At 42.8% G+C, this 144,179-nt stretch overlaps 1 protein-coding gene and 2 long non-coding RNA genes across 4 annotated transcripts; 1 reads left to right on the plus strand and 2 right to left on the minus strand.

Annotated features, from left to right (window-relative positions):
• Positions 1 to 9,329: 9,329 nt before the first annotated feature.
• Positions 9,330 to 9,944, minus strand: LOC147579055 (uncharacterized). Its single transcript, XR_015253505.1, has 2 exons — positions 9,659 to 9,944; positions 9,330 to 9,472 (listed from the first exon to the last, which is right to left on the minus strand). It is a non-coding gene; the product is annotated as an uncharacterized LOC147579055 (long non-coding RNA).
• On the plus strand, positions 9,809 to 86,994 carry LOC147579056 (uncharacterized). Its single transcript, XR_015253504.1, has 4 exons — positions 9,809 to 9,949; positions 10,335 to 10,539; positions 76,033 to 76,234; positions 86,901 to 86,994. It is a non-coding gene; the product is annotated as an uncharacterized LOC147579056 (long non-coding RNA).
• On the minus strand, positions 47,396 to 61,146 carry DYRK2 (dual specificity tyrosine phosphorylation regulated kinase 2). 2 transcript variants are annotated; one of them, XM_086712877.1, is made up of 3 exons: positions 60,675 to 61,146; positions 59,910 to 60,058; positions 47,396 to 52,925 (listed from the first exon to the last, which is right to left on the minus strand). In XM_086712877.1, exons 1-3 carry the CDS (start codon positions 60,721 to 60,723, stop codon positions 51,318 to 51,320), a joined length of 1,806 nt encoding a protein of 601 aa, XP_086569003.1. In that variant the 5' UTR covers positions 60,724 to 61,146; the 3' UTR covers positions 47,396 to 51,317. The 2 variants fall into 2 exon arrangements, with proteins under 2 accessions (XP_086569003.1, XP_086569004.1); XM_086712878.1 differs by lacking the exon at positions 60,675 to 61,146 and adding an exon at positions 56,347 to 56,396 and having other exon boundaries at positions 59,910 to 60,036.
• Positions 86,995 to 144,179: the final 57,185 nt, after the last annotated feature.

Here is a 144,179-nt window from a genome sequence, read left to right on the forward strand (position 1 = left end):
CAGATGTCTGCAAAATGAGAAGTGTAAGGAATAGTCCTAGATGAGGAGAATTTTGTAAGGAATTCTCTTTCCCTGGTCTACGTAATCACATACTAGAAGAGGAACTGTAAGTGGTGACTAATTCAGGTACTTCACCTCAATCATCTCTGGGAATATTCCTTTATGTCATGTTTCTTAAGTCTAATAAATAAGTCATAACTGAACCCACCTTCTGTAATATAGTGTGCACATTTGTGTTGATAATAGAACTAAGCTGACATCATAGCATAATGATGGCTACCTTTAGTTTAAGGCAAAACACCTAAAATACACAGACATAATTACAAAGTTGTTTTGAGACTAATTTCCAATCCTTCTTCCTTAGGAAGCTTATAATTTTCTTTGTCATCTTTAGAATCTATTTTTCCAAAAAAGAAGAAAAACAGGGGGAAAAGCTATTTCATTCCACATACACAGCAAAAGCAAAGCTATTTAGGATTCCTTTTGTTGACTGAACACCCCCCAACACACACACACACACACACACACTGTCCTTCTTCAAGGCAAGGTCCTCAGAGTTCTCAGGCTGAGTTGTCTCTGTCTCCCAAAGCTTTAACCTCTTCAACTTTTCTCTTAAGTGTTGAGTCTCTTTCCTCACCCCATGTTGGCACTCCACTGAGGAAAGTCTTGGAATCTCTTTGATAACTTGGTCTTACAATGATAATTGTAGAGAAACTGATGAATAACAGCATGGGGAGACTTTAATTCACTTTCTCCCACTGGGCACTAAAGATAGCTTTGCTTCAGTTAAACTCTAGCCAGGAAATGTCAGAAGAGAGGTTTAGCATCCATATTCCCCCAAATGGCATGGGTTTCAGGGAGCCTGTGTTGCATTCTCGCGTCTGTCACTAAGACACTGATGACCTGAGGTGGAACCCTGATGATAATGTGCACAGCACATATTCTCCACAAACTACCTCCAAACCTATTGGTACATTCAATCTTCTGCCCTAGCTTTGGCTCGCTCATGTCCATACACCCCAAAACACCATCACTGTCCCCATCTTCCTCCATCTTGCCATCCCTCTGAGCAGAAGATGGTAGTATTTTTAACCGCTCCTGGTTCTGTGTGTTTTTCTAACTCTGGGGAGTATTCATGGCACCTGCCTACTCTAAAGCTGCTTCCCCACCACCACCGTGTGCAGTGTCACTAAGAATGCATCGTCTTCCTTCTTAGGTGAACACCTTCCCCCCATTAGCAGATGTTTACCTAAGAAAGCAGATATGTTATATTTTTAGCCAAAGCTGACCGTAGTTGATAAGTCATTTTAATGAAAGCAGCTACAACTTATGTAGCATTTACTATGTGCTATCCGTATTAGTATTTAATGTTATCTCCTTTGAAACAATATTCTAATGAGGGAAGCACCATCATCTGTATTTCATAGGTGAGACCATGAACTCACGTATATTGATCTAAGCCACAAATCTTAGACAGGGAACCAGAATTTGAACTTGGCTTTTCTGACTCTTCTTCACTATGCTGTCTAAGCACCAAATGCCTCTTCTGTATTCTTTCCCAAACTATGATTTGATCCTTCCTTTCACTTTATTGGCCCACATAATTGTTATCTCTTCTCTAAACACCACTCTCAGGGCACCTGGGTGGCTCATTGGTTGAGCCTTGGACCTTGATTTCGGGTCATGATCCTAGGGTTGTGGGCTCTGTGCTGAGTGTGGAGCCTGCTTGGGATTCTCTGTCTCTCTGTCTCTCTGTCTCTATCTGCCCCCCTCTCTTCTGCTCCTGATCTTTCTTCTAAAATAAAATAAGTAAAAATAAAAATAAACACCACTCTCATCTCCACGTGAGAAATAAGTCATTCTCATCTCCGTATGAAAAACTGCCTTTTAAACTTAATGTGGCTAACTGCTTCAGATTCTGTGTCTCCCTCTCTCTCTGCCCATCCCCCACTCACGCTCTGTCCCTCTCTCTCTCAAATATAAATAAATATTAAAAAAATTTAAACTTAATTTGACTTAAAGCAAGCGCTTCCATTTTGAAAGGAGTGTGAAGTGAACCCTTCTCTCTTCCTCCATGGGGCACATTTGGACCTGGTCCAGAATGGGTTTGTCTCAACAATGGGAGGCAGGGTGGAGGTTGTGGACAGCTGTGCCTTTATGAAGTCTCTAGAAAAGTCAAAGCCTGCCTTCTAGGATTGTGGGCAGAAAGGAGGAAGTTTACCCAATGGCTAAATGCCATTTACAAAGGGTCCTCCTTCCCTCCTCTGACTTGGAGTCACCAGGGAGTCCAATCTGTTTTTCCAGGTTCTAGCTGATCCATCCTGCAGAGATAGTGAGTGTCTTGTGAAAATAGTGTGTGCTTTGAATGCAGAAAACCCTGGGTTCAAAACCCACTTCTGTAAAGAAGTTATTTCTCCCAGTCATTTGGAGGTCAAATAAAATCACATAGAAAGTGCATTGCACACGGTGGGTATCGGATAGGTGTCCGTGGCTTTGGCCTCTTCTCTAGTGATAGTTCTGTTTCCTTCCATCTTCCTGATTTAAAGGGAGAGTGGGACCCTCTGGCCTTCCCCTGAGGGCATAAGCCAGCCTCACTGAAGCCTCTGAGACTTCGGAATGAGCCTCTTGCCCCTTCCCGGCATGCTCTGGGCTCCCCGCTTACCCTCAGGCCCCTTCGCTTCTTCATGGCATCTCTTTATTCAGTTCTCAGGCAACCTATACCTTCGGGAAGCCTTGCATTTTTCCAAACCAGCAGGGACCCCTAAATCCTTACAGTGTTTGATCTGAATTGCACTTTCCATTGCTTGATTATGCATCACACCATATTGGTTTTTTGCTTATTTTTCTCTAAGACAACCTGTGCCCCTGACCTGGTGGTACTTAACACAGTACAGAGAATGCAGGAAGTAGGGCCGCTTCAAATGGCGTCATTTACATGGATGCTTGTTCTTCCAAGGTTGTAAAATGCAGCCCCTGATTCAGTATCTAATAAAAATGTATTGACTAGACTTGAAAATAAACCTGAGTCTGGGAAACCGGCCTTTAGACTGCTGTGCAGGGCTCCTAAGAAGCCAAACATTGTGAATTGCCCCTCTTTTGCAGCTGACTTTAGGTGGAACTCAGGGAAAAGGCTAATACTTACCCACCAACTCTGTGGTAGTCAGTATCCAAGATAGTCCCCAGTGATTCCCACCTCTGATACTCACACCTTCTAATAATCCCCTCCCACATCGGATCTCTGCTATGATCTGAACATTTTTGCCCCCTCCCCCAAATTCATATGTTGAAATCCAAATGCCAATGTAAGGGTGTTAGGAAATGGGGCTTTGGGAAGGTGTTTAGGTTAAGAGGATGGAACCCTCATGAATGGGATCAGTATTCTTGTAAAAAAACAAAACAAAACCCACAGACATCTCTCACCCCTTCCACCATGTGAGCAGCTGGTGGCTATGAACCCAGAAGAGAGTCTTCACCAGAATAAGACCATGCTGACACCTTGACCTTGGACTCTTGGGTAATTTGCTCTGGTGGAAGTCAGTGGCCGTATCTTAAGGGCCCTCAAGCAGCCCCGTAGAAAGGCCACATAGAGAGGAACCGAAGCCTCCAGCCAACAGCCTTGAGTGAGCCTTCTTGGAAACAGATCCTCCAGCCCCAGTCAAGCCTTCAGATGACTGCAGCTTTGTAGGACACCCTGAGCCAGGACAACTTAGTTAAATTCCTCGTAGATTCCTGCGCCCCCCCCCCCCCCGCCAAAACTATGGGAAAGATAAATGTTGTCTTAGGCTGATGTGTTTCAGAGCAAGTTTTTATGTAGCAATAGGCAACTAATACAAGCTCTGCCTTCTGATTTGTTACTACTGCTTCCCCCTGCAGAAATGCCCACCTCTCCCAAATGTATACCTGAAACCCATGAGCTAAACCAACTTTGTACTCTAAAATCATTTGATTGTCATTTCATCACCATATAACATACCCCCCAAAAGTCAAGCAACCCAACTTGCTTTGACAAAAATATCAGGTTTGACTCTATTATAATTGGGAATAAAACAGTAAGTATATTTGCATTTTTTCCTAGAGAGTCAAAGATTTTAAGGGGACACATTAAAAAGTACTTGAAGATGGGGTACCCGGGTGGCTCAGTCAGTTGAGTGTCCGACTTCAGCTCAGGTCATGATCTCACAGTTTGTGAGTTCAAGCCCCGTGCTGGGCTCTGCGCTGACAGCTCGGAGCCTGGAGCCTGCTTCGGATTCTGTGTCTCCAGCTCTCTCTGCCCCTCCCCTGCTCATGCTCTGTCTGTCTGTCTGTCTCTCTCTCAAAAGTAAATAAACATTAAAAAAAATTTTTTTAAGTACTTGAAGAAAGATACAGCAACTGGTATTTTGAAAATCAAATACCCTTAACAACAATAAGCCACAATAAAGGAAATAAAACCATAAATCACCCTGTAAGGATGCTTTCACCATCCAAAGAGACTGTCTCTCACAACAGACTGATAGAGTATATATGATATACATACGTTCCACTACCTTTTGTTGAGCATTCTCAATGTGCCAGGCACTAGGACAAAAATACAAAATGTATTACCTCCAGAAATTCAGAATCTAGGGGTGCCTGGGTGGCTCAGTCAGTTAAGTGTTCAACTTCGGCTCAGGTCATGATTTCGCGGTTTGTGAGTTCGAACCCCGCATCAGGTTCTGTACTGACAGCTTGGAGCCTGGAACCTGCTTCAAATTCTGTGTCTCCCTCTCTATGCTCTCCCTTGCTCTCTCTCTCTCTCTCTCTCAAAAATAAATAATAAAAAAAATTAAAGAAATTCAGGATCTAAATAGTCTAGAGAGAATCAATCGTTGGGTCAGAATATTGCTTTTTGCTTTATCAGGAAAGCACACACACGTATAAACCATATATTGAATACAAACTATTTTAACCAAAAATAGTAATTTATAACTACATGCTACATAGGGATACTCAAAGCAGATGATTTGGAATGAAGCAAATTCCAAGAAATTCCAAAATCAGGCATTTTTTTCATTAGTTAGAAAAAGGTAATGGGTAGCCCTGACTACATAATTTGTAGTGCTTAGTGCAAAATGGAAAATTCAAGCTATGTGTTTGAAAATTAAGAACTTGAAGACAACAGCAGAGCATTAAACTTAGCACAGAGGCCTGTGACCTGAGCCAGCTCCAATGACAGTATATATTTTATAGCTTGTTAAAGAGAGCTCTCAGGAGTTAAGTGCTAGAAGCAAAAGGGAGATAGAAGCAGAAGGCATCAGTGTGACACAGAGAAACAATTCTGTGAGATACTGTTATCCCTCTTGTATAGAAGACAAACTGGGGTCCAAAAAGGTCAAAGTGACTCCTTCAAAGCCACTCAGCCCGCACGGGATTGAGATGTGGGTCATCTCACCTCAAATCTGATTTCCTTTCCAGGAAATCAACACAGCCTAGTGCTAGGCGTTGTGCATTACAAAGAGGTGCAGAATTTCGTGGGTGTAGCCCAGCAATTCACTAGTGAAAGCTGGAAGGTGACAGGTGGGACACTGCCACACTGCACTGATTGGGTGGGTCTGACACAACCTCGGAGCAAACCCCAGACCAAATTCCATATTCCAAATCCCTACTCACCACCCCTCCCTGCCCTCCCCACCCTTCCACAAAAGCATCAGACTTTAGTTCTCTAGCAGTTTCCGGATTGGAATGCCAGTTAGCCTAGCAATCTCATGCTTGGGTTTGCCTAACTATAAGATCTAGGAATTTGAAGCAAATGCCCTATGTTTTTGACTGTTGACAAAGTCTTTTTTAATCTAAAGCATGCAGCTTTACCTTTAATAGCAGCTTGAAGGACCCTTGAAAATTACAGACATCATTTTAACTGATTTCTCATCTCCCCCAAAGCTAGATGATAACATGGAATCTGCCAGCGTAAATCCACACCTGAATGAAACAAATTTAATAACTGTTTTTTAAGCTCACTTCATTTTCTCCACACTTGCACTAAAAGCATGAAAATTTATGTTTTTATGACAAATTTTCATCAGCAATCAAGAAGCAAATTACGAAAATAAAACCACATTATTCTTTATTAGTAGTACTCTTAAATGTCATTGCTTATGAAATATTAGCTTTTAACTGGTAAATACATAAACTTGATTAAAAACTTTCACAGCCCTAATGTGTAATTTTTCCTTCTTATTTCATGTTTCTCTGTACAGGAAATCCAATGTTGAGTGTGACTTATTTCTCTTAAATTCCAGTTTTATTTCTGACTTGCTGTAAGGCACTGGCTCAAGCTCGTAACTTCTCTATACTTCAGTTTTCTCAGCTATAAAATCGCAAATACATAGTACTTGTCTGGCTTGCAAGGAAGCTTGGGAAATTCTGGCTCCAGGAATATAATACTTAAAAGTACAAAGTATCATTATATTTATAACTTGCTTGACAGTTTCATTGTACTATAATGTAGGAAATATGTACTTGAAAATAATGGTAACATAGAAATTGTACAAGTTCAGAAATGGGTATTCTGAGATCCAGCAAGAGTTAGAATGTCTTTTAAAATACTATGAGCCTTCAAGTGCCAAGATAAAACTCAGATCTGGAGTCAAAAGAAGACTTTTGAGAATGGTATATGCTTATCCTCAATAGTAATATGTACTAAGATATATAATATGCAGTGGTACATATTATAAATTACATAATACGTGTAATATATAATAATATATATTATCATCAACCTTTGCTTTTATTGCTATTATCCTGTTTCCTATTGGATGAGGAGTATAAAGTAACAGAAGTGACCAGTGGGACAGTCTCATGAAAGAATGACGAAGCATGGCAAAACATGAAGGAGAGGATATGAAGAAGTAGGGGCAGAACTCTAAGGATAGAGAAAGAGAGGGACCCTCTTGAGAGACTTCCTGTGGTAGTTTGTCCGCTCCCCTGTTTGTGGCCTTTCTCTGCTCAGCATGGCTGTTTCTGTGTTTTCTTTTTTTTTTTTTTTCCCCTTGAGCCCAAATCCCAAGAGAGTTGTCCCTGCTGCTAAATCAAAAAGAGATCAAGGTCCAAGCCTTTGAATAAGATGCGTTTCTAATGAATGCCAACACTCCTCCTCCAACCCCAGCAATCAGTGTTGTGTGTGATTGGCTTTTTCTAAGTTCCTTTTTTTTTTTTTTTTTTAAAGATTTAGTTTTATTTTTTTAGAGCAGTTTTCGGTCCCACAGTGAAATTGAACATAAGGTACAGAGATTTCCCATATTCCTCCCGCACCCACACCTGCAGAGTCTCCCCCATTTTCATCATCCTCCACCAGAAAAGTAAGCTCTTTTATTTTATTTTTTTCATATTTTCCCCTGGCTTGTCCCCAAGTAGTCACTTCCTTCCAATTCATCCTGTGTTTGATTCTCTCCCTATTTCCCTTCATTTGTTTTTCTTGCAGTTCTCCTACACTTTATTTTGTTTATCTTCTGAGCCATCACATCCTCTATTAGCTGAGGTTATCTCTTGGTGTTGGCTCCCCTTTGACAACATTCATTTTCTTCTGACCCTGCTTTAGAAGGGAATTTCAATTAATTATGTATGTATTTTTTCCCAAAGGGGTGATCACTCAGATTACTGAGGTCCCTGACTGTCCTACAGCATTACAGTTTCATCAGCTGGAGGCCAGCTGCCAGGAAGCAAGCACATCCTTCTCTTTACCTAAGGATCATCCCACTCACTCCTTGGCCTTCATCCATTCCTCAGCTTTGTTTTTGAAAACTTTCTTGATCACTAGACATTGTCAGTTGCAAATTTAAGCACGAAACAAAGTGCCCTGAACTCCATTGAATATCCATCCCAGGATATTATCAAGATAAGCTCAGCCTTTATCCATATGATAATATTAATTGTTGGCTTTTAATTACAATTCCTACAAAGGAGTTCTTCTATAAATCTGTGGCCATATTCCAGCTGCTGGAGTGGAGTTGGAAGCAACCATAGAAGAAATTGTGTGAAGGCAGTGACATTTGCCTTAGATATCCTTTCTCTAGGGATTGTCTCTCAGTACCTTTTGGGTCGTATGTAGCTTTATGGGAATTTCTTTTGCTTCCTCCCTACCTTAAAAAAAAAAAAATACTGTCTTGATTTTCAAGCATATATTCACCATTTTAAAGAAGTTAACATTTTTTTCAGTGGCACCTCTTTTCAAATTACCCAAGTCAGTGAGAGACTGCATTTTGTTCCAAGGGTTTAAAGCACTTAAAAGATAGGATCCTGCTCTTAAGGTGAAGAAGAAATGCCAGGATCAGGGAAATTGGGACTTTGAGAGGCTAAATTACTTGTTCCAAATGAAGGACTGATGGGGAAAGTGGGATTACATGTTAAGCTGCTGGCTTCTTCTGCTAATACACTGTTGATGTGCTCAGGGCTCAGGTGTGCTTTGAGAAATTATAGCAGCTTCTATAGAAGACAGTGATCAAACTAAAAAGCTCAGCACAGTGCGAGAAACCATCAACAAAATTCCTATGGAATGGAAGAAAAAATGTGCAAACCATATATCTGATAACGGGTTAATATCCAAAATATATAAGGAACTCATGCAATTCAATAGCAAAAAAACCCCACCAAACCATCCAATTTAAAAATGGGCAGAGGAACTAAGTGGACATTTTCCCAAAGAAAACATCTAAATGGCCAACAGTCGCATGAAAAGACGCTCAACATTACTAATCATCAGGAAATACAAATCAAAATCACAGCAGGATATCACCTCACACCTGTTAGAATGACTATCAAGAGGAAGAACAGAGAAAACAAGTGTTGGAGAGGATGTGGTGAAATGGAAATTAAGGGCGTCACGTGAAGTGAGATAAGTCAGACAGGGAAAGACTGTATACTGTTACTTACATCTAGAATCTAAAAAAACCCAAATCATAGAAAGAGTAGAATGGTGGTTACCGGGGCCTAGGGGGTGAAAGAATTGAGGAGATGTTGAAGGGTTTGAACTCGGCAACCAGAAGATGAGCAAGTTCGAGAGATCGAACGCACAGCATGGTGATTATAGTCCACAATACTGTCTTCTACACTTCAAAGTTGCCAAGAGACTAGATCTTAAATGTTCTCACCACAAAAAAAGAAATGATAATTATACGATGGGATAGAGGTATTCGCCAATGTTCCCAGGGTAATCATATCGTAATACGTAAATGTGTCAAATCAACACACTGTACACCTTAAACTTACACCATCTTCTATGTCAATGATATCTCAATTCAAAAAAAAAAAGAGAGACTGAACTTTTAAAACAGAGACTCCTCATATTCCCTCTTAATATAGTAGGACACGCGGGCTTGCTTTCCTTCATAATTTTATCACAAGTACAGTGAAAAACGTATCTGTTGTCGTAAGTGATGTGTGCGTGCGTAGTAACTTGAAGCTGACCGGCCCTTCCCTCCAGCAAAACGAGAAAGGTCAACTTCACGGCGGGTATCACCTGCTGGAAGAAAGCGGAGAACTGTCAGCGCTAAAAAGAGCGTGGGGGCCCTCCAAGAGGAGAGCCGACTCCGCAGCCCCGAGCCCGTGGACAGTCCTCCCTTCTTGGTCCCGGCAGACGCTGAGAAGCTGGGGACAGAGAAACCAAGCATTTCTAAAAGATACAAGGGCTGGGACGCAAACACACAGCTGCAATTCCCTTGAAGACACGTCCTCAAACGGGGACACAGGAGGAGCACAGACCCAAAGAGACGCAGCCGGCCTCCGAGCAGCGTCTCGCGAGAGCAAAACGGGAGTTCGGGACCAGCCGAGGGGCGGGGCCGGGTGGGGACGCGGCGCTCTCGATTGGGCCAGGGTTGGGCTGTTATCCGGCCTCACACCATACCGGAAATTAAATTAGATGGGTCAAGACCAAGGTGGGAAAGGTTAAGACTGAAACTTCTCAAAGGAAACAGGAACAGGTCTCCGTGAATTTGAGGTAAAATTTCTCTCCCCCCCCCCCCACTCCCTCCTAGTAAAAAAAATGTAATACTCCATTTTGCTTCGAAAACATCTCAGCATTCTGGGAGAAATCGAAAACTGTCATATTAAGAGTGAGAAGTGAGGTTATCTTTGGCGAGAAGGGGCTGCTGTAACCGGAGAGGGGGTCTGAATGAAGGGAGGGGGGCTCGTCCTGGCTGGTGGTCATGCAGGTGTGTTCACTTTATGAAAACTTGTACGGCTCCATGCCGGCTGTGCATGCACTCGTCTGTATTACATTATGCTTCAGTGGAAACATTTACACGAAAATAAAGTCTTCGCATTCTCAACGTACTGAAAAAAATAAATAATAAATAACAGAACGTTGCAAATTGTGTTTTAAGGTCAGATGGCTTCTGCGCTTTCATGGAGGCAGTGGCTGGTCACTTTTCTGACAATGAAGAGTTGTCCGGTTCGTTTTCAAACTACCAGATTGCACCAAAAGAACCAGAACACGTCTCCTGCCGGCTGATAGCCCTTTTCCACGACTAAGAACGTCTGCGGGATGTTGGCACTCTGGAAAAAGACAACCTGAAGCAGCATCAGCAGGTTTGTCCTCGTCCCCGGACCCCCCCACACGAGGTGCAACCTCCCACATTACACTACCCAGCGGGGACCACGTGAGGTCTAGTCTGTTGTGTCCTTTTAGCAAACTAGAGTTCTACGGTTCCTAACAGGATTTCTAATGGATAGCACTACCTTCCAAATACATTTTTTTTACATCCCAGGAAGGTTTTAACTGCCCATTCACACAAATCTCAAGTTGATGGAATGAAGACAACAAAAGAGTGTCTTTTTATTTTAAAAACATTTATAAATATGAACACCTTTGATGGGACTTTCGGGTGCTCTTGACATCCATAAGCATTTCCGGGAAACCGCCTGCAATGTCTAGAGCACTTCAAAAACTACGGTGTGACCATTTCCAGTTGTGGAACCAAACTCAAGGAGAGCCGCAGACACCTTCTCAGAGAGGAGGTGGGTCACTTCACAGGTTTTATTAGTTACTCTCCTCCTCATCCTCTTACCGCTTTCTCATACTCTTAATCGCCCTCCTGCACTCTTTTTCCCAGGGAATGTTAGATGGCCCCTTCTTCCCATTTTCCTTTAGACTGTTTGACAACATCGTTCTCACTCATCTCCTTCAACTTTGTTGCCTCATTATAAGGGGGCTTCTCAGTATCACTCAAATTATTCCGCATCCTTTGTTTTCTAGCACTGTGTCACAAATTCCTACAAACTTTGCAGTTTAAAGCAGCACCCGTTGATCAGCTCACAGTTGTGTAGACCAGAAGTCTGGTATGTTATGACTGGGATCCCTGCTCAGGGAATCACAAGGCTGAAATCCAGCTATCAGCCAACCTGAATCCTCATCTGCAGGCTCTGAGTAGACATCACTTCCAGGCTCCTTCAAGTGGCTGACAGAATTCATTTCCTTGTGGTTGTAGGACTGAGGACCCTGTTTCCTTGATGGCTCTTGGCCAGAGCCCTCTCTCAGCCCTGTAAAGTTTCCTGGATTCCTTTCAGGTAGCCTCCTACATCTTGAAGGCAAACCCCCTTTATTCCTCAAATCTCTCTGACTTCCTCTTCCACCTGCTGGAGAAAGGTCTCTGCTTGGAAAGGTTTTCTTGGTTACATCATGCCCATCCAGATAATCTCCTGTTTTAAGACCAACTCTGCCATAGAACACAATCATATTGTGAGTGACGTCTCATCGCATCCATAGGTTCCAGGGATTAAGGTAGAATATCTTTGTGGAGGAATTTTAGGAATCCTGCATACCGTAACATATCACCAGCTTTTTGGCCACATCCTCAATGAAAATGCCTGGGTGTGTAGATTTGATCTTGCACAGAGGTCTAAGTAGAAAAGGAGAAAGCCAGATGGGGTATGAAAACATTTGGGATATTATGATCTTTCTTCTTATCTCCCTTAGCTGGTCGCTGACCTTCATTTCCTGCTCATCGTGCCCTTTACCATTTCATCAGATTCGCATTTCTCTCTCCCACACACTGTATTTCACCTCCCAGAGCATTTGGAGAATGCATAGTTCACAGGAGTCTCTGGATTTTTCTTCATATGTCCCTCCCAGCATATCTTCACAAAGAGGGCATGAATAGGCATCTTGCCCTTTGGTTTCTTGGGGACACCATTTGCTCTCCTGACTGTACTGTTTGCTGGTCCAGGCAACAGAGTGTGTAACAATTTCCCAGTCTTGTACTAGCTGCCTCCCCAAGAACAGCCTCAGGCAAAGATTTCTTAAGACACAAAAAAGCAGTAACCATAAAGGGAAAAAGTATTGATCAATTGGATTCCATTAAAATGAAGAACATCAATTCTTCCAATACCACTGAGAGTGAAAAGATAAGCCAGAGACCAGTAGAAGAGAGTTTCAATACATATTCCTGTAAAAGGTCTCTTATTATCTGGACTGTAAAGAGCACTCCTTCAAGTCAGTAAGAAAAAGGAAGAGAACTCAATACAAAAACGGGCAAAAGTCAAAATAGATACTTCAAAAGAGAAGATATCCAAACAGAAGATACACATATAAAAAGGCATTGGACTGCATTAGTCAGTCACTAGGGAAACACAGATTAACATCAGAAAGGAGATGCCTTAGCAGATCTCCAAAATGGCTAAAGTGAGAGAGATGAGACAAGGTAGATCTCTCGTACGCTGTGGAGCAACCACAATGTACAGCAACCAGATCTCTCATACTTTGCACACAGTGCAAATTGTTACTACTTTGGAAAGCTGTTAGCGTGTATTAAAACTGATTATACCCAAGCCTTATACTTGGCAATTTCAGTCCGGAGTGTATACACAATGCATGCATATGTCCGACAAATGGTACGTACGAGAATATCAAGTGCAGTAGTAGTATTTCTAATATTCCCAAACTGGAAACAGCCCAAATATCCAACAGTAGAGTGGATACACAAATAATGGTATATTCATTAATACAGGAGAATAATATGCAGGAATGAGAATAAACTAAACATAACAAGCTAAAGTAATCTGTGGTTTTAGAAGTCAGAATAATATTTACCCGGGGTGGGATGGTGTGTGTGTGTGTGTGTGTGTGTGTGTGTGTGTGTGTGTGTGCACGCGCGCGCGTGCCATGAGTGTAAGGGGGCAGAGGGAGGTATTTGGGATACTGGTAAGATTCTGATTTTGATCTGGCTATGAGTGTGTGTGTGTGTGTGTGTGTGCACTTTATGAAAATTAATTGAACTGTGTGCTATTATTCCTACAATTTCTGTATGTACTTTATACTTTAACAAAAAGTTGACATTATGCAAAATGACTTACGTATGTAATATCTCTCCCAGCCACGAGCATGGGACCATATCTGGTTTGATCACTATGATAACGGGAGCCCCTAGACAATGCCTAACACATTGCTTGTTGAGTGACTGATTAATGAATTTTAAGAGTTTTGTTAATAGTGATGCTTTTTCCCCCCACCCTTATCAGTGGAGTACTATTCATCTATATTTTACCAAATATCTTTAGATACTGCAAGGCATTTGTTTCAGGTAGACCGGCTTGCAGAGGGGAGAATGGAGTGAGGAACTGGAATTTAAGCTTTTTTGGGCACAATGACGTTTGTACTGCTTGTTCACCGTTCCAGGCACTGTTGTCATACTTTACGTGTGTACGTCATCGAATCCTCACAACCTCCAGTGAGGTTCCTCACAAATGACGTCGCCGATGAGACCACTGAGGTTTAGAAAGGCCTGATACCACAAATAGAGAATAAAACTGCCCACATTCAAACCCTGAATATGAGCTGAATGGCAACACTGTGAACGTAGGAGGCACTTGAAAAATATCTGTGAAAGAAGTCCATAATGGACCTCCCCATAATCCCTTACTTTCTTCCTCCCTGCTTCCGAGTCATAATTGCATACTAACAGTTAAGTCTCAGTGCTGGGGCTGGAGGCTGAGGAGCTGGGAGGAGGAGGGCAGGGGAGCCTTTTAACCCAGACTTTCAGATTTGAGAGGGTGTCACACAGAGGCTTGGCATCACTCCCAATGAGCCTATATATATATATATATATATATATATATATATTCATCACACTTAAGTTTGCATCTCATTCTCTATTGCATACCCTAAATAAATATTTCTTATGCATGCTATCATCTTTTGAAAAACAAGATAATTAATGTGACACTTATTTAAATGGGTGTGTTAAAATTACTCGTTTTTTTTTTTTTTTTTTAAACATAAATGTCTCTGTTGGAAAAATGCATCACAATGTTTGTAATTTTGTTTTGGCATTGCACTTTTTAACATACCAGGAATATTAAAAAAGAAAAAATGGAAGTGGCTCAGGCACTTTACCTTCGGAGAGACCCTGGCTAATGCACAAGCAGTTTCTGTGTGCACAGCAGCATTTTATCTCCTGCCAACCCCGGGTGTAACCACTGCTACACGGAGAGAGACAAAAGGGGAGCCCTCAGGCTAATTTGAATCACTGAAACCCACAGAAAACTGAAAGCCTCATTTAGTTTCAACTTTTTACCCTGCAAGGCTTGTTCCTAGGGTGGCTTTTAAATAGCAACAAAAATGCTTGATTTTACTTTCACTTCCTTCTTTCTCCATCACCAGCTACTGGTGGAGGTTCTCCTGAGGTTTTGCTGACAAAGGCAAACACCAAGGATCCTTTCCGTTCAGTCCTTTTCAGTCCTCTCAGGAGCCCTGTCAACAGCAGCTGCGACTCTTTACTGACAGTCATGGTGACTGAGTCCCCCTCCAAAAGTAGAAGTGACTTGTCCCTGGTCCCAGAACTACTAAATGCAATGGATCTCATCCCCCAGGATGGAGAGAGGAAACTTCATACAGCCCGTGAACTGAGATACGTCGTATTGCCTTCAAATTGTGTGGCTTATCAGTTCCTTCACCTTCAATTCCATGAAAACTGCACACACAAAAATTTCTTTTAAATTTCAGCTTGGCAATTTTACCATTTTCCCCTACTGAAAAAATTTGTCCATTTGAACCTCTTTTATCATGCAGTTTAAGCCTGTGGAACTGTCTGTGTGAACCAGGTGAAGGAATTAACTTTCATTTGATGCAGAAATCAAAAGGGGGAATCATTCGGCAGAAGATGAAACCCTGTTATTTCAAAAGGGGAAAAATTAATATAACACAAAAGAGAAAATATTTCAGATTTGTAAGAGAAAAACATTGTTTCACCAGAAAGACGTCCTCATGCTCTCCTTTTCGTTTAGCTCTTACTCTTGGCACCACAGTTGTGAAATATACGCACTTAAGGAGATTCAGGCAGTTCTAGCCCCTCCCCTGATTTTATTAGCCTCCTCACTTTGGGCATGTGGACTCCATTGTGGGCAGTGTCTTGCCATTGACTTGCCATCACACTGTGCTGTCTAAACTGTTTCATAATTCTGTTTTACAGAAAACATTTCATCCAATAGAAGTTAGTATATTGGGGAAATAACAATCAACATACAGTCGTAAAACCACATTGCCATTTTTGAATTAACAATTTTTTATTATACACTAGTATCCAAACTATCCTAGGAGAATGGGCTAGTTTAAGAGTAAAGTTAACTATAGACTTGATATCAGAAATTTGCATCTACTAGGTTAGGAGTCCAAAAACCTTTTTTTGTGAAGGGCTAAATAGCTTATATCTTACTATGCTTTACAAGCTATACTATCTCTGTCTTGACTATTCAACTCTGCCATTCTAGGGAAAGCTCCCATAGATAGTAGACAATATATAAAGGAATAGATGTAGTTGTGTTTTACCAAAACATTATTTACAAAAACAGATAGCAGTCAGATTTGTGACATGGAGTTATAGTTTGCTGACCCCTGATCTAGATGCTGGGTATGTTTGCAACTACCATTCAAAGGCAGATCCTAGACAGTAAGGTATAAACATCTGTTTGACAACTTACCTGAAAAGGTATAGTCGTGTGTGTGTGTGTGTGTGTGTGTGTGTGTGTGTGTGTGTGTAGATGGGGAAGGTTTAAGTTAAAATTAAAATGAATTTTCTCATGAGAAAACTTTTTAAGAGTAGGTTTTTTCCAAGTGTGTTCAAGGACCATCAGTTATTTTCCTACAAAGCAATTACCTTGATATAAAATAGGTTACTGGATGAACAGAATTTTTTTTAAATGCTTATACACTGAATAAACTAACAATGCCCAATGAAACCTTGAGCACCATTGACCTTCAGCCTTCTGGCTTGCCCATCTCCAGAGTTTCCTTTTTTGGAATGCTAACATACAAAGTCCGTGTCACATGTTTCCAGGCTTAGCTCCTCCTTTAATCTTGATAGCATTGTGGATTATACTGACTGTGCTTTTATTAAGGCAAAGCATTAGGTTTGTAGAAAGCTGCTTATGATTTTTCCAAGGCACCTCTTAACTTTCCAATTTATGTCAGTGGTGACGGTCCTTTTCTTTATTTGAGCTTTTTCCTGAGATTGTGACAGACTCTTCCCAATAAGGATTTTATTTACATTTCAAACAAACACACGAATTGAAAACATCCTGTGCCAGGTGGCACATTGTGGAGCGTCAGGGGAGACCAGTGCCATTCCCTTTGCCAGCGAACCTTCCGCCTTAGACATAAAACACTGGCAGACGGTTTAAATGATTGTATTCCAAAATGAGGTCTTGCATATTAACAGAATTCACTCCCAGATATGCAAGTTAGTTGCATATGAATCAAGAGGTAGTATATTGTTTGGCACTTAAGTGTTCTGCCCTGCTGACTCCCAGGGTGACAGGGACAGGTTTGCCTTCTTATCACTCAGATAAGAGGAGGCAGAATCTTGGGGTTGGAGCAGAGGGGAAGGATTGGGTCTCTGAAATTCCTTGCCTGTCTTTCCCTGACTGAACCTGGCCCGAAGACCTTTCCTTGTCTCTATCCGGGCTTTTCCAATGGCATAGTGATCATGGCAGCTGTTTTATACTACTCTTTTACACTCTGAGCATGCCTGTGATATTATTTTCATATTTGGCATTGGGCATTTTTGTCTCCCCTTCTTGAGGTGTTTGTGCAGAGGGAAGTTTGGGGAGACTCAGCCTTCATGTGGTCAGTGTCTCCTGAATAAATGAATGAATAAAGATCTTTGTTTACTCATTCATCAATTCTCCGATGCCTACTGTATATTAGTCACTGTTCCAATGCTGGGAGTAAGCAATAAACAAAACAGGCAGAATTCTTGCCTTCATGGAGCATACATCCTTGTGAAGGGAGACAGAAAACTAAAAATTACCATGTTAATTTACCAAATGCTTAGTTCTCTGGAGAATAATAAAATAGGCAAGGAGAAAAGAGAATCCTGGAGGAAGGGGGATAAAATTTTACATAGGTAGCCAGGGAAGTTGTCACAAGAACGAGACATTTAAGCAAAGACCTGAAGGAGGTGAGGGAGAGAGTCATATGGATCTCTGGAGGAAGACAGTCCCAGGCAGAGACAAGGGCAAAGGGCAAAGGCCTGGCTTAACATGTGCCTATCAGAGGAACAGCCTGAGGCTCTGGGCCTGGACCAGAGTGTGAAGAGGAGAAAACCGAGGAGGATGAGACCATGAAAAAAATATAAGCATTTATTCTAAAGGAAACATATCAGTTACTTCCCTGGGTTTTCAAAAGTCTGAATATGATCTATTCCATTGTAGGTCCACCTCTTTCCCACGGAGTTGACCCCCAGATCTCTGCTTATTCTTTCATTTTCTATATTTAATTTCTTTATACTTTGATGGGAAAAATAACACCTTTCCTTCCGGGAAACGTTGAAGGGACCAAGTGGCCGTCACTGTGAGAGCGTGAGTTTAGACTGTTCATTGAGCTGGTGACACAACTATCTCCTCAACAGGTATTTACTAAGTGCCTGCTATCAGGAAGGCATGTAGAGCGTGCGTCAGAGTGGAGGGCAGAACCACTGAAGAATGGGAGCAGACAGGAAGAAGGCAAGCAAATTCAGTCAGATGGAGAATGAGGAATAAGAAAAGGGAAATAAAGGTGATAGTCCCATGTGTCTAACCACAGGGAAGAGAGAAACTGATACAGTTTTAAGTCTTACTGGCTATGTGACCTTGGGCAAGCCACCACTTTGAGGTTGTTTGCCTCTGTGTAAAACCAGGACTTGACCTCTGCCCCGCAGCTCGTGGTCAGGATCAAAAGAGATACTGCACATAAGTACCTAGCACAGTGCCAGCACCAATTTGCTCAATACGTTTTAGTCACTTTACTATTATTATTATCATCATCATCCCCAGAGGACAGGAAAATAGAAGCAGCCGCGCATCTTCTGACAGGAGAAGACAAAAGCAGGAAAGATCTCTTGTAGGGAAAACTTGTCATCAGGATCCATTTTAGAAGCAACTAGCAGCGTGATTATGCATTGGGATTCAGTTTATCATTTGAATTGGGATAAGCCTAAAGGGACATCTTTTCAGTAACTCAGGTCCCTAGAAATTTGGTTCATCTGGGAAACAGGATTTATTCTGGAGAATCTATACCTATAGAACAGAGGGCAGAACTCTGGAAAAACTTGGTAATGCTTCCACATTAAAAACAAATATGAGAGACCTTGGATGACTTATAAAGACTATAATGTATTAGCAGTTCCAGGAAAAGCAGAAGACAGATTTGTAACTGAGCAATACAAAAATGAAATAGTGCTATGCCAAGGAAGAAGGGATTGACTTAAGCAGTTGCCAAGTGCTTTTACATTTGGGACAAAGTTTATAGCAGGCAGCAGGGACAGCCAAGACTCAATATACATGAATCTCATAAAACTATCTGAATATATTCTGTACCGTAGTGGGCATGTGCCACTTTTTTGTCTGTCTAGCATTTCTTACTGCAAAATACTTTCCCTCTCCAATTCTATGTGATTCTTTTGAGCCTATCAGTCAAGAGATCCCAAGATGCATACCGCAGGAGTGACTTGCGACCCAGGGTGTTCATTTAGAATACCCCATTTCCTGGGCCACAGTGATTGGTCTAGAGGAAGACACATGACACAAGCATTGCCCAGTCAGGGTTTTCTGGGGAAATGATACGGATGCTGACTGAGAGTCTTTCCATTTGAGATTGCTGTCAGTACCATATAAGCCTGGAGCTGTCTGGAGCCTTGTTATTACCATGTAGAACAAGATTAAGAATTGAGCCCAAACCTAGACAAGAAGAATAAAAAGAGCAGGAGGGAGCAAGTGACAGACAGCGGTATTCCTATTGCTGGTATTTATTTGTTTAAACTTGATTCGTACATACCTGAATTTGCCACTTCCTGGGACTTTTCAGTCCAACAGGCTACTTTTGCTACTTTCAGTTTGAATTGGAATTTTTCAATTTACAACCAAAAGAGTCAGTTAAGAAAAGTTTGAAGGAAATGAAGAATCTAACTGATAAAGACAATTTGTGGCAACTGGAACAGGAGTACATAATTCAGTCTGTCCCAAAAAAGATAAGAAATATTTTAAGATGTTACGAAAGATTTGAGTAAAGGTGTAATTTAGTGTTAAAATGGTCAAGGGACACAGTCTGCCAAATCAATCCCCAAAAAAGGACAGGAACTGGGCTTCCAAATGACATGGCAGATAGAACAGTATGCAATGTGTCTCTTTGTGGCTTGGGTAGAATCATCCTAGAAGTTTGTAGCCCTATGACCCATGTCCTGGTCTTGAACATCTGATACATAAGTAACTGTATCACAGTCTAAGTCTTTCAACCAAGTAAACTTAATGCACTAGAATGGTAAACAGCTCCCCTCTATTGGGATATGATTGTACAAGTACAGGAGGGTTAGAATTAAATGTGAGGATCATGGAGTAAGTTAGACCCATAGTATTAATATTATATGTTAATAGGTATAGGAATCAAAGTTATAATTTGTTTAAAGTGTTAGTAATATTTTAAAAAATTTTTCATGTTTATTTTTGAGAGAGAAAGAGAGACAGAGCACAAGTGGGGGAGGGGCAGAGAGAGAGGAAGACACAGAATCTGAAGCAGGGTCCAGGCTCTGAGCTGTCAGCACAGAGCCCAATGCGGGGCTTGAACTCGTGGACCGCTAGATCACGACCTGAGCCGAAGTTGGACGCTTAACCAACTGAGCCACCCAGGCGCCTCTAAAGTGTCAATAATGTTTAAGAACATCTGACATAAATTTACCTTCATGATTTCAATTTGAAATGTATGCTTAATTTTATTCTCATTATCTTAAATAGCAAAGATCTGATAATCTAATAATGTTTGTAAATAGACTTTGAAAGTTTTGACTCACATTTTTAAGGGTGAATTTTTAGATTTACAAGTACTTGGATGTTGATTGTTGAGGTTCAAGTCAGCCTTGTCTGGCATCTAAATTGCTTTAGTAACTTACAAATGTTTTGAAAAGTTTGGGGGACTTTGATTGATGACTTACTAATATGACTAATTGTATAGAAGATTTTAACCTGCTAGAATTGTATTAATCAAATAAGTGGAGGAATTGTTTTAAATTTTATGAAAATTGCTTGGCTTACAAGTAAAATCAGAATTGCAAAGTGAATGTAAGGTCCTAAGAAAATTATAGATTCAAACTCATATGTTAATTAAATATTATTTAATTACTCAAATATTATATTCCTTTCTGCGGACAAAAGCCCTCATTTCCCAAACACTGGAAAAAAAAAACACATCGACACACATGGTAAGGAAAATCATTATAGACGCAAAAGCCCAAGATACAACAGTGCTTCCTGTAGAGAATGAGAAATATGTGGCTTGCAAGGGGCATGAGGTCAGGCAAACTGTAAAAATCTTCATAATAAACAATGATGAACTAACTGGACCAGCTTCCAGGAACTAAAATAAAAGCAAGAATCACAAATGGAAGTATAATAACCAAATGTTCACCCATTCATTCATTTATTCTTTCATTCAACAAATGTTTAGTCAATATGTACTACATATCAGGCTCTGTTCTAGCAGTTCTAATATATAGATGAAGAAAGAAAAATATAGATTGTAGTTTGGGTGTAAAAAAGGCAAAGAGAGTAAAGCAATTGGAAATGAAGGAGAGATGCCAACAGCAGATTGCTTTGATAAAGCAAAGCCCAAGTTGTCTTATCTCAGATTCCTTAGCTTTGCCTGATGTCAGCAAGCAGGGAAAATGAGGAGCGAGAGCATCTCAAGACATCCATAGAAGAAAAAGAACAACTAAAAGGAAAATGGAATAACACAGTCAGTAATAATAGACTACAGACACAAAAGAAGAAAGGCTGGAGGGGAAAGTAATAGAGCCTAAGAGAAGTAGAGGAGGCAGCCAGTACAGCCATCAATAGAAAGTAATGGGGTTGGTGTTCAAAAGAAGTCTTATAGGACTAATTAAAATGACACAAATATGGTAAAGTACAGCATAAAGTAGGAACAAGCAGTACAATTAACAAGAACGAGAAAAAAAAGAAGGGGTAAGTCTGTAGGATCCTGAGAAGAAAATCTGCACATGAGTTGAGGCACAGGAAATAAGACTGAACACCCGAATCCAAAGGACTGGTGTTGGGCTCCTCCTGTCCATCCAGAGAGGAAGAGAGACACATGGTACAGCGATAGCTCAAGAAGAGAAGCAACTAATCATGCTTTAGAGAAAGGAAGGTGAGCTTGATCCTGGGGCCTTAGTGCCCACTAAAGTACAAGCTTTTGCAAGCCCTGTTGACTACACCTCCGGCCATGCCTTCCAGCAATCCATGGGCAGACAGCCAGAAAAGTGGAATAAGTAATATAAATGATGATTTGGGCGGGGGGGGGGAGGTATAATTTTGTTCTGATTATTTCAAAAATGTTCCCAATAAATATATTCATTCTAGAAAAATTAGAAAATACAGATAACCAAATCAGACATGAAAAGAGAACAATCACCACTATAACCAGTGATATTTCTGAGGGATAAAGAGCCATTGATTTTTCAAATGAGTCAAAGGTTTTTGCACCTTACCTACCCTGAAAGTTGGTAGCAATGGTCCATATATAGGAAAGGTAAAAAAAAGAATTGCCAGATCCCAATCAAGAAAAAAGCTTTTATTAATTAATTAATTAATTTTGAGAATGAGAGAGAGGGGCAGAGGGAAGGAGAGAGAATCCCAAGCAGGCTACACACTCAGCACAGAGCCCAACATAGGTCTCGATCCCATGACCCTGGGATCATTACCTGCACCAAAATCAAGAGTTGGTGCTCAACCGACTGGGCCACACAGGCACCCCAACAAAAAAAGCTTTTAATCAGCTAATCTAAGATATTTCCTTCAAGTGAATTCAAAGATATGGTGGCAAGATCTGTAAAGTGTTCTCTCAAGTGTTTGTCAGACTACTGGTCAGCACATGTTCATGAGGAAGCAACCCAAGACCAGGGAAAGAGCCATCCTAGAGGATTAGAAAGTATCAAATGCTCACATATGGCTGGGCATAATGCCTAGTCCCACCAGCTAGACTGGAAAATCTCATAATTTATGGATCATTGGGTAGAGTGTTCAGAAGGGTCTTGCTTCAGAAATGGGGCAAAATTAGCTCTAGACTAAACGCGCTCTGGCCCTACCTAACAAATCTTAAAGGTATGACCAGAAAGAATCAAACTGTTTCCAAGTAATTTAGCTGCATCGCAAAACAAAGCTCAAGAATGTTTATAGGAGTAAAAAAATCCAACACTCAGCAGGGAAAAGCACCTGCTGTCTGGCATATAGTAAAAAAACAAAAACCAATAAAAAAGCAAAACAAAACAAAAAAACAAGGATGCAAAGAACCATGATGAGGAAAAAAAAAGTCAATCAATTGAAACCAAACCAGAACAAAGGCAGACGTTAAAATTAACAGCTGAGGATATTAAAACAGCTATTATAGCTATATATCCTATGTTTACAAAGTTAAGTAGAGACATGGAAGATATTAAGATACAAATCAAACTTCTAGAGATGGAAAAAATATGTTTGAGATGAAAAAATAACACTGGGGTGCCTGGGTTTCAGTCAATTAAGCATCTGACTTCAGCTCAGATCATGATCTTGCAGTTCACGAGTTCAAGCCCTGCATTGGGCTCTCTGTTGTCAGTGCAGAGCTCACTTTGGCTCCTGTGTCTCCCTCTCTCTCTGCCCCTCCCCCACTTGCATGCTTGTGCTCTGTCAAAAATAAACATTAAAAAAAATACTGGATGGGATTAACATCAGATTAAACATTGCAGAAGACAAGATTAGTGAACCTGAAGACATAGCAATAGAAACTATCCAAAATGAAATATATAGCATATTATAAAATGTATCTCTTGGAGGTAGACTATGATAAGTTAAAATGTATAAACACTAACACAACTGATATATACATTTTTTTTAAAAAGAGCTCTTTTCAAAAAGAGCTAACAAACCAAACAAAAGAGATAAAATTGAATCATAAAAATAATTCAGTTAATCCAAAAGAAGGTAGAAACAGGAAAAAAGAGAATAAGGGATGGAGTAAATAGAATGCAGATAGCTGTTGTCTGAAGTATTTTATAAATGTCAATTAGGTCATATTGGTGGATAATTTTGTTCAGGTCTCCTATATCTTTACTCATGTTTCTATTCTATTGATTATTGAGAGAGGAGCATTGACACTTTGATCTTTGTAGATTTTTCTGTTTTCTTTTTGCAGTTCTATGAGGTTTTGCTTCACATATTTTGAATTACTTCTGTTAAGAATATAAACATTTAGGGGGTGCCTGCATAGCTTCAGTTGGTTAAGTGTCCAACTGTTGATCTTGGTTCAGGTCATGATCTCACGGTTCTTTTGGTTTACCTGAAAGTAGAGGGGTGGTTGCAAAGGTCTTCAGGGAAGGGAAAGGGGGAGTTGCTATTCAATGGTATAAAGTTTCAGTTACGTGAGATAAGTAAGTTCTAGAGGTCTGCTGTACAACATTGTGCCTGTAGTTAATAATACCATATTATGCATTTAAAAATTTGTTAAGAGGGGGGGCGCCTGGGTGGCGCAGTCGGTTAAGCGTCCGACTTCAGCCAGGTCACGATCTCGCGGTCCGGGAGTTCGAGCCCCGCGTCAGGCTCTGGGCTGATGGCTCAGAGCCTGGAGCCTGTTTCCGATTCTGTGTCTCCCTCTCTCTCTGCCCCTCCCCCGTTCATGCTCTGTCTCTCTCTGTCCCAAAAATAAAATAAACGTTGAAAAAAAAAAAAAATTAAAAAAAAATTTGTTAAGAGGGTAGATCTCATGTTAAGTGTTCTTACCACAATGATCTTTTAAGAAAGCCGAGGAAAAGGTGAAAGATAGAACCTGAATAGCCCTATATCAATTAATGAAATGGCATTGATAGATAAAAATCTTTCTACAAAGAAAACTCCATACTTACAGCCTTGGTGGAAAATTTTGTCAAATCTACACAAGCTCTTCCAAAAAAAACAAATATATAAAGACAAAGGAATAATTCTCAACTCATTCTAGGTGAGCAGCATTACTCTGATACCAAAACTAGACAAAGACATTAAAAGAAAAGAAAACTACAGGTCAATATCTTTCATTAACATAGATACAGAAATTCAAAACAATGTTTTAAGAAATCAAATCCAAAAATACATAAAAAGGTTAATACATAGTGACTAAAAGTGGTTTATCCTAAGAATGCAATATTGGCTTAACATTCAAAAATCAATGTAACTCATCATATTAACAAGTTAAAAAGAAAAACCATATGATTATATCAGTAGTTTCAGAAAAAAAGCATTTGACACAATTTAACATCCATTCCTGAGGAAAACTCTTACCAAATTAGGAATAGAAGGAAAACTTCTCAACTTGATAAGGGGCATATACAAAATACTACAGCTAATACCATGTGTAATGGTAAAAGTCTGAATGCTTTCCTTCTAAGAAATAGGAACAAGACAGGGATGTTCACTCTATTTAACCACTTCTGTTCAGTGCTGCAGTTGAAACTCTACCCAGCACAGTCAGAAAAGAAAAAGAAATAAAATGTACCTAAGTTGAATAAGAAAAAGGAAAACTGTCTTTATATGCCAACAACTTGATTGTCTAATTAGGAAAACTGATGGAACCTATAAAAAAGCTAGTAGAACTAATAAATGAGTTTAGCAAGTTTACAGAATACATGATCGATATGCAAAAATCAATTTTATCTCTTTTATACTAGCTACAAATAATTGGAAATGTAATACCATTTATAATATGGTCAAAAATATGAATTAGGGATAAATCTAACAAATATGTGCAAGACCTATTCACTGAAAATTACAAACTGCTGAGAAAAATTAAAGAAGACCTAAATAAATGGAAGAGAATTACAGATATACCTTGTTCAGGGGTCAGAAGATTTCACAGTGTTAACATGAATAGATCTGAAGATCTAATGCAACCCCAAACGAAACCCGAGGAGAGTTTTTGGTAGAAATTGACAAGTTGATTCTACAATTTACATGGAAATGTATAATAGCCAAAACCTATAATAATAGCCAAAAACCTATAATAGCCAAAACAACATTGAATAACAAGAATACAATTAGAGGACCAACACTACTGTTTTCAAGTGCTATGGAGTGAATTATGTCCCCTTCCCTAAATTCATGTGTTGAAGCCCTAGCCCCCAATGTGACAGTATTTGGAGATGGGGTCTTTGGGAGGTAATTAGGTTTCAGTCATGAAGGTACAAACCAGGAAGAGGACTTTCAACAGAATCTGAACATGTTAGCACCCTGATCTCGGACTTTCAGCCACTAGAACTAGAGAAAATAAATTTCAGATGTTTAAACCACCAGTCTATGGCATTTTGTTATGGTAGCCCAAACAGACTAATACATCAAGACTTCTTATAAGAGCACCCAAGGAGTGTCTGCATGGCTCAGTCAGTTAAACGTCCAGTTCTTGATTTCAACCCAGATCATGATTTTATGGTTTGTGAGATCAAGTCCCACATGGAGCTCTGTGCTGACAGCGCGGGACTTGTTTGGGATTCTCTCTCTCTCTCCCTCTCTCCCTGCCCCTTCCCCACTCACACACGTGTGCTCACTCTCTCTCACTCTCTCTGTCAAGATAAATAAACAATAAAAAAAAAAAAGAGTAACCAGGATAGTTTGGTATTGGAATCAAGATAAACAAATAGATCAGTAGAACAGAATAGAGAGTCCGTAAATAGACCCACACTTACTTGGACAATTCATATCTGATGAAAGTGCCAAGGTAATTAAAAGAAGAAAGGATAGTCTTTTCAACAAATAGCGTTGGAACACTTGAAAATATATGCAAAAAAAATTAAGCTTGTTCCATACACCTCACCCTGTACTCACCATAAGGATTAACTAAAGATTGATCACAGACCTAAATATTAAGCCTAAAACTATACAACACAAGGGAAAATCACAAATATTTCATAAACAACACCAAAAGCATAATCCATAGAATGGAAAAAGGTAAAGATTGACCTTAATTAAAATTAAAAATGTCTGTTCTTTATTTTTTTAATGTTTATTTTTGAGAGAGAGAGAATGAGAATGTGTGGGGGAGGGGTAGAGAGAGAGGAAGACATAAAATCTGAAGCAGGCTCCAGGATCTGAGCTGTCAGCACAGAGCCTGATGTAGGACTCGAACTCACAGGTTGCAACGAAGTCAGACACTTAACTGGCTAAGCCACCCAGGTGCCCCAAAATGTCTGTTCTTTAGAAGACACTGTTAAGAAAATGAAAATAACACTCAGAGACTTGGAGAAAATATTTGTAAATCATATATTTGATCAAGACTTTGTATCCAGAATAAAGAACTCTCAAATCTCAATAATAAGAAACCACCTCAATATTTTTTAAATAGCCAAAATGTTTGAATAGATACTTTTCCAATGAAGATATAGATAATAAGTGAGAAGATGCTCAATATCAGTAGTCACCAGGGAAATGCAAATTAAAACCCACAATATGATATCACTGTACTTCTATTAGAATGGCTGTAAAAAGACTCTGCTGAGACAAGAATGTGGAGGAACTGGAACTCTCATACACTGCTGATGGGAATGTTGGACACTTTGGAAAACAGTTTGGCAATTTCTTAAAAATGTAAACTTATGCCTGCCATGTGATCTAGCCATTCCACATTTATTATCAATCCAAGAGAAATGAAAGCCTGTATCCATACAAAGACTTGTATGTGAATATTCACAGCAGCTCTATTTGTAATAGTTGAAAATTAGGGGGGAAATCAACACATTTCCATCAACAGTAAGTTTGTTCATTGTGGTTTATCTACACAAGGAATGAACCGTTGATACACACTTTAATGTGGGTGAATCTCCAAATAATTATGTTGAATTAAAGAAGTTGGACAAATGAGTACATAGTATATGATTTCATTTATATAAAATTCTAAAAAGTGCAAACTACATTATTCTCACGGAGAGTAGAACAGCAGTTGCCTGAGATCAGGGGAGTGGGGAGAAATGGGAAGAGGGGATTCCCAAGGGGCATGAGGCCACTCGTAGGCATGATGAATATGTTCCTTGTCTTGATTACAGTGATAGTTCCAAGAGCATGCACATATGTCCAAAATTACCTAGTTATACCCTTTAAATATGTGTAGCTGATTTTATGTCAATTATACCTCAATAAAGGTAAAAAACTAAATAAAATTAGTATATGCATATGGCAGAAAGAAAAAAAAACTCAAATAGGACAAAACAGAAAGAAAATCACTCTCCCTGCCCTTCCTGCAGAATTCCACTCACCAGTGATAACTGCTTTAACTATATCTCTTTTGTAGTTCTTCTGAGGATTGCCTCCATAACTCTGATTATGGGTATGCCTCTTTCTAGATTTGTCAACTTAACATATCAATTTTTTTAAATATATCTCATTTTAAAAATATGAAAAAATAAACTTTCTCAGACCGCATCTTCTCCTTTCAGTCTCTGCCCATTGAAATGTTAACTTTTAGTTCTTTGTTGTTTTTTCTTCATCATTATCATCTCATTGAAAACTTTCACTTTCAATGTGCCAGACTAATATAAACACCAGATAGGTAGATAGATAGACTGATTGATTTAATGTGCCAGACTAATATAAGCACCAGATAGATAGATAGATAGATAGATAGATAATTGATAGCATGTATCAGCCATTTCCCAACTGAAGTATGGAGGAACTTACAAGCCCAGGTGTTTTAGCTCCAGGGTCTGTGCTCTTAACAGCTATGCTATCCTGCATTCATGTGATGTCAATATAATAAACAAATTGAAACAATATGTTTAAAACTATGACTTCCCATAGATACAATATCTCTTAGTTCACTTTATGTTTGATGAAGAAATCCAAAATCACTACATTTTCCTCCACCTCTGTACGCCCTCTCTAAACCTCCATTCTAGCATACTATTGTTTTTACATTTGTTCTGCAACTACAATTAAATTTTGATGCATCGTCTATAAATTGATTCTTTTAATTGAAAACTAAAAGGTAGTATTCACAATAATATTTCTATGGAAATATCCACTGCAGAACCAAGTAGTACCATTAAACCTATAGAGGAGATGTAACTCTTATCAATAAACCTTTGCTATTAGAAGTAGAAAGGAACTTTAAAGTTGGGAGAGGGTTAGGGTGGCACCGTATCATAATGACCCAGTATGCTTTTGCCTTGTCACGAGATTACTCAGCTTCTTAACCACTCTGTTTGCTAGAAGAAATCCGTATTCTCCTGAGAAACATTCTTCACAGAGCTTCTGACTTCTAATTAGTACTGATGGCTGTCTAGGCCAGCCTCAAATTTCTCATCCCGGAATTACTTTTCACTACAATCCTGGGTTTTGTTTTGCTTGAGTAATTCTTTCAGAAATAGTCTATGGGTGGTAAATGGTTTGAGGTCTTGCTTGTTTGAAAACGCTTCGGTCTTGATTGATAGTTTGGCCAGGTAGAGAATTGTAGGTTAAAAAACATTTTTCCCTCAACATTTTGTAGTCATGCTTCTTAATTTTTTTGACTAATGTCTAGGATTGCTGATGATCTACCTAATGTAGCTTTTAAAATCTTTTAGCTTTTAAAATCTTCCCTCTCTTGTCGGTGTCTAAAAGAACATGTCTTGGGGTAGGTTTGTTTACTCATCCCGTTCTGCATTTTCTAGGCCCTTACAAACTGAAGTCCTGTTTCTTCATATCTAGAAAATTCTCTCTTGTTCTTTTTTTTGTCTGTTTACTTATTCTAAACATCCTTTCAGGTATTAGATCTTTTGGACCATTCTCTAATCTTTTAATTTGTCTCCCATATTTTCCATCCCTTTAAAAAAACGTTCTGCTCTATATTGAGAGAACTTCTTCCATCTTTTTTCCATTGAATTTTTAACTTTGATAATTTTTTTTTAATTTTGGTTTTGATTGTTCTTTTGGCCTTGATTGTTCTTTTTCTTAGCAACCTATTTTTGCTCTACGAATGGTTTTTCTTGAAATTTTATTCTGTGAAGAAACTAAATAGAATAACTTTAAAGATAATTTCTACTTCCTGAATTTCCATTTCTTCCAGGGTCAGTTTATTTCAACCTTCATTTTTGTCCTTACTTTTCCCCAGATTTTTATGATCCTTGGCCATCGGTTCATACTTATGACTGAGACAGACCAGCTTGTTTAATACAGAGAGCACTCCTTGCCTAGGTCCCATCTTCTATCCACATGGGTGGGCCTTTTGACTAGCAGGCTTTACCTTAGACCTTGAGGTGAAAGAGGAGGAAGCAGGATGCCCCCCTTCCTGCCTCCCCCATTTGCCAGCCCAAATGAGGAGAATTTTATTTAGAGTGGGCATCACCCCTTTTAGGGCTCCTTCTCGTGCAGGCTAGTCTCAATTATTTTAAAGATTAGTCCTCTGGTTTTAGCCTGAGCATGTGACACAGGGAAGGGGAATGTGGGCTGTGACTCACAGTTATTCCACAGTTGATTTCCTTCCAACTTCCCTCTCACACTCCACAGAGCCTCTGTGGGTCTGCTGCCAGGAAAAATAGCTCCAGCCCCTACTTCAGCCTTCTCCTGTGAATATGATTTAATCTGTTAATATAATTCCAAGTATTTTTTACTTTCAAGAAATTTGTCTGTATCTCTAGTTTCCAGATGCCTCTTCTCCGGCTCTGAGGGCTGTCTTTAATTTATTATTCTCTGTTCCTCTTTACTGACATTTCTATGGGTTTTAGAGCAGAAAAGAGATATATGTATGTGCTCTGTCTGCCATCTTGAACCAGAATCCCTATTGCATCTTTGGACATCTTTGTGATTTCTTCTTTATTTGGGGGCACAAGACTCCATATAGCTTCCACATAGGGCCATAGGACCATACAAGCAAGGCAAATTTCCCTTCTACTTGTCAGCTGTCCAGATACTTGAAGCTCATTTTGTATCCTCCTATCCTCTCCAGGTCAAATATTTCTAGTTCCATTAGCCATGCCTCATTGAATTTTTACTCCTCCTATCATTCTCATCATTTTCTTCTGAACTTCCTCCATCTCTAAACTAACCCAGTGCAATGCCTAGGGTACTAATGCTGGAAGCTATTTCATAGTGATCTAATCTTCCCTACCATATCACACATCCACATTGTCCAGTTTTTCTTTCTTTGCCCCGACACCTGCTGGGAGGCACTCTACACAATAGCGATATTATTTGAAAGCCATAAAATTTGGGGAAGATAGCCGGAGGAATTTCTATCCAAGAATTTCCAGACTGTCTACCACAGCTTCCAACTTATACACAATTACTTTATCACTTAAATAAAGGTTATTTAAAGGCTCTTAATTTTAGTCATTTTGTAAAGAATAGTACTATGTACTGAAGAAGACATTTGGGATAAATTGTACCTAAACTGACTGAATCACACAACTGAACTCACTATACACACACACACACACACACACACACACACACACACACACACACATAGATACATATATATATATACACACACATTTTTTTTCAAGTATGTGGAATGCAACTTCAGAACTCCAACACATTTCCCATTTCTCATTAGCAAAAGTGAACATTTTTTCTAAGAGCCTCAGACTGTGGTAAAACCACTACTAATTAAAATATGTACAACACTTAAAAATCAATAAAAGGAAGATAAAGGCAAGCATTGTACCATCTAAAACATCACAGCTATGGTGACATCACCTTATAGCAGACAGTTTTAAAATTTAAATACAATGTTGTCTGATGAAATTACACGGTATAGTTCTCAGCTAACACAAAGGTTTTTCTGATATGTGCAACTTGCTTGAATATTTCCTGCCTCTGGTTCCTTGAAGAGCATATTTAAAAACTGTAAAAGGAAAAAAAAAATGTTTCTGACTGTATATTAATATATAAGGAAAGATTTATAAATTAGATGTATTAAATGAACAAAAATCTTATAGGAACGTTATAGAAGTTTTCAAAATCTAGAATTATTTAAGAAACTGCTGTGTGCTAGGCAGTAGTGGTTCAATAATACACTACAAATCTACAGTCTCTATTTTCATGGAGCTTAGTTGAGTGAAAGATGCTCAAATTTGTTAAAGCACCTTCTTTCTACAACTTTGGTGATGGAGGATAGATTCAGTTGTACATGAAATGATGCCACAGCCTCTAGAAAGCAAGAAGCCTAGCATCTTTTCCATTGTCTGAGCCAAGTGGACCCTGTCAGTGACACGGAATGCTGACTATGAGAAATCAAAGCTGAAAAGTTAGCTGGAAATTAAGACACCATCTCAGGAAACATCCATTGGTTATTCCACCCGATCAATGTGATCAATTGGTTATTTCCTCTGATCAGTGGGAACTTGAGAGAGGGCATTGCAGTTTGTACAGGTGTTTCTGCACCTGCTGTACCTGGTATTGGTGGGCCTTTGGGATCTCCTGCCTTTACAACTGAACCTCCTGCAAGCCTCATAAAACACACAGTGCTCTTGCCTGCAGAGCTATTTTTAGTTCTCCACGCACACCATGCTCTTTCACACTTCCTTTCCTTTGCCTGAAATGCCCTTGCTCTCCTCGTTCAGCTGGAGTCTTCCTCCTCAGGTTGCAAGGCTCTGCTCAAACTCTGCTTCCTCTGGGAAGCCCTCACTGACCCCCCGGGCTGGTTAGTCCACTTGTGAGGTTGTAGCAACAACTGTGAAAAAAGACCAGGGAATAGATCTTGATTCTAGCTTTTACCAGATGTGGAGTTATGTAAACATTCTGAATCTTACTTTTTCCCATGTATAAAATACAGATATTTGCCTTCCAGGGCTGTTTTGAGGATTAAGTAAAATGGTAAAGGTCAAGTCCCTAACCAGAGAGCTTGGCATACAGCACTCAATAAATGCTGCTTTCCATCCCTTTCTCTCTAGTCACATCTTGGAGTTGTCATGGACTTAAGTATGCTTAGATCACCCATGGTCCTTACAAAAATCAATAGGATTACAATAATATATAGTTTCAAGTTAAAAACAGCATTAGAAATCAAAGCTTATTAAAGAGTTCCCAATTACTTACAAAGATGCTTTGTGTGAAGAATGACTATAAAGTACTTAGAATGATCTTCTACTTGAAGTGCACGTGTGCAATAACTTTGAAAGATTCTGATCAAAAACCTCAGCACTGTGTGTTCCAGGCCTATAAATTTTACATAGAGGTCAATGCTATATTCTTAGCAACCACATCTGCTCTTGTAACTATTTTACAAACTCAGACTTAGGCGAAGAGCACAGTAAATCCATAGCAAAGATCTCAAAAAATACAATAATGTTATAAAAGCAATGATTTAATACAAATTTCCATTTCTTCTGAGTCTTTCACCCATGCCTCAAACATTCTACACATATTCATTACCTCTCACAACATCCTCTGTGGCAGCTCAGTGGTGCTGGAATCACTCGGTTGTCCCAGTGTCCGAGGCTGTGTGCAGATGCCCTTCCACATCAGTGGAGCAGAGTGACAGAGAAGATGGAGTAGTCCTAAATAGGCCACAGAGTTTCATTTTGGGGTCTAGTTCTCCCTCTGTTTTGAAAAATTTGGCAAAATTTGAAAAATTTGCCTTGCTCAGTCACTCACTCAGCAACTGTTTGTAAACATAGTGGTTAAAAGCACAGAATCTGGAGTGAGTTGTCTGGGTTCAGATTCCAGCTCTTACCACCTGTAGCTATGAGGCCTTGGGTGAGTAACTTCCTCCTCCTGTGGTTTAGCTTCCCCATCTATAAAACGGTGATAACAATAGTAACTACATCATAGGACTATATGGAGCGGGGCCCGGCACATACTTAATGTTCCAAATGATTTGGAACTATTAGTGTTAACTTTTATGCCTATCCTAGGGACTGAGATGCAATGGTGAACAAAGGCACTCAATAAATATTTAGTGGATGAATAATGTACAGCCATAATAGAATGAAGCCATAAATACAGATTTTTGGATACCCAGGTGGTTTCCATGAATGGCTGATGTCAGAGGACAAAGATGTAAACATGCATGATTAAGTCTCAACAACATGCTCATTTGCCCAGTGGCAGAAATAAAAAGATATAATGAAATTATCACCCAATGTCACAACAGGCAAACCAATGACAGTAAGCCAAGTAGCTCTGTGCACAGTATTCTTTTTTAACTTGGCTGTGGTAGGAATCTTTTTTTTTTTTTTTTTTAATGAGCTTGTAAACCTTGTTTAATTGTTAGCCAAAAACACTGGCTCTCCAGTGAGGTCACGTTTGGAAATATATGTATCAATATTTAAACAACTCAAAACCATAAGAAAATCTTAAATACCTCAACCAAATTGTGTCTTAAAATTGAAATAAGTAAGATGTAAAAATTCGAGGAAGACATATTCGCAATTGGATCGTTGCTTTTTTGCTACCCTTTACATATAATAATTATGTCCAGAGTAAAGGCACTTCAGTATACCATTAAAACCGTTTGCAGCATAAGCCCCTTCTAACCACTGCTAAAACTTCTAGCACTGCTTGAAAATACTCAGGAGAGAAGAACTACAATATTTACATCTGCCTACATGCACATAATCATCTTAAGTCTTGATTTTAAAGACTGATATTTTCTTTTAGAGTCTTTCAAAACGTATGTTCTGTGAAAAGGCAACTTTAAAAAGCATTAATGTCTAAAGCTGCAAGAAAGAGCAGGAGCTGTTAAGGAAGGTGTTGAAAGAGTAAATGGAAGCAATTGATACAAATCTAAAATGGCAGGACCAGAGAGGACCAGAGAACAGAAAGGGCCTGAGGAAGAGATTCACCTCCTTCCAACTGCAAAAAGGAGAATGTGTACACATGACCAGAAACACTCTCATTTATTATTTTCCCAGAGCTAATGAAGTATTAGGATCCAGGAGAACTCAGAAAGTTGATCAGTTCTAAGAAAGGCCTTTTCCGAGGTAGGCACAGATTTAACGGTTGTTTTAACAATGAATGAAAACAGAGTACTGACAAGAGACTAGAAAAGCCAGAAAGAAGGGTGGAGCCATTCTTCAAGATACAGTAATGGGAAGCTGCCTTCAGTAGCTGGGCATCCTGAAACCACAAATGATCCCAGATTCGTTCTCTCTCTCTCTCTCTCTCTCTCTCTCTCTCTCTCTCTCTCTCTCACACACACACACACACACACACACACACACTCCAAAGTAATGATTGATAAAGGAGGAAATTATCTGTTATTCAGAAGTTCCTTTGCAGGCAGGTATTATGTTGCCTTAACTTTTGCTTTGTTCAGATAGTGAATTGCATTTACATACAGAGTCCTTTCATATTTTTGCCTCTGGTGAGTTGGTTCGGTTGTGGCAAAGAAAACAAAAGAACGTGGAAGTGCAAGTTATATGCTCTTTGGTTCTAGTGTTCTAGCAGCAGTATATTCGGGTTATAGATGGAATATAATTTGTCACCTTATTGTTCTCTACATCAATTTTTCTTTCACGAGGAAATGAATCCCAAAGATATGTGCATATCCAAAATACTATTTTAAAAGTGTTAATAGATATTATGCCTTAACATGCTAATACTGATTTTTCTCTTGGTGGCCAAATACCGCAAACTTCATGGCCTAAAATAATACAGATTTGTTATCTTACAGTTCTGTTAGAAGTACAGGTCTCACTGTACCAAAATCATGTCAGCAGGACTGTGTTACTTGTTGGGAGGTTTTAGGGGAGAATACATTTTTTTACCCTTTCCAGCTTCTAGATCTCACCTGTATTCCTTGGCGCATGGCCCCTTCCTCCATCTTTAAACCCAGCCTGCATCTCTCTAAATTCATAAATAATCATTATATCTCCTTCTGACTCCTCCTGCTTCTTTCTTCCACTTCCAAGGACCCTTGTCCAAGGACACTGGGCCTACCTGGATAGGCCAAAATACTCTCCCCATCGAAAGGTCTGTCGAGTAACACTTAATTCCATCTCTAGTTTTAATTCATCTTTATCATGCGTATTAGTCTGCTCTGGCTGCCTTAACAAAATACTATAGACTGGGTAGCCTAAACAACAGAAATGTATTTTCGAATAGTTCTGGAAGTTCAAAGCTTAAAGTGTAAGATCCAGGTGCCGGCAGGGTTGGTGTCCTGTGAGGCTTCTCTCCTTGGTTTGCAGATGACCTGCCACCTTCTCACTGTCTCTTCTCCTGACCTCTCCTCTGAGTCTGTGGGCAGACAGAGCGCTGGTGTCCCTTCTTATAAGGACACTGGTCCTATGGGAGTAGGGCCCCACCCTTATGACCTCATTTAGTCTTAATGACTTTTTTGAAGGCCCTGTCTCCAAAATCAGTCACATTGAAAGTTAGGGCTTGCTAAAGAAAACTGTTTCCCCACTTATAATACTTCTGACACCAAAAGCATGGGGGTTTCCCTCAGCAACAACCAATTCTCCAAACTCTCCAGATACCAGTGAGGTGTCCTAGAATTTAATTCAATTCTGACACTAACTGTTAGTATTAGTGCAGACTAATTAACAACATAGGTTAAGAGCTCAATCCCACAAGACTGTTCCCATTTCCGATGTCAGTCACATGTCCCAGATTGTCACCTATGCTTCTGACCAAGCAGCTGTAAGGGTTTCCCACAACACCCTCTTCAGGTTCAATACTTTGCTGTAAACATGCACAAAAGTCAGGGAAACACTTCCCTTAACATTTACCAATTTTATTATAAAGGATATTAATGAACAGCCAGCTGAAGAAGTACATAGGGTAAGCTCCAGAAGTGTCCCAAGTGTACAAGCTTTCGTTCCTGTGGAGTGGGGAATGCACTAACCTGCCTGCACATGGATACCTTCGCCAACCTGGAAACTCTGAACCCTGCACTTTAGGAACTTCTAATGGAGGCTCCATCATGTAGGCATGATTGATTACTAACTCAGTTTCCGGCCACTCTTCCTTTCCCAGAGGTCAGCGTGTGGGTGATGGTGGGGAGAGGGGCTGCAAGTTCATGCCTTGGTCTCCCTGGGGACCAGCCCCCATCCTGACACTATCTATGGGCCCCAGCCACCAGACATCTCATTAGCATACCAAAAGATGTTCTTACCTGTGTGAGGACTCTAGGTTCTTAGTAGCTCTTGTTCTCAGGCACTGGGGACTAAGACCAAATGTTATAACAAAAGATGTTGCTATTGCCCTTATCACTTGGGAAATTACAAGAGTTTTAGGAGTTCTGTGTCAGGAACTAGGGACAAAGACCAACTATATATTTCTTATTATATCACAAGCTTCTACATAGGAATTTATTTTGGTGGGCACACATTTCAGTCTATAACATCATACAATCTAGTATATTCACAGGTTCTGGCAATTAGGATGTGGATATCTTTGATAGAGCCTTTATTCTGCCTGCCACAGTGCTGCACTTTGTTGTTTTTTTGTTTTTATTTTTTGTTTTGTTTTCTGTTGAAAGATTGTTCAGATTGGCTAAAAGAAGGACATTCTGTGCTATACTCTAATTTTTTTCTTTATCTGATGCTTTTTTTTAATATAATTTATTGTCAAGTTAGCTAATATGCCGTGTATACAGTGTGCTCCTGGCTTCAAGAGTAGATTCCCATGATTCATCTCTTACATACAACACCCAGTGCTCATCCCAACAAGTGCTCTCCTCAATGCCCATCACCCATTTCCCCCTCTCCTCACGCCCCCCCCCCCATCAACCCTCAGTTTGTTGTCTGTATTTAAGAGTCTTTTATGGTTTCCCTCCCTCTCTGTTTGAAACTATTATTTCCCCATCCTTCCCACATGGTCTTCTGTTAAGTTTCTCAAATTCTACATATGAGTAAAAACGTATTGATATCTGTCTTTCTCTGACTGACTTATTTCACTTAGCATAATAACCTCCAGTTCCATCCACATTGTTGCAAATGGCAGGATTTCATTCTTTCTCATTGCCAAGTAGTATTCCATTGTATATATAAACCACATCTTCTTTATCCATTCATCAGTTGATGGACATTTGGGCTCTTTCCATATTTGGCTATTGTTGATAGTGCTGCTATAAACATTGGGGTACATGTGCCCCTACAAATCAGCACTCCTATATCCTTTCGGTAAATTCCTAGTAGTGCTATTGCTGGGTCGTAGGGTAGTTCTATTTTCAATTTTTTGAGGAACCTCCACAGTTTTCCAGAGTGGCTGCATCAGTTTGCATTCCCACCAACAGTTCAAGAGGGTTCCCGTTTCTCCACATCCTTGTCAACATCTGTTGTTTAATGAGTTGTTAATTTTAGCCACTCTGACCGGTGTGAGGTGGTATCTCAGTGTGCTTTTTGATTTGTATTTTTGATTTGTATTTGTATTTGTGCGGATTGATTTGATGTTGAGCATCTTTTCATGCGTCTGTTGGCCATCTGGGTGTCTTCTTTGGAAAAGTGTCTATTCATGTCTTCCGCCCATTTCTTCACTGGATTATTTGTTTTTCAAGACACAGTGCTGCACTTTGAACTGTAGACCCACTGTGGTGATATGCTCCTGAGGTCAAATGAGGGATCAACAGTGAGCCTGATCCTAGATAGGGCCAGGAAGAAGGAGGAAAGATATTGCATCGCACAGTGGATTTGGGGCCGTTTTTCCTAAAGTGTTTGTAATTGCTGCCTGAGCCACTTCCAAACAGAGAACCAGTCTTCCTTCTTCTCTGGCACTGGTTCAGGGGAAGATCAATGCGAGCACTTACTCAGAGTAAAAGGTGGAAGTGGCAGGAGTGGCAGGCCCTCTAAACCTAGGGGCTAGGACACTTGCAACACAGTGGCCACTCACGGTGCCCAGAGGTTAATCTGAACACTATTAAATGGCCTGCGCTGATCAGATCCTGGTGTAGAGCCTGTGGGTCAAGCACTCCGTACTGGGTTTTAAAATCACATTTCGAGATAGCATGATGCATGAAAGAGACAAGAAATAAGTGCAGAGCATGAGTTGTCATAAAGGAGTATGCCTCTGGAAAGTCCAGAGAGAAGCTGATTCTCAGAGAGCAGGCAAAACCTCACGTCTTTATATTCTCCTTTTATCATTCATGAAGGTCACTGGGTTAATCAGCCCCATTATTCATCATTTGTGTGCCAGGACACACAGGGATGTGGCCATCTTGATAAAAGGCCTTACCGTTCTCAAGAGGAAATAATTAGCCCAGGGAGTAAGAGATTTGCAGATTCCAAGCCTAAAAGGAGACGGCAAGTATCAGAACAAAAACAACTCACCTGCAGCTTCCCGTCTACTTTCATCTGGTACTGTTATCATCTCTACTTTCTGCTGGCCTGAGGCTTGCCAATGAATTTTTACTCAGAATTAGCTACCATTCTGACATCAACCAAAAGATCGAGCAATGAAAGTTGCAAGAAAGGAGATTACGATAACAAGGAAATACTTTCTTGTCCTTCTCTCATCTACTGAACACACACATACATCCAAATGTCTTAGTAAAGAACAAATTAGGGATGCCTGGGCGGCTCAGTTGGTTAAGCACCTGACTTCGGTTCAGGTCATGATCTTGCAGTTCGTGGGTTCAAGCCCCACATCGGGCTCTCTGCTGACAGCTCAGAGCCTGGAGCCTGCTTCGGATTCTGTGTCTCCCTCTCTCTCTGACCCTCACCGGTTCATCCTCTCTCTCTCGAAAATAAATGAACATTAAAAATAAATTAAGGAGGGGCGCCTGGGTGGCGCAGTCGGTTAAGCGTCCGACTTCAGCCAGGTCACGATCTCGCGGTCCGTGAGTTCGAGCCCCGCGTCGGGCTCTGGGCTGATGGCTCAGAGCCTGGAGCCTGTTTCCGATTCTGTGTCTCCCTCTCTCTCTGCCCCTCCCCCGTTCATGCTCTGTCTCTCTCTGTCCCACAAATAAATAAACGTTGAAAAAAAATTTTAAAAAAATAAATAAATAAATTAAGGAATACATTAATAAGCTGCAAGTAAGATATGAAAAACTCTAAGATATAAAAAGCATTTATGCTCTTCGTGTTATATTGGTTCCTAAAGCCACACACGTACACACCCAAACCCAAACCCCTATATATTAACTAAGTCTCAGCCATATCCTGAGCACAGTGTCCATGTGTGAAGACTAGAATTGAAGCGGTACACACTGGAATACAGAAAAGTCTATTAAACCACTGAACTGCCCCTTCTTATACCCATGGCAGACATTGCTAATCAATGATAGCACTATTTCCTACGGAACCCAGAGGAAACTTCATAATCCCAGGACAGGGTTCTAGTTAGTCACTCTAAAGCATTCAGGGTTGATACCTATTTGCCTTCTGGCATATAACATTTCTAATGTCCTCCTCCCTACTAGTTTCTTCCTCACTTCCTCCAAATATACATAGGCCTTACTCTCAATGGCAAATATTTGCGTGCCAAACAAATACTATGTGCCAAGTGCCGTTTAAGGCAATAGGAAATACAGCGGTAACAAGAATTTACATGATCCCTGTTCTAATGGAGGTTATCCTTACTGAGGGACACAGACAATAAGTAATCATTAAACAAATAAACAGGATAGTTCAGATGCTGATAAGTACTTTAAAGGAATAAAACCGGGTGATGTGATGGAGAGAGACAGGGAGTGGAGAAAACCACCAGTAGGGAAGTGCTGTGTGAGCTGTGAGTGGGTCTGCACCCACATTTCCTCACTGCCAGCCTCCTTAGCCACTTAATGATCCGTTCCATTTCCTTTACTCTCTTGAAGCCTCTTTCTGAAAGGACACTGATGGCCTCTTTTGTGCACATCTTTTTCTGACCCTTTCCACATACTCAGTCAGAAGTCTTTATTGAGGCTCCGTTTTGTCCCAAAGTCTATACTAGTCACTGGGGATACCATAGCAAGCAAGAAAGACAGCCCACTGCCCTCATGGTACACAAAGGTTAACAATTAAACCGGTTCTAACAAGGAAGTTTAAGGTCTATGCAGGCAGTCTTTGCGGTCATTATGGGAGACCACAACATGGGCATCTCCACTAGTCCAAGGAAGGGTGACTGAGGTGGGGGACAGGGAGGACAGAGGAAGCACAGTGGGAATTAGCCAGGCCAAGAAGAGAACACATTCCAGGCCGTGGAAACTGGAGATAAGAAAGAGCTCAGCAACTAGTAGGAGTGGAAATGGTTCAGCAATAGGTAATGAATACAGGAAGTCACTTTCCTCCTCATTATTAAAGTGTTCTGCTCACCTAGTCCATAGCCGTCTTCTTTGAGTTTTATCCCTTGCAAATATTTTCCTGTTTAATGACATATTGTTTTTTTTTTAATATTAAAATGTAAGTGCTCACGAAAATTGATGAAAAATAGCTAAAGAAAATGAAAATGAAAATGAACTCCCTCTTAACATATTGGTCTATTTCCTCCTAGTAGCTTATCCTGTGCCGTCTCTCTGTCTCCGCCTCTTTTGAAGGGGACAGAATTCAGTTGTATGTCCTATTTTGTTTTGAGGAAGAGCTTTTTGCTTAGTATTACACTGTGAACATTTTGTCCATGAAAACATAAATTTATCATAAGCTATTAAGTAATCCTCTGTTGAGGGATACAAGTTGTTTTTTTTCCCCCTGTGTTTGTGATACTAGATATGATTATCCTTGTACATAAATCTTTGTTTACATCCTGGATTATTGTGAGATAGATTCCTGGAGGTAGATTTGTCAGGTAAAAGCAAATGAGCATTTCTGAAGCTCTTAGTGCTGATTGCCAAGTTACTCTCCGTTAATTACACCCCACTTGCAGTGAATGAGCGTTTTGTGCCACCACACACCCTTGCTATCATGGCACATCATTGTTTTATTCATTGTTGATACCCCTTGGGTTAAAAATAAACTCATTGTTTGGATTTACATTACTTTGATTCACATTTATAAATTGTTTTTTGGGGTCAATTTATGGTTCTCATATAAAATTTTTTTTACGTTTTTTAAAAAATTTTTTTAAGTTTACTTTTGAGAGAGAAAGAAAGAGAGAGTGAGTGGGAGAGGGGCAGAGAGAGAGGAAGAGAGAGAATCCCAAGCAGGCTCTGCACTGTCAGCATGGAGCCCAATGTGGGGCTCGAACTCACAAACTGTGAGATCATGACCTGAGACGAAACCAAGAGTCAGACGCTTAACCGACTGAGCCACCCAGATGTCCCTCTCATATAAATTTTTTAAACATGTCATTTACCCATTTATTTCACTGACTTCTTAGTGCTTTTCTTACTGATTTAAAAAGTCCGTAATAGATTTATTAAATGAATCCATAAATCTTAAGATTTTGTAGGGAAATAGTCCTCTCAATTTGTCAGGTAAAAACTTTTAATACTTGTTAATTTTTTTTTTTTTTTTTTTTGAGAGAGAAAGAGTGAGCGAGCCTGGGGGAGGGGCAACGGGAGAGAGAGAATCTTAAGCAGGCTCCATGCCCAGTGCAGAGACCAATGCCAGGCTCAGTCTCACAACTGTGAGATCATGACCTGAGCCAAAATCAAGTCAGACGCTTAACCAACTGAGCCACCCAGGTTCCCCATTTGTAATTTTTATATGGTCACATTTAAAACACACATTTTTTCAGCCTATTCTACTTGAGTTTTATAACAATGCAAATGGCGTCTTCAGAATCATGCATGGTCTTATCTCCACCTCACCTCGCCTGAAACAGAACACATGGTCTGGGACCATTATTAATCCTATCAAATGATCTCTCCCTAACTTCTTGGAGCCAGTTAGGGCTTCTCTGTCTCATGAAATCTCACCATTTCCGCTTGGTCCCCTCAGTTTTTCTCCACAGGAAACCAGAATGACTGTTTCAAAATCTACTTTAAATGCTTCAGCGGCTTCCTGGTGTAATCAGAACAAGTTTCCAACCCCTCAACATGGTCTGTGTTGCCTTCTCCTGGGCTGGTCTTGCTTTCTTCTCCCTCCTCATCTTGTGCCACTGTTTCCCTGGCTCACCAAATTCCAGACACACAGGCCTTCTCTCTGTCCTCAAACTCATGTTCTGGGTTGTTCTTCGCAGGGCTTTTGAGCTGCCCTCATCCTTACAAACACCACATAAATGGCACTGTACCAGATGAGGTATTTGCTGACCGCCCAGTCTATTGTTCTTTCTCACAAAATCAAGCTACCTTTCCTTCCTGACACGTCTCATAATTTAAAACTAACATTTTTGTGGTTATCTGCTTAATATCTATCTCCCCTACAATGTGCTATCTCTGGACACCACTCTGTTTTATTCGCAGTATATGTCCAAAGCGAAAGATGGAGGGAAACAGGGGAAAGGATCCCACTGCTTTCCTCCATTCAGTTCCACTCACCTTCTCATTGGAATTCCTTCCAGATGCGAAGAAAAGCTTGCCAAGGTCAGCTTTTGGTAAGGGCCACTTTGCCCAACCTCAGGTAACGGATGGCTTTGTAGAGGAAGTCTGGTCTGAGTCGAGTCCCACATGAAGAGGCGGAGATTGGAAAGGGCATTCTTGACAAAGCACGTGTGCTGTGAGAACATGGTGAGAACACGGCACATTTGAGGAAACCTTAAGACAAAAGCCTTTACCTTTCCAAAGGAATTATCTCCAGTTCTTTACTCTGCAAAAGCCTGTGTCTTTGCCTTATGCCAAAAATCATATACATAAGTGCTCAGTAAATATTAGATGACCTGATGAATGAATGATACGAGTTGTCTTGATTAGGGAAATTCCCTTCTCATAGAATGCTCTTTTTCTCTCTACCAGTCTGAATTCCATCAAGATCTGGCTAGAGACATACCTCCCTGAAGCTTTTCTTACCCACAGTGACCTTTACTTGCTCTGAATTTTGTCTTTTACCATTCTCACATTGTTTAGTGTTTCCTGCTAATCTCATCTTCCCAATGAAACATAAAGTCCTCAAAGTAGAGACTCATCTTCTCCTTCTCCCTTTTTTTGAAAAAAAAAAAAAAAAAGTCATTTTGTTTTGGTTTTTGCTTTGGCATACCCAAATGCCCTACAGAGCACGTTTGCTTTCTATGGAAGGAAAGAGGGAGCAGAGCCCAAGAGAGTAGCTGTCCTCATGGAGTATTTGACTTAGTCATGACCTCTACAGTCCCCCTTCTCCCTCATTACTTATTTATTTTATAATCTCTTTTAAATCTAAATAATTTCCTGACTTCACAAATGAGATTTTACTCCAAGGCTTCAAATTTCAGCAAAAGATAAATAGCTTACTAAGATGTCACATTCTGTAACCAAAGGCATTAATTTTCACCTTCTCTTTTCTAGAACAAATGAGATACTATAATTCCCTTTGATGCAGTGTAGCAAATCAGACACTAAAATAGCACTAGCTACTTTTCATATACAAAGAAACACCACTGTTGTTTCTACCTTAATATTTCTGCATCTTAAAGAGCCTTTCAGCCCATCTTGTATAAATCTCCATCCCTGTTCTCTGGTCTGCTCTATTCTGCCATCTTTTGCAAACACTTCCAATTTGTCTTCCTTCGTCTATTCTTGCCCTTCTAAATACATTCTACTGAAGACATTCAGGGAGAGCCAGGCTGTTCACAGCATTTCCCTAAAACCCCTTGGTTGCTGCCCTTGCAAACAGGATAAAGACCAGAATCTTTAACAGCATCTACAAGACTTGGCACAGTCTGGGGCCAAACCACTTTGCCAGCTTCATTTCTCACCAAGTTCTCTCATTCTTGTGGTTCTAGTGGGCTCCAGCCACAAGGACCTTCCTTTAATTGCTCGTGGACACCTTGCTTCTTCCAGCTCCAGGATTTCAGTCCATACTCTCCTTCCTCAGCTCAAGCTGTTTCTTTCCTAAGGAAGCCATTCTTAATTCATACAAGACAACACAACATGTACTCTTCCATTATATTCACACACACTCAGCACCACATGCTTTTTTTTACTTCATAGAACTTATCACATTTCCAATTATGATTTGTTCGTATAATGACTTATATAACACCTTGTGTTCCCAGCTAGTCTAAAAACCCGGTAAGGATAGGAACTACATCTGTTTTGTTCACTATTCTATATCTGTAGTACATAAATGGTACCTGGCAGATAGTAGGCATTTAATAAATATTTGACAAATGAATGCCATCTGCAATAGATGTTAAGATGGAGTCTGTCTTTTTGTCTTTTTCTTTTTCCTTCTTTTCCTTCCTTCTCTTCCTTTCTTTCTCTCTTTTCCCTTCCTTTCCCTCCCTCCTTCACTTCCTTCCTTCCTTCCTTTCCTTTCTTTCTAATTTAAACCTATCTAAGCCACAATTCCAGTGATTTGAATTCTAGGGAAAGGGAAAATCGGTTGGGTATTCCTGTTAGGACAAAAGGTTGACAAATTAACTCAAACTTACCCATACCCTTATTTCCTATGTATACACAAATTACTGGTACACTAATCACATTTTCCCACAAACAGCTTAAAGCAACTCCATAAGCTCTTATTTAAATGATCTGGGCCTGTTCATGGGTTTTTGTTTTGTAAATAAACACTATTTTTACCACTTAAGAAATAGTCTGGATATTTAAAACTCCTCAAACTTAGGAGGGGAAATAATTTGGGATAAAAAGCAAGGAAAGACACAATATTTTAGTTTGTAAAATTGGTTTATTTACAATTTGGTATTTTTAAATTGTATTTGGAATTTTAATTTTTATATATTTGCCCGGTAGGCAACCTATGTTTTCTTAAATATGGAGGCAAAGAAATAGGAAACCTGAGTAAGTTTGAATTTAAGAGGTTTACCTGTTGCTTCAGTCAGTAAATTTTAACTTTTAGTCCCTGAGAATTAGTAGAGTCAAAAATATTTTCATACATTCAAATGTAAAAAGCGTATTTTAAGAACAGAAAATAATAAAGCTACCATAATTAATCATACTCCCCGAATATGGCAATATAAGGAGTCCCTCTTTCACCAATTAACTGAGAGGTGTGTGCACAGTGCCTTTTAGTTATCAGGTGCACCAATGAGACAAAGATGCTCTAGTCCTCAGTTTTTTGCAGTTTCTCCCCTTTTAAAAAATATTCCTGGGAACTGATACACAATTTATTCAAGTATTAGACATGCTCACTGCTCAGAGCCCTCCCCTCACCCCCGCTTCTAAATTTTTCTGTGTGGTGTATAGTTAGGGATTTTCCTTTACTGTCCGAGAACAAAATTCCTTATTGGATTGCAACCTGAGGCCCAAACTGTTTTTGCAAAGTCACTTTGGAACAAGTCACTTCAGTTTCCTCAAATATCAGGTGAGGGATAATTATAGCTTACAGGAACGTATAAGGCTGCACTGATGTTCCTACAATGCCACGAGACCTGCTAAGTCTTTGTAGGGAACAATGCTCTATAACATTATCATAGTTATACCCTGCTGCTCCTTATTATAGATGACTAGTTAATGCTCCTAAAATGTCAGCTTTCTTTGGAGGAGTAAATATTAATTCATTAGTTTGCTCATTAAACTTCCTTGAGAAGCAAAGAAGTGGCAGTTTATGCCCTCCCCGATACATATGAACTGTAGCACAGATATTAAGGATGTGACCACAGCACAACAGTAAGTCAAAGTCAAACCAAATAAACCAAAAGTTTTGCAGTAAGATGCAATCATTTTCTGTATGGGTATCACACTGGCAGTCGCTTTCCATTTTGGACAGTGTTAAGCATCACTAATGACAAGTGTTTATTTGCCTAATGACTAAAAAAGAAGCAATGTAATTCAAACTTTTAAAAAATGAAACAAAGTCACAAATACCCTTTCTTCAAATCTCCTAATGCTCTCTTTCCAAAAGAAAATAAACGAATTTCCCTTTCTTTAAAAGGCCAATACCAATGCCAGCTAAGAACATTCTCTAGTGCTAGTTTAAAGGCAACTTTGAAGTTCCCAAAATAGTTACTTGTATAGGTGTTGATTCCCAAAGCAAAAAGATTACAGAAATTCAAACAGAATATAGTATTACTCAGTTTAAGAAAGAGCTTTAAAAAGACCTGATAAAAGAGAATGAGTGGGAATTATAATCTGCTCTGAGTAAGTCAGATCTGGACAATTTTAAATTTAAATTGCTGCTTTAGCATCAACCTTCAATTTTATACGTAATGCACATGTCTTAAATTTTTTTTTCTATAGATATTGAGTTCTTGGTCAGTTGGTATGTTTTTCAATTGGTAAGAACTCTGATTAGCAAGAGAAGCAGTAATGGGCAATTATGGCATAGGATATGGCAAGCCTGAGTCTGGATTTGGGAATAGTGTCCCCTTGTTTTAGCAAATCCCACTTTTGTTGAAGGAAGCCACACTAATTTTTTGGCTGCTGGTGGCGAGAGGGGTGTAAATAAAAATGTGCGGTAGTTCTTTCCACAAGAGGGAAATCTTTGTCTACATAATATCCCTACGTCTGACAAATTACTAGGGCATCTGCTCGCTGTCTTCTGTAAGCAAACTCTTGGCTTGGTATTAACCAAACCTGACAAATCATGAGCTAGGTGCTGTTTCCGATCAAGCCATGGAAGAACGAAGACACTAACACCCAAAAGACATGAACCATAGAGACCACCAAGTAAAATAACTACAAAAGCATAAGCATTAAGAAGCACGTGGGGGAGCTGGTGAGAGCACATATGAAGAATTTGCCAGAACTTGCACACAGAAAAGAATAAAGACCGGTGGGGAATAATTTACAGACTCTGCTCCCACAACTTATTACCTTGAAGATTAAAAAAAAAAAAAAAAAAAAAAGATTTGAAATTCTAGCAGGATACAGAACCTGGCCGCAGAGGCCATATAAAGGAAAAGTAACATAGAAACATTACAGGTGAAGGAATAGGGTATCCTGAGAAAAGCAAGAGTTGCCTGCTAAAACTTTATTCTTACTTAAGATTTGCAAATTTATATTGAACTAACAAAAAAAGCCAACTGTAGCTGACAATGTTTGCCTTCTAAACTCTCTCCAGGCCACCAGACCAAGAATATCACCAGAAAAAATCAGGAGTTAAATTATAGTTAGAAAAGGGGAGAAAAGTAAGGTAGGACATTAAATTTTTATTCTGAAATTATCTCTGGCCACGACAATAAAATGTAACAAATATTCACTGAACAGTCTTACTCCTGTCTTCAGCTGTACAATACATACAGTATCATAGAACTGGCCACTAGGATTAAAATCCACCAGAACATATTTCATGTTAAGTGGCGACAGCAGCATCTCACAGAAATGTTTACATACATATGTACACAGTCCACATTCAACCATTTTCACATATTTTCAGTACACACAGTTGCAGCATATTTCAGTCACGTGTCTAAGATGTTGCTCGATAAAAACCCAAGCCACTGCCTAGACAGAACTGTAGCAGTTGAGCTGAGTATAATTACAATTAATTTTATATATGTCCATAGCAGAGAGATGTACAAGCCCCTAAGAAACAGAGTTGACAAATACTTTTTTTTTAAATGCTACCACAGCATTATGTTGGGCGATATTAAAACCTTTACCAACCAAATCAGTTTTTTTTTTAAGTCTTCTGCTTACCAGAAATATTCTTGATGAGAAAAATTACAAAAATGAATGCTCTCTTTAAAATAATTCACACTTTGAAGATTCCAATATGGCCCAATGCTACTGATGCCTAAAGTGTTGCCTAACCTCCTGATGGAGTCCTTTAACACGACTCCAAACCACCCATTAAGTTTAAAAGTGGCTTAAGTGCCTTGCACCCAAATTGTAAAAATCCCTGGCCATCCGTACTAGAGCCAGGCACATATAAAAGGAATGCACTTTGGTTCATACCAAATGCCCTGGGATTAATCACACTATAAAATTAAATGGTTTGAGGTAAATTTTTACAAATACAGTTGATTTTTGTCTAGTGTTACCATAACAAAAAAATATCATTTAAAAAATCAGTCTGATGTCAAGATACAACAAAGACCATCTTTAACCCCTTAAACATAGGAATTTCCTGTGTAACTAACCAAATGGTTACCTTTTTCAATGCCTGATGATGATTCACGCCTTATGGTTTCTATTAAGGCCTGTAAGTAACTGGATATTTAAGACAGATGTATCTTTGCAGAGCTGGGTTCCATCCTTACTGCCGGGTATTCAAAGAGTTAAAGAGGCCAAAAAATGCATGCCCTACAACATGGCATTCAGAACAAAAGGCACATTGTTAACACTAAGGGCACAACTTCTCCTCTACTGTTGATCTGCACTGTCCTGCATCACGGTGCTGTTCCCCTGTCGTAGCAACGCACTTAAGAGGTGATGCGCACTGTGGAGGTGCCAGAAACGGAGCCAGATGAGACTGCAACCAAAGACAAGACACTGTGCTAGTCTGAAATCTGAAAACAGCTCAGACATCCCTAGACACTGGTAACCTGTGAGACCGAGGACTGTTTCCAAGCCAACTCCTAGTAGCCTATTAGAGCCCTTCATTTGTTTTAAAATCACAGAGATGCAACGTTTTTCTTTTTTTGATATAAATAAGCCAGAACTTTTTAAAAGCAGCCCTACCACTGGACACTGAACCTGGTGGCTCTGATGAATGAAGTAAATCTCACCGTATTTGGAGGGCGGGGGCATAGCGCTGCCCATTATAGTTTGGCTTCAAAGTTTCCGGTTGCATTTGTGAATATCATCACAAATGCACTGTTGGCATCTTAAGTACCAGTTTTATGTGGTGGGGAAAAGACAAGCAGTACTAGTCCATTTATAAATTTTCACATGTATTTTATAGGGAAATTCCTATCAATGGCAGGCTCAGGTTCACGTAAACCTAAATGTGAAAATGAGGGTGGATATGGAAGAGGAGAACTGCAAGGGAAAAACAGCCTTTATGTTTTTGTTTTAAAGAAGCTAACCATCATTCAGAGGCTTATGGTTTTACAAAGCCACCATACCAAGTCTTACACTTCTTATGCCTTTTAAGTCAAAATTTTAATAATAAATACACAATCTTTAAATTCTATAAGCCACTGATTGGGGGTATCGTCACATGAGCATCATTTAAAAAGCAACTTACTAACATATTATTGCACTTCCACAGATTACACAGAAATGTGTACAACAGGCTAAAGAATCCGACTAGGGGAAAGAAGCTATAATTTCTAAGTACAGAAGTACAAATTAATTTATCAGTGACACCCTTAAATAGTAAAGCAAATATCAACATCACTATCTTATTAATAAGCTAATCTTATTACTGTTTTTTGGCAAATATCTGTAATATTTCCTGAGCGTTTTCTCCATCAAACGACAAAGCCTCAAGATAAGAGTTTTGTTCAAAACTACTTTCTTTTTTCTTTTTTCCTAAGTAAGAGAAACTGTAGGACTAATATTAAAAGAACTTAACCGGAAACTTTCCTGGCCTCGCTGGGGACCATGCTTTAAGTACTTGTAAATCAATTTACAGGCAATACAATAATATCTGTGCATATAAAAGAGTATTTATCCTAATTTATACTACCCAAAACCTATTGTCCAAACAGGCAAAAAAATCTTTCTATATTAAATTGCACATACTAAAAAATTTCTTCCACGTGCCTTGAAATTGATAAATATCACTGCTCATACATTAGTGATAAAATACTTAATTTTTCACTTTGAAAATAATTATTATTCAGAGACGAAAATATTCTTTTACCTCTCAGTTAACTTTTCCAGGTAAAGTGTCATTCCCACAAATACAGTCAGTGCAATCCAAAAGAAAGTAAAATAGAGGAATGCGATCTGTGATTTTCCTAATGATGCAAGTAAGTCAAACCATTTAACTTGAGATTGAACTTTTCCTCCTTTAACTACGTTGTTTAAATTGACCTCACTGAAAAGTCACAATGACTTCTGTTCAGCAAGAGGATTTTCAAGCATCTTTCTTTTTAAAGAAAGAGTTGATGCTTTCCCAGGCGAAGAGAACCTTACAGTGGCACCTGAAAAGTGTGAACTCACTCTAACTTGCTAAACCTTCTTTGGAACTATGGAAATCCCCACCTTAAGTAGCTAGGCTGCTGTTCTTTTTTAAACTGGGATATGAAAACAATGGTCATAATCACAGCTGAAATGTCTCTCTTCTGTATTAACAGTCTGGGATATATATGTGAAGGAAGGAAAAAAAAAAAAAAACTAAATGCAAGCAACAGATGTGTAGTGAAAGAGGAACAGAGAGGAGAAAAGCAAAGAGGAGGTACAGTTTATGGAATACATTTTTGTATTTAGGTGCAAAACCAATTCCGTACTATGAGGCTTCTTTACAAACAGGTCGCTGATCATATTAGAAAATTTGGAGGAACGCACACGTTTCCATTTATCCACCCAGGTCTGCTTGGCCAGCTTTTAGAAAGTCAGAATGCTAAGTGGGCATGTCAACTTGGGGACTTTGTGTTTGTCTGACCACTAGTTTAGGAAAAAATTCTCTGAGGTCAGTTCTGCTCATTAATCATTTTTGCCCTGGCCATTCTTCTCCCATCCTCACTACCACCCACGTCACTTATGGGAAACGGAAGCAGGACGTGCTACACCTGTGCGTGAACCAGGAGCATGGCGAGGGAAGGGGGACCTTCTGGGGGGCAACTGCCTGGGGGAGAATATACTATGAACCATAGAAACAGTGAATGTCTTTGACACCAATCTGTAAATGCGCAGCAGTCACGAAGTAATCAATGGCCTGCCACTGATGTTTATTACTCTGCCACACTAAATACAGTAAGGCTCATCATACTTTTAGAACACAAAAACAGTTTCAGGAAGTATAAAAACTTAAAGCATTGTCCCCATGTATTTTATAAAAACAAAATGAACAACTTTCTTACGTTAAAATAAGTGCTGAAAAGATACAAATGAGTTGAGTTATTGAGCAAATAAAAACAGGTCTGAGCTACTCCTTTTCAACCCAGTAAGGCTCAGCAACGTCGTATCTTTCAGATTACCCAGCATCAGGGGACTCAGCTCAGCTAACCAGTTTTGGCAACACTGTCCTCTGCTGAATATTCCCATTGGCATCTGTCATCTGTGCCAAATTAGTCCTCAGTTTGGAAGCTGAGCTGGAAGGTGGAGGTAACTTGGAAATGGATGTGATAGCACCAGTGCTCTCGGTTATCCTTTTCACTGACGTCTTCTCCCCAGTGGGAGGCTTTGGCAACCGCCTCCTCAGCCAGGGATGCCGTAAAGCCTGGCCAGGGGTCATGCGAACCGCAGGATCCCATTCTAAACACTGTTTCAAGAAGTCAAGGAAAAGGGGATCGTCACACCCCTTCAGTGCATTCCCCCACTCTCTGCTCTCCGGTGGGCCCCTCAGTTTCCCCCTCCTAGAACGGCCTCCATTGAGAACCACAGAGCCATCTGAGAGTGTCGTGACAGTGCAGTAACGGGGATAACCCTTGGAGCTCACAAAATTTTTGGCTCGTTTGGATGCATCCAGCAGTTTCTGGGAGGGCATGCCCAACAGTTCAATCATACAAGCCAGCTGGTCCCCTTCATCTTCCCCAGGCAAGAGGGGGTAACCGGTCAGGAGCTCTGCTAAAATGCAACCCAGGCTCCACATATCAATGGGCATGCCGTATCTGGCGCCAAGGATCACTTCCGGAGCCCGGTAAAAACGGGACTGAATGTACGTGTAGACGCGCTGATGCTCATAACAACTGGAGCCAAAATCGATCACTTTAATACCACTTCTACCCTGCTGCTTTAATAAAATGTTCTCGGGCTTAAGGTCACAGTGAATTATTCTGTTTTTGTGCAAAGCATCCAAGCACTGCAGAATCGAGTGGGCAAACTTGCGAACCAAAGGCAGGCTGAAGCCCTGGAACTTATTCTTCTTGATGAGCTCATAGAGGTTCATGCTCAGCAGCTCGAACGTCATGCAGATGTGGTTTCGGAAGGTGAAATTCTCCAGCATGTGGATGACATTCATGGTGTTGTCCTTGTCCTGCTTCCGCAGGTGTTCCAGGATCCGAATCTCCTCTGCTGCCTGCCGGTGGAAACGCTTCTCGTTCCGCACCATCTTCAGGGCCACGTGCTGGTGGACTTTGTGGTCATAGGCCTTGACCACCTGCCCAAAGCTTCCCTTCCCAATGACCTTGAGGACCTCGTACCTGTAAGCCACGTGATCGTGGGGCACCTGCACGTATGATCCCTGGTCATCATCATAGCCACCATTGTTGGGCCCACCTGTCATGCCCTGGCGCTTCTTTGCGTTTGGACCCAAGAAGTATATTTCAGGGTAGCTGAAAATCTCGTGGTGTTCAAAGGTGGTTAGTTTTTGCATGTATTGCTTCATTGCTTGTTCGGGTGTCATGGGGGTGGCTTTCACCTTCCCCATGCCTTCCATAGACTTCAGAGAGGTGGAGCTCCCCTGCCGCCTATGGATGCTCTCCAGCTGCCGCTCCGGCACTACCGGCAAGCCCGTCTTACCCACTGTCGTAAGCCCGTTTGGTTGTGTCGTGAGCACTGTCCGCTTGTTACTATTATCCTCAAACAGCTGCTGAACCTGGATCTGTCCGTGGCTGTGGCTGCCGACATGTAAGTGATCGTTCATTGTGTGCTTACTGCCGCCAATCTGGAATTCAGAAAGCAAACGTGAATACAACGGAAGAGGTCTGTCTGTTCGAATGGGGTATTTTTTAAGTCAGCCCCCACCCCACCTTTACAGTCCAAATCAGGTTCGCTAAATGGAAAGAGCTGTACACCCAGGAGGGACCTCATGAACACCCCGACAGGGAGAGTGGATATGGTGCTGACAGTCTCTGATTAAATAAAGGAAAAAGACTAGTAGACTTGGGAAGGCTACGAAACTTGGGATCCTGAAAAAAGGGACCCCATAAATGCCATACCTACCACACCCCGGATCTTTACAGTAGGTTCCCTATGGAGGCAGAGGCATCTGTCTTGTTCATTGGTCTACTCCTAACACTTAGCACAGGGCCCGGCACACCCCAGGTGTTCCACTCAACCCGTAGGTAAAATGAAACAGGATACAGAAAAAGCTGGAACATGTCATCTTTGTGCTGGCTCCACCTCCTCCAGATCACAGCCCCTTTCACACTTCATTTATTCTCTATTACCACGAGGGCAGAGACCATGGCTGTCTTGTTCACTACTTTCTCTCCCATGTCTAGCTAGTTCGATTCTGAAAACACTAGTGTCTTCCATTCTTGATCTTCTCCACTACTTGGAAAACCGACTACACCTAGGAAGATGTAGTCAGATGATCCACTGACAAAAAAATGTGCACTTTTAGGCTTGAAAGATTCCCATGTGGATATGCATTGTAGAATCTTGTAAACTCCTAATCTATTTTTTAAAAATTTCTGGGCTTCATAGACTGTGATGACCATTTAAGGCCATTCAGCCCAACAAACCAACCACCACAGTTTGGGGCCTTCCTTTGGTCAATGGCTCCACTCTCTTAACAGTGTATTTCTGTGGGCTACTGGGATACTCAGCTTTCCAACAAGGAACACAAAGTAGCGACTTCTATTTCAGGCACACATACCATCCCTGAACATTCTTGTCTAAACAAAACTGATGGTGCAAGCCAAGGGGCCCCCAGTCTTCTACCAAGAATCTGCTTGGGATTTCCTTCAAGTATTATTATTGCAAAGATGTGAGGGGTGGGAGAGCACTAGCAGCCAGGATCCCCTGGGTTAGGAATTCTTCCCAGCCTCAGGCAACCACCCAGAAGTCTTAATGCATCCTGCTTGGTGATTTCTGTGTAAATCTTAAAGATCAATTTGTCATTCACAACCCATCTCATTCACTCAACCGGTATTAGCTAAGGTCTAGGCACAGAAGTGGCAGAGTCCCTGCCCTTTAGGAGCTTATAATCCATTAGCTGAAATCACATGCCAACAGTATTTTTTCTGTTAGTTTCTTTCTGAATCCTACCTTTTGGGCTCTATATACTACTAAAGAATAAAAACAGTCTGTATAGGTAACACAGCAATTCAAAAAATGGCTCAGAATCACCCAGATTATAAACTGAAATTTCAAGTCCTCCTTAGCAGCCGACCAAGACCTTTGAATTTTCTTTAACTGACATGTAGCCTGCACAGTGACTATATAAGGAGTGGGCTTTCTCTCTGCTTGCTTCTAATAAAACAGAGTAGAATACTGTATAGTACCTGGGCCTGTCTGAAGTATGATTTCCTAGATTGAGAGATTTTGCTACTCAGGCCAATTTCTTGAAGACTTCGGATCAAACCCTTTTATTAAAGTCACTGATGATATTTCATGCTAAGTGATCTTTTGTCGGGTAGCTGGACAGGTTATTTTACGCCCATTCTATGCCAAAAGCAGAACAGTCCATAAAAATGAATTAGGAACTCATGAGTATATAGAAAAGTAGTACAGGCCTGTCCACAGCTTTCGTTCCCAAGTCCTACTCTCTGCACCCCTCCTCCCCACTGTGATCTTTCAAGCACCAGGAAATAGAAAGATCTGAAATTTGAAATACCTCTCTTCTAGAGAACCATTCTCTTCAGGGCGGGAAAGAGTGATTCAAAAGAAAAACCCCCGCTACAAAAAGCATGAGGCTTCACTAGGGACAAAATTAACCTTGAGGCTTTAGGAACTCCTACAAGATAGCAACGCAAAGCATTTTGAGCATCAGAAATTCACTCCAATTTTTCCAACAGCAATCTTAATGTTTTGCACAATTAAAATACAATCACACAAATTTAATTACTAGAGCCAAAGAGGGCTTGACAATTAACTATCAACTCCTGTCTCTCCGACTGCCTTCTCTCGGTCTTCTCAGCTGTCTCAACTATTAGCTCACTTACCCTTGGTTCAGGGGTTCCTCAGCATTCAAGCCTCAACTCCCCTGGCCTCTTAATTCCCATAATTCTCCTTAGTTGATCCTGACCACAGCCAGGGCTTCAGCAAGCACCCAAGGACTGACGAGTTCACAGCTTCACTTCCAGCTCAGGCCTGCCTGATCTGGTCTCCTGAGCCCAGGACCCTTGTGTCCAACGACAGATCAGCCGCCTTCCCCACAGGCAATTCAAACTGAACTCATGATTTTCCTTCCAAAACCGTTTCCTCCTCCCATACCCTCAATTTCTGATAAACAAAAGGCTTCTCTTCCACATAGTCACTCAAGCTTGAACATCTGGAAATCCTTCTGAGTGTCTCCCTCACCTTCTGAGTCCCCAATAAGCGTTGCTGTCTCTCTATCCTACTCCCTCTCCACTGACCAGGCCTCACCACCCGCCCACTCCTGAGGTCTCTCACTGGGACAACCCAAGCAGACTCCTCACATGGCCCTGTGCTTCTCAGTCTAGAATTCCTCAAATCACCTTCTCCAAAGTACTTAGAGAGTTGTCATTGAAAAGTGTCAATCTGACACTGACCTCCCTTTTGCTCAAGGCCCACATCTGCACCCCATTTCCACAATAAACCCAAGAATTTACAGGCCAGGACACCAGGTTCTAAAATGTAGCACATAAATGTCCTCAGTCCTTCCTTCCAATGTCATCTACCACTGTTACAATTCTGAGAGTAACAAAGCTGGGTTCCCCAAGACCTGTGGAAACACCATGTCCTCTTATGCTCCTCTGCTTTTGGTGAGGTCATGTTTCACAATGGTTACAAGTCGAGGCCTATTCAATTAAACACACGGGGGATGAAGCCTAGCTCTGTCACTTACTAGAAGTGCGACCTTGGGCAATTCATCTCTGGGAACCTCAGTAGGCTTGTCTGTAAAAAGGCAACAGAGCTCCTCATCAGAGCTATAGGATTAAATACGTTAAATAAAATGTATAAAGTGCTTAGTAAAGAAGAGCTGTTATCATCCTTCCCAAAGGCTGCTTGGAATCTCCTTCCTCACTATGTCTCCATGGCAAACTCCCACTCAGCCTTCAGGGTCCAGTTCAACTCTCACCTCTTCTGTGAAACTTCCCCTTTCCTTGCTCTCTTTCAGACCACTGTTAACACCTATTTCATCTTATTGTAAGTGTTTTAACACCTAATGTACCCACCTGGCTGTGAGCAATTCCAGGGCAGGGTCACCTCTTATCTTTGTAAGTCCCTATTAACATAAACCCAGACATACAGTAAGCACTCGGTAAATATCTGTTGAATGGAAGAACACAGGTCAATAAATCCTTGTTAACTGATACCTCTCTGAATTGTATTTGGGAACTACTCTTGTACCTTCATAAGAACACAGGAAGTTAATGCCCAGGGAATTAGGGATGTCCCTAGCGATCCAAGTCACAAGACATTAGGTTAGGCTCACAGTGCATCAGCAGAGACTTAAAGGCAAATGATAGCCAGTTAAAAGGTACCTGTAGCAGGTCAGTTAAACACCTAAAAGCAATGTGTGGAATCTGAACAACTTTCCAGCGTTAAGGAGATTCTGTTGAGAGGCTATAGAAAAGAAGGTCTTTGATCTCAAATACTGTAGGACTCGAAAATCACAATGAAATTCAGAAGCGCAATTAGCTGATTTATTAAAAACAAAAGGTGGGGGGAGATTTAGAGGAGCCACGGTATTTCCAGAACACATATGCCAGGCCTACATAACCGTAAGAATATTAAAAGCCCCTTACTCTCAGCCTCTTGAGGTCTGAGCACGTGGCTTATTCCTGTTTGCCACTGCTCATCTAGCATGGTTGTCACATTTAAAAATATACACAGAGCGAATGCAATTGTTAGATATGTACAACGTAGGGGTTAAAACAGAGACCTACAAAAGCCTTCTCTGACCATGAAATAGTTCAGTATTAAAAACTATATAATAACTATAGTCTAACCAGCTTAATCTCTTCCAATAATAAAGTAGAAAATAGGAGACTGTGTTAACATTTTGGAGCATTTGAAAACTTCCCTGAGGTCATCTTAGAAATGCTGTACAGTGTTATGGGAACAGAATTGAGTGCAAAAAGGTTGGAATTTTGGCTCCTCCTCAAACACAGAGAGCCTGTGTGGCTCTGAGTCAAATATCTACTTTTTCTTCTTCAAAATATTACTATTTTTTTAAATGAGAATACTCATTCTTCTTTTTTTAATCCCAATTATTTTATAAAGGTAAAGCTGGTAACTAGAGACTGCTGTAAACATTAGAACAGTTATGAAAGTGATAAAATACTAATATTTGGGAATTAAGAAAAGTATATTATTATTTCCAATGCAACATCAAAAGAAAAAAAAAACTTAATAGGAATCCACACAGTGACTGGGTACACTATTCAGACAAACAGAAATAAACAGAACAACTACATATACAATAATATATCCATGGAGACAGGGAACAAAAGGGCAATGGACTAAATAAATTCCAAAGTTCATACTCTTTATAATCATATATTTACCCTCCTGTATATACTTTACAAGCGGAAATGTGGACAAGCTCCTGTGACAAGATCATTTTTCTCTCCTTAATACCCTTTTCCCCCTTATTCTAAACCCAAGTGTAATTGCTGTGGAAGAAACAACTAAAAACTTACAAGCACCTGAAAGACACATGGGACTATGGCTCTGCAAAAGTTCCTGCATTTGTAATGAAATGAACACAACTTCCTAGGAGAAGTGATGTCAAGCAAGAGGTAGAAGCTAGGCTCAGGAAGGCCTGGCTTTAGCTCCAGCCTTGATAGGAACTGCCTAGAGACCAGTTGACCTGTCAGACTGTTTCCTCATCTGTAAAATGAAGGAGAACCAGAAAAATACTGTGTTGTTTTTTTAAAAAAAACTTTCCTTTTCTACAAAATCTGCAATGTTGTGCAAATAAAATCAAAACTAAGCCACAATCAAAATCTAACTTTACGCTTTCCAAACCAAGTTTCCAACGATCAATAATAGCACAGGGATTTTAACTGGAAGTTTAAAACAGGTAAATCAGCCAGATACCACAGCAAAACACAAGCATCCATTGCTGGGAGTCCTGAGAAGGAACGTCACATTTTTTCATCTCTGGTGCACCACGGCCTGTTCCTGCAGTGGACACCTTTTGTTTTCTCTAATCTGATTACATATTTCTATTGGAAAAAGGCTCTGATCTAAGAAAGCCCACTCTTGGAATCCAGATGAAAACCTAGTACTTCCTTCCCAGGTCACATCAGGTCACGTGATTACATCCACACACGGAAAAAAGTGGATGCTGTATTTTAAAATTCTCAGATGATTCCAAACCAAACAAACCAACCAACCCAAACCCCTAAAACTAATGGCAATTCCTCAACTAAAACGTCACTATAACAGGAATGTTCAACCATAAGGTATCAACCAGCCTACTTGACAAATTCTCTTCCACCATCAACAGTGCAACACAGATCAGTTAACTTCTGTGTAATGAATTCTCAGCCCCTGGTCACATGTTTGGAGGGGGGACGGTAGGGAGAAGGAAGAGAGAGAAGGGAGGGAGGGAGAGAATGAATATCTAACAGAACGGTTTCCTATAAAACTTGTACCCATCTGTCCAGGTCTAAGGGGAGATACCCCACTGGAGCCATCCTCTCACAAAGTCTCCTCTAATAAAGAAGTTTCCCCATAACACATGACCCTCAGAGCTGCATCTCTGTAGGCTGGAAATGGCCTTTTTCTACAAGAACTCAACTTTCGCTAGGCAAATGAAGCCATATCCCTACCAAGCATCCCTCACATAGAACCACCTTAGGCCATTCCTATGGAGGATCCAATAGGAAATAAGACCTGGGAAACCGTCAGCTCCTCCAGAAGTGCACACCTTCTCTAAGCTGGCAGTCACCTTCCAAGGGCGATCTCTGGGAGCTGAGAAAAGGTACATGCTGAAGTCAAATCCAGTTTGCCAATCTGCAGCCACTGTCCCACGATGGGCTGTCCCCTCCCTCTCCACCTACAGAGGGACCGCAGCACCTGCCGGGTGCCCTTCCCTTCTCACTTCCAAAGCAAAGCCAGCTCTTTCCTTTTGAATAATATCCAAATGCAGAATCCTACAGGGGTGGCTGGTTGTTTTGACTGCTGCTGTGGCTCTTATTTTTGTTAATGTTAATTACAATTTCTGTTGTGCTCAAACCTGTAGCACTCATAAAACATGCTTCCACACGCGGGGGACAATTGGCGGTGCTCCCTGCTGGCTGGAGCCAGGCCTGGGAGGCTCTTTGGGGGATCGATTTTCCGGGCAGGACAGCCTGACTGTCCCCTAACACATATCTGTTCTATAAATACCCACTACCCAGTGGTTGGGGGGAGGGGAGGGGCTGGGGGATGTTTACCCGGTCAAGGAAAGGAGCTCTGGAAAGCAACGACGAAAAAGGAGGGAAAAAAGAAGGAAAGCAGCAAGGAGGAAGTTCCGAGGAAGAGGAGCGCAGGGGTGGGCGGGCTTCGGAGGGGAAGTGAGGGGCCCACGCCACGAATCTTCCTTTGTGGCTGCAGCTCTCGGTTCGCCCAAGTTGCATAGGGTGGCGTCCAGGAGAGGCCACTAGCCAGGGGCGTGGAGATACTCGCACTTCGACCTCTCTCCTCCCGGCGTCAGAACCCCACAAGTCCGGGTGTTTATGCCCTGGGCCCCTCCCGCACCCCTGCCCCCCCGCCCCCCGCGGCCTCCCGCGGGGCTGGGTCTCACCGTGTGGGCTGCGGCGGCCGCGTTGCTGGCCCGGAGAGGCGGCAGGGCGATCGGGGAGGGCGGGCCGGTCCCCACTCCGCTCCGGGGAGCCCCCGCACCGAGCCCCGGGGAAGCCTGAAGCTGACGAACGGCGCTGTCCCCTCCTCTGCCTGGGAGCCACGCACGGGAGGAGACAAAAGAGGGTCAGGGGGGAGAAAGTCACCCAGAACCCGTCGCCCCGCCCCACCCCTCTGGGTAGCTAACCCCGCTCTCCCTGAGAGAGATACGGGACGGTAAAAACGGGCGTCCGGGGAAATGAAAGGGCGCCCGGGTCACGAATCCCCGGCGCGCACCCCCAGGCGGGGCTCGGGCAGCTGCAAAGTTAAGTCGGGCGCCGGCGCTCGAGTTCGCGACCCCGCGGCGGGGCCGGGCTGGGCCGGGGCCGGGCGGCCCACGTTGCAAGCGGCCACAGGCCGGGAAAGGGGTTGGACCGCCGACAAGGGCGCGACGGCCTGCCTCGCCGGGCCCCGGGCGGGGGCAGGCCCGGGACGGCCCTCGCCGGCCGGGTCGGAGGGCTCCACTCGGAGGAGCCCCGGGGCCGGGGTGCAACAATGAGCGGAGCCGAGGCGAGGGCGCGCCGTCCGCCCCGGGGCCCCGCCACCGCGCAGACTTTGTTCGAGGTCCCGCAGGCAGCGGGCGCCCGCGCCACGAGGGCTGGACCCGGGGCGCGCGGGGTGCCGCCGGGGGCGGGCGCCGGGGGCGGCGTGGCGGCCAGGCCCTCCTTACCGGTCGGGTAGGCGGCGGGAGCGGCGGCCGAAGGTTTCCTGGTTAACATGGCCGCTGGAGAAGAAAATGCATTTCAGGGCTGCCGTCTCCGCCGCCGCCGCCCGTCCTGCTGCTACTTCTCGCGGCCGCCGCCGCCTCCGGGTCGCCCCTCTCGCGGGTCTCCGGCGCTTCCTCGCCGCCTCGCGTCAGCTACAGCCAGACACACACAGTCCGCTGCATCCCCGCGGCCCGGGCCCGCCGCCGCGAGTCCCCCGCTCTCCTCCTCGCCGCCGCCGCCGCCGCCGTCCTCCTCTTCCTCGGGCGGCTGCAGCACCCCCCGGCCCGTGCACATGCCTCGCCCTCCCCTGCGCGCCGCTGGCCTCCCCGAGTCCCTCACATAGGGCGCGGGGGAGCGGGCTGCGCCGCCAGGACCGACTCGCTCGGGAGCCTCCTCCCGGGCTCGCGCGCGCGCGCCCCCGCGCACACTCGCACTGGCGCCCGCGCGCGGCGCGGCCCGGGAGGGCAGCCCCGCCCCGCCCCCGCTCCCCTCCGCCGCGGGTGCAGGCCCCGCCCCCGGGCTCCCCCCCCCCCGGCTTAGCCACACACGCTCACGTACACCCCACCCCCACCCAGCCACCCTCCGGAGTCCCTACCCCACCCAGTCATCTGCATAGCCACCCCTCCACTCCCCGGAAAAGTCTGCAGTCTCCGCTCGGCCTCCGCCTCCCCCTCCGGCCATCTGCGCGGCTCCCTCGGCTCCCCTCGGCCCCGCTCGGCTCCCCTCCCAACGACCTTTTCCCCTCCGCGGCCTCCAGCCCCTGCAGCACCCCGCGTTTTTTCCCCCCAGCGCAACCTACCACTGCTTCCCTCCACCGAAATCTCTGCAGAGACCCCTCCCCTTCCACGAGCGCCCCGAAACACATGCATTTGCAGCTTCCTGAACCCAATGGCTGCTCACAGACAATACTGTCCCCCCCTTCCTGGTCCCAGTGGCTTAACCACCCCGTCTCCCCATTTTATCATGTAAAAAAACTTAGTTGTGCGAGGGTCACCTCTGTAAGTCAAGCCCGAAGGAGGGCCGCAGCTTAGCTTGGTGAACCCCCCGAGCGTGGGCGAGGGAGGGGGCTGCCCTCCCACCTCCACCTCCACGACACACACCCTCCCCGATTTACTGACACCAAGTGACCGCTTGCCAGCCTCTAGGACAGGGGAGGCAGAGAGGCGCTCGTGGATGGCTGCTGGGGAAGCAGTTGTCTGTAGGTTGCTAGGCAAAAATAAACATCAGAGACACCTCCCATTTCCTTACAACTCCGAGCCTTTTCCCGGCGCGGCCACTGGGAGAGACACACCTTCCTTTCTGCTCTCCGCCGTCCGGAGGGACACCTTTAATTCTTCTCATTCCCAGGGCCCAGTCTCTCTCCGCTTCCCTTCCAAGACACGTGGAGAATTTCCCTGCCCTTTTCACTTGCCATCTACAGCCTCTCATTCCCTTGCAGACTGAAAAACTGCTTGCCCGTCACACACCTGCGTCCTGTAGTGTGTGGAACATCCTTTGTACAGAGGTCACAGGTTTTGTCACCTCAACAGTTAGAAAGGAGGAAAGAGCCAGGCAATCTCGGACGACAGGCCAGAAAGCTATGGGGGCGGGGGGAGGGCATTTCCTTACGGAGTAGTACCCAGTCCCTGAAGTTCGGGGAGACCTGGGTCCATTATGCTCTGCCTCCAGTATCCTGCAGGGCCTCTGGCTGGACCCAGTTTGCAGGCCTGAACTAGCGCAGACTCAAATCCGAAAGAGGCCACCTCCTGCGGAGTCCCATCGCCCCTACTGTTTGCAAATTGTCATAGCAACCTCCCAGAGAGATCACACTCACTTTATACAAATGCCAAAAACAAGGAGTGTTTCAAAGATACAATGTGACCCTGTAAGAGTCTCCAGGGCATTAAAGATAGGGAGCATTGGCAGAGGGAACAGGTGGCAGAGTGGAATTTTGCCTAATGGTATGTCCCTCAAAAAAAAAAAAAAAAAAAAACTTGGTGCCTTTGCCTAATCAAGTAGAATCACAGTGAAATAATCAATTTAATAATATGCTTAATCTGACCCCAGCAAGAACTGTTCCCTTTTGCCTACCTTCCCATTCAGATTCACTTGGGGAAACATGTAGTGTTCAGAATTAACTAAAAGAGGGGCGCCTGGGTGGCTCAGTCGCTTGGGCCTCCGACTTCGCTGGGGTCGTGATCTCACCGCTGGCTGGCTCTAGGGTTCAAGCCCCCAGACGGGCTCCGGGCTGCCCGCTCCGAGCCTGGAGCCCACTTTGGATTCTGTGTCTCCCTCTCTCTTGCTCCTCTTCTGCCCACACTCTCTCTCTCTCTCAAAAAGAAATAAACATTTTTTTTTTTTTAATTTTTTTTTTCAACGTTTATTTATTTTTGGGACAGAGAGAGACAGAGCATGAACGGGGGAGGGGCAGAGAGAGAGGGAGACACAGAATCGGAAACAGGCTCCAGGCTCCGAGCCATCAGCCCAGAGCCTGACGCGGGGCTCGAACTCACGGACCGCGAGATCGTGACCTGGCTGAAGTCGGACGCTTAACCGACTGCGCCACCCAGGCGCCCCAAGAAATAAACATTTTAAAAAAGTTAAAAAAAGAATTAACTGAAAGAAAAGGGGCTACTTAGTAGCAGAGAGGAAGCCAGAACCCATTCCCAGGCTCCTGGTCTAATTTCCCTATGCTTTCTATTACCACCGTGGATTTTTTTTTTTTTTAATTTTTTTTTTCAACATTTATTTATTTTTGGGACAGAGAGAGACAGAGCATGAACGGGGGAGGGGCAGAGAGAGAGGGAGATACAGATTCGGAAACAGGCTCCAGGCTCTGAGCCATCAGCCCAGAGCCCGACGCGGGGCTCGAACTCACGGACCGCGAGATCGTGACCTGGCCGAAGTCGGACGCTCAACCGACTGCGCCACCCAGGCGCCCCACCACCGTGGATTTTTAAGAAACTCACACCTCCTTCCTTCTTTCCATTTCAAAACGATTATTTTCATACTGTATTCCTTTTATTTCTGTAAATGAGTACTCCATATAACTCATATTCAAATAGAAAATTTGAAGCAAAAAATAAATTTTAATATAACCTGACACCCTTTCACTTAAATCATTCTTGCAATACTTGAATAGGAAATAGGCACTGCTTTTTCATGAAGAAGGAAAATGCTAACTACTCGAAGTCATGGTTTGTAAAATCCAAGTTAGTAATATTAATCTACACATTAAACATGAGGAAAGGGAGGATTTTTTTTTTTTTTTAATAGAAGGACACAAAGAATCATTAACTTTAATCAAAGAAAGAAAAAGATACATGTTTGGGGAACTTTTCCTAGTAAATTGTTTTATGACAGATCAGGTATAATTTCAATTTTATATTTTTGTTGTTTCTTGTCTTAGGGAAAATTTGCAATTAGTCTAATCATTGGCTGTTTTAATTATAAATGGTACACCTTTCAAACTTATATTCTTACTTAGCTCAAAATGAGTATTTGCAGTTTCTTGGATTTCTCTCATTATGTTAAATATTGATGAGTTCAGCCTGAATTAACGTCAAATACATGTGCAAACGTATTTGACAAACTCCTTGAGCTTTCGAGAAGAATGAACTGGGTTAATGCTAGGAGTTATTACCCTCAAGCTTATTAATTATCCTGAATATTTACCTCTTTATAAAATTTTTTCACAAATATCCTCGTGTTTCATCTTCACAACTCACAACCTGACCAGAGTTGTGTTGATGTTAATAGTAATCTCCTCCGGGGGCTCAAGTCCCTCAGTTAATTAATAGTAATCTCCTCCCGGGGCTCAAGTCCCTTCGTTAAGTGTGTCTGCTCTTTGATTCTTGTCTGTTGGAAAAATTCCATCTGTTTTGTATGTTTGTCAAATCCAGATTCAAATAACAAGTAGGTAGGCAGGATGGGGCTGGATTAGAAAGAAGGAAACTTTGGGGAACTCAGAATGGAGCCTTGTGGAAGGAAGTTGTTTTCAGTGGGAAAAATAGTGATGGATCACAGAGAAACTGGAAATGAACAAGAAAATTGCTGGTTCTGAAACACATTCCCTCATTGAATCCCTTTGTCCCAGAAACATTTACAAAGAATTTAGTATGTGTAAGGCCTACAGGATATGATGAATCATCAGATGTGGTGCGCTGGGCTTCGGTCTGGCAATCTATTAGGATCTCATTCTTTTATCTAATTAAGCAAGAAACAGTAAGCACCTAACATATTTTTGACACTATTAGTTCTGGGGTCACAAAGTTAAATAAATAGTCTCTGAGTCTGGTCATTGTTATTAAGAAGCTCCCAGCCCAGGAGAGGCGACAAGACATTTAATGACGTGATGGGGCAGAAATCGAGGCGGGTAGGAGGTACAATGGCGGCACATGGAGGGAATGATGAACTGTACCTAAGTGGTGACTGGAATCAAAGAGTCTGTGCTTCAGTGAAGGTTTAAAATTTTTTTGCTGTTTATTTATTTTGAGAGAGAGAAAGAGAGAGAGAAAAAAAAAAGCATGAGATGGGAAGGGACAGAGAGAGAGGGAGAGCGAGAATCCCAGGCAAGCTTCTCGCTGTCAGCACAGAGCCCAATGGGGGGCTCGAACTCATGAACCATGAGATCATGACCCGAGCCAAAACCAAGAGTCGGAGGCCTAACAGACTGAGTCAGCTAGGCGCCCCGTCATCCAGGCTTTAAAGATGCTTGGGAGTTTGCCAGTCAAACCGGGCTAGGACATTCTAGGCAGAAGGAATAGGGTGTGCATAGGTACCAAGGTGTAAGAAAGCATAGCATATTCTGGGAGAAGGGTCAGCAATTCAAAATAGAGGAAGTCTGGAGTGGCAGGGAAAGGGTTGGTACTGTCACCTTCGTGAGGTCAGGGTTATGAATGGTAGAGGCAGGTTAAGAATTATCTGAAGTTTTACCAGCTGTGGAAATGTGAAAACAAGGTACAAGGTCTTTTAAAGCAATCAGGTAAATCACCAAGGAACTGACTCATTTTGGAGAAGATAGGCTTGCGGGTTAGTCAGGCCTAACTCCCCTCAGTAGAACGCTTTTTGCTGATGGTTACCTTCCATATGTCCGTCACCAAGGTCCAGGACCACTTAGAGAAAAGCATGACCTTTATCACCCAAAGTCCATGATGTAACGTCCTCAGATGTAGGAGGCATGGATGTCATAAGCTAATGGTCACTGGGTATTTCCACTCAACTCTGTGGCCATGGCCAGTGTGGAAACAAGAAGAGATTTCCACACCAATGGAAAGTTGGTGATCCAAAGTGTCTGGGCAGGCTGGTCATGTTTTGTTTAGTGTCCTTACAGAGCCAATTTCCTTAACCCTAAGTTGGGGAGAGAGCCCTGAAAGCAAGCTAGGTATCTAGAAAGGCTGAGGATATTGTTCAGCATTTCTTGGGGATAGTTCATCTGTTTTTCCCAACTATACCCTAAGGACCGAGTTAACGTGAAAACCAGTAAGCAAAGGAAAGAGAAAGCTACATCCTGGAAGTGGGGAGTAACTCCGTCTTCGGCACCAACAGGACAAATGCAAACAGAGTGGTGGCCAGTGTGTCCAGGAGCTTCAAGAGGATAGGAGCGCTGCGACCAGATAGAGTCCCCACCAGCTGGCCACGCTATTGACACAACTCACAGAGCAGGCCAGTGTTTCTCAGCCCTCTGGAGACAGGCTGAGAAGGCTGTGCTGGGAGCAACCAGCCAGGAGCAGGTGCCCTGGAATCACGCTGGGCTCCGCTCCAGCAAAAAGTGGCAACAGAAACTCTGAGAGCAACTCTACCAGGGGCTTTGTGAGAAGAGAAGGAGTGGCGTGATTCTGCAACCCAGACAAGAGCAGGAGGGTCAGTGACATTCCAGGTCGTGGGATCTTTGGTGTCACTGGAACCACAAGTAGTGTCATCTAGTAGCTAGGAAGGGGCAAGTGGGAAGGAGAAGACCGTTTCATGAGCATCGTGAGGGTTACACTGGGTATTGCGCTGGTTTGCTTCACTGAATGGAAATGAATTTATTTTAGCCATGGATAAGGAAAACCATCCACCGTTCAAACTGTCAGGACTCAGGGCGCCTGGGTGGCTCCGTCGGTTGAGCACCCGACTCTTGATTTTGGCTCAGGTCATGATCTTGCAGTTCGTGGGATTGAGCCCTGTGCGGGACTCTGCCCTGAGCTTGGAGCCTGCTTCAATGGATGTGAATTTCTACCGCTCTTCTAATTCATACCGTACTAGGCACTGTGGAAGGCAAAACACAAATACGCCTTCTTTTCAAGGAACTTTCAGTCTAGCCTGGGAGAAGACTCACGTTCCAGGAAACATTTCAGCAACACAGTAAAAGAGCAGCTACTTTATATTTTCCTGTTTCTTCTTTGGATCCATTCTTCCACCCTGCTTGGTGCCACAGGAAGCTTTACGGAAGGCATTGGTGGTCTTCCCCGCCCATTAGCGTCTAGTTCGGTTTAACCATTGGAAGGTCTTGGCAAGACACCCAAGGTGTGTCTTAGGTATGTCTTGAGGACAGTGAGGTCAGACTATCTCCCTGGCTCTCCCCACACCAGCTCACCACAGATTGGCTATGGCCCATGACCAAAGACCTCCGCTCATGTCCGGCAGCCCTTTCCTACAGCTGTAGCTACTCCCTTAGAGTTCTGGACCCTGTTCACACCCCTTGCCCCTTCAAACCTACGGGCGGTAAAGGTTTCCTGCTGTTGCTAGTTCTATGGGCTTGATTTTTCCCTCGCTTATTTCCCTTTGTCCCATCCATCCTCATGTAGGTAGTCCTTTAATTAAACTCTTTGTGCCATGTGTTTTTTCTGCCAGATCCTGACGTATACAGACTTACACGGACTTACATATATTGTATATCCTATAGAGTGTAGGTTATGGAATCTAAATGCCATAGAACCCCAGAGGGCTAGGAGAATCAGGGCTTAGAGGAATCAGAGGGGAACTCCGAGTGAAGGCAGAATTTGATCTGAGCCTCAGAAAATGAGCAGACTTGTCTTAAGCAGAAGAAAAAGCTCCCCAGGCCCGATGGAACCGTGCGCAGCGGCAGCCTCTGGAGCAGAGAGGGTTGCTGAGGAGGCCTAAGGAACAGCAGGGTCGTAGGGTGGGGGGCACATCCAGGTCACTGATGGCCACGAAAGCCAGAGAAAGGAGTTTCCACATGGCGTGGATGGAAACAAAGGCCACTGGCGATTTCTGAGCAGTGAGTTGACCTGGAGAAAGTGCTTAGCAAGGAATGTAGATCAATCTGGCTGCAGCGTGTTAGAGAGACATGAGTGGGGGGAGGGAGTAGAAACAGAAAAGACCAGTTGGGAGGTGGTTTCTGGAAATAGCTGAGGGGGGTGGCACAAGGAGCCTGGGGCAGATACTGGTTATTTGGATGCTCTCTCCAGAGCCCAGGAGAGGGGCCTTGAAAGTAAGGGGAAGCCAGAAATAATGGAAGCACCACATGCTTTCCTTGCTACCTTTGGGTCTCAGAAGCATACAGAATTCTTAAAGCTGCTTATCAAGGAATTTCACAATGAAGCCTATTAAAATGATCAGCTAGGGCGCCTGGGTGGCTCAGTCGGTTGGGCGTCCGACTTCGGCCCAGGTCACGATCTCGCGGTCCGTGAGTTCGAGCCCCGCGTCAGGCCCTGGGCTGATGGCTCAGAGCCTGGAGCCTGCTTCCGATTCTGTGTCTCCCTCTCTCTCTCTGCCCCTCCCCCATCCATGCTCTGTCTCTCTCTGTCTCAAAAATAAATAAACGTTAAAAAAAAAAAAATGATCAGCTAAAGTGAGACATAATTAGGAGGTAACAAGTCAGGGAAACCTGGAATCCAGAAAGATTCCCCCATCACGTCTCCCCGCCCAGTAATCTGGAGACAGGATTTGTTGATCACTCAGGGAGAATGAGTTATCATAAATGAGGAGCAAATAGTGTGTTCCAGAGCCCAGTTTCGTTGGCCGGAGTCCCATCTATTGTGAGGACTGATGCACTGGCTTCTGACCGACGTTGGGTACAGACTGTTTAACACATTAAGACTAAGGGGTACCTGCCACTAAAAGAAAATGCAAAAATCTGAAGACGCTCCCCTCTTCCTTTCATTATCTTGCTTTTAAAGAGGTATTATAAAGAGGTGATGGAGAGGAGAGGATCTGGAATCAGCCATGCTCCAGTTTGCTAGGTAGCCCTCAGCGTGAAGGCCTCCTACACCTTGCAAGCATGAGCCGTTCCTGCGTCTTTGGACCTTCTAGCTCCAGGCCTCCACAGACCAAGTCTGGGGACACAACTTTTGGCCCCCTCAGATGTAGGTTTGTTATAGGGCAAGTTCAGAAGAGTTTGGTTCAGTATATTCTTGCTCATCAGAGAAACCCAAAGATGCTAAACTGACTCCAGTTCTGAGGGCTTCTAAGACCTCAGTTAGCTGGAAAGAATGCAGCACTGGGTCTAAGGCTAAGGGAACTTCCCCAAGAATAATTGTGCCATTGGCAACACCTTAGCTACCTAAGTAGCCTCGAAATAATAGCTAATAGTTGTAGAAGACGTTCACACGTCCAGGTAGTATTCCAAGAACTTTACCCGTGTGAACTAATATAATTTCCACAACCATCTGCCTGGCAGATGCTATTATTAGTTCCATTTTAAAGGTGAGGAGACTGAAGCACCAAGAGGTTAAATGACTTGCCCAAGGTCACACAGCTAAGACGTGACAAGGCAGATATTCTGGCTGTAGAATCTGTGCGGTGACCGCTTTCAGTGCTAAGTGGAGATTTTACCAGCTCACCACCACGATTGCCTCAATCTCATTATCGCCATCAATAACATTTCATGTCACAAAATAAACTTTTCAGAGAAGGCTTTGAGGTTTATATGGTCCTTCAGCTGTGGTCATTCTCAGTAACCCATTACTCATGGCAAAGTGCTTCACAGATGGGAACAGTGAGACGGGAAGCCCAGAGTAGCACCCCTGGAGCCACAGGTGGAGCCAGAGGAGGCATTAGGGTCAGAGCCCAGGTTTGTTGACTGCTAACAATTTTTTCTCTTTTCCAAACCAAATTATTATAAAATTCCCTTAATTTCAGAGATGAAGGGATGGGGATTCCCTAAAAGCAGATACCACAGGGGCGCCTGGGTGGCTCAGTCGGTTGAGCGTCCAACTTCGGCTCGGGTCACGATCTCGCGGTCCGTGAGTTCGAGCCCCACGTCGGGCTCTGGGCTGATGGCTCAGAGCCTGGAGCCTGCTTCCGATTCTGTGCCTCCCTCTGTCTCTGCCCCTCCCCCGTTCATGCTCTGTCTCTCTTTGTCTCAAAAATAAATAAAACCTTAAAAAAAATAAAAAAAAAAAGCAGGTACCACAAAACGGACAAGTTTTGATCTCTCAGGACTTCAGGGGCAAATTCCTGTTTTGACATTTCCAGGAATGATTTGAGTCTGGTCTTTACTAACACCCAGCTTAAAGAATTAACTTTACTGGATTCACAAGAAGTCCAAACACAAGTGAATGATTTCCTGTTTAACCATTGTAGCAAATCGGCCCCTTTGCCTCGAGCAAATGGAAAAGACAAGGAGTCTTTGGCAGTAGAAGGGAGTCCTCTCTACCAAGCTGGCCACTCCATCTAGACCACCCCGGATCTCTGGGGCAATGGCTCGTTACATTATGCTTTTACAAATAGCCACACTCTTATTCAGGTTAAAGGGGTTGACAGTGTGCTTGCTCACGAAGATAGTATAAATACTCCCTGGATAATCTAAGCCCCAAACTCAGTTTTGTTTGTTTGTTTGTTTGTTTTCAATTAGCTCTGCACAAGTAAGAGAAATTACTTTTGGTGATGGATGAATCTGAGTAACTGTTAAATAGTCCTGGATAGTTTGAACACTTTTGTAGTCAAAAATAGCTTTGACTGAAGAAAAGCTACTTGAAGTTTCATTATAGACAATGCATTGTACTTGTTGGTTACTTCTCATCAGATGGTGCTGGACAAGTCCACTGTTTACACAGCAGTGTTCTCTAGGGAAGGTTTGAAATACAAAAAAAAAAAACAAACAAACAAACAAAAACCCAAAAAACAAAAAATCTAAAGGCCTGTAGGCGAAGGTGTGCATTTAGCACAGGTGCAGGTGAATGGCCCCCATCGGCATTTCCAAAGGCCACAAAAAATAAAAATGGCCCAGGAAGTAATGAACGACTTACATGTAAATACATAAAGAAGAGATTAAGAAGGAGTTGTCGGTAAAAAGAGGATCGCTTTTTGGGAAAGGAACAAATAGTTTTCTCATGACTGGGAAGGGACAACAGAAATAAAGCAGCTGAAAGGCTACAGACAGCAACACTTGAACACAGGACAGCAGAAGAGTGATCAGTCATAGTGGAGGTACCGGTAAGAAAGAGGAGAAAGGAAATGGGGGTGGGGAGACAGCAAGAGGCAGAGAGGTGGGAAGAACTCTACAGAAATTTTTGTGAGGAGGGAGCCCGGGTGGCTCAGTCGGTTGAGCGTCCAACTCTTGATTTCGGCTCGGGTCATGATCTCATGGCTCGTGAGTTCGAGCCCCGCGCTGGCCTCTGTGCTGACAGCAAGGATCCTGCTTGGGATTCTCTGTCTCCCTGTCTCTCTGCCCCTCCCCCACTCGTGCTCACTCTCTCTCTCTCTCTCTCTCTCTCTCTCTCTCTTTCAAAAATAAACACCTGTAAATATTTAAAAGAAGACATTTTTATAAGGACCAGGAGGAAATGTTTGAGGCGGGGTTGCACGTGGGGTGCAGGGGAGAAAACAAAACAGGAGTAGGACCAGAATGCTCACTCAGATGATGTTCTCAGGAGACACATGGTTATGGCTTCCCTTTCTAAGTGAGCTCACCGCCTCTTTCCACTGAGAGCCCTGTGTGTGCTCTCCCTCTCTCACACCATACTTGTGTTCTGTTCTCCTTTCCTCTCTGCCTAACCCACGGCGAGTGAGGAACCTGACAAACATTTCCTACAACGCGGACTTCAGAGAAAACAATTTTGTGACAGTTTTGTCCCTGAGCTACGTGTCAAGCTCTGTGCTGTTTTGCCTGCGCCGGGTCCTTGAAACCTCACTCAAATGAGGCAAGTATGTGATTTTCTGATTTTAGAGAAGACGGAGACTGCAAATGGTTCGGTGACTTGTTAGTGATGGGCCGTAATCAGATGGGAATTCAGGGAAATCTGGTGCCGAAGCTCACTCTTACCCACCCAGAACGATCTGCAGACTGCTCTGGGGCATGAAGAATGCCCACACAATTCCATCTGACCCGACAGTGGCATCTTCTGCTTCTTCTGCTTCTTCTTCTTTTTTTAATGTTTATTTATCTATTTTTGAGAGAGAGTGAGAGCACAAGTGGGGTATGGGCAGAGAGAGGGGGAGAGCGAGAATCTCAAGCAGGCTCTGCCCTGTCAGCACGGAGCCCGATGTGGGGCTCGATCCCACAGACTGTGAGATCGCGACCTGAGCCGAGATCAAGAGTCGGACACTTAATCGACTGAACCATCCAGGCGCCCCCGTCTTCTCCTTCTACAGTGGTACTTCTGCATTCTCGTCAATGGCTGGGGAGTGGAAAGGAAGGGAAATCTCCACAGAAGTCCTGACATCAGCATGCTCAACCCAAGCAAAATCTAAGGTCTCTTCCTCATTTGCTGTACTGTTTCCATGGTGCTGTTTTCCAGCTCAGCCCGTATGTTGCCTTTCTGTATGTGCCTGTCTGTGTTGAACAGAATTGCTTCCTCTAACTACTGCGCTATTAAGACAGCATCTGGGGCGGGGAGGGGAGGAGGAAGCAAGATCCAGGGAATGTATGCAAAGAAATGATCTCTGAAGTATGTGAACCAGGACAGGATTCCACGTTCTTGATGTGATTCAGTCAAGTACCAACATATTTGTAAGTGGGAATGTTGACTAGTCGTCTAAGTTGGTAGAGAAAGGTTATCCAACAGCAAGAAATTCCTGTCTATTTCAGATCTTTGAAAAAAACCAAAGTGTCTGTGACTCGGTATTTGGTGAGTTTTTCGTCCTTGAGAAATGAAAAATCAACATACTTTTTTGATGAGGGCAACAAGGGGTTGTATGTGGTGAGCATAGTCAGATCTCATTAACTGACTGAATGAAATGTGGCCAGAATAAAAGCATTCAATGACCCTCTAGAAGGAGATAATATTCTTTACTTCGAGAAGGCAAAGGAAAGGAGAAGGACACCTCTTCCCACCCCCCCCCCCTTTTTTTTTCAGTAAAAGGAGTCTCATATGGAACGAACTGTTAACAAAGGGTGCTTAAAGGGACTGTTCTCAAAGAGTAAGTCGGGGGGAACACTACTATCCTGACACGCGACAAGGTCTTACAAAGTGCCAAAGAAGTCACTGAGCAGACACGTGGCTAGCTGACACTTGCACCAGGACCCAGAGCGAGACTAAGAACTTCCTTATTTGTGCGAAGGCACCCATTTTTCAACAGCAGCTTCCGACCTCGGGCTTACCCCTCCTAACCTATGTCAGCAAATCGCTCCGCAGTTCGCAAAGTAGGATCTGGGTTTACGGGTGAGTGACCAAGATACGTTGGTCTGTCAGCTTCCCCTTGAGCCCAGCTCTTCCAGTCTCTTTCTTGTTTCCAGGGCTTTCCACGCATCTTGTCCCTGGTCACGAAAAGTTTTCCTGAAAGGATTGGGGATTATGTAGAAAACGGGGGCGTAGGTGAAATTAACTGAAATGGTCATGCCTCTGTCTGAAGTCTAAGTCGCTTTTCCCTTTCATCTCAAGCAATAGATGATTTTATCTTAATCCCCTAACAAAAACCTGAGGACATTTTGATTTGTTGCTGGTGAAAAGTGATTTGAAGACTCCAGCTGCACTCTTGCTCTCCTAGGAACAGGAGCTAGCACCAGGCAGAACTTACTGATACCCTCGTGCCTCCACGTCCTCCTCCTTCCAGACTTCTGGAGCTCTGCCATTACTTATGGTCTTGCTTTCCTAGCTCGCTGCCTCTGTTAGGGGAGTAGGAGGGAAGAAGACACTCTCCTACCTAAGGTGTTAGCTGGTAAGTGTTTTAAGATATTACCCCACTCTGGGGATATCCACTCTCTTGATTATTTTAGAAAAAAAAAAATGAGGGGAGCCTGGGTGGCTCAGTCGGTTAAGCGTCTGACTTCAGCTCAGGTCACGATCTCGCGGTTTGTGAGTTCGAGCCCCGCGTCGGGCTCTGCGCTGACAGCTCGGAGCCCGGAGCCTGCTTCGGATTCTGTGTCTCCCCCCTCTCTCTGCCCCTTCCCTGCTCATGCTCTGTGTCTCTCTGTCTCTCAGTAATAAAGAAATGTTAAAAAGAGAGAGAAAAGAAAAAAAGAAAAAGAAATAAATGGAAACTTTCCTTCTCTGCCCACCCCCTCACCCCCTGCCACCAAATCTATTTGTAGGAGTAGAAATGAAGCCACTATAAGGCAAGAGTCTCTTAGGAAAGTTCCCGGGAAGACGGAACTCTTCCCAGACCCCTGCTCAAATCATAGCCCCTGAACAAGGGGCCAGCAGCCTGCTTAGACTCTCCTAGGCTTAGAGGTTATCACAGGATCCGAACGACTTGAGTTCAAGCATCCCCCAAATCTATTCAATCATCCAGTATTCTTGCTTTTCAGTGAAAATGTCTATATGGAATGATGGAGAAAAATGAGTTACTATGAAAAACTGTGAAGACTAGCCTTAATCATAATGGAAATCTCTCCTTCCACTTGTTCATTCCAGCCAGAACTAGTTCTTTCCCGTCAGCCTGTATAATTTCTGAAGCCGAACACCCTGAAAAAGAAATTCCCGGAGAATCTTGTAAAATGTCAACCTATTTTGGAAGTAGCGGAACATGACTCTGCCTTATTCAACATCATACTTAGACAACTTGATCATAAGTAGACAACTTTCATTTGAGAAGATTTGTGCACAAAGAGTGCCAAAAATCAGTAACTTGCCTTTTGAACAAATCTGAAAAGGCAAGTGTTTGTTGTACATATTATTATGTTGTTTTCACTCTTCCGTATTTGACTATTAGGACTTCATATGGAAACAGAAGCTTCAGGTCATATTATATTAAAAATGGTTTCTCCTATGTAGAAGAAATACCTGCTATAACTATGTTGGAATTTACTGGCTTAATTTAGTCATAATTAAAACAATTTGTATGCAAATGGCCATGTTAGAAGTTGCCATGTGGCCTAAAGACCGAAGGCAGCTTGTGGATATATTTTGGTGGGTTCACGCCGTGCCTTTCGAAAATGTGAATTCAATACCAACATTTAAAAATCAGGAGCTTCCAGAAAAAGATCTCGATTTCTGGCTTTTCTGGAAATAAGGCAAAGTCTGGCTGCACGGTGCTCCCGGTCCTGCATGGCACCGAAGGACCCCCGCACCACCCCACCCCACCACATTCTCTTTCAGAGGAAACCTGTCCCTGCCAGTCACCGCAGTCCCGCCCTGCCACTTCCTGTTTATTGCTTCAGGCTGGCTTTACCCATTGACATGACCTGCCTTTCTGCAACCGGCATTCCGGTTTGTCACCCCCTACCTCGAGTTTTGTATTTCCTGAAATTTCCCCGCCGCCCTTCCCTGTTGTTCCAGACTTATCCCTACACTTCCCTCTTCCTTTTCGTCTCCTGCCTTCCCTTTCTCGGGGCCACCGCCATGCCCGCCAGAGGTCAACTGCGACTCAGGTGTTGGTGCTGAGGCCTCTCAAACTCGTTTCGTGCAAAAACACTTAGCCGGCACGGGACGACGCATGGTTTTCCCGCGTGCGTGAGAATCCGGCTAACTCACCCCTGGTACTAAAGAGCGCGGAGACGCTAAAAACTGCCGCCTACTTGAGACCTAACTGTAGTTAGGCCTGCCCCCCGGGTGCCCTTTGGTGACCTGTTGCAGCTGCTTGAAGACAGCTCTATTTTGGGATTCCCTCCACCCGGTGTAAGCGCGCAAGTTACAGTCTTCCTGTGAAAGGAGGTTACGTTCTCTGAAAGCAGGGTTGAGGTTCTAAGCTTCTAACAGAAGTTCATAAACATGTTCTATGTCAAGGGGCAATTCAAATATGGGTCAGTACCGCAGAAGCACTTAGCTGTAGGGCGTATGTTCAGGACACAGAAGAATCGTGAAGCAAACTGCTTACTCCACACCGCTGCTTAGATAGCTAATCCATAGGTATCTCGAACTTGGCGCGCAAGTCAGGCACCGCAGGTCTGATTCCACCTCCCCGAACCTGTGTAGCCCAATGTGCTCCCTATCTCAGCAACTGGCAACTCCAGCCTCCCAGTTGCGCAGGCCAAAACCCTCAGCGTCATTTTTCTGTTTCTCTCTGGCTCTCCCACAGCCTGTGCCATCCATCTGCAAATCCTGTGGCTTCTACATCCACAAATGTCCAGAATCCACCCGCTTCTCCCTACGGCCACGGATACCGGCGTTATCAAAGGGCGTCATCTCTCAACTGAATTACCGAAATAGTCTCTTACTTGGCCGTGGTTGCCCCCTCTAGTCTCTTCTGAACACAATAGCTGTACTGATCTCTTTTAAAGGTAAGTGAGATCATGTCACTTAGCCCCAAGTCTTCCGTTTGCCAGAGTAAAAGCCAAATTCCTTAGAGTCGCCAAATCTCCTGTGTGATTCCCATGCTCTCTCACTTCATCTTTAGGTCTATACACATATGTCCTCTTCCACCCTATCTTGTGCGCTTTGCCCCAGCCACACTGGTCCTGTTGCTGTCCCCCAGACACAGCCATGCCCTACATTGGAGCTTCTGTGTTTCTTGGGTCCTTTGCCTGGAATGTCCTTCCTCTAGCAAGTCCCTATCCCCTTGAGGTCTTTGCTAAACATTGCCTTCCTGGTAAGGCCTTCTCTGCCCACTCTATTTAAAGAGTTCTCTCGTCCCATTGTGGGTTTTACTTACTAGTTTTCGCTTCGTCACCCTCCACAATGTATACACTCCACAATGTATGCTCTATGAGGGCAGGGACTCTCGTCACTCTTTTTTCCACTGCTGTTTTTCGGTACCTAGAACATTGCCTGAGACATAATAGGTCCTCAATAAAACTTTGATGCATGAATTGGGTAGAAATGCCATCAATTTAAATTTTTCTATTTTCAACATTAAAGTGGAAGAATCATGCTTCCGATCATGAGCATATGTGTATTATCTTTAAAAGGATAGAAGCCCAACTAAAAAGATTTACTTCTTCGGTTTTCTGGACGTGACCAGCAAAATTCCTGGTTTCTCAAAGCTGATCCCTACTGTTGAATTCCAACCAGGTGGAGCCCTAATTTCTAAATAAAGGAAAATTCGCCATTTCAAGTTGTAATAATGAGGGGTAAAGGATTCAGTTTGGATATTATGGAGACTCTCCTTGCATTTGTCGACCGCACGGAGGATGCTAAAGTATCTTAAATAAGGCCCTTTGGGGAGGCATGTTTAGGCCATCGGTCTGTGGGGCATGTTTCTGGGTCTGAGCTCCGCTCTATTAATTCATCATCGTTGACTGCTACATTTGTTGTGTTAAATTAATTAAACAAGGAGGCCATTAGACCGAGGTGGCTCTAATGCCTTGGTAGCCTGCATACGTAAGTAAACCAAATCCTTAGCCTGTAAATCCCTCAGGGTTAAGAAATCGAAACCTAAGAACAACTAATCAGAAACAGCCAACTTGGAAACTAGGGTTTTCCAAATGAGGCAAACGGTTCAGCTATCAACCAATCAAGTAATTTCAAGTAATTTCCTTGCTTTGCTTCTGAATCTCCTCTATGCAGATCTTTCCCCTGGCACCTGTTGGTGGAGGGCTCCTAGCCATTTCTCTTTGGCATTGCCTGATTCAGATCGATTTTTGCTCAAACTCTTAAAATGTTTAACATGCCTCAGTTCACGTTTTAACAGTTCTAACACCTTGATGTGGGTTAAGACGTTACAACGCCTAGACGTGTTATTATTTCAATGTGGCATGCTTCTTCCGAACTTGAAAAAATAGAACTGCAGGAAAAAAGGCAAAAAAAAAACCCACAATAGACAAGTCTCCTACTTTAGTAGAAACAATCACAAAATATAACAAAATGGACACTACATTGACCATCTTTTTTTTTTTTCAAGGATAATGTTGTTTTTTAAGTTTATTTATTTTGAGACAGAGACAGTGTGAGTGTGGGAGGGGTAGAGAGAGAGAGAGAGTGAGAGAGAGAGAGAGAGAGAATCCCAAGCAGGCTCCGCATTGTCAGTGAGAGCCCAACAAGGGGCTCAAACTCACAAAACCGTTAGATCATGACTTGAGCCAAAACCAAGAGTCAGATGCTTAACCAACTGAACTACCCAAGTGCCCCTATGTTGACCATCTTAAAGTTTTTGCTAACTGTTCATTTGTTAGGGTTAATTTAGACATGGGGGTGATCATTGTTCACTGTACATGCCATCAAATAAGTCAGGTAAATTCGTGGAATGCAGTCAATTGTCCAAAGTGATTATTAATTCTGGAGTTGGTATTCACCTATTTCAGGGAAGTTTTTAATGCAGACTTTTATTCAAAGCACTAGGTAGATAACAATAGCTAATATTTACAAAGCTCTCACACTGTACAGGAACTGTTCCAAGGCTTTATATATATTAACTAACTACAATGCTATGATGTGGAGGCTATTTATGAGAGGAAGTTTCCCTCAACTGTCTTAGAGTCCCTGGCTGGGTCAGAAAATTTAACTGACAAAGACAGACTAACAGGAGAAAAGCATACACATCTGATTAAGTTTTTACTTGTCCATGGGAGCCTTCACAAGAAAATCAAGCTCAAAGAAGTGACCAGAGCGTTCATACCTTTTAGACAAAGAAACAATACATTTGTGAAGAATTGATAAGACAGAGGGGTTTGGACTAGGGGTAGTAAATGGGGGAAGAAGTAAGCAGGAAGGTAAGAGAGAGTTTAACAAAGTATGTTTGTGTAGACTTCTTGGTCCCAAATCCGTGTCTCTGGTGATAACAGTATCTTCCTTTCTCTCGGTACATGGACACACCTTTTACATCGGAGTTTTACCACTTGTTTCAAAGAAGGACAAAAAGAGGTCAAAGCGACCTTCCTACTTCTGTCATTAAAAAAGAATTTCTTCAGTTTACAATATTTAATACACCAAGGTGCCATCAATGAACCTCATCATTGTTATTATCTCTATTTTTTTATTTATTTTTTAAAATTTACATTCCAGTTCGTTATCATATATTGCAACAACGATTTCAGGAGTAGATTCCTTAATGCCCCTTACCCATTTAGCCCATCCCCCCTCCCACAACCCCTCCAGCAACCCTCTGTTTGGTCTCCATATTTAAGAGTCTCTTATGTTTTGTCCCCCCCCCCTCTGTTTTTATGTGATTTCTGCTTCCTTTCCCTTTTGTTCGTCTGTTTGTATCTTAAAGTCCTCATGTGAGTGAAGTCATATGATGTTTATCTTTCTCTGACTAATTTTGCATAGCATGATACCCTCTAGTTCTATCCAGGTAGTTGCAAATGGCAAGATTTCATTCTTTTTGATTGCCCAGCAATAATCCATTATGTATATATACCACATCTTCTTTATCCATTCATCCGTCGATGGACGCTTGGGCTCTTTCTGTACTTTGGCTATTGTCAATAGTGCTGCTGTAGACTTGGGGTGCATGTGTCCCTTCGAAACAGCATACCTATATCCCTTGGGTAAATACCTAGTCGTGCAATTGTTGGGTCGTAGGGTAGTTCTATTTTTAATTTCTTGAGGAACCTCCATACTGTTTTCCAGAGTGGCTGCACCAGTTTGCATTCCCGCCAGCAGTGCAAAAGAGATCCTCTTTCTCCGCATCCCTGCCAACATCTGTTGTTGCCTGAGTTGCTAATATTAGCCATTCTGACAGGTGTGAGGTGGTATCTCACTGTGGTTTTGATTTGTATTTTCCTGATGATGAGTGACGTGGAGCATTCTTTCATGCGTCGGTTGGCCATTTGGATGTCTTCTTTGGAGAAGTGTCTATTCATATCTTTTGTCCATTTCTTCACTGGATTATTTGTTTTTAGGGTGTTGAGTTTAATAAGTTCTTTACAGATTTTGGATACTAACCCTTTATCTGATATGTCATTTGCGAGTATCTTCTCCCCTTCCGTCAGTTGCCTTTTAGTTTTGCTGATTGTTTCCTTCGCTGTGCAGAACCTTTTTTATTTTGATGAGGTCCCAGTAGTTCATTTTTGCTGTTGTTTCCCTTGCCTCCGGAGACGTGTTGAGGGAGAAGTTGCTGCGGCGAAGGTCACGGAGGTTATTATCTCTATTTTTGATGAGGAAACCAAGACAAAGGAGGTTCAGTAATTGACCTGAGGTAACAGACCTAGTTAGTTGCAGTGCCTGATTTGGACCCGGGTAGCCTGGCTCTAGAGTCCAAGTTCTTAACCAGTGCTATAAAAAAAAAAAAAAAAAAAAAAAAAAAAAAAAGAGATTACTATGAAAAATGTATTTGATTTTTATCCCGCGATCCTGGCAGAGTTTCTAAAATCCTTGGAATTTCCTGAGAGGCAGGAGTGTCTTGCATTATTCATAAGGCACTTCTTTAGAGCACACCTGAGGTGACTTGAGTGGAGGGGGGAAGCTCCTGGATTGCCTCAAAAAGGGGCTGATCACCCGAAAGACTATGTGATTAGAAGGCTGGAACTTGCAGCCCCACCTACCAATCTCTGGAGTGTGTGTGTTGGGGGGTGGGAGGTTCTGGAGATTAAGCTCTCAGCCTGTGGGAGCTGACAACAGTCTCCAGGTAGCTACTGTTAGAATTAAGTTAAATTCATAGGACCTCCAGGAAGTGTCTGCTGAGAATTGGACAATGACTTACTTGATGGTGCTGGGGAAACATGCCAGAGACACAAAAACAGTACTCAAATAATTAAGTTATTTATAGAGTCTTTTTCAACGATAGGAAGTTCTGGGGTAGGTACCCGATAAAAATCTCTCTCTTGCGGAATCAGTCGCGCTGTTTTGAATTTGGCAATCTTTGAACAGGTAGAACCAACCAGGAATGTAAAGATTTCACCTCGAGCAACAAAAACTTGTGGAAATGCCTTTCATCTCACCACAAACCCCCCACACTCTGATCGGAAATCCCAGAAGGGACTAAATATCATGCAGCATCAGAAAGGTGGTGTAAGGGCAGAGCAGGATTTTTTCATCGCGGCAGGTACCAGCACTCTCATGACGCCTTTGGACACGCGGGAGCTTCTCCACACGTCAGCTACACCCATGGCAGGATATGACACCGATGACAGGATGGCTGTCCTTTCCAGGCAGAAAAGGTCAGGAGTTGGGAAGGAACACAGCCTTGCCTCTTTATAAATTCTAGTCACGCGTATCAAACGTGCTTTCAGAATCCATATCGACTTGCTTCTGCTGCACGTTTCTGAAGCAACAGCCGGGTCTCCTGACATGGTTAAAGTTGTAACCGTATTCCTTGACCTTCTCGGTCAGCTTTTTGAACATGTTTTTTAGCTTGTAACTTTAAGAACTAAAGAAAATTGGGTTTCTTTAAATTATTTAATTTAATAATTTAGAAAAAAGAAATAATTAAATTTTAAAAGAGTTTTGTGCCTTCCCCAGCATCAACACATTGCGATTGACTTTGGAAAGATAAAACCCTTTCAATACCCCTCATTCTAACGCTTAACACGTAGTTTATCAACATAGTTAATTTTTTTTCCCCTAGATCTATCATTGTAATTTCCCCCAAAGCACAAAGGAAGAACATTTTGATTATAGTAAATACTTGTTAAATGCCTAACACACCTGAAGAATCAGAGGACATAATGATCTAAGATGTACATCTGGCCGTGTTATACTCTACTTCAATTTCCATGGCTCCCTACTGCTCTAGGATAAGGTCCAACTTTCTTAGCATAGAATTTAAGGTTAAACAGGAGCCACATCGTGGCACATGGCACTGTGGATATGCTAACTCCATCTGGAATGCCTTCTGGACACTCTCCCTGCACCCTGCCTCTGGCCTCTTCCACTCAGCTCTCAAGTTGGCCCTCTCAGCCCTTCCTGATGCCCCCCCCCCGCCCCCACCACCCACAGCGAGACTTGGTTGGATGTCCTCCTATGTGCTGCTAGGCTACACATCCATTGAAGATACGGATTATATTTTCTCTCTCGTATCCCTGATGTCTAGCACAGTGCCAGTGCATAGTCTATGACTGCTAAATGGTCATCCAATCAATGAATAAACGATATCATTTGTATTATCAAAAGGGTGACATAAGACCAGGTCATATACTTCCTCTAGTTACCCAGTCAAATGCCATCCATAGCGCACTCTTTATTTGTATTTCCCTTTCAACATGGTTTCTTTTCATTCCACCAAAATTGTTTGAGTGTCTATTGTTCATCAGGCACTGTCCTAAGTCTTTGAGATACCTACTGGCGAACCAAACAAAAATCCTGCCTGATTGGAACTTCCATTCTAACAAGAAGACTGACCATAAACACTACAAAGAATTATATATGATGTGAGACGATAATTGTTATGGGGGGAAGAAGTAGAATAGGGTAAGGGGAATCAGAAGAATGGGAGGACAGGGTACGTTGCAATTTTAAATAGGGAACCAGGTGGGACTCACCGAGAGAGTGACATTGGAGCAAGTATCAGAAAGAGTAGGCAAGCATTGGCCCCATGGAATGTCCAGGGGAAGCAGGTTCAGGCAGACAACAGGTGACACCAGTTCTCAGTCTGAGGTAAGTGTTTGCTTAGCTTCTTCCAGGAGCAGCCCAGAGGCCAGAGTGGTTGGAGCAGAGCGAACGCAGGGGACGGAGGGGAGGTGGAGGCAGGGAGGAGATCGCAGAGGTAGACACGCAGAGGGAGGGAACGCGTGTGGGGCCTCAGTTCTACTCCAAGTGAAATGGAAAGCCAGTGCAGGAGCCCGGGAGAGGAGCGGCATGTTCTGGCTTACATTCTGAAGATCTGAGCCCTATCTGGGGAAGAAGCTCTATTTTAGTAAACGCGAAAATGGTCTTTCTTAATTGATAATTTCCTCTCTCATGTTCTTTGAACATTTTCTGATGCAGCCAGATGTGTGCCAGAGGCAGAGTTTCATCCGATATGAGTGAATCTTATCCAGTACTTCTGTTTTTTTTAAGGTTCTGTTTTTATTTATTTTGAGAGAGAGAGAGAGAAGGAGAATGAAGGTGAGCGGGGGAGGAGCAGAGAGAGAGGGAGAGAGAGAGTCCCGAGCAGGCTCCACACTGTCAGCGCAGAGCATGATGGGGGGCTTGAACTCAGGAGCTGTGGGATCATGATCTGAGCCATCATCAAAAATCAGACTCTTAACCAAGTGAGCCACTTAGGTGCCCCTTATCCAGCATTTCTCAGCCAAGTTATTTTGGCACGCAGGAATAGCATGACCTGGGGCTAGGCTTTTCCCAAAACTCACAGCCAAGTTGATCTTTAGGACACTATCCTGAGATGCAATATAGAAAAAAACTGTAATTTTAATTCTGATTTTAAAATATTATTTCAAAATAAGTAGCGGTAAGAGTTCTTACGATAAGGGGCACAAGATTCATGATGTGCTACAGGAATTTATAATTCCAGCCGCCAATTATCCTGCAAAATGTTATAATATCATTGAATCAATGCACTATGTGGACCTTTGTTACAACACCGACATTAGAGAAATAATCAGTTCTGGACTTTTGTCAATTCTTATGATTATTGATAATCTCAATAACTAAATTTCAGAGAATTCTCTTTTGAAAGAGAATGTATACATTTACTGGAACTGGTTCTAAACATGTTTTGACACCAGCCAAAAGGCAAAGCCACATAAAGGCTATTTCCAGAGTAAACTAGAGAAAATGTTTTACATAAGAAGACTGTAAATGAGAAATAAATCTGACCAAAAAAAAAAAAAATGTTTAACTGCTCTAGTGAACAAAGAAACGCAAAGCAGTAAAGCAGAACGTAAGATGAATTTCAAGGAGAAAAGAAAAGGAAAAGGAAAAGGAAAAAGGGAGAATATTAGAATACTTGGGAATACAGGGATTCAGTGAAGGGTACTCTCTAAGTGCTTGGGCGTGAGAGCAGACACCTTCTCACACTGCTGATGACAGGGTACTGGGTTATAAATCTGGAGAAAGATTACATTATTGGGCTTTGTGCTTTTACTCCCAGGAAAGTTTCTTTAGGAAATGATGCAGCAAAAAACCAAAAAACAAACAAACAAAAAAAAAAACCCAAAAAACACAACAACAGCAACAAAAGTTTTAGATAAAAATTATACACTTTTCAATAAAAATTGGGTTAAATAAAATATTTTAAATTCATAAAAAGGAATATTATTCAACTTTTGGGGCTCTTGGGTGGCTCAGTCAGTTAAGCGTCTGACCCTGACTTCAGCTCAGGTCACCATCTCAAGGTTCATGAGTTCAAGCCCCGCGTGGGGCTTGGTGCTGACAGTGTGGAGCCTGCTTGGGATTCTCTCCTCCCTTCTCTCTCTGCCCCTCCCCTGCTCTCTCTCTCTCTCTCAAAACAAATAAACTTAGAAAAATAAAAAAAAATACTGTCTTAAAATTAAAAAAGAAATATTATAGGACTTTAAATATTTTATGAAAAATTGATATGGGAAGATACCTATGTTATAATGATAAGTTTGATGCAGAATGAAACAAGGTTCAGACGCATGGCATCAGCATATACAAATATGTGATAGAAATAGAAGCTAGGGGCACCTGGGTGGCTCCATCAATTAACCATCTGGACTCTGGATTTTGGCCCAGATCGTGGTCTCACGGTTTGTAGGTTTGAGCCCGTGATGTCTGGCTTTTCACTGATAGTGCGGAGCCTGCTTGTGATTCTCTGTCTCCCTCTCTCTCTACCTCTTCCTTGCTCATTCTCTCTCTCTCAAAATAAATAAATAAACTTAAGAAATAGAAACTGAGTAGAAATACACTAAATTATTAACAGTGGTTATCTTTGAATGGTGATGTCACAAGGGGTTTTATTTTGCCTTATATTTTTGTACACGGAATTTACGATAAATTATTGGTGCAAACTGTAGGGTATTTGGAGATTAACCAAATTATTAATGAAACTGACTTTTTAGAGATCCTTAACCCAGTCCAAGACTTGAAAGTGCTGTTATTAAGGAATAGATACATAGGATAAATATTTCACATAAAAATCACCAAGGAAAAGGAATGTGTGTGCAAGAAGCTGATCTCTAAACACCTATTAGTGAGTGTGGAGGAGGAATGATGTAATTCACAACTCTTGATGAGTTTGTTCAAAATCCTCCACATGGGCACCACAGGAAGAAGAACACCATTGTTTTCCAGTTTGGTATTCCACTCTACTGGCAATTTTTTTCAATGATATCCTGCCGTTGTGTGTGTTTGTGCGTGTGTGCTTTTTTTGGAGGGGGGAAGGGGCAGCGAAAGAAGGGGAGAGAGAGAGAGAGAGAGAATGAGAATCCCAACAAGCTCCATGCTCAGCTCAGAGCCCACCTCGGGCTCAATCCGTGATCCTGGGATTATGACCTGGGCTGAAATCAAGAGTCCGACGCTCAACCCACTGAGCCACCCAGGTGCCCCCCATGATGTTCTGTGGTAATATCAGGCTTGACACAAATAAAGAAACAACACCCTCTCTTTTTATCTGAAGAAGGCTTTTTAGCCTTTCAAAGGCAAGCGTGTTTCATTTTGTTACTAGTAAACATGTGTATTGATTCGTTTAAGAACACGTGATTCCTCTCCCCGCCCTCCCCCTCCCCCCATTACATCTTCGCTCTAGGAACTTTGGAAAATCAGCATGTTACAGCTTCATCTCATTGTGAGGTGTGTTCAAAAAGTTCAAAGTGCTCCCCAGAGGTCTTTCTCTTGGTCGTTCTCATTCCCCACTTTGCTTATTGTTCCCACTGCGGTGGGCCAGATTGCCCCCAAGTCTCCCTCGAAAGCAAGCTGAGTCCATGGGCATTCAAATAGCTGGTTAGAGAGTGTATTTTCCCTCCAGATTCAAAGCCTGGTAATTAGAACGGTGGGATTCTGAAGAGTCTCCTGAAATAAAGCCATATTAACACTTGCAGGAATTTCTGTGCTTAGTTCTCTGGAAAGGCAATTTCTTTTAAAAAAAAAAAATTTTTTTTTAACGTTTATTTATTTTTGAGACAGAGAGAGACAGAGCATGAACGGGGGAGGGGCAGAGAGAGAGGGAGACACAGAATCGGAAGCAGGCTCCAGGCTCTGAGCCATCAGCCCAGAGCCTGACACGGGGCTCAAACTCACGGACCGCGAGATCGTGACCTGAGCTGAAGTCGGACGCTTAACCGACTGAGCCACCCAGGTGCCCCGAGAGCGCGATTTTTCTGTTGAATTCCTTCCTTAGCCTGGAAATCACTTACCTTTCTAGATTTCTTTTAAGAGAGTCAGTCCATAATGAACTTATTAGAATATGAGCCAGTTTCCCTGTGAGGGAGTTTGGAAGCAGATCTCACAGCCCCCGTCAAGCCGTCAGATGAGGGCAGCCCAAGCTAACCCCAGCGGGATCGCCGCTGCTTACTGACATGCTTACTTTCTTTTAAAAAAGATTTTTAATGCTTATTTTACTTTTGATAGAGAAAGAAAGAGAGAGCATGAGCAGGGGAGAGGCAGAGGGAAAGGGAGACACAGAACCCGAAGCAGGCTCCAGGTTCTGAGCTGTGGGCACAGACCCCAATGCGGGGCTCGAACCAACAAACCACAAGATCGTGACCTGAGTTGAAGTCGCACGCTCAACCGACTGAGCCACCCAGGTGCCCCTGACATGCTTACGTTCTAAGCTGCCTCGTAGAATTGCAAGGTCTAGATTCAAGGAGGCAACTTCATGCTATAGTTGCCATCTTGATCTCCCATGGAGAACAGCTTGCCGTGGGTAGCCATCGTGGAACTATCCCAGAAAATTCCCTGCTCCATTTAGCCACAGGGAAGGTGTGGAGAGGACTAGAGCTTTAGACCTCAAAGTTCAGGACCAGAGGAGCTAGCCTCAGTATTACCGGTAAAGTTCATCAACGTTGGGTGCTTTGCTGGGAAAGTATCTACTGTTTGGATAATCTTACAGCACACCTCTTTGGGTTATTTCCTCTGCCTTTGTCCATTTTTTATTTGGTGAGGAATCCAGATATGCAGTGCAATTACGTCATTCAGCCCACCGAAATGAATGGGTTTGATTTTTATTTACAGATGTTCTGCTTTTGTTTACCTGATGTTCCCTCCGACGAATCCTGAGATACTGTCATTTTCATATTGTTTATCTATAAGTGGCACATACACTTGAGAGATCGTAATATCAAGAATGTAAGTTTCTTTTAAGCCTTTATTTGACAGTTTTATAGAAATCTGACAGAGCTGGGTAAGGAAACATAATGAAGTGTATGAGATAAAGAAGATATTAAGGGGAGGATTGGCCTTGAGCCAAGTTGTGAGATAAGCCAGGGGTTTCTACTGAGGATCAACAATCTTCCTTTCCCTTCCTAGCCTCTTCTTCTGGGTCCCTGTGCTGAACTGTTGCCCCAAATAAACCAGACTAACTAATTCATCTGAAAGTTCTGGGAGGAAGATTTTTATAGATAAGGAAACTGAGGCTTCAAGTAAAATGGCCAGCTTTGAGGTAAACAGCTTGTTAAGGTAAACTTGGAACTTGAAAACAGGTTTTTGGCTTAAAATTCAGTACTTTTCCATATGCCAATGATGCCTAAACGAACACTGGTTTTATTTCTGTCTGTAAAATGAGCTATACTTACAAAATAATTGGCTTCTGTCTCTTCCTATAACTGGAGATGGTGGTGATTATTATTAATAACATCTGTACAGAGGGTCTAATAACCTGTCAGTGTCACTATGAAAGTAGAATGCTGAGAGACCTATAAAGCACCCAGCGTGGGGTCTGAGCAGTCTCAAGTCACCGCATATGCTTACCTGTGTGAGCCGGTACCTGGTGGTCACCCAGCAGGATTCCCAGACAAAATTTCATTACACTGTAATGTTGCTATAAGGCTAAGCAATAACTAAGGGCTTTTTCTAAAACTGTGAAGGCCTTTGCCAACGAACGTACAATTTTTATTCTAATATCAGAACTAGTTTACTAACCTCTTCTCTGTTACCAATTTCCTAGCTGTCTTATCCCGGTACCCTTAGAAATTCACAGTCCCAGGCTGTGAAGGCAAACAGCATATCTTTCCTCTCCTACTAACTTGGAATACTCTGGTCTTTTCTGAGAAAGGAAATGGCATGGAATTAATTGACTATGAAGACTGTGGTCTTAATGACTAATATGCCATCTTTCCTTGGGTGTATTTTCCTTTAACAAAGAAGAACGAAGAGGGGCGCTTGGGTGGCTCAGTTGGTTAAGCGACCAACTTTGACTCAGGTCATGGTCTCATGGTTCGTGGGTTCGAGCCCTGCATCGGGCTCTGTGCTGACAGCTCAGAGCCTGGAGCCTCCGTTAGATTCTGTGTCTCCCTCCCTCTCTGCCCCTCCCCTGCCCATGCTCTGTCTTTCAAAAATAAACGAACATTAAACAATTTTTAAAAAAAAGAACCAAGAAAAAGAAATATATTTTTTTTCAACGTTTATTTATTTTTTGGGGGACAGAGAGAGACAGAGCATGAACGGGGGAGGGGCAGAGAGAGAGGGAGACACAGAATCGGAAACAGGCTCCAGGCTCTGAGCCATCAGCCCAGAGCCCGACGCGGGGCTCGAACTCCCGGACCGCAAGATCGTGACCTGGCTGAAGTCGGACGCTCAACCGACTGCGCCACCCAGGCGCCCCAGAAAAAGAAATATTTAACCCAAAGGATTGACTATGTCATGGTGGATTTCCAATAACGTACATGGATGGCACTTTGGGAGACTGGGGGAAAGAAGGGTATGTCAGGCCAGGAGAGGGTACCCCCCAAATTATCCCACATGAGGCTCATTGCTTTGCTTTGCGTAGATTATCCTTTTAATAATAATCTGAGTGCCTTCAGGGAATGAGATAAGAACCTCACTTGTTCTCCCCTGCTTGAATTGTTGACCCCGAGTCAACAAACCCAAACTATGAGAGTGTCACAATAGAAAGCCCAGGCTTTGGGGGTCAGACACATCTCGTATTGGATACTCACACACCTATGAGCTGTGTGTCCTTTGGTACATCACAAACTGACCCTCAGTTTTTTTCCTCTGAAAACAGAGGTAGCTCCTTGGCTTGCTGGGATTAAATGAGTCGGTACAGGCAAAGCATCAATCCTAGCACTTTGTGCTTCACACCTGACTCCTACTCCATCTATGTTGAATGTGTGCTCAGCACACATACCTCTCTTTCTCCTCTCCCGATAAAAGCTGTGATTTATTGGATTTGTTTCTTGAAACCAGACAAATTTCTAGGAATTAGCAGCAGTGAGCAACACAGGAAGTGATTTACGGGCTCCCTTCAGAAGTCAGAGAACGCGGTTCCATGGTAGAGATACTCTTCTTCTGTATCCTCAAGCGTTTATTTACTATTCAAAAGACTCCACAGGTTAAAGAAGAGAAAGATTAACTAGATCCAAATCCCTACTCTCCTTTCCAAGATCTAAATTAAAAGTCATCAGAAGATACCTGTGTGCAGCACAGACTGCCAACATTTGAAATTTACAACCCCCTTGGCTTTGTGTTTCAGGAAATTTGATTTCGAAATCTAATTTTAGAATAACAAATAGTCCTGCACAGAGTCCCAAATGTTCCTGGTTCCCAAAGAGTTTAATTTCAAGCTTCTTTATGAAAATCTGAATATATGATCTTTTCTTTCTCGTTTTCTTTTTTGTAAATCACTTAATATATACATTCTCCGAGAACATTAGAATCTCATGCAGAGCCATCATTTAATTCTCTAATAAGGCGAAATTTACTCTAAGTATTCCACAAGGTCTCAGTGGTTGGCCTCTTTGGCCTCAAAGGCCAAAATAAATCTATAAAACACGTGTGCGCACGGACGCACTTTTATTTTACACTGGTCTAAAACAAAACTGTTTCCCTCATCTGAACTCTTCTCAGAGCCCACACTGACAGGCTAATGCCAGCAATTACCTGAATGATCATTTCAACAACAACTGAAAGCTTGGCATTGCGCCCTGCTCAGAAAATAACATCCCACCCAATTTGGGGCACCCAATATAAAGCATGCTTTTATATTTTTTCATCTTTCTCTTACTTTCCATTTCAAGAACGCGGCCTTACTGAGTGGTTTCGGCATCAGGTGTCCTTTGTGATTAAAAAAAAGACCCTCGCTGGAACAGAATGTGACAACCTGTGCTTCAACGTCAGTCCAAACCCTACGGTGTTCTCCTGGCATTCAGATGCTTCAAAGGTTTGGGATGTAGCGCCAGAACTTGTATTTGGTCTCCTCCGCACTTCTGGAACTTACGCTTTGTGCATGGATTGGAGTCGTTCTCGGTGTTGCTCACTCATGTGGCACGCGGCTTTCTGAACCGTGCAAGAAGATTCCACCTTCCCGAGGAAGGACTCCATCATGTCTTGAAGCCTTTCTTGAACCCCTCACTGCATCTACACTGAGTCTGGCGATCGATAGGTCATCCAGAAATATGAGATGAATGAAAGTGAATACCTGATATTCGGAGATACTGTCAAATATCTTTCTCTGGTTGATTAAGAGCCTCCGTTTCAACAAAACTGTTTTCTTTTTTTTTGAAAACTTTATTACTACAGAAAATTTAGAGAGAAGATGTATGACGGACCCATGTACCCACACCAGCTTTGATAATTATAAACTCATGAACACACCTGCTTCATACAAGCAGGGTTTTTTGGGTTTTGTTTTGTTTTGTTTTGTTGTCATTAATAGATTGCTTTTGAGCAGTTTTAGGGTTACAAACAAATTAAGTGGAAAGTACAGAGTCCCCATATAGTCTTTCCTCTCTGGTTTCCCCTATTATTAACTTTTTGCATTAATGCTGTATATTTGTAACAATTGATGAGCCGTTGTTAATGCATTATTATTAACTAACGTCCAGAATTCACTTAAGGGCTCACTCATTGTGTTGTACCTTCTATGGTTTTAACAAATACATAATTAACAAATTACCATGCCATACAGAATAGTTTTACCAGTTTCTAACAGTAAGAAAATAGCTATCGCTAACCTTTAATTACCTCGGGGTGAATGACACTCACACAGTCGAAGGTATTTTCATTTAGATTCAATTCATAATTTATGCTTATTATGGTGATCTCCCATCTACTGCGTCGTACAATTCATGACAATTGCCTTCGGTAAACATTTTTATCCCCATTTTCTAAATGGAGATATTGAAGCCCTGAAAGGTTAAAGAACTTTCCAAAGGTCGGGGCGCCTGGGTGGCGCAGTCGGTTAAGCGTCCGACTTCAGCCAGGTCACGATCTCGCGGTCTGTGAGTTCGAGCCCCGCGTCGGGCTCTGGGCTGATGGCTCAGAGCCTGGAGCCTGTTTCCGATTCTGTGTCTCCCTCTCTCTCTGCCCCTCCCCCGTTCATGCTCTGTCTCTCTCTGTCCCAAAAATAAATAAACGTTGAAAAAAAAAAAAATTTAAAAAAAAAAAAAAAAAAAAAAAAAGAACTTTCCAAAGGTCAAATAGCCAGGAAGGTGGGGAGCACAAGGATTCCAGCCAGATTAAGTGGGATTAATCCCCACTGCAACATTTATGACTTGGCAAATGGCAGAAATGCTAAAATTAGTCCTTTCTACCATTTGTGGAGCAATTAAGGGATGTAATGGAAAGCAGATCCAGATGGCGGAGGCCTTCCCAGAAGCAAGGTTTCCTATACTCAGGTAGAGGAACAAAGATCTGGAAGTGGTGCGGGGGGAGCCCTTGGTGCCTGATCGCCATCCCCAGCGTGGGGGGTGTGTTGCATGTGAGAGTGAACAATTGCAAGAGACAGGCTGGGTCCAGGGAGAGAGCCAGGTTTCAGTTAGGGTATGGAGCTGAAGGTAAGAAGGCAGAGAGGTCCCGTGTGGTTCAGAGGAAAAATTACTGAGGGAAAAAGAGCAGTGGGGGTTATGGAGGAAAGAACCAAGTACCACGCGGTGAACGCGGAAAGCAGACGGGCTGCCCTCTCGGCTGGTAATTGAGGGAAGAATCCGAAGCACGATGGGCTTAACTGACCACAAGGTTTTTGAAGATCCCCCTCTTAAACCCTCAGGAAGTGTTGAACCGGCAATCCCTGCCCTGTGTCTGGAAAGTCCGCAGTCAGCACCCTGCTTTCCAGTTGCTCAGAACCATGCTTCCTGAGAGGGAATCTCATGCCCAGAAGCCTGGCCCAAGGCACGCGGATTGGTTCTACCAGGTCTTAGTGAGTGGTGAGCACGGCCTGGGTTGATGCACCAGTGGGATATCCCCTGGAATATTGAGCTGCGGGCTTGGCGTTCATGGAGGTGGTTACTGGGGGAGAACATTCGGTTCATGAGCTGTCTGACAGCTAAGATAGCTTTGAGAAGTATCCTGCCCTTTCCGGGTGGAGGGTAGGACCAAGTCTATGAAATGTTGGGTTTCCAAACTACTCTTTCTTCCACCTTGGTGGCTTCCTTTCTACTCTCTCCCTTGGTGCCACCATCTATGCTGCCATGGCCTGCTAGAATTTCTCCCCTGGGCACACTTTCATGCACACTTTGTGTCTCTCTGTACTCCATAAGAATACACCTGTTGTATGTCTAATCCGATGCTAATAGACCATGTCATTCTCATAATCATGGAATACGTATCTTGCAAAGCCACTCCAACTTCTCACCCTATGACTAGATGCCCCCACAACACCTCCACCAAGTGGTCCCATCACCTATGCTTGAACAGATGCAAGGAGAGAAAACTCGCTACTTTAAAAGGTAGCCGGGCTTTGGATAGGTTTGAGTGATAGAAGCTTTTCACTAAAGTAAAATCCTTATATGCCCCTCAAAGTACAATTCCTCTTCTCCAGGGCATTCCTTCAAATATGTGCCTCCAGGTTTATCTTCCTAGTGTAGCTGCCAAATCGTTTGTCCCTCAGACATTGTATACCAGTGGGGCAGGGTGAGATTTTAGTTTCCTGATAAGAAATCTGCCTCAACTTTTTTTTTTTTAAAAAAGCTACATGAAAAAAAAAAAAAAAAAAAAAAAAAGGGGCGCCTGGGTGGCGCAGTCGGTTAAGCGTCCGACTTCAGCCAGGTCACGATCTCGCGGTCCGGGAGTTCGAGCCCCGCGTCGGGCTCTGGGCTGATGGCTCAGAGCCTGGAGCCTGTTTCCGATTCTGTGTCTCCCTCTCTCTCTGCCCCTCCCCCGTTCATGCTCTGTCTCTCTCTGTCCCAAAAATAAATAAACGTTGAAAAAAAAAAATTAAAAAAAAAAAATAAAAAAGCTACATGATGCACTAACGCCATGCCAGACGCTGTGCTAATTGTGAAGATTAAGGTAATTTGATTAATCCTGCTAACAATTCCAGGAGGGAAGTGTTGCTTTCTTTCTGCAAATGAATAAACAGTGGCTTAGAGAAACACATTATTGACCTTAAGGTCACGCTGCTGGTTAGGAACGGAGCCAGAACCGAGGTCCAGGTCCTCTGAGGTCAAGGCCCCTACTCCCACCACCACATGACTGACAGTGACCCTCTCCAGACAATGACCCATCTAGCAGAGCAACCAAATGTTACAAGTCCAGACCGAATTACAAGTGTGGAGGCTGAGGGAGAACTTGGAAGCTTTTTTTTTTTTTTTTTGTAACATTTCCAAAAAGCGTACATATGTAGAGAATTATCTTTGTTATTCTCAAGCACAAGGGTATCGTGATGGCGGGATTGTGAGTTATGAGAAGAGACACTAGCTGCTATGACAACATACCCTAAAATCTCGGTGGCCTAACCCAAAAGTGTCTTCCACAAAGTCTAACGCAGGTGGTCCTCTTTGGCAGGTGGCCTTCCGTGTACCCTGGTACGGTTTGAGAAGATTCATATGTTGAAAGCCTAACCCCGTACCTGAGAACATGGCCTTATTTGGAAATAGGACTGTTGCCAATATGATTAGTTAAGATGACTGGGTGGGGCTCCAATCCAATAGGACTGGTGTCTTCGTCAAGTTGGACTCAGGCACACATACGGGGAGAACGCGAATGTGGAGACGGCCATCTGCAAGCCAAGAGGGAGTCAGAGAGCGGGGCCTTCCCTCACAGCCCTCAAAAGGTACTAGCCCTACTGAAACCCTGATCACAGGCTTCTGAACTCTAGAACTGTGAGACGATACGCTTCTGTTGTTTAAGCCACCCAGTTTGTGGTACTTTGCCACATAGGAATTCCATGCGGGCAGGGCATGGAGGGGAGGTGCATGTCTTTTGTCTGCATTTCATTGGCAAGAAGTCAGTCCCATGGCCAAACCTAACTTCAGGAGAGGCTGGGGAATGTAGGCCAGCTGAGTGTCTATGAGTTGGAATTAACAGACATCAATAAGCATGTAGCAGTCCTTGCCACAGACAACTTCGAGTGGAAAGATCCTGGAAGAAAAGGGCCCCTTCTAGGAGACTGGACAGGAATCATCTATCCCCCATTAACCCCCTCATTCCATCCATAAACCAAGTATTTAGTGAGTACCTACTATTTTCCAGCATTGAACTTGGTACTGGGGATAGAGAAGGGGGAAAAAAAAAGAGACACGTTTCCTGCCTTCCAAGAATTTACACCGTGATAACCCACAAAAGTGCAGGTTGCCTTGAGAAGCTTTTAAAATGTAGTTCTAACCTACTCTGGGTGCTCAGAGGTGTCTTAGAGAATGACACATTTATTTTTTTTTCTTTTTTTTTTTTTTTTTAATTTTTTTTTTCAATGTTTATTTATTTTTGGGACAGAGAGAGACAGAGCATGAACGGGGGAGGGGCAGAGAGAGAGGGAGACACAGAATCGGAAGCAGGCTCCAGGCTCTGAGCCATCAGCCCAGAGCCTGACGCGGGGCTCGAACTCACGGACCGCGAGATCGTGACCTGGCTGAAGTCGGACGCTTAACCGACTGAGCCACCCAGGCGCCCCAAGAGAATGACACATTTAAGTAGAAATAAGAATGAGCTACTGGTTGCAATCTCTTCTCTGCAATTCCAAAATCCAACAAGCTCTAAGAACCAAGTTGTTGTTGTTGGGTTGTTTTTTGTTTTGGTTTTTTTTTTTGAAAGTTATTTGGTAATAAAACCTGACCTGATCTTGACACATTTAGTGGAAAATCCTGATCTGAATGGACATGAGGTTACTTGTAATCTTTATCTATTGTACTTGGTGTGAATATTTGTAGATCTTGCTGAAGAAATGCTGATGTTTGATTGCCTAGATAGATCAAGGCATAGTATTGCTAGGATGCTGTACAGGGTCACCAGGGAATTGGAACAAAGGGATGTATCATACTGAGAACAAAAGGTGCCACAAATTGTCTTCAGACTTGATTCCAGTCACCCAGGTTTATGGACACCTTTAATAGTCATCCTTCCAGTAGTTCTAATAATTGAGTAGTTTCTCAAATCTTTGACATCAAAGAGGAATCGTCAATGGTTCTTCCAATACCTGGAGATGGTGGGCTGTACTGAGAGTAGCACCTTTAGCAACCGTCAGGCTGGACCTGTGAGCCACCTTAACACATAAAGAGTGGACTTGGGAATCTAGATTTCTGCTGGCTGGGAGCCTGGAGACAAAGGTAATAATGGGGGGCCACTGTGATATAAAATTGTCTTCTCCTCGGGGCGCCTGGGTGGCGCAGTCGGTTAAGCGTCCGACTTCAGCCAGGTCACGATCTCGCGGTCCGTGAGTTCGAGCCCCGCGTCGGGCTCTGGGCTGATGGCTCGGAGCCTGGAGCCTGCTTCCGATTCTGTGTCTCCCTCTCTCTCTGCCCCTCCCCTGTTCATGCTCTGTCTCTCTCTGTCCCAAAAATAAAATAAAAAACGTTGAAAAAAAAATTAAAAAAAAAAAATGGTCTTCTCCTCGATAACTATGGCATGGGGGAAATAATGACAGCATTAATGCTTCCGGCGATGTTTTGCCTGCTTACCTTTTCATAGATAATACCTGGAATCCACAAGAGGAAATATTAGTCCCAGTCACTCATTTACAAGACTCATACATACAAATGAGCAATGAGGAGGTCAGTGTTCTTCAAATCAAGAAATCTGGGGGCGCCTGGGTGGCGCAGTCGGTTAAGCGTCCGACTTCAGCCAGGTCACGATCTCGTGGTCCGTGAGTTCGAGCCCCGCGTTAGGCTCTGGGCTGATGGCTCGGAGCCTGGAGCCTGTTTCCGATTCTGTGTCTCCCTCTCTCTCTGACCCTCCCCCGTTCATGCTCTGTCTCTCTCTGTCCCAAAAAAAAATAAATAAACATTGAAAAAAAAAATTAAAAAAAAAAAAAAAAGAAATCTGGGAAGTGATTGATATAAAGCAGGGTCATCCAACAGAGCTCTCTTCATGATAAGAAAGATTTACCATTATCTGCATTCTCCAATATGGTAGCCATGAGCCCCATGTGGCTATTGAGCACTTGAAATGCGGGTGGTATAGAGGAGGTGAATTTTTTATTTTGTTTAACTTTAAAATCAAATGGCCGCATGTGGCTAGTGTCTGTGATATAGGAAACCAAGGGTGTAAAGAGTTACCTTGTTCTTTCACATAAATAATACACCATGATTGAAACACAGAGCTAGGAATCCTTTTTTCTTGTATATTAAACACACATACACTGTGGCACATTTTTGAAGGCATACTGACACTAAGTTTCATTTCTATAACTTTATTTCCCCCAGGAAAGTGTTCTATCCTGGAGCCTATTAAGTACTTAAGGAAAGACTCTTTTTACTCTAAATTCTCTGCTCTCAATTAGTTACCTCTATATCTATAATCTTCCTGCTCCTCTCAAACAGAGAGAAAAAAAATTACAAAGAAACATGGGTATGTTGCAACATTGGTATATAGAACACGTCCTGTTTGATATTTCTTTGGCTAAAACGCAGTCATTCCACTTCCTTTGGTGGGATTCACTTATTTTGGGCTTTAACCTTTAATTCCTTACTGGAGTGTTCTCTTGAAGGGCAGGGACACGTTTAATTTATCCTCGTGTAGCAGAGTGGCAATTAGCAAGCATTTGATAAGTGCATGTTGGATCAAACAGCTTATCGCAATCATACAATGCCTAAGTTTACTTAGTAAATACTGAGTAATACATTTCTCCGGATACTTTGAAAACGCCACCTGATGCAACTTAAGCCAGAGGGTAAGAACAGGTTTATGGCGGCATAGCTTAAACTTCTACATTGAATGGAGTAAAGTGAAGCTAAGAAATAGAGATATGATATGGGGTCTCTATGGGTATGAAAAGATGTGGGATCTCCCACTTTATAGATACTTAAGGGTAGTATCAAAGACAATTGCTCTCAAATGTTTTATACTTTAACTCAGAAAGAGAGAGAGAGACAAAGGAGAGTCTCAGCGTCTTTTCTAGCTCTGAGTTCTTAGATGTGAAGATCAAATACATTCAGCCCTGTATATCTCCTAAGACCTTTCCCCACCAAAAGAAAAATTACCAATTTCTCCAGTAGTCTATTTGAATTCTGACATGTATACAAGTCTGTATATAGATTCTGACATGTATACGAAACATTCTACTGCTAGGGGTCCACCAAGCTTGGTGAAACCATGGCTCCCTGCCCTTCTGGGTGTTCTGACAGGCACCTTGCACAGAAGTAGCTCCCTTAGACACATGGAACCCACATTCTATTCGTGGCCAGGATGGTCAGCCAACAGAATCCTCTGTGAGGCGCAAGGCATAGGACCGACTGGAGTTCCAGCTAACGCGCTGTATTAAAGGCTTTCAACTACAGGGCTACTTGGATTCTCAGATCCTACTTAAGCAACAGAGGCAGTTTTCTATACAGATCTTTCCATGTAGCCATCTATCGTAACCATAACTTATTTCACCAATCAAAAGGAACTTCTAATACCCTTTAAGCTACACAATCAATCCTCTGGGGGTGTATTTAGAGAGTAATATTTAAAGTATTTGCCACTGGAGTGTAGACCCCTTATTTGGATCCTTCCAATGTAACTAAACACCCTTGGAGTATGGATTTCTGATTGGGGCGCTTACGATCTTATTTAACTGCCTCTAAAAAATCTGGCTATATGCACAATGTGGACACAGACGAATTTCCTGTAAATGAGAGATAACCTAAGAGAGTGGTTAAGGGAATGAAAACTAGAGCTCAGCAATCAATCAACAACTTTGAAAGATCTGTCCTGAAGAGTTGGGAAATTGTATTTTATTATCCTACCTGACTGTGTTTGCAGAGCCTTCTTCACCACTGTTCTTTCTCATCTGCCTTCATCCCAGATCATTCCTGAAGAGCAACACTCCTAAAAGCAAGAACAGAGCCTCCGGAATCAGGCTGCCTGGGTTCGAAGCCTGGCTGTGCCACTTACTCTGTCATGGCCTATCTTCCTTATGCCTTCCTTTCCTCCCCGGAGAATGAGGTCCATCACATGCCTATGCTATCAGGTTGCTCTGAGAATAAAAGCCTGGCACTGAGCCTCACACCTACAAGTATCCGATGGACATTTAAAGAAAAGCAAATGGGTGCCTGTAATGACGGAATTGTCTCAGGCAGAGTATATAGGATAAAAGCCACGGTTTCTGGTCTTAAGGGGCTCAAGACCTGGTGGGAGAGACAGACAAGGAAACAGTAACAACGTAGTTGATCAGAGAGCAGTTCTGTGCAAAATATAACTCCTGGAGTAAACTTCCAGCCTAATTATCAAAAATACATAATGCTATATTAAGGACCACCGAAATTTCCAATATCTAATGGAGAGATTTAAGATATCAATAGTGATGAAGTACCGAGTAAACTTCAGCATAAAAAAAGATTTTAAAACAACCGATAGATTAGAAAGCGGTGTTCTATTTTAAATGTTCCACGTTAAAATTTGCCTCTGTTGGATGCTGAAAACATTTTCCAGGGCCATTTTCCTGTGAGAAAAGAGACTAACGTAAACAGTCCAACAATTAACTACACACACTTGGCCTTTCTGAACTAAAATACGGTTATTGAGCCCAAATCTACAACTACAAAACACATCACCAGCCACAAAAATAGGGCTGAATCATATTAGAAAACATGTGGATTTCAGAACGAGTATAAAGTTTCATCGTTTTAGGATTCCCTTGCCGATTCCTTAATAGGCCATCTACCTTATCACAGCCAAGCTCTCTCTGTGTTGCTATTTTCTTTGCAAACCACAGATACGAGCTGAGATTTCATTGTGTAGGCATGAACCATTTCACAAGAAAAGACAAAATAGCCAAGTTAATAAATCCTAGACAAGATCCAGAGTTTATTTTTGAATAGAAATGACAGACTGAGGATTATTAACCTTCTGATCTACAGATGCCTTAAATGTTTGCGAATAGTCAAGCCCTTGATAGTTTTGATAATTTTTTTTTTTTTTTGTATTTTGTCATGGCAAGATAAATTATACATATCCTTCATATTTGCGGGATGAGATGGACTGTGCCAAACATTCAGGGTGCAAGTGTGAGAATATTTTCTTTACACACCTTCTTTTATTGCAAGTGTGGAAAATCGAAACTTCTATCTAAAAGTCAACCAATCACTCACTATTTTGTTTCCCTAAATATTTTTACGTTTTTTTAAATCTTTATTTATTTTTGAGAGAGAGAGAGAGACAGAGTGAGAGCAGGGGAGGAACAGAGAGAGGGAGACACAGAATCTGAAGCAGGCTCCAGGCTCTGAGCTGTCAGCACAGAGCGGGGCTCGAACCCACAAACCGTGAGATCATGACCTGAGCCGACGACGGACGCTTAACCGACTGAGCCACCCAGGCGCCCCTGTTTCCCTAAATATTGATTTCCATATAATTAGGCTTTGTTTTGCATAATACATGGATAGTATAATAATATCCATTCACAGTATAATAATTCAAATATATATGCTTTTCTTTAACTGAATTTTTAAGAACATTACCAGAATGCTGATGCATTCCATAGAAAAACTTTTTTATATTGTTGGGAGTGGGGATGAGATTTTTAGGTAGAATGAGGGAAAGTAAAGAGATGCTAAGATAAAGAGCTTAATAGAAGTTGTGATTAAAACCCAATCTCTTTTTCATTTGAAAATGTAGAATCTGAAAGTGTTACTGTGTTCATAAAAGTGAGAAAAAATTTAATTCTAGTTCAAATCATTTAATACCAAAAAACATAATTGATATTCATTTTAAAAGTGTAATTAGGTACATTAATATGGTCCATTAATATCTAGATTTTATACCTGCTGGGTCATCAACCTGTCTTGTCTACATTTGTGCTCATCAGCTATTTCCTTTTCACAGAAATTCACAAATAGAGAATCAAATTAAGGCTCTATTCCTTTGCAGAGCTAGATCTTAACATGTCCCCCCGCCCCCATTTATTTTACCTGTGAAGGTAGTTGGAGAGATGAATTAAAAGAACATTGCCCAAAAGATCAAATACAGAAATGAGTTTGCAATTTTCAGTCTCAGTTGTATATTCAACAGTATGCTACACATTTGGGAAAGAAATTCTTCAGCGATTCCTTTGAAAAGTAATATACAGACCATGACTCTTTCTGACCACCATCCACTTGGCCTCAAGCTTCCCCAAGAGCATCTCCTTATAATTAATCTGCGCACACTGCTAAGGGCATGCCTGGTAGCCAATCAATCTCGTCTACTGCAAGGATACACACGTTTGTTTTATGTTCTAAGTTAAGTTTTAAAATAAGCTTGAGCACCCAAATGCCAGATACATTGGAAGTTTGGTCTGTTACTTTTGAGGCTATTCCTTCCCTTTCAAATCTACGAACTGCAAGGATCATACACAGTCTAATGGGGGGATCCAGTCTGACTGTCATATCCAAACAGAGCTCAGCCATTTGCTGCCATAATTCTCACCAACACATTGTGTTACTAAGAAGGGGGAAAAAAAAGAAAAAAAAAAAAAAAAAAAGGTTGTCCCATAAAATCTAAAGGCCAAGAAGGAATATTTCTGGCCCAGGTCCCTGCAAGTAGATTGGGGCAGGAAGACATGCCTTTGAGGAAGCTCGTTCTACCATATTGGATTTTTGAATAAGGCCAAGTCTCTCTTGCTCAGACTGAAGCTTAGGCAGGGAGTGCCCTCACTTGAGTTCCCAGGGTCACAGTTTTAACTACTCTCTAGGATACCAACTATTCCAGGAACACCGTGTCACAAGAGTCCGCAACTTGAGGACCCCCACCCGCATCCCTTTTATCTTCCTAGGGATTTGAACACCAAGAGTGAGGCTGGGAAGCTTCTCATCTTCAGGCCCTCATCCTCAATAGACTTTATTGCCTCTTAGAGCCCCAAACACTCCCAGTAGTGAAGGTCTCCTTACCTCTCCCTGACATTAGGCCTTGATTACCTCCTGCCCCCTGCCCGCCATGGTCTACATTCTCCACTGTCTTTCTGGGGGTGGAGCTATGTTCCTGCCAATCGTGATGTGCTTTTTCAAGGATCACCCAGGAGCAAAACAATAACAAAACAAAGAAAAAATAAAAGCGCAAGTTAAATTTCAGAGGAGACATTGCACTACAATGATATATGATCAATCCTTCTAAGCAATAGCCTGTAAGTCCATCTCCTTGGGTATAGATGTATTAGGTCCTTGGGCTGCAAAATACTACAGACTGGGTGGCTTAACAGAAATTTATTTTCTCACACTTCTGGAAGCCGAAGGTCTGAGCTGAAGGTGTCAGCATGGTTTGGGCTCTGGTGAGAGCCCTATTCCTGGCTTACAAATGGCCACCTTCCCGTTGTGTCCTCACATGGCCGAGAGAGAAAGGAAGCTGTCTGGTGTCTCTTCTAATAGGGGCACTAATTCATCCTGCCAGTCTCCACCCTCATAATTTCATCTGACCCTATTTATCTCCCAAAGGCCCATCTCCAAATACGATTACATTGGGGGTTAGGCCTTCAACATAAACATTTTGAGAGGACTCAAACATTTAGTCTAGCATAGTACATAAGCCTCATTGCCATTTTTTTTTCTTGGCTAGCATTTAGGAAATGTCCCTCATTTAAGATTTATTTTATTCCTGAGATGCATCATTTCAACCATAGTGAAACTGACCACCAACAAAATTTGTTTCATATTAATCATTAATATTTCAGAAACTTAAACAGAAAGCAATCCATATTACTATCCAAATTGACTCAGCTTAAGTTTTCATCTGTTTTAACTTTGATTGTCATACACACACTCTCTTCTTAGAGAAAAATCAGCAAATATCCCAACATGGAAAGATGTGTAAATACACACACATACATACACGGTGCACCTTCGCGCAGTTAGAAAGAGAATATACAGAGAAACATAAAAAGTTCTGGGTTTTCCAGCCATTTCTATAATTAACAAGTCTGAACATTTTTGTATCTAAAACTTCTGAGGGTTCCTTCATCACGACTAAAGGGGCTGCAATTTCATTCACGTGTAATTACAGTTTTATACACTTTTACAGCAACATGACCATCTCTAATACGTAAAAAGATTCACAACTGATTACAACAGAAAATATTAATGTGAAACTAATATTGATATTAAATCACGACTACAAGACAGCTGACAGACGACTAGAAGCAACGTGCTTCAACTTTTATCATCTATATTTATGTAGTTTCTTGACAACTGAAATAATAATGGTATCATTTTATGCAGTGAGACTTTTAGGTAACAGAATGAAAATTGTTTCGTTAGGCCCCCTTTTTAAAATCATACACACCCACCAGAATTTATTCTTTGTATAAATGGGCAAGAAAAATTAGCATGACATCAACTATAAAATAGCTCGATAACTTTAGAACCCCGCAAAAAAATCGGGAGGAAGAAGATTGCATTTTCTTTGGCTAGGTACCCTTCTAAGAGCTTTTATAGAACTTACACCATTTAGTCTTATAGCCTCTCCGTAAGTGAGGAAATGCCTCAGTTGTGGCATTACAGTGGGTATTGCCCAGGGCGAAGGGCCAGGAGATCTGAATGGTCAACCTATTTCATGTACCCCATAGTGTGTGTGTGTTGGGGGTGGGGGTGTCATTAGCTTCCTGTAAAGGAGGAAAAGGTCCATGCAGCTTTTTCTGAGGTAAGCTGGAGATACTCTTCCACAGTCATTTCAAGTGGTCCAAAGAACTTAAGTATTACCATTTGTAAAGCAAATATTATGGCTTAACCCCAGCGTAGGAGAGGTGGTACTAAGCAGTGGAAGGAGCTTACCATGTGTCATCTCAGATGTGTCAAGGGATCTGGTCATGAACCTGTGGAAAGCTCTGTGAGATTTTAAATCCTTTGAAGCCTTCTTGTGTTCCATTTTCTGGTACAAGTCTCAGGAACAGCATGGCAGAGGATGCCGAGACGACATGTTTTGACATCCAGACTTGGGGAAAGAGGGACACCCAGAGTAATGCATGGGGCAATAGCTACTGCAAGAGAGGAAGGGGGCAGGAAATGACATTGAATGAGTGCCTCCTGCATACCAGGCTGCACGCCAGGCACTTTGGGTAACTGATCCCATACAAAGACGGCAGCAAGTCTATGAGGTGTACGTGCTATTGCCATTTACAGATGAAAAAATTGCCAAATTCACATACCCAGCACCACTGGGGGTTGAGCTCGCATTTGTCTGATTGTGAAGCCCAGGCTTTTCTCTCTGTACCGTATATACAAATATATCGTATTGCTTCTACTGCATCTCAGAGACTTTCTTTCACCAGCATAAACCACTCGATCTAGATTGCAGATGGTGCTTACAACATTCTTATATATCAGTTTCTCCTGCTTTGAAAGACAGTATACAACTTGAATTTAAACTTGAAAATCTGAGCCGTTATCATATATCAAATGCTGCTTGAAGTTTTGAAAACGTCCATGGAACTGGCTGAAGGAGAAACAATGGATTCGTGGTTTTTTCTCACAGATATTTATACTTTGGTGACTATCATTGAAAAATATATACAGATTTGAGAAGTTTGGGTTTGTTTGTAACTTCCCTAATTTTTTTAAAGTTTTTGTTTAAATTTTAGTTAGTTAACACACATTGTAACATTCGTTTCAGGTGTACAATATGAGCCTCCACTCGGTGCCCATCACAACCAACAGCCTTCCTTAATCTCCATGAGCTGGGGATTAATAAACCCATTCCCTCACCACCTCCCTTCTGGTAACCATGTTTGTTCTGTATAGTTAAGAGTCTATTTCTTGATTTTCTCTCTCTCTTTTTCCCCTTGGCTCATTTGTTTTGTTTCTTAAATTCCACATATGAGTGAAATCATATGGCATTTGTCTTTCTCTGACTGACTTATTTCACTTAGCATCATACTCTCTAGGTCATCCATGTTGTTGCAAATGGCAAGATTTCATTTTTAATGGTTGAGTAATAGTCCATTTATATATATATATATATATATATATAGAGAGAGAGAGAGAGAGAGAGAGAGATAGATATAGATATATAGATATATACATATATAGATATATGTATATAGCTATCTCACATCTTCTTTATCCATTCATCACTCAATGGACACTGGAGCTGCTTCCATAATTTGCCTATTGCACCTTCCTTAATTTTAAGGGTTTCCCTTCTACCTGTTATCAAGTTATACACATCATGACCATAATTGAGATACTCTCACTGGTCTTCAAGTGAAATTGCGGCCTTAACACACTGTTATATTTTATGAGGAAAGATAAAGGCTGAATTGTGTTTCTCAACCTAGAACCTTGAGTGCTTGTCCACATCTTTAGGCCTTGAGTCTATTCCCTCCTTGAGTCTAAGGCCTCCATCTTAAGGCCCGTCCCCTTGCCTTAAGATACACAGCTCACTGTCTCCTTCTGAGATTCTCCACTCAGAGGCTGAGAGAGTGAGGGCACTGCCCTCAGTTCTTCCCTGCACCCGGAAATCATCACAGGTCATTGGAATGTACCTTTGGCGATGGCATTTTACCATGACTCTGAGTGGAGGTCATAGCTATCAGCCTAGCATCTATGTTTCCTGTTGAATAGCGTCTGGGGGGCTAATGGTCATGAATTCTCATTTAATTCTTCTTCACGGCTAGATTGGCACTCTACAACAAAGCATCATGACAAAAATGCTAAGCGATGAGAGAAATAGTTCCATTCTGTCTATGACGAGGGAGGCAACACAGTACTGTGGACAGAGGACATCTCTAGCTGTTCACTCCTACCCAGAGGCAACACCCGAGTCTTTTATTGCCAGCCAGCTGTGCATGTTATCGGGCAAGTCACTTAATCTTCGTGACTCAGTTTTTCATCAAGAGGAAGCAATGATAGGACCTACTCTGTCTTCCTCCATCTACGACTGAAATGAGATCATGTGTCTGAAAGTGCATTGTAAAATACAGAGAGCACTCTACAAACTTCCAGGCTGCTGTGATGTTACTGATTCCAACCTTCAACAGTCTTTATTGTCTCTCTTAGTCATTTGGCATCTCATCAGATACTGCCATAATTAGGGTGACCAGCTCACCCCAGTTTGCCAGAAACTTTCCTGATTCTAACAGTAAAATCTCACTCACGCTTGGAGACCTTTAGCCCCCAACAAACCAGCAATAGTGAAGTTACTTGATAAGAAGAAGGCTGACGAAGGCTATCATCTCCTTTTATGGTTCCCTGCACAGGAAAGAGGCCAGCAAGGTGTTGCCATAAGTCTGGGCTGTGTTTTCCTAAATCCTCCCCAAGCCAAAAGGTTTTCTGAGAAGGGGTAAGCTGGTAGGCCACTGATGGGAAGAGGATGGAGAAGATTGTATAACTGATACCTTGTCATATATTAATAAGGAAACAGAGCACTGCTGGGTGGGTGTTCAGGAGACCACCCTCAGAGCCCGACCCACCTCACTTTTCTGTGCCCATCAGCAAGCCCTGGTGTTCTGTTCCAGATAAAGCGGGAATCTATCTGAGGCCAGACCCCGCTTCCAGGTTGCTGCGCTGTCCCCACCCCCTCCTATCTCTTCCCACTCACATCCAAGGGTCTGCCCAGCATTTCAGGTGCTTTCCCAATCATGTGAAATCGTCAGTCCTGCTGAGGTGATGTAAGGTAACCACTTTTTTTTTTTTCCCCCAGAGCCAGTAAAGCAAGGATCTCAGCCTGAACTTTAGGCCCCCAACCACCCTTGGGCTAGTGGACTCAATTCTTCAATTCCGACCCCCCACTCCCACCCGGCTCAGAAGAATAAAAAGAGGCGGTGCGGCCAGGCCCCTCTCGCTGCAGCAGTGACCTCCTGTGCTGCTGTAGATAAAGCCTAATCAAAGGCCTCTTGTTTTCTTCCGGCTCTGGAACTCACAGGTTGTGCGTGTCTCTGTAGCATGATCGTGGACCCTTAAGAAAAGAAAAGAAAAGAAAAGAAAAGAAAAGAAAAGAAAAGAAAAGAAAACAAGGACCGATCCATCCAGTCCCATTACTTGGGCTCTAGGGCAGCAGTTTACGGAAAGGGAAGAGATGAAACAATTCCAACATGGCAGTCATAGAAGAAAACATCTCCCTCTGAATTTCATGGAAGTAAAACTTGAAGTGACCAGAGGAAACCCCAGGAGCTCCAAAGCTATGAATGGCTGTCAGGAAAAGCAAGAACTGGCCAAACGAGCTGGGCTGCTTTCCTGTGAATCATCAGAATTAGCTCAGGCCTCCGCTGGGCTGGGCCCATGTGCCCCAGGTCTCTCACCTGTGGGAACCGGGCTCTCACGATGGAGAATTGCCACCATCATTGATCATCAGCTTCTTGGTCCTCACCAGGGCCGGGCACAAGAGTCACAACAGCTGTCTTTATACTGAGGATTTTTACTTTTTTTTTTTTTTTAATCCCTTTAGAAAGTAAAGGGATGTGCTTGATAGTGTATTTTTTGAAACGCTGATTCTTTTGATGATAAACTGAAATTTAAGACCCGAGGGGTTGGGGAGGGGACAGAGGGGGGAATAGTCTGGTGTCTCTGAAAGGAATTGAATTGTGGATGTTTTCAATGATTCCAGGTTCTTTCACCGGGACAGGATTTGTGTTGTGCTGACAAATGTTTAACAGGCGCTTTGGGGGAACGAAAACAAAAACAGAGCCTGATTTGTGATGTTTGCCAATTCCATGGTGTAAATACTCCCACCATGACCAATTTGGCTGGTTTGAGCACAGCACTAGGAGGGGTCCCGGTTTTCCTTTGCCAAGGTCAGTCTTATCTGATGGCTATCATAAAAATGTATTCATGTATATATGTACGTATTTGTTTATTTCTAATCTAGGTGTTGCTTGAGAATAAATATATTTGTTAAGAACTAGGGGTACCTGGGTGGCTCAGTTGGTTAAGCATCCAACTCTTGATCTCAGCTCAGGTCATGATCTCATGGCTCGTGAGTTCGAGCCCCACGTCGGGTTCTGCGCTGACAATGCAGAGCCTGCTTGGGAGTCTCTCTTTCCCTCTCCCCCTGCCCCTCCCCCCTCTCAAAATAAATAAATGAACTTGAAAAGAAAGAATCAAACTTCATCAAAATGGTTTCAGTTAGCATACCAAAATGTCACTTGCCTTTCTCAACTTCCCCAGAGCAATTTGGTATCCTGTTCGTACCCTCCGTGCCCTGCCATGCTTGTTTGTTATTTGAAGTCTGTTTCTTGTTCTTATCTACCCCTTATCCACGTTCTCTGTGCTGAGAACTACTTTGTAGCTGGAACATGTTTCCCGTTTTTATCTTTTGACTTTGCTTTTTTTTAAAACAGTTATCTAAAACGTATCATGTCACTCAGCAATTCTCTCCCCTCATACTTCTGGAACCTCGATGGGCTCCCTATGACCCTTGGGTTAAGTGCAAACTCCAGGGCCTTTGTGATATGGCTTGGACCCCAGCCTCTGTCCCCAGTGGGCCCCCCCCCCATGAAACTTGCACTCTGGTCACTTTAAAATTCTTGTAGTGACCTGAATACACCGCGCTCTTTCATGTCTCCACACCTTACTCCCTCCAATTCTTCCTCCAAGAGTTTCTCTTCACTAAGCCCTTATGTTAGGCTCGCCCCAGCTTTCGATCTCTGCAGCGGCAGGCATCCTGTGCTGATCTGCATCTCAGCAGTGACACGAGTTCCTGATGCTGAGCTGTCTCATTCCATTTATATTGTGACCCACTTGGCACAGGGACAGTCATCCTACTTGATATTCTGGAACCCTACCCAATGCCCAGCTCTATATTAGGTGCTCAATAAATTCCTATCACTGAAGTGATGCCATTTTTGATTCCTACTTTAATTCTAAAATCCCTATTTTAATTCTTAAAATCCCTTCATCATTAATTGAAAATAGTGCCCCTCCATTAAAAAAACAAACAAAAAGAACACCCGGGTGTTTCCGTCAGTTGAGCCTCCAACTTTGGCTCGGGTCATGATCTCGCGGTTCGTGAGTTCAAGCCCCACATAAGGCTCGCTGCTGTCCTCTTCGGATCCTCTGTCCTCCTCTCTCTGCCCCTCCCCCACTTGCACTCTCTCAAAAATAAATAAACGTTAAAAAAGAAAGAAGGAAAATAGTGTCCATCAATACATTTGCAAAGGAGATTGGTTCAATAAAATACATATAGCCTTAGAGTAGGATTGATATATTGAAGTCGAATCCCAAAAGGTGAAAACTCCAGATGCAAGAAAAAAAAGTTTGAGCTGCATTATCTATGTTCTATAAATAAATAAAAGAGCACACATGCGTGTATATATATGCAAGCTTTCGGTAGCGTATGCAAATAGACTTACTTTCTGTTTCATATTTTTCTGTTTTATTTTTGTGCTAACATGTATTTATTATTCGTATATACAAAAACATTTCTATGAGAAAAAATACTTAGCAGGGATTATGTGATGATAAAATCATGAACTTTTTTTCCCTTCTCTATATTTCTCTGCAATTAGTAAACATACATGGTGGGTTTTTAGAAAACAAAACAAAACTAAAAGTGGGGCGCCTGGGTGGCTCAGTCCGTTGAGCCTCAACTTCGCTCAGGTCATGATCTCTCAGCCCGTGAGTTCGAGCCCCGCATCCGGCTCTGTGCTGACAGCTCAGAGCCTGGAGTCTGCTTCGGATTCCGTGTGTCCGTCTCTCTCTCTCTGCCCCTCCCCTGCTTGCTCTCGGTCTCTCAAAAACGAAAACGTAAAACCCTAGAAAAAAATTTTTTTAACTAAAACTAAGGTAGGGGTGTTTCCCACACTGGAAGATTTGCCAACATTGTATACGAGCCCACCTCTAATTTACAGTTTCAGGGAAAGCTGTTCCCTGGCAATGATTGCCAGGGCAAGCCTCCTTCCCTCGTATTCTCCATCACTTTCTCTTTAGATGCCTAAGGGCAGGAAAGACACTGAGAGGGAAGCAAGAAGTCGCATTAGCATCATTTTGTGTGTGCTGTTTAAAATGAGCTCTAGAGGGGCGCCTGGGTGGCGCGGTCGGTTAAGCGTCCGGCTTCAGCCAGGTCACGATCTCGCGGTCCGTGAGTTCGAGCCCCGCGTCGGGCTCTGGGCTGATGGCTCAGAGCCTGGAGCCTGTTTCCGATTCTGTGTCTCCCTCTCTCTCTGCCCCTCGCCCGTTCATGCTCTGTCTCTCTCTGTCCCAAAAATAAATAAACGTTGAAAAAAAATAAATAAATAAATAAAAAAATAAAATGAGCTCTAGATACACCCCGTGAGCAGGCACGTGCCTCCGATGGCCACCAGTGTCCCTCAAAAGTCTCAGCCCAGCTAAGCACAACCACTCCTTCTTGCCCCCGGTGCGGGCCTGCACAGCAAAGGCTTCCTGCAAAGGGAAAGACTTAAAAGGAAAAGTCTCCTCTCCCCCACCTATCACGCGTCATTCTCTTAACATAGTGTCACGGACTAAAAATAGAAGCGGGTTGTGAGAGAACACAGGAAGGTAGTTTTAATGAAAAGAGTCAATTTATCAGCATTGGAAAGAAAAAAGGAGATGGGGTGATAAGGGGCGGCGGATCTCCCGACGGGTCTCTGCCTCCCCCAAAGGCAGGTGGCAAACCACGTCACGTGCTGCTGTCCGAACCCAGAGACTTCAGAGGAATCGCGTGTGACACGCGGTGACTGTGGCCAGGCTGGAGGGTTTTCTGGGCCCGGTTCCCCATCTCTTCTCGGATGGAGCCCCTGGCCTCAGTAAGAACCGTGGCAGAGAGGGAGACACACAGCGTTCTGAGCAGGAAACGCAGCGGGCCGGTGATGAGGAGGACATGGGAGGGGTCCCCAGCCTGGGCCTGAGAAGCGGGGGCGGGGTGGCGCACCCCTGCACCATTAGCCCCTTTCCCTCCTCCTTCGCCTCTTCATGCCCCGCTGGCAGCTATGACAAGGCCAGTACATGGGGACGGTGGGAGGTGTTGGCGACCATCCTGAGCGATGGGAAAAAGCCTGAGCCGAGGGGTTCCGAGCCATTCTAACACTGGAGGTGGGGAGCCTGAAGACTGGCCAGATCTGTTTTGAGCTTTGCAGGACCTTTGCCGCCTGAAGACGGCTATCGCTGAGGAAAGTTTTGAGCCCCTGGAGATTTGGGGCTCTCTGGGGTCCAAACTCTCTGCAGGTTGGGCTATTGGTTTCTATTCTGTGGGCACCTTGATTCTAATGCTCTGGCCTCTTAGGCCTGGCCCTGGGCTTAAGGGGAAGGTGATTAAATGGCAGTTCTCTTGTCTGGAGCATCGGTGGCCTCCTCTCCTGATATCTGAGCTGGAGACGTAATGCAGATGGATAAGGAACACCCCGATGGAAACTCCAGGACTCCAACGGGCCTTTTGGAGTTATCTGTGGTTCCTGATTTAGTCAACTCCTGTTTAAAGTTTTCCGGTGTTCTCAGTGCCAGCTAGACTCTTTCAAAGATCAGCTACCCTACCTGTGTCGAAAGCCCTCTCTGCAGTTTTCTTTGCAGCTAATCTCAGGTGTATAAATTGGCGTTTAATCTTGGCCACGTGACCTTGATGCATTGTGTGGCCTCTCTCTGCCTTTGTTTCTTCATCTGTAAAAAGAAGACAGACTGCTGGAAGAATAGATCTCTATCAGATAGGATGCTTTTGGCTGCAAGGAACAGGAAGACAATTCCAACTGGCTTCAATAATAAGGACAGACACTAAGGACAAATCGCCTATCCCATGTTGGATAGGCTTCAGAATTAGCTAATCTAGTGATTCAGTGATTTTATCAAGGATTCAAGTAGTTCTGTCTCTGTATTCTACAATCAATATAATTTCTGGTGGGGTCCTTTAGGGTTGTAGGTCATTTAGCCTGTGTATTTGGGGTAACCTCCTTTATTCCCACCAGGTGGAAGAAAGAAACTGATTTCCTGTGTCTTTTTTCAGCGTGTGAAGTAAGTTTTTCAGAAAGTTCTAGAAAATCTTTCCTTATGTCTTATTAAGCAGAATTGGGTCACATGCCGTGTTTGAACTAATTCATGGGAAGAGGGATGATATTGGCTCTAGACCAATTACATTCACAGTCAGAGCTCAGCTTCTCCTGAGACACATGGGGAGGGTAAGAACCCGAACAAATGTGGGATTCTGTTATGAAGAAAAAAGTGGAAATGGATGCTGGGTTGGCATCCCAGCACCTGTACACATGCTTTCAGATCAAAGAATCCATTCTCCCCTCAGATACTGGTTACCGTTATCTGGGTGACCATCCTCTGAGCTATGTATTGAAAATATTTGGGGGCACCTGGGTGGCGCAGTCGGTTAGGCGTCCGACTTCAGCTCAGGTCACGCGATCTCGCGGTCCGTGAGTTCGAGCCCCGCGTCGGGCTCTGGGCTGATGGCTCGAAGCCTGGAGGCTGTTTCCGATTCTGTGTCTCCCTCTCTCTCTGCCCGTTCCCCCGTTCATGCTCTGTCTCTCTCTGTCCCAAAAATAAAAAAAATAAATAAACGTTGAAAAAAAAATTTAAAAGAAAATATCTGTGGCTAGTTGTAGTTAGAGTTTTGTTGTCCTCTGACAAGAATAGAAGAAGAGTGTGTTTATTTTTACTTTTTGTAATTTCATACACTATATAGTTGCAAACACACATATTTAGGGATATTAATTCTTAGAGAATCCTTTAAACGATTTTTTAAAAGACAAAAACAAACAAACAAACAAACAAACAACCCCTGAATTTAGGTTGCACTGTACAGATGGCAATATTTGACTTTCAAGACATTTTAAAACTATTTGCATGCAGTTGTCAAAAACTACCACCTGAGGGGTGCTGGCGTTAACGTCACTTAGATTTGAGTCTTTTCTTTTTCCATCTGGATGTAAAGATAATAGCACCTGATCCCCTGTGAGATATGTATGTGAAAGAGCATCGTAAAGAATAAAATAACTAAAGAGGGGTAAGATGTTAGTACAGCCAGTGTCTCACTGTCCAAACAAAGGATTTGCAAGAACAAAGACACTTCCTCTAAAGACTTTAAGACCTGTCCAATTGAGAATGAAAAGAGCTTCCATAAAGTAGACCTACATGCAGCAGAGCAGTTCATGAGTGTGTTAATTTGGGCTTGTTCTTGTATTTTCCTTTTTGGGAAGAAAGCAGAAACCACCTGAACTTGGTGTTCTTCCTGTCACTTGTAAAAACATAAGCTCATGAAAATGATAATAAGGAGTGTCTTGGCAAAGTCTGGGAGAAGGCAAATGCTTTTGAAGATAAGGAAAGGGGGAGATAGTGACAAGGGGGAAGAGATTTGTGGATTCCATGAGTGCCTGAGATTTGGATCCTCTCCTTGGCTGTATCCCAAGGAAGCAACGGACCTCTAATCTGCGTGGTGCACCTCAAGAGAACAAGATTCTAGCAAAACAAGAAGGGTCAGAAAACCTTCTGGGACCACTGCACTGTTGAGTAAAGGCTAGAGTGACCAACTAGGGTTGCTTGGGCCAGTCCCCTGGAACTTGGGACCCACGGTGCGAAAACTAGGAATGTCTTGGGCAGCTAAGGAATAGTCGGTTACCCTAGGGGAAACTAAGAGGCAACCTTAGTTTGGTGAAGTGGAGATAAGAAGACGTTCTCCTGCTTTGTGGGTACCATCAATGTCTTCTCCAGTTGGGAGTTAACTATGGGGGGAGACGGTGTTCCAACCATGACTAAGTGATTTAGGGGACTCAGAATCAACTTTGAGTTGCTTTAAAGGAAGCAAAGAAAGTAATACTTTTTGTATATCGTAGCTTGGGCACTCAGCTTCATATGTTAGACACAGATAAGAGATCCACAATCCCTTAATGAAACTCGGGGGCCAGATATATTTGGCGATTCAGAACTTTGGGGAGTTATGAAATATATTACAGAACATGTCCTCTATATTACATGGCAATTCCAGTGTAGGAACTTGTAAGCAGACACACTGGTGTTTCTTTATAAATATTTACTGATATTTACATTGAGGTAAAGAACAACAAATAGGCTTATGTCAGTTCAGGCCAGGCTGTGCAGCCAAATGAGTTCAGATTGGTTTAGGTTTTGCCACCAAGCCAGCTAAAGTTTTCAGAAAATGTAAGATCTTAGATTTATGACTAATTAATGGATTGATGCTATATTTATAAATATAAAAACATGTACTCCATTTATTATAGTATTAGGTCAAGGATAAAATCTATCTATCTCCTGTTTCCCAATATTGACTTAAGAGTCTGGAGGGGCGCCTGGGTGGCTTGGTCGGTTGGGCGGCCGCCTTCGGCTCAGGTCATGATCTCGCGGTCCGTGAGTTCGAGCCCCGCGTCGGGCTCTGGGCTGACAGCTCAGAGCCTGGAGCCTGTTTCAGATTCTGTGTCTCCCTCTCCCTCTGCCCCTCCCCTGTTCATGCTCTGTCTCTCTCTGTCTCAAAGATAAATAAACGTTAAAAAAAATTTTTTTTTTAATTAAAAAAAAAAGGGTCTGGAGAATTAATGAACATATAGTGCTGTTTAACACATTTATAAATTTATCAGAACCTAATACTGGAATCTATAATGCATTTAAATTACAATATAAGGTGATATATGCACCATTCAAATGTTCTAGTTACACATTATAGATTTTTATCCAGACAACTGAGGTGTAATTGTCACAATTTAAAATAGCTTTCCATAAAGGTCAATTGAAATGCTGGATTTGCTTGACCTGATAATGAAGAAGTAAGATATTTTTCTTTGCGTTATACTGAACTACAGGGTGATAACGTGTACATTTTCTCCAGGGTGATCACCATGGGGCTTTTGGCCAGGAAAGTTTTGTTTAATGTCTCTGTGGAAGCCAAGTCTCTGTGGATTTACAAACTGCCATCGGGGCTCTAAGAAACGAGAGTAGTAGATGTAATAATAATAATAATAATAATATACTTGTTTGTAAGCCTAGAAGATGTGGTTGTTGCAAGCACATTTCCTTATGTGAAAACACAGTCGTTCTCCACCCTGACTCAAAATCATGATTTTCGGGGCCTGAAAAGCTGTGCCAAATAAGTTTATAATCTCTAAAACTTTGATGGTTTCATTATTATTCTTCACTAGAAAGATAGCCCAGATCTAATTTATTCAGAGCTTTGAAGATAAGATTCAGTGTCTCGAATGAAATTCAGCTGTGTATCAGAAGTAAGGGAAAGAAGCACAGGTTCATTTGTCATAATTCTTAGATTTTTCTTTCTACAGGGAAAGCCACGGGGAAAGGGAAGGTATCTTAGACATGAAACCATACATAACAGGTACCTAGACTGACTTTATGTCCACGTCTGCACCTCTCTCATTCTGTCACATAACATGTGATTTCTTGCTCTAATCACATAGGATGTTTTGTGAGACTTGAGACTTTGGACAGGGTTTTTTCTTCTTTGTTTCATGTGTTTTCAAAAGTCTTCAAAACTCTCCTGTTGTCAGAACAGTTTATACTGTCTTTTGAAATCTCCTGGGTATCAGGATTCGATTTGGCCATTCATTTCCATCCCTTCCATCTGGATATTCAGGGCAAACCCATTACATGCACTGAAATCTGAAATATGTATCTGTCGACAACACTGTGCCTCTAATTACTGGAAACGAGGCTCCTTGTCTCTTTCATGGTATTTCCTCAGAGAGGGGTGTGTGAGAAGAGCTGTGGTAATCATCTTTTTTTTTTTTCCACTTCCTTTAAAACCCTCATAAAAACTCTCTTCCCACCAACTAACCCAATGGCAAATGCATTTAATGTTCCTGATGGCCTCTGGCTCACTGATTTGCCTCCTGAAAGCTGGTTACACTGGGCTTACAGTGCTCCTATGACCTGTAAGTCAAATCCACGACCCCGTGGAAGCTCTCAACTGACAGAAGCTTAGCAACTAAAAGATAAACAGCCAAGGCTGCCTTTTACCTGTCCATACCAACCAATTTTGCTTTCTTTTGCACTCCTAAGTTCAATGGTCTAAAAGGACCCAGGGAAGTTTTAATTCAATACTGTTTTCCTTGCCACATTTCCCCCAGGACTCTAGCTAACACTAACCTGAACACAAAAGATCAGAATGGAGGCACAGCCCACATTTTTAGGCTCCCTATTAAATGTAATAACCAACTCCTTTCAGGCTTGGGCATGTAAGTCTGTATTTCTTTTCCTTGTCAATCTATAATTAATCACCCTGTAGAATAAGAAATTGGAGAGAAATAGAAAGTCATGGAAATGAACTCATAATTAAGAGTAAATTATACAGACTTTATTATTTCATGGTGTAAGCCCCAAACCATCCATACTACAGTTCAAGCTAAAACCTCAGTGGAAAGTTCCTGTTTTTAAAAGTCTGCCTCATAAGCATTCATAAGAACCCTGCTATAAATAGGAGATCTTTACTCTTACTTCAGTGTTTTTGTTTTTTTTTTTTTTTATTGTTGTTGTTATAGAATGACTCTCTGTCCTGTTACAGTTGATGACACCAGCAGCCAATACACAATGACAATTTACCCCTTAAATCTGATCAGACATTGAACACTGTGGAATGAACCCAGAAGGAATGGAGTATGGTCGACCAGGGCAAGCACTTTGAGAGAGCAAAGACTCGGCGTGGAGACTGGCGAAACCTCTGTCTTTGCCAGAAGCTCATCTGTTTGCCCTCCACGGGGTTGGCTTCTTTGTGTCAACCGGAGAGAGGAGTCAGCTCCTTAATCAGAGTAACATCTACCTACTGTCCTCCGCTCTTTCCCATTAGAAGCCAATGGTTTCCTCTAGAACCTTAGAAACAATGAGTTCATCCAGCCCAGAGGCCAGGCTAATAGAAGAACAACACTGGAGTCGTCTGAATAGCTGTCAAGCTTACAAGAATAACAAGAAAAAAATTCGTCTAGAGGGGGTGCCTGGGTGGCGCAGTCGGTTAAGCGTCCGACTTCAGCCAGGTCATGATCTCACGGTCCGTGAGTTCGAGCCCCGCGTCGGGCTCTGGGCTGATGGCTCGGAGCCTGGAGCCTGTTTCCGATTCTGTGTCTCCCTCTCTCTCTGCCCCTCCCCTGTTCATGCTCTGTCTCTCTCTGTCCCAAAAATAAATAAAAACGTTGGAAAAAAAAATTAAAAAAAAAAAATCGTCTAGAAAAATGGCCAGCCCCAGGGACCACACCTAATGTGAAATTATTAGCCTTCAGTTAAAAACTTCTTTTTTTTTTTTTTTGCATCTCCTACTTGTGATAAGTTCATAAATAGCATTATTTGAGTTAGCTTTGCTCTGAGATCTCCCTGCAAGCACAGAACATTTGGTGATCTTTTTCTTTCTCCCTCATAGAAAATTGGAAGCTTCCACCTGTTACCTTGAAAATAAAACTAGGTCATCCATTTTCTCATAAAAGCTTAAATGGAACCAGGATTGCTATTTTAAGGCAAAATATTTGTTGCAATAGTTACATCAATAGCAAATAGGTATATTTAGCCCAAAACTCTGAGAGAAATAAAGCACCTGCAAAGAGCTCCCCCAAACCATGCCTCAGAACAGCAATTAGGGTTTAGGAAGATGATCTTTAAGTAATCATATGAACTGCCACCGAGTGACAGGAGCCTGGAGCATTCTTTTTCAGCACTGCCAGGGAATCCTTTGAGTCCTGCTGTGTACTTACCCTCAAACCAATGGGAGATGCACTGGTCCCTTGCTCCCAGTGCACTTGGAAACGCTGTGTCTTCAGATTCAGGTTTATGTGACAGGCAGGTTAGGGCAAGAAACTTCGTTCTATTTGCTGATGAATACCCAACACCTAGAACAGTGCCTGGCACATAAAGGATGTTCAATGAGTGAATGAATTACCGATGCCATATAGAATACAGAGGCTACAATCACCAAAGGGAGGTCATTCAAGGTCGTAGAAGATCAGTTCAGGAAAGAGGGATTTCCCTGAGCCCTAATATACCATTTCTAGCTTTGCTGGGGTTTTTTCCTCCACCCTGGGTGTCTCTCCTTCTCCATAGAAGACAAAATGGGGTTTTTCTTGAGTTTGAGTCAAAAAGTAGAATTGTTTGCTCCTAGGGCATGTATGTAATCACCGTACTGTGCTGTAATCATTTTACTTGTCTATCTTCCCTAAGGCCAGTGTGTCCAGGAGGCATAGCAGGTGCAAAACAAAACAGACCAAAACAAAGAAAACTTTTGAGGTTAAAGAAATGCTTTAGTATATAATATCAAGATCCAAACACTTCATCATCATATCAACACAATTATGTTGTGTTTGAATATTTTTTAAGCGGGAAGGGGCCCATGAAGGTGAAAGTGCCCCGGGCTCAGGAACGTGGTACAGCACACCCCATCACCATTAGGCTGTGAGTTTACTGCGTGTGAAAATCGCATTTTTCCATCTTTGTAAATTTACAACCTAGTGCAAGTCCTGAGAAACATTTCATGCTTAATGTATGCCTGAGCAATGACTGAAATTGATATACATTCCTCATGAAAGTCAGACAGAAAAAAAATGTTGGGCACTGATAGGATTTAACTCATGAGACGAAGCACAGAGGAAAGGGCAGATAAAAGAAGGAATCGATAAGAGAAAGTGGGTTTTTAGGACTAGGCTGGCAATAGCAGGTGAGAACGCCTCAGAGGAGGCCTGGGAAGCGGGAGGCTGAAGCCAGGGGGGTGTGGAGGGGTATCCAGAGGAGCCTCAAGAGCACATAGGTGCTGAGTCCACATTTGGCAGGTGATGATGTATTTTCTGGCAGACTGACGAATAACGGAATTTGAGTGCTAGAAGTGCTTTTCAGATCCGCTCTAGCCCAACTCCTCATTTTACAGAGAAGTGTGAATCCTAGTACATTACTGGAAAGTCAGGGCCTGATGCTAGTGCCCTTTCCACCGCTCTCCCACCTCTTCCAATGATTACAGTTGTTATTTACAAGGCACGATGGTGAAATGAACAAGAAACACAACATTCGTGTGTTTATTTTGCCTGCGGGTAAATTCCACTCACTTCAACGTGGCATAATAAGACAGTCATTTTCAGAAATTTTCATACAGCTACAAGATTATTTTCAGGTCACAGAAGGGGATGTTTTCATTTCTTATTTCTCTCAACTCTTCTTCAACTCAGACTTGGGAATCACTACCATTTGCCCAGCCAGCTCCCAAGTGAGAAACTGGTCAGATGATTAAAGGTATAGGTAGCCAAATCTGCCTAAAGTGGAACCAGAACCCGGAAGCTTCTCGGGTTGGCTATCAATAACTCAAAAGGAGAGGGCGAAATTATAAACAAATTAAAGAAACTCCCCCACTATTAACAAACAGAGGAGCAATTTGCAGGTCACTGAAAAAGGTGTTCTCACTTTCATACCAGAATCAGTAAGCTGCCTCCACTCTGATTCCAAAAACATCCTGGTTCTACAGGTTCCCCGTGAGGCTTTCCTTCATTCTGGCAAACCGCATCCACATATCGGACCCATTCTTGAGTCATTTGACAAATATACCGAAGAGTTATTCTGCAGGAACCACAGCATAGGACATGGGCTGCAAGGATGAATTACATTTGGATCCCGACCTCAAGGAGCTTATTGTCATCTGGCTGAAGGGCCACCCGGCGGGAGGGAGAAGAGCAAGCGGGATAGCGTCCCAGTCAAGATCACTTCACTCCATTCTGCCTCTAGGACGTGATTTTAGGAGTGAACACTTGCAATGCAATCAATTCCCCCCATGTGAGCTGAGCCAGAACTGAGGAAGCTAACATGGAAGGGAATTAGGGCAGGGAGAGGTGGAGGGAGGGTGGAGGACATTGCTGTCTGAGACATTCCCAAGGACATTCCAGTTCAGTACAGCCTATGAAAGGAAGGAACACAACTTGATTCTTCAAAATCTGAAATAAGCTTCATTGTGCAATTTCCCAAATAAGAGAGCTGTCTGATCGGTGCATTTAGCATTCTCACAGAATGAACCTATATGTGGGTTGTACCACCCGGTAGGAAGGAGGAGGCTTCCGTTTTCCATATGAAGATTGTTACCACCAGGTATCTTGACGTAGGGATGGGACATTTGTCATTACTTCTGGTTTGGAAGTTTTAAGGCACTCTTCAAGAAACTAGCTTTTATTCCATGTTGGTAAGAGGCAGACCCATTTCTGTAATTAAGGGCTCAGAGCTTCATAATCCCAGTCCTCCATCAAATTCATCTGTGCAGTATGAACAGGTTAACCTTTCTAAAATGCCAATTTCAGTATGTCATTCCCACAGTCCAAAACTTTTAATGGCTCCCCATGGGCAATAAGAAAAGAAGAAAGTCCTCACTCGGTATTGGAGAGTCAACCCACCATATCAGCCAACCTTGCCCATTGCTCCACCATGCAGACCTGCGGTGGGTTCTTCTCAGGAACCTCACGGCATGCCATGCGCGCTCTCCTCTCCACACCTTGCCTACACCGTTCTCAACCTGGTGGACACCCATCCTTTCTTTCTGCCTATTTTTTCATTTATGTGTTTATGGGATAAATAGTTATGGTGCATATGGTCAGTTCTAGAAACCTTAATAGGTTCTGGAGATCCAGAGATAAGCAAGACAGACAGGGTTCCTACTTCTGGGGCTTTGAACTCCAGCTTTGGCAAGTGCCATGCAGAAGTAGAAGGCATGATGATGACACGTAACTGTGGTTTGTCACCTTCCAGTGGGTCAGGGAAGGCTTCTCTGAAGGAGTGATTTTTAATGGGATATAAAAACTTAAGAGGATGTAGGCATAGAGCATTCTATGAAGAAAGAACCACGTGTGCAAAATCCAAAGGCATGTCCAATCCTAGCCATCATGCAAGTTTCAGCCCAATTTTCAACTTCTCAAGAACCCTTTTCTGACCTCTGGAGTCCATGTTGAAGACTCACTCGCTCTTCTGAACTCACCGACGCTCTAATTTTGTACCACTTTCCTAAGATGTTAGTCACAGTTTGTCTTGTGATGGTGTCACCTTTTACGCTTTTCTTCTCACCTGACTATATCAGGGCAGAGCCATGCTTTAAATGTCTTACTATCCTTACGAGGACCTAGCTTCCAGCAGGAGCTCAAAAAACGTTAATTATATATATATATATATATATATATATATATATATATGCATACATGCATGCATGCAGCCATGAACGAATGGTCCGGGTGAGTTAAGATCGCACGCATGGCCATTCAGTGAGCCTTGGCAGAGGATATTACAGCAGTACAGAAGATGCTGTATTATTAAAAGTCAAAGAGTCACGGGCTATTCATCTCATTACACAGATCCTAATCTCCCATCTCCCAAAGAACCATGGAGACAGATGAGCGTTCAGAAAGCCACTATTCATAGTGCTTGTAAGAAGATCCTTCTTCTCTACCTAATGGATGCTAGATTATATAAGTTGTTCTCGAGAAACTCTCAAAATGGAACGAGCTAAATTCCGTTGGATACAATACCTTCCTAGTGAAAAAGAAATCACCTTAACGAGCCTCCAGGCAGAAGAACCCTTTCGTAGGAAACTGCTCAAGGATGTGTGAATAGTAGACACCCCTGACAGCGAACCTTTCCCACCAACCAAAATTTAGAATTAGTACCATATGCCAGTCTGCAGCGACGTCCTCTCACACCCGCCAACATTTTCATCTCAGGGCTTCCTGCCTTCTCCATCTTTATTTCCCAACCTCCTTGCATCCGACCTGCCAAATTTATACCACGTTATATCATTTTCCTCTCAAGGAAATTTCAAAATGGAACATTTGCAATTTCTGCTGGATGCCACAGAAACCATCTCAGTGAGTCTATAGTGCATATTTGTGTTTGAAAGCTGGCTAGAAGGGGGTGCAAACACAACCATAAGGAGGCAGCCTACCTAGAGAAGGCACAGGAAATCTGAACTATCTATACCTCAGCCTCTAGTCTCTGAGTTTTCCCATCCTCTCAATTTTCTTTTTTTTTTTTTGAAACTTAAAACAATTTTTATTTTAATTCCAGTAGTTAACATACCATGTTATATTAGTTTCAGGTGTGCAATATAGTGATTCAACACCTCTGCACAACACCTGGTGCTCATCATGACAAGTGCATTCCTCAATCCCCATCACCCATTTCACCCATCGCCCCCCTCCCCCCGACCTCCCTTCTGGTAACCATCGGTTTGTTGTCTATAGTTATCAGTCTGTTTCTTGGCTTCTCTCCCTCTCTCTTTTTCCCTTTGCTTGTTTGTTTTGTTTCTTAAACTCCATATATGAGTGAAATCATATGGTATTTGTCTTTCTCTGGCTGACTTATTTCTCTTAGCATTGTGCTCTCTAGCTCCATCCATGGCATTGTAAATGACAAGATTTCATTCTTTATATCTGGGTAATATTCCATCGTGTGTGTGTGTGTGTGTGTGTGTGTGTGTGTATCCATTCATCAGTTGTTGTGCACTTGGGCTGCTTCCATATTTAGGCTGTTGTAAATCAGGCTTCTATAAACATAGGGATGCGTGTATCCCTTAGAATTCGTGTTTTTGGGTAAATACCCAGTAGCGGTATAGCTGAATCATAGAGTAGTTCTATTTTTAATTTTTTGAGGAACCTCCACCCTGTTTTCCAGAGTGGCTTCACCAGTTTGCATTCCTACCAACAGTGCAAGAGGGTTCCTGTTTCTCCACATCCTCACCAACACCATTTCTTCTGTTGTTGATTTTAGCCTTTCTGACCGGTGTGAGGTGACACCTCATTATAGTTTTGATTTGCGTTTCCCTGATGGTAAGTGAGCCTCTTTCCCTGTGGCTGCTGGCCTTCTGTATGTCTGTTTTTGGAGAAATGTCTGTTCATGTCTTCTGCCCAGTTTTACACTCTTTATCAGATATGTCCTTTGCAAATATCCTCTCCCATTCAATGAGTTGCCTTTTAGTTTTACTGTTTCCTTCACTGTGCAGAAGCTTTTTTTATTTTCGTGTAGTCCCAGTAGTTTCCTTTTGCCTTCATTTCCCTTGCCTCAGGGAACCGATCTAGAAAAAAGTTACTAGGGCTGATATCAAAGAAGTTACCGTCTGTGTTGTCTTCAAAGAGTTTTATGGTTTCAAGTATCATATTTAGGTTTTTAATTCATCTTGAAGTTATTTTTGTGGATGGTGTAAGAAAGTGGTCCAGTTTCATTCTTTTCTTTTGCATGTTGCTGTCCAGTTTTCCCAACACAATGTGTTGAAGAGACTGGGTTTTTTTTTCCCCCATTGGTTATTCTTCCCTGCTTTGGCCAAGATTAGTTGATGATTTAATTGTGTGTGTATTTCTGGATTTTCTATTCTATTCTACAGATCTATGTGTCTATTTTTATGCCAGTACCATACTGTTTTGATCACTACAGCTTTATAACATAACCTGAAGTCTGGAATTGTGATGCCTCCAGCTTTGCTTTGCTTTTTCAGGATCGCTTTGGCTATTTAGGGGCTTTTGTGGTTCCCTACAAATTTTGGGATTATTTGTTCTAGTTCTGTAAAAAATGCTGTTGGTATTTTGATAGGGATTGCACTAAATATGTAGATTGCTTTGGCTACGATAGACATTTTAACAATATTTTTCCTTCCACCATTCTCTGGATTTTAAATAAAAGTTCCAAAATGGGGAACATTTTGCTCAACCTAAGTAGAAATGCAGTCTTTGCTGTAGGGGCCAAACCAGAAGGTATCTCACTAGGCCTGGCATGAAGAACAATCCTGGGATAAATTGGAGCTCAGTTCAGTTCACAAAATATCTTTTGAGCACCTACCAAGTTGTATACTCTGTGCTGGGCACTGGATATACAAAGATAAATAAAACGTCGTCTTTGATTTAAAGGAGTTTGTGATCTAGTGACAGATTTAGACACTTAACAAATGATCACTGCACAGTATAGTAAGCACAGTGAGAGGGAGGGGATGAGAAATAGGAAAACTTTATCCACATCAGGGCAGCATAGGAAGGTAGGGTGGCCTAGAGGGTTAAAATGATTCTGAAATGGACACGCTAGTGTTATAAAGATAGAACATGTTGTTACATAGCAACATAAAATGTTCCACATAAAAAGAGGTCACTGTGTTTCTGGAAAATAGTTACTTAGTTCCTGGGCTCGTGGATCAAATGAGGATTCTATGGCACAAAAGAAGCCAAAGAAATGTGAGATTTAATTATTTTAATCACTGAAAATGGGCAATGCACACAGCTCTTTGCTCAGATCCTGAAATTTGACGACAACTTTTGTAAATTGTTTCGGGCAGCATTTATCAATGTCAATACCATTGACATGTTAGACTGGATAATTTTTGGTTTTTGTGGGGTCTATCTTCTATATTATAGGATGCTCAGCCTCTACTCACTAATGCCTGTAGCATTCTCCCTCCAGCCTCCAAACTGGGACAAATCAGAATGTGTCAAATCACCAAATGTCCATTAAGAAACAAAAATCGCCCCCTATTAAGAACCATTAGTTTAGGGCTCAGTCAGCTAAGTGTCCAAGTTCAACTCAGGTCATGATCTCACAGTTTGTGGGTTTGAGCCCCGCATCAGGCTCCTTACTGACAGTGCAGGGCCTGCTTAGGATTCTCTCTCTCTCTCTCCCCCACCCCCGCCTCTCTGCCCCTCCCCAACTTGTATGTACACTCTAACTCAAAAATTAATAAATAAAACTTAAAAAAAGAACCATTAGTTTAGGATGTTTAGTAGAAATAAACACAATCATGTCTATTTTTTTCTAGATAATCAGTTCCTATCTAAGGCTCTATGTAATAGTCCAAACGCAGGGACTTGTCATCAGCATTGCTATTAAGCCTTTTCTTAGCCAATGTGAAAGAAACTTCTAATTTCTCTAATAATTCCTTCTTCTTTTTCTTACTCATTTTGGAACAGTAGCCCAAATTTCTAGCTGGGTATCCAGAATAAGACATATTCTGGTCTTGCCAATGAGCTATAGGCAGAATTTGTGTTCACTATTTGCAGAAACGTCCTTCAAGGGAGGACGGGTGCCTTTGTTCTATGTCTCCTTTCTGCTGCTTGACGTGAATGTAATTGCTGGAGCTCCAGCAGCCATATTTGATTATGAAGTGACCTTGGGAATTGAACTCACGCACGATGGAGTAATCGATGGAAAAGCTTAAACTGTGGCGGGGCCTTGCCACCTCTGAACTGCCACCTCCACACTAGTACATGAGATACTGGGGTTTTCCTACTGTTATCATAAGTCTCTGTCACTTTCAGCTGAGCCCGATGTTAACCAATACAATAGCCTAAAGTAGACATTTATTATATTTCCAAAAGTCTCCGAGCCATTCTTTTCCTCCTATTAGGAAGCTTTGTCAGCTGTTCTAAGACTTTTACCGAAAACCCTGTCTTCCATATTTTCCTCTCCTGCAGTGTGCAATACAGGAGGCTGGTTATTTCCATAATAACCTCCCACAGCCCGGTTCGCTCCGACTGTAGTGGGTCAGTTACACTAGACATTCTGTTGCTACCTAGTTACTAAAAGTTGATATCTCCTTACACCCATCAGACACACAAAAATGAAATGATAATGCATATTAGTAGCAGAGTGGCAACCAAAAAAGTATGCTTTCATAGATTATTGGTAGAAATGTGACATGTCACAATCAATTTTTTAAGTAGGCTCCACGTCCAATGTGGGACTTGAACTCATGACCTTGAGATCAAGGGTCAGATGTTCTATCAACTGAGCCACCCAGGCACCCCTTAAAACTCAGTTTAATAATAGCTAGTGCATTTAAAGATACATATACCTTTTAACCTAATTATCTAAGAAGTAAAATCAATATTAATTAAGAATATATGTGGAGGGATATTTATTGCATTTCTTCCCACAGTGGCAAAAATGAACGGAAAGAGGGGCGCCTGGGTGGCTCAGTCGGTTAAGCGTCCGACTTCGGCTCAGGTCATGATCTCGCGGTCCGTGGGTTCCAGCCCCGCGTGGGGCTCTGTGCTGACCTGGAGCCTGTTTCAGATTCTATGTCTCCCTCTTTCTCTGACCCTCCCCTGTTCATGCTCTCTCTCTCTCTCTCTCTGTCTCAAAAATAAATAAATGTTAAAAAAAAATTTAAAAATGAATGGAAAGAAAGGAAATATCTCTCATAAGATAAGTGACTGAAGACATTTGAGAACCAACGACACATAGTCGGTATTAAAAACCTCGGGGCAGAATGAAACTGCCCAGAACATGGGTGGGGAAGGAAAGAAAAGAAGAGATGTGAGAACTGAATCCTGGAGCACTGCAGCATTAAGAGGTCAGGATCCAGCCAGAAAGAGAGAGAGAGAGAGAGAGAGAGAGAGAGAGAGAGAGAGAGAAAAGTAGTGGCCAGTGAGGTTGATGGAAAACAAGGGGAGTAGCTCCCGAACAGCCCAGGGAAGAATGTTTCAAGAAGGGTGGAGTCGGGGCGCCTGGGTGGCGCAGTCGGTTAAGCGTCCGACTTCAGCCAGGTCACGATCTCGCGGTCCGTGAGTTCGAGCCCCGCGTCGGGCTCTGGGCTGATGGCTCAGAGCCTGGAGCCTGTTTCCGATTCTGTGTCTCCCTCTCTCTCTGCTCCTCCCCCGTTCATGCTCTGTCTCTCTCTCTGTCCCAAAAATAAATAAACGTTGGAAAAAAAAAAAAGATTTAAAAAAAAAGAAGGGTGGAGTGATCAATGGTTCCAAATGCTGCCAAAGGGCTAAGTCAGGTGAGGACCAAGAAGGAACCATTTAATGTGACAACGTGGAGATCACCGGAGACAGAAGCAGAAGCAGTATCTGTGGATTGGTGGGGACAACAGCCTAACTGGCGGGGGTTCAAGAGAGAATGAAAGGTGAAGAAATGGAGACGGTGAGCATACATAGCTCTGGGTTTTTACTAAAAAGAAGAAGGAAATAGGTCAGTGGATTTACGGAAGGTGTTTTGCTTTTAGGTGCAAGGCATTGCAACATGTTCTAAAAGAAATGAATACGCATAGAGTGGAAAAAGATGACTCAGTAGAGAGGAGGCATTTGCAGGGTCAAAGTCACTGACTAGGTAGCCTCACAGAGAGGTGAGCCTCAGAACAGGAGAGTGCACCCACTATGACCTGAGGGAAGGCAAAATACATGGGCACCAATGCAGGTATGGGGGCACATTTGGTGGTGCCATGTGAGGAAGTTCTCCTTGATTACTTTGGCCAACATCCAGCTCAGACCAGAACTGCTCAGCATAAGTCAACAATGTCCAGACTCATGAGCTACATATATGCTTGTTGTGTTAAGCCACTAAGTTCTGGATAATTTGTTGCATAACATTACGGTGGTGCGACATTGTCTCATATTCAGTACATACAGAGCTGCTTTATTTTTTAAAATGGTTACATACAGCATCCAGTCATACGGGCCTTATTTTAGTTATTTTACTATTTCCCTGCTACTGTTTAATTTCACTGTTACTGTAAGCAATGATGCAAGGCATATCTTCCTACATAGATCTTTGCACACACATGGATCTATCTATACAATGAATTCCTAAATGTGGGATTTCTGGATCAAACTGTATATGCAAGGATAACTCTAACAGATACTGGCAAAATACACTCTATAGAGGATATTCATTTACATGCTTGCCAGTAATTTGAGTTTCCATACATCCTGCTGGTATCGGGTGTTTTCTCTTTGGTTTTTGTTTTGCCAATATGTTAAGGTTAAAAAAAGTAAATTCCTGGGGCACCTGGGTGGCTCAGTCGGTTAAGCGTCCGACTTCAGCTCAGGTCATGATCTCATGGTTTGTGGGTTCGAGCCCCACATCAGGCTCTGTGCTGACAGCTCAGAGCCTGGAGCCTGCTTCAGATTCTGTGTCTCCCTCTCTGCCCTTCCCCTGCTCATGCTCTCTGTCTCAAAAATAAATAAAAACATTATTTTTTTTTAAAAAGTAAATTCCTATGGGTGCCATTTTCATCCCTCTGCTAATGTGTTCTAGAATGAACCCACCCGCCATTCTACTTGTTCCCACTTACTGTGACCGTCACCTATTTCCTGATTATCAGCCCTGCCTTGAGAGACACAGACACCTCCTACATCACACCATTTTCTGGTGGTTCTATTTTGTCAGTGCTCTCCTTTTGTTGACAGATTATCCCACTAAATTTCAGGAAGTCATGACTAATCTAACACAAGAAAAATAGAGAAAACATTCCACATATTTACAGAGAAGTGAGTTATGTTCAAGATTGTTATAAATGGCAACATTGAAGGAGGGTTAGAAACAACTGAAAGGGAATAGGGACATTAAAAAAAAAGAGAGAGAGATGATGAAAGGACAGAGTTTGCTGAAGTCCCTTTGACTGCTACCATATTTCCTGACTTTGACTTCTCAAGGGATTTATCTGTTAGCTGCAATTTACTTTAAATATTGCGTGGTCAGTACAGTAAGTTTGTGAATGATAGTTTTTACCTTAGAGCTGGTCAGCTGTCCCAAGAGGGTGACAATTCTCACAGGTCTAAAGAGAAGTCACCCAAATAAAAAGTCATACCAAAAATAAATAAATAAATAAATAAAAAGTTATACCAGTTATTCACACACACACACACACACACATAGAATGAACATATATGAATATATATATATATATATACTATATATATACACAAATACCAGATAGATAGATAGATACATGTACAATCGTGGAATACTAGGATAATGGGGGACATACTAATGAATATACAAGGGGCTGCAGGTGCATATAGTGGGAGATACAATTCTCAGAGGTAGAATTTGGACCATTTTATCCCAATCCCCATATTACTATATCAAACATATATTAGGAATCTTTATATAATTATTCGATGTGCTGTACAACTTTAGGTAGTGAGACAAGAGGGAAAAAACTTCATTTATGAATAAGTGTAAGCAATTTGACCTCAACCCAAGGCTAAATTGTCCTGTTGGAAGCATTTCTAATTTTGCCATAGATTCTCGGCTTTATCGCTTTGCACTCAAAGGGCAATTAGCTTAGATAGTGGCTTTGATTTTTGAAGTATTTTTCTTTTGTACATCTAACCAGATTGCATTTGGAATAATAACCCTCTCTGAAGTCAATAGGTCTTTGGAAAAGAGAGTTGTGGATGACTGGAGAGAATCGAGATAGATCCCACCAAGACAAAGTAGTGGAGCCTAATGCAGCCTTTTATCTTCTCCATTAAATGGTCATGCAAATAAGCGGCTCAAGTGAGTCAGCCTTCTTGAAACTGATATGATTTCCTGGATGGATCAAGAAAGCATAATGTCTTTAAGCTCTGAGTTGAAACCCTTAAATAAAGCACTAACCTGAAAAGATGTATTTAAATTCAGCTGTTCATTGTCTTTTCAATTCTATCGCTATTCCACTTAGCGTACTTTTTTCTCTTTCACACATAATAAGCTTTAGTTATGAGGAAAAGAGACTGGCTGCAGAGACAACCCAGCCATTCAGGATTTCTAAACGGTCTCATCAGATAATCACAAACATTGGTGCCATTGAAGGGGCTCAGTCCATAGTGGGGAGAAAGCATGGTGGCAGGACCCCAGGCTCAGCGGCCGCGCCTGTGCTGAGATCTTGCCACAACCTTTTCCACCAGGTTGCTCAATTATATTTTTTTCCCCCGAATCGACCAATGATTTGACTGAACTGAGAAAGAAGTGGCTGTTTTGACTTGAAACTCTAGCCGCTGCTGAAGTTTGTACTTCACGATCGCTAAGTTTAATTCACTGCTAAATTTAGATTCAAACTGAGATACAAAACAGCTACAGATTATGTTCTAAAGCCAGTAAATCATTGTTAACTTATTCTGTGGCTTTAGCGACAACACCAGCCTGTAAAAATCGTGTAAATACCTCTCTTACCTCTCTCTGAAAACTCCAAGCAGCCAGTGATACTTTGTTTCTTTTTCTTTTTTTCTTTCACTCTGTTATTTGTTTGTTTCTTTGGAGGATGTTTGTTTCTTTGGAGGACTGGTTGGTTCTGGCCCATTTATTTTTATTCATAATTAGCAGGTTTCCAAGAGCACTATCTCCCTGCACCATGCGGGGTCTTCTGTACCTAAGGGATCCTTCTTCTTAGCCTTCCCAGTCTTGCCTCCACACCTGCCAAGGGTCTTTAACAACACTGGGCCCATGGAAAGAGGCAGGTGTGTATTCACCTGGGGGGCGTGAGCTCATCCCGGCTTCCCATAATGTTGTATGCCTCCTCTGCCACCCAGGCAACCTATCCTTGCGTCCACCACAAAAGAATCAGAGGCCCCAAAGTTGCCCTATTTAGGAGAAGGTCGGCAAAGAGATGTCGTTGGTCATGCCAATTTCGAGAGCTTCACCGATGACCGTGGTCTGGCTAGCTATGTCCAGGCTTAGCGGAAAGAGCGCAGTGGTTGACAAGCCATGTCTGACACGTGTGAGGAGCCCACCGGGTATCTGGTCTCCCTCCCAGTTGGAAGGCATTCTTCACACTCTACGCGCTGGTGGAGCAGGTGCAGCCAGAAGGAGCAAGAAACAGGCTGTCTTTCTATCTTCCCAGGTTCATTGGCACTCAGTACTCCCACACCCTCAGAGGTCAGAGAAGACTTTTCCGAAGGTGACCCAGAAAAGGGACCCTCAGTAAAGCCCTACAACAAGAGGTCTGTAATGAAGTGGCTGAGCGAGAGCCGCAGAAGGGCCAGAGTATAGATTCACGTTTCCTCCTCACTCCCTTTAACGATCCTCGTGTTACACTAAACACCTGGGAGATAGCGAGGCTACGGTTTTCCGTGATGAGAAGCAGAAGCGTGATCCCTGCCCCTAGAAGCTGGCTGCCCAGGGGCTCTGTGATGCATACTTGCTTCCAGCCAGCTGCCAACACTGGAAATCCCTACTCCCACCTTGAGCCCATCTCCAGCCTGCTTTACTGACATTGTCCTTTTAGAGAGTATGCCCCTTCCAAATAAGAAGGTTTGAATAAATGAGTTATCTCTGTGTGTTCCTTCAGGTGTTTCTTTTTTTTTTTTTTTTTAAGTTTATATTTGAGAGTGAAATTGAGCAGGAGCAGGGGAGGGGCAGAGAAAGAGGGGGAGAGAGAGAATACCAAGCAGGCTCCGAGCTGTCAGCGCTGAGCCCAACTCGCGCCTCGAACTCAGGAACCTTGAGATCATGACCTGAGCCGAAACCAAGAGCTGGACGCTTAACCACAGAGCCACCCAGGCACCCTCTTTCTTTTTAACGGCAGTGTTTGCTTATGTTAGATTAGGGCGGGGTCAGGACCGACTTCATTCCTGTCTGTGGGTTCTCACCCTTTCAGTTTAGTTTCCTCAGAAAATGTTTTGATTTATTTTGGTTTTCAGTTTTAGCCCACAGTTCTCGTTTTTACTCTCTATTTCTCTCCTCAAGCCCCACCCCTCCACTCTCATGCCTACCCTCTTGCTCTTTCTCTGCTTGAAATCTCCCATAAAAAAAAAAAAAAAAAGCATCTTTAACTCTGTAATGATCTCTGTAATGTATCTCACTCCCCGGTGGAGGGAGATATGGTGGCAAGAGTGTGCATCCAGGAGACCTGGATTCTTTCACATAGGAGCTGTGTGATTAGAGGCAAGTTAACTTCCCTCTAAGAAGAGATGCTTCCTGCCCTATCTTCTTTGCAGAGTTTTTACAAAGATCAAGTAAAGAAATGCCCTTGAATTCTCTTTGTGAAGTCCAAATTGCTGGGTAAACGTTATTTCATCATTGCAATCCTTTTGCAAATCTGGTCACCCCACTGTAAGGTGCCAATTATACTGCAGGAGGATCTGATTGTCCTTTGTGGCAGCTGACCAAAGAATGACAGCTTCTAGGCAATGCCTCTCTCAAATAATTCTCCCTTATCTGGGGTCCCTCTTCATTATTCCCAAGAATGCTGCCTGATTTCCTGACATTAACCACAACACAGACACATTCAGGAGGGAGAAGCTAGTAGGGCACCTTCAATCAAGGAAACACCATCACCTGCATCAGCGTGCCTCCCACATTACTCAGAGACTTTTATCTTTGCCATCCATAAACTTCTTTAGGTGCAGGTCAGAAATCTCCAGATCCCTCCCAGCCAATGTGTAGACAAAATTGTAGAGGAAGACTGTGCTTCCAATGTTGGGATTTCTGTTTTGACAGCCTTGTATTTGTATCTCAGTGAAAACCCCCTTAATGCTGAATCTGTTTTCCTATTGGTGCTCTACTTTAGTAAAATGATAAATTGCATCTAAGCTGTGCTATACTGCGTGGGAGCACTTCCCTAAAAATCTTCTCCATACTTCTATTTTAAGAAACGATTTGCATTGAAAAGTCAATGAATATCAGCATTGTGTGTGAGGAGATGGCACCTAACTAAAAGCTCAAATATCGCATAATACAATCAGTTCGTATTTTCAAGATAGCAGTTCATCAACTATAGAAATTTGGTTTCTGAAAATCCTCAGGGTAGAATTTATAGTTGAGAAATAAAATATCATACAGAAAAAAAAAAAAGCCCACCAGGTCTGGTAGAGCTAAGGTGCATTGTAAACCTTAAAATATTCTGACACATATATTTTAATCAGTTTCAACGAAACAATAAAGGCAGCACATTCCATAAAGACAGAATCAGTGAGATGATGAGGTTTTCACCATTTGAAATTTCTGATGGTGTGTAGAGTATTTGTTTTGCCTCTCTCTCCAAAAGGGATTTGCCGCCATAGGCCCAGAAGTATGGCTGAGCAGGAGGAAAGTCAGTGCTCCCATAGACTCGGCCATGAGAGGCAGGAATGGGATAGAAAGCAGGCTGATTGTCTTTTGCCTCTAACCAGGCTGCATGAGACCAGGGAGTAAATACCCAAATGATACCCTGAAGTGCTGAAGGGAAAGCAGGGGAGTATATTCCAAACAGATCAATCAATGTCATGGGCATGCGGGGTGGAGAACCACGGCAAATGATCAAAGCTGAGGCTTAGAGTCCAATAAAGAGCTTAGAAAGGAGAGAAAGAAGCAAGAACGAACAATGGCTCAGAGCAGCAGGAAGCAAGAACAGCAATGGTCGGAGATAAGGCATTAACCTCTGCAGCAGTTTTGCACATTCCGGGTACACTGTGTGGACGCGCCAGGTCCATCCAAATGTTAGAGTGATACCTGGGCTGCCCTCGGACCTCCAGCAAAGGTCTGAATCCAACGGCAGAAGAAATATGACTTGGGCTGTTTCTGTGTGCAGAGTCAAAGAAGTTTAAGTCCCAGGAGGGCATGCCTCTTGAGGAAGGAGAGACAGCCTACAGGGCAGTGAGTTTCTGACAGCGGACCAAAGCATCCCTCCAAAAGTCTGTCCTTCTGGCTGTGTGTCCTAGAATCAGCCACCACTGTGTAGATAACATCAGGTCTTCAACGATTTATGTGCTTCCAACCGCCCTATGAACGAAACTAACACTTCCCTCTAGTCACTTATTATTCTTCCTTTTCAGAGATCTCTCTTCATTCTCACTTCTCCTGCTGTTCTATTATACAGAATTTCTTTAATAAACAACCTCAACATTTTCAACGTCTCAGCAAGTTTTGATACAGCTACGTTCATTCATATCTTCCACTTAACAACCAAGTTTCCTGCCAGTCCTAATCTGTCCTAGTCTCAGTTTATTACTGAAGATCCTTGTATTAGGCTTATTATCAGTATGTTTATTTTCTTCTTCAACAAATCCAAAGCTGGAGAAGTTGGTTGCCAAGAGGATCTTCTTGGAACTGTCAGACCAATTCCCTGAGAATTCAGGAGAGCGGCAGTTTCTTAACGCACCTTCTCTTCTCTTGAGATTTCCACCATCAAAGTTTTAAATATTCAGGCTAGTCATCAATGAGCAAAATGTCTGATTTTAGAGACATGCCTTCTTCAAGCAAAAAAACTAGACCAACACCTACATTCGTCAGCTCAGGATGCGATATAACAAAATACCATGGACCGGGTGGCTTAAATGACAGAAATTTCTTTTCCCTCTGTTATGATGACTGGAAATTCAAGATCAAAGTATCAGCACAGTGTCTGTTGAGAACTCCCTCCCTGATTTGCAGACAGCTCCCTTCTCCATAGATTCACTAATGGCAGAGAGAGAGAGAGAGAGAGGGAGCAAGTTCTCTACTGCATCTTCTTTTAAGGACTCTAATCCCATCCTGAAGACCTCACCTTCTTGACCTCATCTAAACCGGATTATCTCCCCAAAGCCTCATTTCCAAATACCATCACATTAGGGCTTAGAGCTTCAGCCTATGAATTTTGAGCGTTTGAGAGAATTCAGTTTACAGCGCCACCCAAAGAGCAGATAGGGTACATTTCTGGGATTACCGCACAACTTTCCATACACTTTCCATACCAAACCGAAAGCAGTATGTGATACATAGTAGCTGTTTAATAATACTGGTTGAGCAAATCGAAAAATGAGCAAATGTCTAGACCTATCCTTCCAATATAATGGCGTCGCATAGCAAGAATCAGCATGCATTTGTTAAGCAAATGGATATATTAGTGAATCAATACTTGGTACCCACATATTCTAGCATTGGAGACCAACCCTGCGCTATAGTTTGTTAGCTGGATGGATCTCACTGCCTGCTGCCAAACCTCCTTCCTGCTCACTGTTTGTTCACTGCGTTCTTATTTCCACCGTAGAGCCTTTGGTGGTTACCTGTCCCTGCAAGAAAGACAAATAGGGTAAGGTTTGAATAAAGCACGGCTGGTTTCTAATCCCACAGCGACCATTTTATACTTGGGTAAAACTGGGCACATCACTGAATGTTCCGAACAATCTCAATCTCCTCGGGGATTCAAATACCTTCAAAGGAAAACAATTAGAATTAAATTTTTTTTTTTAAACAAAATTATATGTCATCAGCCCGACGCAGCATCTCAATACATGTCTGTTCTCTCCTGAGAGTGGGCAATTTCCATTTTCTTCAAATCCTGTTTCTTCTGTGAAAGTTTTCTCCCTAAAATTGTGTTCAGTCTTGGTGACATGGTTAATCCAGGCACTCTGCCCTCTTAAAGAGGCCCTGAGAGCTGATCTAGCCGCTCCTTCTTTTCACCGCCTCAGGCCTCCTAGGGGAAGGCATGTATCCCAAGCTTAGCCAATCACGTTCTCTTAGGACATTGCTGAAAAGCATGATATGAAGACAAAAGAAAATGTTTTTAGGTTCATTCATTCCAGCCGTGATACCTTTAACAGTCGTGTAATTTTTTCGTGGTCTTACCTCATTTTCCAGCCCGATTCTCTGGTCTTCCTATTGACTACATGAACTTAATCAAATATATGATTTGATTAAGTTAGCTGCAATTAGATTCTCTAGTTGGCAACCACAAAATGCTGGCTATAATTTTAAAAAAATACATTTTTGGGGCGCCTGGGTGGCGCAGTCGGTTAAGCGTCCGACTTCAGCCAGGTCACAATCTCGCGGTCCGTGAGTTCGAGGCCCGCGTCGGGCTCTGGGCTGATGGCTCAGAGCCTGGAGCCTGTTTCCGATTCTGTGTCTCCCTCTCTCTCTGCCCCTCCCCCGTTCGTGCTCTGTCTCTCTCTGTCCCAAAAATAAATAAAAAACGTTGAAAAAAAATTTTTTTTTAAATTATATTTTTAAAACTTCTCTTAAAGGCACAAAAGTAGCCAAATAAAAAGAAATAGTTCTTGTTCATAGGCAGAAGGATTTGATAGTGTAATGATAAAATTTTTCCTGTAAAATCAACATGGTAGTAATGAAGCCACCAAAGGCTTGTTCCCAGCTGAAAAAAAAAAGTTTACTAGATATTGAAAGGCATTGTTATACCCCAAATTATCAAAACTGCAGTACTGAACTTTTTAATTAAGGATACATTGATAGCTATTTTGGGAAGAAAAAAAACCCTTCACCTATCAAAATAAATTCCAGAGGGATCGAAGATTTAAATGCAAAAAGTAATCATAAAAATTTTATGAGAAAATAATATATTAATGTACTTACGCTCTTGGAGTGGGAAAAGCCTTTTCAAGTATGAATCAAAAATTGAAAGTCATAAGGGAAAAGGCTGATTAATTTGGCTAAATATATTTTAAAAATTCTCAGTAGGGCAGAAATACCAAACACATGACCCCCTCCACTGCACTGATTCCCGGTTTGCTCCTAGCCTCATCATATTACTTGTGATTTACCATTTAATCCCTGCAATCGTTTCTTTGTAACCCATAGTGAAGATTCCATATCAGTACTTAGTTATACAATATTGATCCAGATTCAGGAATCTGGTGATAGTCCCCTTGAACTGAAGCATGTGCATTCTTGAAATATGTGTGAAATGATGAAGGTAGAGTTTTAAAATACATATTATCTGTCAAGTAAGCGCTTTACGTTCATTGTCTCCTTTAATCCTAACAAATAATTCAGCCCACAGTTCTAAATGACTAATACTATTACACCCATTTTGCAGATGAAGAAATGGAGAGTTGAAGAGGCAGGGTGAAGACTTGAACTCAGGTCTATCTTTGAACCGAATGTGTGTTGTTAGTAGCTTCATTGCGCGCTGTTGATGGAACGGAGATTGACACATCTCCATCTGGAACACTTAGTGAGCATAAGACCAGATGCTACCTACTGTTCTCCCCCTCTGAATAAAAAGCAAGCTTCACTACACACACAAACACATGTTCATTCATTCAAAAACCTTTACTGAGCATCTACTATGTGCCAAGTATAAGTTCTAGAAGTTAGTACTCTGTCAGCGAATAAATCCAAGTGTCAAAGTGTCTGCTCCCAAGGGAGGAAACAGTACGAAGCAAACACGTAAATGCTACATGGCAATAAATGCTAGGAAAGAAAAAGCAATTAAGGAGAATAGAGTGATAGAGAGAAGGCAGGATGATCTATTATGACGGATGGTCAGGAAAAGCGTCTCTATTAAGGGGACATTTGAGCAGATACTTGAGGCATTAGGGAGCCAAGCAGATATTTAGGAAGAGAGTAACGAGCGCGAGAACTCCAAGTGCAAAGGCACGGGCACACTGTCATGCTCATGAGGACCGCCATCCAGAGCAGTGTGACCGGAGCGAGCGGTGGGCAATGAGGTCAGAGGTCTAGCAGGGGCTAGAACACCCGGGGAACATGTCCACCTGCCACGTTCACAAACAATACCCTTTAGTGCCAGTGTCTATGAGACAGCACTGGTCTGACTTTCAAGCAGAAAAAGCATTCTATACTCTTGTGTGCTCTTGGAAGAGAGCTGCACAATCTGATGGCAGGCTCAAATCACCTACTGTGTGGTACCCAACCAGAAAGGCACACTATGCCCTTAGAAAATGGGAAGCCAGGAGACATTTATGATTAACTTACACATCTGCTAGGTAATCTCTCCCATTATTGTTTTCATCAAGCAGAGTAGACTAAACAGTTGAAATGATCAATTAGCTTAATTGCAACTTGGAGCCGTGTTCCCTACCGTGAAATGAATTCTCTCCACTTTGACGAGGTTATGCATTTGAGATTTACAAGTGATAGCGCTAGTATGATTTTAGTTTACAATTACTCTGATTCTCCTCCTTGTGGGTTCTTGTTAAAAACTCAACATGTTTAACGTTCAGTCGTTAGCACATATTGGGGGAAGCGAATCAGGGGAAGGAATTCTGTGGATTCTGTAAATACATTTTTGTTTTTTAATTCTGTTCAGCTGTGGTCCGATGTCCTATGTAGACTTGTGATTAGGACCCAAGTCTGATCAAAATCAATGTCAAAAGATGAATTTCACAAGAAAAAGAGTGAGGGGTTAAGAAGGTAACCTTTAAAAGGGAAGATTGTTTAACTGCAATTGAGTTACTGTATTAAGAAATTACATTCCTAAGGATCAAGGAATGACAATTTTTTTTTTTCTATCCAAGGCCATACAGTAAATACTTTAGGCTTTGTGGGCCATGTAGATCTCTTTTATGACTACTCAACTCAGTGTGGAAATAGTATGTAAATGGATAAGCCTGGCTTGTTCCAATAAAACTTTATTTACAAAAGCAGGTGGCAGGCAAGATTTCCCTCACAGGATGTAGCTTGCAGACTCCTGGTATAGAGCCTCTGGCTATTTATTTCTGCAAGTGCTCAGGAAAACAGGTAAGGAGATAGAAAAATAGCACAGCTTCTTTCTCTGTTCTCCTTGCTCATGAATCTCCAAACCAAATGTGATTTTCAAAAGCAACCCAATCAGGCAAAAACAAAAATAAATACCAAATAGAAATAATAGTGGGGCTCAGGGTACAGATTACCTCTGCAGTCCTAGGACAATGCTAAATATATCGATGCCTAACCACGGCAGGGAGGACTCTACTTTTGCAGTGGGTCATAGCAAGTGTCTTGTTAAGGAAGGTTTCCAGTCAGTCATATGCTCCCTCCTTCTTTTGTTGCATGTGAAATCTGACTAAGGTTTGGGGGCGTGGCTGTGACAATTGCATCAACCTCTATCACAGACTTTCCTTTCTGGGGCAGGAGAAACTTACTGGCTTTCCCTGGGCTCCGGCTATGGAGACCCTCCTGGCTGGCTCCCCCGCCCTGATGTGCCAGCCTCCCTCCCACATTCCCGGCCAGATCACCAGAAGGGTGCTCCTCGAGAAAGAGGCAAGACACAGAGGCAGGATTGCTTCCTGTACCCACTCAACTCAACTATAAACCCTTAGAAGGGCAAGGTCATACGGCGTATTTCTTTCTTGTACCCTTTAAGAGGCTAACATAGACCTGTCTGCAGAGAGGGTGCTCGAGGAACGCTGGTTGGAAGGAGGTGCCCCCAACCCTGTTGCTATTTATCTACTGATCGTTCAGGGCCTTTTCAGGTCCTAATACTCAGCAGCCCTCACTGACCTTTCCCCCTACCTCCTCGCACACCACTTCCCATGCCAGACAGGAACTAAGCCCGAAGGTGAGACGCTTTACTTGTTGGAGAGCCTCCGAATTTTGTTTTCATGGCCCATAAGCAGATACATTTCGTGATTCTGTAACATTAAATCACATGCGTCCTCCTTAACCAACAGTGGTGGTGGAAAACCTAAACACAGAAATAGGCTGGTGGGGCCTGTGAAAGGCACACGTTCCCCCTCCCCAACAGCCTTTTTTTTTCTTTCTTTTCAGATGACAGTGACAGATTGTTCTCAGGAAAAGGCATAAGTTACCCCGTGTGCTGGACGCTCTGTTGTCACCTCAGCGTTGCCACCCCTCTAAGCCTGGTTACCACGTTTCACAAATTCCCTTCTCTACACGGCCCAGCTTAGAGCTTGCCCACGAGAGGAACCTGCAGACATTTGGAAAGTGGAAGTGAAGCACAGCCGTGCCTATTCTCCAGAAGCGGCTGTAGGCTGATGTGGAGGCAGAGAGGAGATTCCCAGGGGCTTCCAGAGAGTTCTCCAGAATCATCTGCTTTGCCGCAGCAGACTGAGACTGTTGAAGCTCCTCTAGGATTTCTAAGAATTCCAGCAGCTTCCAGGCAACCACCTGCGTAGGTAGTCCTGCCTGAGATCAACAGCGTCAACAACCTTGACCTCTAGTGGCACCTTTGCTGATTTCTGCACCCTCAGATTTCCCACAAACCCCCTTAAGTCCATGTTAAACCCTTTATCCAGAATGAGCCCTGTTTTACCACAGGTAAAGAAGGATAGGGTAGTATATAGTTAACAGCACCTTAGCATTTACTTTCCTTTCAGAAAAGCATGGGTGTTAAGAAGAGCATCCACTGACGAGCCAAGTGCTCTATTCCATTCAATCTAGGATGTTTTTGCTTATAAAACATACAGGCGCCATTAAGAAAGAAAAATGCCCCCGGAGCACCTGAGTGGCTCAGTCGGTTGGGCCTCTGACTTCGGCTCAGGTCATGATCTCACAGTTCGTGAGTTCGAGCCCCAAGGCAGGCTCTGTGTTGACAGCTCGGCTCTGTGTCTCCCTCTCTCTGCCCCTCCCCCGCTCACGCTCTGTCCCCCTCTCTCTCAAAAATAAATAAGCATTAAAAAAAAATTTTTTTTAAAAAGAAAAAGAAAAATGCCCCCTCCGTGGAGGTCAATAGGAAGCCCCTCCATAAAGCTGGGAGACCAAACAGTTATATCTCCGGTGCAAGCATAAATGAGACATCTCATTTAGGAAAGGAGGGGGAGACATTGCCGACGGGGCAGCAAGAAAATCTCCCCGGTTAGAATTTGAACTACAAACTGCTCAGGCGGCTTTGCAGTCTGAATTTACACTGCCAAAGTAGCCCCCAAATGCTGAGGCAGAGAAGGTACAGGTTTGGGGTCGGTGATGCCCTCAAAAATCCGCCCCAGCAAAGGCAAGCCCTCCCAGGAAGACCTCACTTTCAGTCCAGGTGCAGGGATTGTGGGCCTGCACCGACAATCGGAAGATGCACTCTGTTCTCAGACTCGGAGCACGGAGATAAAAACCACGGTGGGTCTTAGAACTATGAAACATGTTGGCAGACGATGCCCTACTAGCTGTGTTCTGTGAGTTTCCCACTCAGAAGGTTGAGAGCATCGCCTTTGGATTGGGATGCAGAGTCAGGCAGTTGATCTGCATAGAGCCCAGACTCTGCTGAGTACGAGACCCCCACCTGGCCCCATCCCAGTCTCCGGACGTGCTGGCACAGGCTTCACACGCCATGCACGCACTCTCCACACTCTGTTCCAGCTTCTTGCAGCCACTTCCAGCTCTCAAGGCTCACTGGCCCCTTGCACATTTCTGAGCTTTAATACTCATCATCCGTCTGCTCTCCGCTCTCTCCTGTCCTTTGTGGGTTGGCTCACTCAGGAGGAGAGCATTGCCTCCTTAGGGAAGCTTTCTCTGAGCGTGTCTGGTTTACGTGTGCCTTCTCTCGGCTTCCATAGCTCTCATGTTCAGTAAGAGCCCACCAGGGTGCTTACGCTTTGCTAAGAGTTAAGCTTAATAAAACACAAAGTGCCTACCCCAATGGCCGGCACACTCTAGATGCTCTATAGATGCAATTTCTCTTCTCCCTTTCTTTTTTTTTTTAAACGTTTATTTATTTTTGAGACAGGGAGAGGCAGAGCATGAACGGGGGAGGGTCAGAGAGAGAAGGAGACACAGAATCCGAAACAGGCTCCAGGCTCTGAGCTGTCAGCACAGAGCCCGACGCGGGGCTCGAACTCATGGACCGCGAGATCATGCCTGAGCCGAAGTCGGATGCTTAACCGACTGAGCCACCCAGGTGCCCCTCTTCTCCCTTTCTTAAGGGCCTTGAATGTCCAGTTCAGCAAGATGCGTTCCCTACAGCATGCTGGCCACAGTTGAGGCGACAAGGGTGAATAAAACAGGCCCTGCCCACGAGATGACAATACGATGAAAGAAAAGCAAAGAAAAGTAGCTTTTTAATTCACACGAGACAGTATTACAGTGACTCACGGGATGGCCTGAGTCAGGCTGCTTGTGTGGCTCAGGAAAAGGAGCAAAGAGTGAGGATCTGACGAGCATCTCAGAGACCCAGTTATCACTAGTCTGGTAGTGCAGAAGGTAGAGATTCGTGAGCAAAGACGTGGGTGCATGAGATGACAACTGTAAGAAGCGATGTGATCAGTGTTTCAATTTACACAGCTTTGTATCCCAGAGTTCACGGGACCGGGCACATGGCGGGAAGGAACGAAGCAGTGAAGGAAGGAAGGAGAGAGAAGGAGAGAGCAGGAGAGAGGAGAGGAGTCTGTCCTGCATTTAACAGTCCAGCTGGTTATGGGCAAACGGAGCCCATATTTATTTATTTATCTATCACTAACCACTAAAGCATCTAAGTCAAGAAGGGAGGGAGAGGGAAAGAGGGGGCAGGAGGGAAAAAGAAAGGAAGGAAGAAAAGGAGGAAGGAACTCCGTGGGGAGGATTTTTTACATTTGTTTTCGTCCTTCTTGTCTCACACTCTCGACCTTCCTCCCAGTTTTTATGAACTTAAGATTCCAAGGTGCCCATCCAAACTAGGGAGATGGCCCTCTTCCCCCCACGCCAAAGCAGCAAGGACCTGTGTGCGGTTACATGTTGGTAAATATTTAACAACCGGCTCTCCAGGAGGAAAACAAAAGCCCTGATTCACAGCACATGCCAATTTCAGTAGCACAAGCCCTTATCTCGGCCGATTTCAGGCTACCACATGACACAACTGGTCCCAGAACTGGGAAGAGACAGCGCAGTGGGCTCTCAGGAGCTGGTACAAACCGGCCCCAGCACGGCATTCTGCGTGGGAGTTCCAGAAATGCAGAAGGCCGGCAGGGATGAGAATCAGTAGCTAGAGCACCGGGAACAGCAAGCTGTAGGGTCCTAACTTCTGGAGGCCCCAGGCCAGTTTTTCCGCAAGGGGCCACCCCTCCGAGCACCCTGGGAGGTCACATGGTTCAAGGCCCCAGCCCTGCAGGAGGTGGTTCAGGCAGAAGATGCGGTAAAAGTCCGATGAGAATGTAGATAGTCACTAAGGCTCCGCTGCACTTGGGGTGAAATCCGAAGTCCAAAGCTGCACCCCCTCCCAACGCCCTAGAAAGCCAAGAGGCAGCTGCGGTCCCGAGCTGAACACACAGGAGCCCCCCCTTGAACGTGTGCTGAAGGAATTAAGGTGCTCTGCTGTGCGCCTGGCAGGTGGTCAAGTCTCCTCGAGGGGAGGAGGAAACGGAGAGGGAGGGTGAGCACAGTCATAGTATCCGAAATACCTGTAAGCTTCCAGGAGCGACAGGAACATTTATACAGCACGAGGGTATCCATGGGAATGAGGGAAGGGTAGTGGACAGAGGGAAGTTTAGACTTATTATTAAAAATGGCTAAATAATGCAGGTTCTTGGGACAGAGAGAGACAGAGCATGAACGGGGGAGGGGCAGAGAGAGAGGGAGACACAGAATCGGAAACAGGCTCCAGGCTCCGAGCCATCAGCCCAGAGCCTGACGCGGGGCTCGAACTCACAGACCGCGAGATCGTGACCTGGCTGAAGTCGGACGCTTAACCGACTGCGCCACCCAGGCGCCCCATTAATGCAGGTTCTTGAATTGCCCTCTCTTCCTCCTTTTTCTTATCAGCTGGGAGAAAATGGTGAGTGGGCACAGAGGTAGTGGGAGTAAAACAAAGAAACTCTTTGTAGCAAAACAAACAAGAGGCTGTGGCTCATGGGCATAAAACTGCAATCTCTCTCCTTCGCCAGGCAAATGTGGGGCTCCCTCACCCCGCCCGATACCCTGCTGCTAATTCTCCCCTGGATGTGATCAGAGAGTTCAGGCAGATTATAAAAATGCTGAGAGATGTGTCCGCACAAAGGCTTGTACGTGGATGTTTATAGCAGCGTTACTTAAAATAGCCAGAAGGTGGAAACAACCCAAATACCCATCAACGGATTAATGGATAAACAAAATATGGTATATCCAGACAATGGAATGTTACCAGGCTATAAAAAGAAATGAAGGACTAATATATGCTACCATATGGATGAATCTTGAAGGCATTATGCTAAGTGAAGGAAGCCAGCCGCAAAGGACCACATGTGACCATATGATTCCGCTCCTTTGAAATGTCCAGAGGAGACTATCTATGAGATAGAAATTAAATTGACAGTTGCCTAGGGCCGAGGACGGGGTCGGGGGCATAGAAGGGATATCGGATTGCTTTGGGGGGGGCGACGGAAATGTTCTAAAATTGACTGTGTTGATGGTTGTACCTATCCGTGAATATACTAAACACCATTCAACTGTACAATTTAAATGGGTGAATTTTATGTTAGATAACGTGTATCTTAATAAAGCTGTTTTGAAGAAGCTGATGGAAGCTGACGTATGATGTGTGACGTCTGACCTGTCCTTGCCTCAACCCCTCCTCCTTATTACCCCAGTCACAGCATGGCATCATTCAGCCGGACTGCTGAATTATGGGTGTAGGACCTCTCGGACTACTGAAGCAAAACTCGTCAGACAATAAAAACAAATGAGACAGAACACATCTGAGGGGAGAGATTAAAAGTAAACAGAGGCGTGCAGCCACTGTCTCTCCAGCTACCCAGTCCAGACACCCAGGAGTTATCCTTGGCACTTCCTTGGCCGTCATTCTCCGTATTGGGTCCATCATCAAGTCTGTGGATGGTGCTGCCCCAATACTTCGAACCTCTCCCCTTTCCCCCGTCTCTACTGCTAACCCCTAGGCCAAGCTATCACTTAAACACTCCAATAGCCTCCTAACCATCTCCCTACTTTCACTCATGCCCTCTCTGGCTTATTCTCCATGCCGTAGAGCAAACTTTCTGAAACCCAAATGTAACTGAGTCACAATCCCCAATAACTTCCTATGGCTCTTAGGAAAAAGAGAAAAATCCTGAAGCTTGCCTACAAAGTTCTGTGTCATCTAGCCCCTACCTTAGCCTGCTAGCCACAGCTTGTAAGAGCCTTCCCCTGGCGTTCACTGCTCCAGACACACTGGCTTTCCTTTATACTTCTTCAGAGGAACAATGCTTCCTTATTCCACAGGGCCTTTGCACATGCTGTTCTCGCAAGCAGAAAGGCCAAATCCCTAACCATTCACTTGGATCCTTTTTGTCCTTCAAGTTGTAGCTCAACTATCACTCCAATGGCTTCCCCCAACCACATTACCGAAAGTGGCTGTGCCCCATCCCCTACACTCTGTCACACAATCTGGTCGTTCCCTTCATAACATGAGCACAGTCTGTAATGGATTGATTATTTATTAATTCTCTACTGGAATGCAAGTCTCCTCATCTTGTCCCAGACTTCCTAGTCCTAGTCTCTCCCACACACCCACCGCCAGCCCCATACAGGGAACAAATTCTCAGCATAAATTTAGGAAATGTGACATTCGTGTTTATTCTCTTCACATGTTCTGTTTCACCTCTGCAACTCCCCAGGGCCCTCTATCTTCTCGCTGCTCTGGGGCCTCAAGGCATATCCCCTCACCTGGCCTGGCCTATCCAGACAGTCTCAGTAAAAAATGGCCTTCCTCCTTCCTTCTGCCCCTTCCCCATCCATGTTGCTGCTGACCTCAACTGAAGCATAAGAAATCCATATCCAACCTAATTAATTTACATGATAGTGAGAATGTGGCTAGCCCCTTAAATAGGTGTAGGAATGATATTTCTAGAAGAGTACCAGCAAGAGAACCCCTTCAGCAGAGTAGCACATGAGG

Source organism: Puma concolor, chromosome B4 (genome assembly GCF_028749965.1).
Source record: "Puma concolor isolate L17-30 chromosome B4, mPumCon1.1.hap2, whole genome shotgun sequence".
NCBI lineage: Eukaryota > Metazoa > Chordata > Mammalia > Carnivora > Felidae > Puma > Puma concolor.

Coding starts and splice junctions, on each gene's coding strand:
- DYRK2 (XM_086712877.1), bottom strand. CDS start 60,723: ATGTTAACCAGGAAACCTTCGGCCGCCGCTCCCGCCGCCTACCCGACC. Junction 60,059..60,674: donor TCCCGCCGCCTACCCGACCG/GTAAGGAGGGCC, acceptor CGTGGCTCCCAG/GCAGAGGAGGGGACAGCGCC. Junction 52,926..59,909: donor CGGCCGCCGCAGCCCACACG/GTGAGACCCAGC, acceptor TCTGAATTCCAG/ATTGGCGGCAGTAAGCACAC.